This window comes from Pecten maximus, chromosome 1 (assembly GCF_902652985.1).
Source record: "Pecten maximus chromosome 1, xPecMax1.1, whole genome shotgun sequence".
Lineage (NCBI taxonomy): Eukaryota > Metazoa > Mollusca > Bivalvia > Pectinida > Pectinidae > Pecten > Pecten maximus.
Window position 1 is genome coordinate 3,589,680 of NC_047015.1, and position 119,123 is coordinate 3,708,802.

The following is a 119,123-nucleotide window of genomic DNA, read 5'->3' on the forward strand; positions in this document are numbered from 1 at the left end:
TCAACACATGACTTGTGAGATGTTAAAACATGTTACTACACTGAACACACATTATATATTAATGAGACTGTATTAATGACTTGGTTTCGTTGATGCCGTAATAGTCGAAAGGAAGATTGAAATCGCCTCTGTGTAACTGTTTATCACAAAAATGTATTCATCCAAAGGCGTGTGACTAATTATTAATTAGTATAAGTCGATGCTTGATTAATCAATGTAGTAATGAGTACAAATTGATCTGTAGACTTAACAAACGGATGTACGGACGATGAGGAGAAAGATCAGACATCTCTCCGCGACATTCACAACACGTGTGGCCTTATTCCCACTGGATTACGTCTAGACGATCTAAGGGATGCACGCGCATGCTTGCTGTGTTTCAACGTGATAAAGATACTAAAAAGCAGGCATTCCAATTAGTGGAATCTAGTTAATAAACAATAAAAATACCTTTAAAATTGTGTAAACACTATTCAGATTAAAAATTAAACAAAAATCAATAAAGACACTAACAAAAGAGCTGCCGCTCATTTCCACATCATATCGCTTTAACATGTCAACTCAACACCAAAGCTCTGTACTGCCTCGTCACCATACCGCTGTATGATTCCTCGTCATCATACCATTGTATGATTCCTCGTCACCATACCGCTGTATGATTCCTCGTCATCATACCGTTGTATGATATAACCTCGTCACCATACCTCTGTATGATATAACCTCGTCACCATACCTCTGTATGATATAACCTCGTCACCATACCTCTGTATGATATAACCTCGTCACCATACCGCTGTATGATTCCTCGTCACCATACCGCTGTATGACTACCTCCTCACCATACCTCTGTATGCTATAACCTCGTCACCATACCTCTGTATGATATAACCTCGTCACCATACCTCTGTATGATTCCTCGTCACCATACCGCTGTATAATCCTCGAAACCATAACACTGATGATAAAATATTGGTTTAAGTTATCAAATCATGATAATTGTATTTGAAATTTAGTTTACAGATTTTTGTCATTAGAAACTGAAAAAGCTAATCCGAAATCTCATTGGTCAGTGTTTGTAAAACAGAAACTTTTTGAACTTGGATTGTGTTTATTTGGGTGAGACATACTCCTTCCGACATCAGAGTATTACCCTTGATCAAACAGCGTCTAGAGGATCAGGCTATGTAAACCATATTGAATTCTTAAAACATTTCTAGTAAATGCGATTTATATATGTATCTAATAGACCATGCCACTTTACAATATTATTTAATTAACAAAGTCATTACATAAACAACATAGAATTGCAATGACTAAGCTACGTTTGTCTGCACATAATCTTGCTATAGAAGTTGGTAGAAGTAGAAACATTGTTGGGAATGATAGACTTTGTACCAACTGTACACAAAACAAGGTTTAGGATGAATTTTAATTTTTACTTATACATGTATGCCCTAAGTATTCAGATTTAAGGAAGAGATTTATTTAAAGATATTTTTGGTATAAACCGCCGGTCTTTAACGTTTTTAATTTACTGAATTCAAATAAAATAAAGGAACTGCATAGATTAGCCAAAGATCTATATACTAACTTAGTATAGAAGTCTCTGGATTAGGTAAATTCACTGTACATGAAAATAAATGTTCTCAAAGTGGTAAAATTACTCGATAAAAGATATACAAATGTAAGTACCACCATTTATAACGATGTAGATTGATCTTTATATTATGTACCTTATGTGATATTCGTATCGTGTATATTCATGTTGATCTCCATGTGTTATCCTGTGTATTATGTACAATATGAAGTATTATGTATTATGTTTGTACAAAACTGATGGCTGTCAATCCAAAGGTAATAAAATAACCTTGTCACCTTAACTCTGTATAAAACAACCTCGTCACCATAACTCTGTATAAAACAACCTCGTCACTATAACACTGTATAAAACAACCTCGTCACCTAACACTGTATAAAACAACCTCGTCACTATAACACTGTATAAAACAACCTCGTCACCTAACACTGTATAAAACAACCTCGTCACCATAACACTGTATAAAACAACCTCGTCACCATAACACTGTATAGAACAGCCTCGTCACCATAACACTGTATAAAACAACCTAGTCATCATAACACTGTATAGAACAACCTCGTCACCATAACACTGTATAAAACAACCGCGTCACCATAACACTGTATAAAACAACCATGTCACCATAACACTGTATAAAACAACCTCGTCACCATAACACTGTATAAAACAACCTCGTCACCATAACACTGTATAAAAACAACTTCGTCACCATAACACTGTATAAAACAACCTCGTCACTATAACACTGTATAGAACAACCTCGTCACCATAACTGTTTAAAACAACCTCGTCACCATAACACTGTATAAAACAACCTCGTCACCATAACACTGTATAGAACAACCTCGTCACCATAACACTGTATAAAACAACCTCGTCACCATAACAATGTATAGAACAACCTCGTCACCATAACACTGTATAAAACAGCATCGTCACCATAACACTGTATAGAACAACCTCGTCACCATAACTGTTTAAAACAACCTCGTCACCATAACACTGTATAAAAACAACCTCGTCACCATAACACTGTATAAAACAACCATGTCACCATAACACTGTATAGAACAACCTAGTCATCATAACACTGTATAGAACAACCTCGTCACCATAACACTGTATAAAACAACATCGTCACCATAACACTGTATAAAACAACCTCGTCACTATAACACTGTATGAAACAACCTCGTCACTATAACACTGTATAAAACAACCTCGTCACCATAACACTGTATAAAACAACCTCGTCACCATAACACTGTATAGAACAACCTCGTCACCATAACACTGTATAAAACAACCTCGTCTACCTCGTCACCATGGCACTTTATGATAGCCTCGTAACCATGCCACGGTAAATACAATCTCGTCAAAATACCTCTGTATGATACAACCTCGTCACCATGACGCTAACTGATAATACGTCGTTACCATACCTCTTTATGACACAGACTCATCACCATATCTCTGTATGATACAACCTCGTCACCATATCTCTGTATGATACAACCTCGTCAGCATACCTCTGTATGATACAATCTCGTCACCATATCTTTTTATGATACTTCGTCGTCACTATACCTCTGTAAGATACCATCTCGTCACCATACCTCTGTATGACACATTCTTGTCACCATACCTCTTTGTAATACTACATGTACGTCGTTACCATACCTCAGTAAAATGAAACCTCGCCACCATAACTTTGTATGATACTATCTCGTCACCATACCGCTGTATGATAACCTCGTCAGCATACCTCTGTATGATCACCTTGTCACCATACCGCTGTATGATACTACCTCGTCACTATACCGCTGTATGATACTACCTTGTCACCATACCGTTGTATGATAACCTCGTCACCCTACCGCTGTATGATACTACCTCGTCACCATACCTCTGTATGATACAACCTCGTCACCATACATGTACCTCTGTATGATACTACCTCGTCACCATACCTCTGTATGATACTACCTCGTCACAATACCGCTGTATGATACTACCTCGTCACCATACCTCTGTATGATACAACCTCGTCACCATACCGCTGTATGATACTACCTCGTCACCATACCGCTGTATTTTACATTTCGTCACCATACCTCTGTATGATACACCTCGTCACCATACCTCTGTATGATACTACCTCGTCACCATACGTCTGTTTGATACAACCTCGTTACCATACCGCTGTAAGATACTACATCGTCACCATACCACTGTATTTTACATCGCGTCACCATACCCCTGTATGTTGCAACCTCGTCAACATACCTCTGTATGATTCGACTTCGTCACAATACTTCTGTATGATACTACCTCGTCACCGTACCTCTGTATGATACTACTATGTCACCATACCTCTGTATGATCACCTCGTCACCATACCGCTGTATAATACACCTCGTCACCTCACCTTTATATTAAAATACCTCGCTACCATACCGCTGTATGTTACAACCTCGTCACCATACCTCTTTATGATACTACGTTGTCATCATACCTCTAAATTATTCTTCCTCGTAACTTGTAATTTAGAAGAGGGTGTTCGAACGGCCTTTTCCTAGGATTTTGAATACAAGAATTGAATGGTATAGTGGATCTTGTATCTAAACAGGAGTTGTTCCTAGATTCACACGCTTTCAGTCTCCCCCTCGTTCTCTAGCTCGTGTTGTGTGCATTGTGTAATGTTTTTAAGCTGATGGTAAAATTTGTTTATACTATTTCTAATGAATTAATTGTAGATATGACTAGAGTGGAATGACAGGCATCTGGTCGTGCCGCCAAGTTCACGGTATATCCGAGTCGGCGGTACAGAGTGGAGACTGGCATCTCGTGCACCGGTAACCGTATAACCTTGATTGCTGTTTACTGGACCAGTCATCTAAACAATATCATTTCATACTACAGGCACTTTTTGCCGAAATCGTCTCCCTGACTGTCTGTGTCCGCTTTGGGTCATATCCAGTAGCAGCCTATATATACAATATACAAGATAGTTACAATAATAACAGGCGATGTGCTTTCCGAATCCCCTGTCCTAAACAACGAGATATCGGAGAGGTTCGCACAGAAAAATATCACAGACTCTGTACATCTCCTGATGACGATGATAGATAATCTGTGTACTCTACGCCAAGTTCAAGGTCGGTATTAAAATGAGTCCTGTTCAAGTTTAAAATCATTGCCGGTTTACATAGTTCTACAAGAAAGCGAAGGGTTGCACTCACAAGAATGTGAGTACGAGAACTCAAACAGATCCGTGACGTCAAGGCGGAGTCCATCCCGCCCATTCCTCTTTTTGAACTGCGCAACCACATTGTGAGAGAATTGGTTCGTACAGCGCATGTTTTGCTCTCTGGCTTTGCGGCAGTGTGCCAGGCACGCTATCAACACACACACGGACCGGATTTTGTTATATATTTCACAAGTCAAATACACGTCGAAACTAAAGCAAGAAGAATATTTATTGAATGTTGACGTCAATAAGATCAGAACACACAAAGATTAATGGCGGTGACCAGTTTCCATGTTATTTCTTACGCAATTGATTTGTTTACAAACTGTCCTTACTACTCAGAACGCCAGTTTTCTTGTCCTCAATACCTAGAACATTAATTGTCATGTCCTCAATACCTAGAACATTAATTGTCATGTCCTCAATACCTAGAACATTAATTGTCATGTGCTCACTACTGCGGACATCAGTTGTTATGTTACCACTACTAAGGACATCAGTTGTCATGTTACCTCTTCTGAAGACATCAGTTGCCATGTTACCACTACTGAGGACATCAGTTGTTATGTTATTACTACTGTGGACATCAGTTGTTATGTTATTACTACTGTGGACATCAGTTGTTATGTTATTACTACTGTGGACATCAGTTGTTATGTTACCACTACTAAGGACATCAGTTGTGATGTACCACTACTAAGGACATCAGTTGTTATGTTACCACTACTAAGGACATCAGTTGTCATGTTATTACTACCGAGGACATCAGTAGTTATGTTACCACTACTGAGGACATCAGTTGTTATGTTACCACTACTGAGGACATCAGTTGTCATGTTACCACTACTAAGGACATCAGTTGGTATGTTATTACTACCGAGGACATCAGTTGTCATGTTACCACAACTGAGGACATCAGTTGTTATGTTACCACTACTGAGGACATCAGTTGTCATGTTACCACTACTAAGGACATCAGTTGTCATGTTACCACTACTAAGGACATCAGTTGTTATGTTATTACTACCGAGGACATCAGTTGTCATGTTACCACTACTGAGGACATCAGTTGTTATGTTACCACTACTGAGGACATCAGTTGTCATGTTACCACTACTAAGGACATCAGTTGGTATGTTATTACTACCGAGGACATCAGTTGTCATGTTACCACTACTGAGGACATCAGTTGTTATGTTACCACTACTGAGGACATCAGTTGTCATGTTACCACTACTAAGGACATCAGTTGTCATGTTACCACTACTAAGGACATCAGTTGTTATGTTATTACTACCGAGGACATCAGTTGTCATGTTACCACTACTGAGGACATCAGTTGTTATGTTACCACTACTGAGGACATCAGTTGTCATGTTACCACTACTAAGGACATCAGTTGTCATGTTACCACTACTGAGGACATCAGTTGTCATGTTAACATTTCTGAAGACATCAGTTGTCATGTTAACATTTCTGAAGACATCAGTTGTCATGTTAACATTTCTGAAGACATCAGTTGTCATGTAACCATCACTGAGGACTTAAGTTGTCATGTCGACAATAATCAGGTATCATTTGTTATGTCCGTACTACAGCTTATATTAGTTGTCATTTACCACTACTGATGACATCAGTTGTCATGTTACCACTATTAAGGACATCATACCCTCACTGCTCAGGTATCAGTTGTTACGTCCTCATTACAGCAGACATCAGTTGTCATGTTACTACTTCTGAAGACACCAGCTGACATGTTACCACTACTAAGGTAATCCGTTGTCATCTTACCATTACTTGGGATATTAGTAGTCATATTCACACTACTGCTGACTTCAGTTGTCATGTTACCACTACTAGTTGTCATGTTACTACTACCTATGACATCAGTTGTCTTGTAACAACTGCTAAGGTAATCCGTTGTCATCTTACCATTACTGGGGATATTAGTAGTCATATTCACACTACTGCTGACTTCAGTTGTCATGTTACCACTACTAGTTGTCATGTTACTACTACCTATGACATCAGTTGTCTTGTAACAACTACTAAGGTAATCAGTTGTCATGTTACCATTACTGAGGACGTTAGTTGTTATGATCTTCAGACATCAGAAAAAATACGTCGCTTATAAACACCAGATTTACAAGAGAAACACGTCACCTAAAACATCAGATTTACAGGAAAACTTAATACGCAAGGATGGTGAGGCTACAACAGTAAGGCCATATGGCGACTCACTGATGATGGGGCTACAACAGTAAGGCCATATGACGACTCACTGATGGTGAGGCTACAACAGTAAGGCCATATGACGACTCACTGATGGTGGGGCTACAACAGTAAGGCCATATGACGACTCACTGATGATGAGGCTACAACAGTAAGGCCATATGACGACTCCCTGATGGTGAGGCTACAACAGTAAGGCCATATGACGACTCACTGATGGTGGGGCTACAACAGTAAGGCCATATGACGACTCATTGATGATGAGGCTACAACAGTAAGGCCATATGACGACTCACTGATGATGGAGCTACAACAGTAAGGCCATATGACGACTCACTGATGGTGAGGCTACAACAGTAAGGCCATATGACGACTCATTGATGATGAGGCTACAACAGTAAGGCCATATGACGACTCATTGATGATGAGGCTACAACAGTAAGGCCATATGACGACTCACTGATGGTGAGGCTACAACAGTAAGGTCATATGACGACTCACTGATGGTGAGGCTACAACAGTAAGGTCATATGACGACTCACTGATGGTGAGGCTACAACAGTAAGGCCATATGACGACTTACTGATGGTGAGGCTACAACAGTAAGCCATATGACGACTCCCTGATGGTGGAGCTACAACAGTAAGGCCATATGACGACTCCCTGATGGTGAGGCTACAACAGTAAGGCCATATGACGACTCACTGATGGGGCTACAACAGTAAGGCCATATGACGACTCACTGATGGTGGGGCTACAACAGTAAGGCCATATGACGACTCACTGATAGTGAGGCTACAACAGTAAGGCCATATGACGACTCACTGATGGTGAGGCTACAACAGTAAGGCCATATGACGACTCACTGATGGTGAGGCTACAACAGTAAGGCCATATGACGACTCACTGATGATGGAGCTACAACAGTAAGGCCATATGACGACTCACTGATGGTGAGGCTACAACAGTAAGGCCATATGACGACTCACTGATGGTGGTGAGGCTACAACAGTAAGGCCATATGACGACTCACTGATGGTGGAGCTACAACAGTAAGGCAATATGACGACTCACTGATGGTGAGGCTACAACAGTAAGGCCATATGACGACTCACTGATGGTGGAGCTACAACAGTAAGGCCATATGACGACTCACTGATGGTGAGGCTACAACAGTAAGGCCATATGACGACTCACTGATGGTGAGGCTACAACAGTAAGGCAATATGACGACTCACTGATAGTGAGGCTACAACAGGTAAGGTCATATGACGACTCACTGATGGTGGGGCTACAACAGTAAGCCATATGACGACTCACTGATGGTGGGGCTACAACAGTAAGCCATATGACGACTCACTGATGGTGGAGCTACAACAGTAAGGCCATATGACGACTCACTGATGGTGGGGCTACAACAGTAAGCCATATGACGACTCCCTGATGGTGAGGCTACAACAGTAAGGCCATATGACGACTCACTGATGGTGAGGCTACAACAGTAAGCCATATGACGACTCACTGATGGTGAGGCTACAACAGTAAGGCCATATGACGACTCACTGATGATGGGGCTACAACAGTAAGGCCATATGACGACTCACTGATGGCGAGGCTACAACAGTAAGGCCATATGACGACTCACTGATGATGAGGCTACAACAGTAAGGCCATATGACGACTCACTGATGGTGAGGCTACAACAGTAAGGCAATATGACGACTCACTGATGGTGAGGCTACAACAGGTAAGGTCATATGACGACTCACTGATGAGGGGTGTATGACAGGTAAGGTCATATGACGACTAACTGATGAGGGGTGTACGACAGGTAAGGCCATATGACGACTCACTGATGGTGAGGCTACAACAGTAAGGCCATATGACGACTCACTGATAGTGAGGCTACAACAGTAAGGCCATATGACGACTCCCTGATGGTGAGGCTACAACAGTAAGCCATATGACGACTCACTGATGGTGAGGCTACAACAGTAAGGCCATATGACGACTCACTGATGGTGGAGCTACAACAGTAAGGCCATATGACGACTCACTGATGGTGGAGCTACAACAGTAAGGCCATATGACGACTCACTGATGATGAGGCTACAACAGTAAGGCCATATGACGACTCACTGATGATGAGGCTACAACAGTAAGGCCATATGACGACTCACTGATGGTGAGGCTACAACAGTAAGGCCATATGACGACTCCCTGATGATGAGACTACAACAGTAAGGCCATATGACGACTCCCTGATGGTGAGGCTACAACAGTAAGGCCATATGACGACTCCCTGATGGTGAGGCTACAACAGTAAGGCCATATGACGACTCCCTGATGGTGAGGCTACAACAGTAAGGCCATATGACGACTCACTGATGGTGGGGCTACGACAGTAAGGCCATATGACGACTCATTGATGATGAGGCTACAACAGTAAGGCCATATGACGACTCCCTGATGGTGAGGCTACAACAGTAAGGCCATATGACGACTCCCTGATAGTGAGGCTACAACAGTAAGGCCATATGACGACTCACTGATGGTGGAGCTACAACAGTAAGGCCATATGACGACTCACTGATGGTGAGGCTACAACAGTAAGGCTATATGACGACTCACTGATGGTGAGGCTACAACAGTAAGCCATATGACGACTCACTGATGGTGAGGCTACAACAGTAAGGCCATATGACGACTCACTGATGGTGAGGCTACAACAGTAAGCCATATGACGACTCACTGATGGTGAGGCTACAACAGTAAGGCCATATGACGACTCACTGATGGTAGGCTACAACAGTAAGCCATATGACGACTCACTGATGGTGAGGCTACAACAGTAAGGCCACATGACGACTCACTGATGATGGAGCTACAACAGTAAGGCCATATGACGACTCCCTGATGGTGAGGCTACAACAGTAAGCCATATGACGACTCCCTGATGGTGAGGCTACAACAGTAAGGCCACATGACGACTCACTGATGATGAGGCTACAACAGTAAGGCCATATGACGACTCACTGATGATGGAGCTACAACAGTAAGGCCATATGACGACTCACTGATGGTGAGGCTACAACAGGTAAGGTCATATGACGACTCACTGATGAGGGGTGTACAACAGGTAAGGTCATATGACGACTAACTGATGAGGGGTGTACGACAGGTAAGGTCACATGACGACTCACTGATGAGGGGTGTATGACAGGTAAGGTCACGTGACGACTTGCTGATAATGGGGCTACAACAGGTAAGGTTCAATGAAGACTGACTAATATGCCTGAGATACAGTCCATGTTAAGTTGAGAAATACGGGAGGGACTCCATACAGATTCTAGTGGAAATCTCCATATGAAGATGAGATTTAGGAGCTCTTATAGAAGGCATTAATAAGGCGGCTGTAGAGAGCAATGTTGTACTGGGGAGAGTGGGGGTACACCTGTCAGTAACGGTTACTTATGTTGGGAGGAATATGTTGGGTAACTATTAATACCACAAGTGAATCTGCATTAGAAGGAAATATACATAAGCATTTTACAATTGAAGCTCACCACACACAAATTGACATGGCAATATGGTATGATCACGTGACCTCACCCCCGGCGTATTGTGTTTTATTCCAACTCATTGATAATATTCTAACTTAATGCTATCATGGCGAACCTCTTTTAGGTATTTGATATTTATCCGGAAACGCAGTATTATACCAGCGTATAAATACTCGCCTGATGAAATTAAACGATTCCCTTAGTCGACCGCAGATTTCTCTGAAGGAAACGCTACTTGATAACGATTTATTTTTCCGAGATTATTCGATGAATATCAAAGCAGCTATTATATCAAACTGAAAGACATTATCAGAATGTAATATCTTTAGGCTTCACAGGAAACTATACATTCTCATCTCTATCAGAACAGCATCGTAATATGTCACTTATTCTGATTTATTACACAGATCTTGTTGCTTACCCAGAGTAATAACTAGAGCATACAAAAGCTTTTTTCAGATACGCTCCATAAATGTGGAATATTGGGGCTAAACCGTCGTAAGTGCATGAGTCGTTTTATTTCAATTCGATGCGATTTCAAAAGAAAAAAACATAAAAAAAACAATTGGGGAACTAACAGGGCGTCACGTGGACCGTAAGAAACACGACCAATTATGATTGGTGGTAGATTTGATTGAATCAAGAAACGACAATAACAGACCTCGTCCATATGCCATTGGGTGTCAGGCAGTTTACTGAAACACGACAATATCAAATATAGCTTATAATGAGATTATCGGCAAAACGTAGGGTATGTGTTCAACACGTGGAAGTAAGGGAAGGCAGACAGCGTACCAACACCACTCCGCAAGGCTACGTGCATACGAATCTCTGAACGAGGAAATTTGGCATTGATGAGAAGTTATGGGGATTATAAAAACATCTCCAGATGGCCATTTATTTCGAGATCAAGACGCCCAAAACCGGAGTCAGGGAGAAGTCAGCTTGACAATAGGGGTTTAACTTCAGAACTGACTATGACACACAAGGGTTTGTTTAAATAACAACGGAAACGCTGGCGTCATGTGGGCCTGTCGTCATTAAACATGAACAAATTCGAGTTCTTCAAGATATCTTTTCTATCAAAATTTAATGCGTTCAAAAACAGCGAATCAACACTTTAACGGTAAAGAAGGGTTCCATTTTGAAAATACTTTCAAAACCATACTACGTTAAGTAACGATCACTAGAAAGGTAATATAAGGTCACACAATGAAAGGTCATACAGGGTCACACAATGAAACGTCATATTGTATCAAATATACAGGCTCCCGTGATAGTCCAATCAGGTCATCATATAACTACGTCATAAAGACTCTCACAATAAAATAGTATACATATTATAGTTCATACGGCGTCAATATAGGTCATATAGGGTAACACAATGGTCCATAATATAAACAGGTCATACTGGTAACACACTTAGTGGTTAATATAGGTCGTATAGGGTAACACAATGTCCATCAATATAATCAGGTCATAGTGGGTCACACAATGGTCCATCAATATAACCAGGTCATAGTGGGTCACACAATGGTCCATCAATATAATCAGGTCATAGTGGGTCACACAATGGTCCATCAATATAATCACGTGATACAGTGTCACACAATGGTCCATCAATATAATCAGGTCATAGTGGGTCACACAATGGTCCATCAATATAATCAGGTCACAGTGGGTCACACAATGGCCCATCAATATACCGTGACACACAATAGTTCATCAATATAATTAGGTCATACCATGTCACACAATGGTCCATCAATATAACCAGGTCATAGTGGGTCACACAATGGTCCATCAATATAATCAGGTCATAGTGGGTCACACAATGGTCCATCAATATAACCAGGTCATAGTGGGTATAACAATGGTCCATCAATATAACCAGGTCATAGTGGGTGTCACACAATGGTCCATCAATATAATCACGTGATACAGTGTCACACAATAGTCCATCAATATAATTAGGTCATACCGTGTCACACAATGGTCTATCAATATAATCAGGTCATAGTGGGTCACACAATGGTCCATCAATATAATCAGGTCATAGTGGGTCACACAATGGTCCATCAATATAACCAGGTCATAGTGGGTGTCACACAATGGTCCATCAATATAATTAGGTCATAGTGGGTGTCACACAATGGTCCATCAATATAATTAGGTCATACCGTGTCACACAATGGTCCATCAATATAATCAGGTCATAGTGGGTCACAATGGTCCATCAATATAATCAGGTCAAAGTCGGTCACACAATGGCCCATCAATATACCGTGACACACAATAGTTCATCAATATAATTAGGTCATAGTGGGTCACAAAATGGTCCATCAATATAATCAGGTCATACTGAGTGACACAATGGTCCATCAATATAATCAGGTCATAGTGGGTCACACAATGGCCCCTCAATATAATTAGGTCATACAGTGTCACACAATGGTCCATTAATATAATCAGGTCATAGAGGGTGTCACACAATAGTCCATCAATATAATTAGGTCATACCGTGACACACAATGGTCCATCAATATAACCAGGTCATAGTGGGTGTCACACAATAGTCCATCAATATAATTAGGTCATACCGTGTCACACAATGGTCCATCAATATAATCAGGTCATAGTGAGTCACACAATGGTCCATCAATATAATCAGGTCATACAGGGTCACACAATGGTCCATCAATATAATCAGGTCATACCGTGTCACACAATGGTCCATCAATATAATCAGGTCATAGTGGGTCACACAATAGTCCATCAATATAATCAGGTCATACAGGGTCACACAATGGTCCATCAATATAATCAGGTCATAGTGGGTCACACAATGGTCCATCAATATAATCAGGTCATAGAGGGTGTCACAATGGTCCATCAATATAATCAGGTCAAAGTGGGTCACTCAATGGTCCATCAATATAATTAGGTCATAGAGGGTCACACAATGGTCCATCAATATAATCAGGTCATACCGTGTCACAATGGTCCATCAATGTAATCAGGTCATAGTGGGTCACACAATGGTCCATCAATATAATCAGGTCATACAGTCTCACACAATGGTCCATCAATATAATAAGATCATAGCGGGTCACACAATGGTCCATCAATATAATAAGATCATAGCGGGTCACACAATGGTCCATCAATATAATCAGGTCATAGTGGGTCACACAATGGTCCATCAATATAAACAGGTCATAGTGGGTCACATAATGGTCCATCAATATAATCAGGTTATAGTGGGTCACACAATGGTCCATCAATATAATTAAGTCATACCGTGTCACACAATGGTCCATCAATATAATCAGGTCATACCGTGTCACAATGGCCCCTCAATATAATCAGGTCATAGTGAGTCACACAATGGTCCATCAATATACCGTGACACACAATGGTCCATCAATATAATCAGGTCATACCGTGTCACAATGGCCCCTCAATATAATCAGGTCATAGTGAGTCACACAATGGTCCATCAATATAAACAGGTCATAGTGAGTCACACAATAGTCCATCAATATAATTAGGTCATAGTGGGTGTCACAATGGTCCATCAATATAATCAGGTCAAACCGTGTCACAATAGTCCATCAATATAACCAGGTCATAGTGGGTCACACAATGCTCAATCAATATATCAATGTAATAAATTGCCAAAGTGAATAAGGACAATAAAATAATGAAGTTTTTCATATTTTGTTTTTTTAGAACAAAAATTGCAAGTTAAACTTTTTGTTTACATCTACAAGTATTACTGGAGTGGTTGTATTGTATTTTACTGTGTTCAGTACATACGTGCCAATCTTTGTTTGACACGTGCATGAGTGACTCAGTTTTTCACCTGCGAGAGAATTAAGTTGGGATTCGATAGTAAAAAGTTTATTGTCATGTTAATGAGACATCTTGCAAGTTGTAGACTTATCTGATGATAACATTTAAGATTGTTTCTCATCATCAAAACATCCCGCACTTTTGTTCACCAGACTGACTGTCTGAACGACTCAAACAAAGAGCGCACAGGCTTTGTCATAAAGTTTAGCACGCAAAGTTTTTTTCTGGTCGTACTTTCCATGAGGACGGACTGCTGCTGAGTCACGGTTCCCTCTACGAAGTCGTGTATCTGCACGTGCTTTCCAGGAGGACGGACTTCTGAGTCACGGTCCCCATTACGAAGTCGTGTATCTGCACGTGCTTTTCAGGAGGACGGACTTCTGAGTCACGGTCCCCATTACGAAGTCGTGTATCTGCACGTGCTTTTCAGGAGAACGGACTGCTGAGTCACGGTCCCCACTACAAAGTCGTGTATCTGCACGTGCTTTTCAGGAGGACGGACTTCTGAGTCACGGTCCCCATTTCGAAGTCGTGTATCTGCACGTGCTTTTCAGGAGGACGGACTTCTGAGTCACGGTCCCCATTTCGAAGTCGTGTATCTGCACGTGCTTTTCAGGAGGACGGACTTCTGAGTCACGGTCCCCACTACGAAGTAGTTTTTCTGGTTGTGTTTATCAGGAGGACGGACTTCTGAGTCACGGTCCCCACTACAAAGTAGTTTTTCTGGTTGTGTTTATCAGGAGAACGGACTGCTGAGTCAGGGACCCCACTATAAAGTCGTGTATCTGCACGTGCCTTCCAGGAGAACAGACTGCAGAGTCACGGTCCCCACTATAAAGTCGTGTATCTGCACGTGCCTTTCAGGAGAACGGACTGCTGAGTCACGGTCCCCACTATAAAGTCGTGTATCTGCACGTGCTTTTCAGGAGAACGGACTGCTGAGTCACGGTCCCCACTACGAAGTTGTTTTTCTGGTCGTGTTTTCCAGGAGAACGGACTGCTTGGTCACGGTATGTACGGCTGAGTATCTTTTCATGTTAATACGTAATTTGAATTATTACTCAAATTTCACCAACCTAGAATTTGACATATGTTTGTTTGTTTGTTATTCAATGAATCAAACACAAAGATAATGTTACGAAGGTATTTTAATGTCAATTGATCTGTGACCAGAACTTTGCCATCACCGCCTGATTATACCATAATATACTTTAAGATGACGATAAGACTGTATTGAGATTATCAAAAACAAGCACATGCTCATAAACCATATATATAAAGTAAAAAAGCGATTAAGAGGCATTATCCAATTGCTACTTTACAATCGAAGACAGTAAGGAAAAACACGATATATGTATCGTTACTTTTTATCTATCGCTACAATACAATGGATGACACGTCAGTATAATCCGAGATATTTATCGGTACTTGACAAGAGAGACACGTCAGTATATTCCGAGAAATCTATCGGTACTTGACAAGAGAGACACGTCAGTATAATCCGTTATATTTATCGGTACTTGACAAGAGAGACACGTCAGTGTAATCCGAGATATTTATCGGTACTTGACAAGAGAGACACGTCAGTATAATCCGAGAAATCTATCGGTACTTGACCAGAGAGACACGTCCGTATAATCCGAGATATTTATCGGTACTTGACAAGAGAGACACGTCCGTATAATCCGAGATATTTATCGGTACTTGACCAGAGAGACACGTCCGTATAATCTGAGATATGTATCGGTACTTGACCAGAGAGACACGTCCGTATAATCCGACATATTTATCGGTACTTGACCAGAGAGACACGTCCGTATAATCCGAGATATTTATCGGTACTTGACAATGAGAGACACGCCAGTATGATCCGAGATATGAATCGGTACTTGACAAGAGAGACACGTCAGTATAATCCGAGATATTTATCGGTACTTGACCAGAGAGACACGTCAGTATAATCCGAGATATTTATCGGTACTTGACAAGAGAGACACGTCAGTATAAACCGAGATATTTATCGGTACTTGACCAGAGAGACACGTCCGTATAATCCGAGATATTTATCGGTACTTGACAAGAGAGACACGTCAGTATAATCCGAGAAATCTATCGGTACTTGACCAGAGAGACACGTCCGTATAATCCGAGATATTTATCGGTACTTTACTATCAGAGAAACCTCAGAATAACCCGACATTCTTCTTTTGGTCAATCTGTTTCCATCTTGGCATCTTTTTGTAGACTGATCTTTCAAACCCAAATATTTTCTGGAAGTCCTTGTCTGATAAATATTCCTGCGGAACAACAAAGGAGAACACATCAAGATTTCGTCCTTCAACATAGGTAAAAAAAAAAAACACGTATGTATTGTGTGTGTAAAAACAATCACGTAACTTGTAACAAAAGTGTTTACGATATGTGTGTAAAAAAGACAAACTACGACGAATTACATTGGTAAATATCATGGATAAGTTGATATACCTTATTTACGAGGAAATACAAAATACGTGTATGTATGTGTTGTGTCAACATCAATTGTAAACACTTCTGGTGGATTAACTGAGGAGAAGGCCGCACATTCTACCACAATATATTGATCACATTAACTTTTCGAAATGGCTCAATAAATGGATGACACTTAACGTTTGTCGTCCGGTAATAACAAGGCGCTGATTTTTATTTCATGTCAGAGTTTTTATGTCAAATGACATAGGTAACCTAGAATCTCTGTTTTCGTTAATGCTCAATCAGTTGCACAATTTCAAAACTTCGCGTTGGCAACCGTACAAACACGACCTTTAAACCACACTAATCACAGGCCCTGTTTGGATGATACATTATGGGACTGTGTGGAACTAATGACAGATGTACATATATATACTAAATCCCTCGGTTGTATACCTGTTACCGTGATTGCCTCGAAAATTCGACAATTTATTTGTCTGTACTGTCGTTATTACTACTTGACAATTATATACTAAATCCCTTACATAAAGAGAGATGTGCTGGCACTATGGTTTTTTTTTCTCTCCCAGAATGCCTCATTCAAGATGGCTGCCAATATTGGCAGCCATCGTGAATGATGCTTTCTGGAAGAAAAAAAAACCCATAGGAGTCATCAATTCTCTCCCCTGTATCTTGGTTTTCAAATACAGAAGTGACATACCTTTCTTTAACTGTATATTCTTGAGATTTTATCTTTTCAGGTTCTTTTTGGACATCTTCTTCTTTCAATATCTGATGTTGATGATTCATGGTGTATACCAAAAAACATTGGAACCAGATTCATCAGAGGCCTTGGTGATTAAAACAAGATCTCATGACAAATGATCCTGATGACAGGTAAAAAGTTTCTGTCTGTGTATCAGCCATGCAAGATTTGTTACACCCCATTTTAAAATATGGGTAACCCCCAAACTTTCCAGAATGAGGCTGTGAAGAATTCAACATGGCAGCCTTCATGTGTTTACACCAGCTCAGGATGTTTATGGGTTTTAACATTATAAAATATAGCAGGTAAGTTGTTTTTTTAATCTTTTTTATCTTATCATAGCATATTTATTGTAAATGTATGAGTATATTATAGAATGAAGCTGTTTTTATCATGATTTACGGAGATTGATTTGTTGATGCTCAAGTTATCATTGACTCAGTGTTACGGAGGTCATTTTTTGCAGATTACAGTAGATTATTCTAGTTTTTATTGTACAATGAAATCATCTCAGTTCAAAATAATCATTCTGAGTTGATGTCTTCATAACAGTAGTAAAATAAAGGTTTTGTTTTGTTGCTAGAACTAAAAATACTACCAATCCATGGTAAACTGGTTTCACTTTCTATTCCCGGAACTTTCTAGACTGTGACGTCACAGTCATAACTGTCTTGAGTTGTACGGAGGTCATTTTTTGGAGATTACAGTAGATTTAGATAGTTTGTATTGTAAAATAAAATCACCTCAGTTCAAAATAATCATTATGAATTGATGTCTTCATAACAGTAGTAAAATAAAGGTTTTGTTTTGTTGCTAGAACTAAAAATACTACCATGGTAAAATGCTTTCACTTTCTATTCTCGGAACTTTCTAGAGAGTGTGACGTCACAGCCATAACTGTCTGAAGTTGTACGGAGGTCATTTTTTTGGAGATTACAGTAGATTTAAAAAGTTTTTTATTGTAAAATGGAATCGTGTCAGTTCAAAATAAACATTCTAAAACTGTGTCTTTTTAACATGCTAATCTAACATGCTAACATGCTGTTTTAACATGCTATCATGTTGTTTTAACATGCTGATTTGCTGTTTTGACATGTTTATATGGTGTTTTTAACATGTTAACATGCTGTTTTAAATTCATGATTTTGTCATTTTTGTCATGATTTTGTCATTTTTGTCATGATTTTGTCATATTTTGTCATATATTGTCATGAATTTGTCATTTTTGTCATGTTTTGTCATGAATTTGTTATTTTTCTCATGATTTTGTCATGTTTGTCATGATTTGTCATGATTTTGCCATTTTTGTCATGATATTGTCATGATATTGTCATGTTTTGTCATTTTTGTCATCAATTTGTCATGTTTTGTCATGATTTTGTCATTTTGGTCATGATTGTCATTTTTGTCATCATTTAACATGTTTTGTCATGATTTTGTCATTTTTGTCATGTTTTGTCATGATTTTGTCATGTTTTGTCATGATTTTGTCATTTTTGTCACCATTTTGTCATGTTTTGTCATGATTTTGTCATTTTTGTCAGCATTTGGCATGTTTTGTCATTATTTTGTCATTTTTGTCATGTTTTGTGATGATTTTGTCATCTTTTTGTCATGATTTTGTCATGTTGTCATGAATTTGTCATGTTTTGTCATTTTTGTCATGATTTTGTAATGTTTTGTCATGTTTTTGTCATTTTTGTCATCATTTTATCATGTTTTGTCATGATTTTGTCATTTTTGTCATGTTTTGTCATGATTTTGTCATGATTTTGTCATGCTTTGTCATGATTTTGTCATGTTTTGTCATGATTTTGTCATTTTTGTCATGATTTTGTCATGATTTTGTCATTTTTGTCATGTTTTTGTCATGTTTTTGTCATTTTGTCATGAATTTGTCATGATTTTGTCAGGATTTTGTCATGCTAATTTAACATGCTAACATGCTGATTTGGTGTTTTAGCATGCTAACATGCTATTTTAACATGCTGATTTGATGTTTTAGCATACTAACATGCTATTTCAGCATGCTAACATGCTATTTCAGCATGCTAACATGCTATTTCAACATGCTAACATGCCAATTTAACATGCTAATATGTTATTTTAACATGCTGATTTTGTGTTTTAACATGCTTATTAAACATGTTGATTTGGTGTTTTAGCATGCTAACATGCTATTTTAACATGCTGATTTGATGTTTTAGCATGCTAACATGCTAGTTTAATATGCTGATTTGCTGTTTTAGCATGCTAACATGCTATTTTAACATGCTGATTTGGTGGTTTAGCATGCTTACATGCTGTTTTAACGTGTTGATTTGGTGTTTTAGCATGCTAACATGTTGTTTTAACGTGCTGATTTGGTGTTTTAGCATGCTTACATGCTGTTTTAACGTGCTGATTTGGTGTTTTAGCATGCTGATTTTGTTGTTTTAGCATGCTAACATGCTGTTTTAGCATGCTGATTTGGTGTTTTAGCATGCTAACATGCTTTTTTAGCATGTTAGTGTGACACTGTTTAGCTTTTTACGTGTTAAAAGCTTGAAAATAGGCAAACAAATGACTAAAATATGCAAAAAAATGAACAAAAGAAATAGTAAGAATATATAGTGAAACTTACAAATTTTGTGTTAAGAATTCTGCAAAAATGACTAAAACATGCAAAAAAAATGAACAAAAAAATAGTAAGAATATATAGTGAAACTTGCAAATTTTGTGTTGAAAAATGCAAAATTTGATTAAAAATTCTGCAAAAACTGGTTAAGAATTTTGGAAAAACTGGTTAAGAATTCTGCAAAAATATGCAAAAACAAAAAAGTATAAACAGAATTTATTTTTGATTTCATCATTTACCTCTTCACCATTAGTTTGTCTATATATAAATCTAAAACACCTGTATATCCTTTCTTACTATACCATAGGTATCAATTTATCCCCAATACATACATTCTATTTACAGGTTTTCTGGGATTTGGATTAACTTTACCTCTTCTGTCATAATCGCATGCCTAAATATCATTATTGACTTTTTTCTTCTTTTTGTAGATGGCATCTGAACATGAATCTGATGAATTATCACAATACTCTCCTAGAATGCCAATCTTATCACCAGCATCACCCACCATGCCAACTTCATCACCATCCAGACCATCAAACCAAGCATTGATGAACTCCCCTAGAATGCCAGTCTGATCACCAGTGTCACATATAATGCCAATATTATCACCAATATCACCTATAATGCCAATATTATCACCGATATCACCTATCATGCAATATTATCACCTGCCAGACCAGCAAACCCTTCAATGATGGACTCACCTAGAATGCCAGTCTTATCACCAGTATTACCTAACATGCCAATATTATCACCAATTAGGGTAACTTCAAACACTTCACAAATTGCTGGAACATCTAACACTTTTGGAGAAGATGGTGATGATGATAATGATGATGAGGATGTGAGTAAATTTTTGAACTCTCTATTGTCCTTTTTAGCTCATTTTCAGAAAAGTATATATGATGAACTTGTTAGTATTGTTCATTTTCAGAAAAATATATAATGAACTTGTCATATAATGTGAAAAAAATGTTAAAACATTTTTTTTAAAAAGGACATGCATTATTTTAAAGCATTTTTTTTTTGTATATTTCATGAAAATTTTTCTACATTTTGAATACTTACTGCTATGAGATCATCAAGATCCTAAAAACAAAAAAATGACATATTCATGAAATACCGAGATCAGTCTATCTAGATCCTAATGAAAAAAAATCATTGTTGATGTATCTATATAAAAACATAATTGATAATAAAAAAAAACAAATATATGATTGCTGTTCTAGATTCCAGAGGGAGGATTGTGGAAAAAGGGGAAAAAATGTTTTAACATTTTTTTCACATTATATGACAAGTTCATTATATATTTTTCTGAAAATGAACAATACTAACAAGTTCATCATATATACTTTTCTGAAAAAGTTTTTAATTTTTCTTGCTTAATCTTTTTTCAACACAAAATTTGCAAGTTTCACTACATATTCTTAATATTTTTTTGTTCATTTTTTTGCATATTTGAGTCATTTTTTGCCTATTTTCAAACTTTTTACGCATAAAAAGCTTAAAAGTGTCAAACTAACATGTTAAAACAGCATGTTAGCATGCTAAAACACCAAATCAGCATGTTAAATTAGCATGTTAGCATGCTAAAACAGCATGTTAGCAAGCTAAAACAGCATGTTAGCATACTAAAACACCAAATCAGCATGCTAAAACAGCATGTTAGCATGCTAAAACAACAAAATCAGCATGCTAAAACATGTTAGCATGCTAAAACACCAAATCAACACGTTAAAACAGCATGTTAGCATGCTAAAACACCAGATCAACACGTTAAAACAGCATGCTTAAACACCAAATCAGCATGTTAAAATAGCATGTTAGCATGCTAAAACACCAAATCAGCATGTTAAAATAGCATGTTAGCATGCTAAAACATCAAATCAGCATGTTAAAATAGCATGTTAGCATGCTTAAATACCAAATCAGCATGCTAAATTAGCATGTTAGCATGTTAAAACACCAAATCAGCATGTTAAAATAACATGTCAGCATGTTAAATTAGCATGTTAGCATGTTGAAATAGCATGTAAGCGTGCTAAAACATCAAATCAGCATGTTAAAATAACATGTCAGCATGATAAAACACCAAATCAACATATTAGCATGTTAAATTAGCATGACAAAATCATGACAAATTCATTACAAAAACATGACAAAATGACAAAAACATGACAAAACATAATAAAATCATGACAAAAATGACAAAATCATGACAAAATCATGACAAAATGACAAAATCATGACAAAACATGCCAAAATCATGACAAAACATGACAAAAATGACAAAATGATGACGAAACATGACAAAATGATTACAAAAATGACAAAATCATGACAAAACATGACAAAATGATGACAAAATCATGAACGGAGACGGATTAATATAAGTTTTTAAAAAACTTGTTTCTGAATCCATTTCATGCTGTATTTTTTTCTGATTGTGTCTACTTTTCATGTGTTACCAATGAATGAATACAATAAAGTTTACATTAAAATCATGACAAAACATGACAAAATCATGACAAAACATGACAAAATCGTGACAAAACATGACAAAAAATGACAAATTCATGACAAAACATGACAAATAATGGCAATATATGACAAAAATGACAAATAATGACAAAAAATGACAAAAAGGACATTCGTGACATTTATGACAAATTCATGACAAAACATGACAAAATCATGACAAAATCATGACAAATGACAAAATCATGAATTTAAAACAGCATGTTAACATGTCAAAACAGCAAATCAGCATGTTAAAACAACATGTTAGCATGTTATATTAGAATGTTAAAAAGACACAGTTTTAGAACGTTTATTTTGAACTGACATGATTCCATTTTACAATAAAAACTATTTAAATCTACTGTAATCTCCAAAAATTGACCTCCGTACAACTTCAGACAGTTATGGCTGTGACGTCACACGCTCTAGAAAGTTCCGAGAATAGAAAGTGAAAGCATTTTACCATGGTAGTATTTTTAGTTCTAGCAACAAAACAAAACCTTTATTTTACTACTGTTATGAAGACATCAATTCATAATGATTATTTTGAACTGAGATGATTTCATTTTACAATGCAAACTATCTAAATCTACTGTAATCTGCAAAAAATGACCTCCGTAACACTGAGTCAATGATAACTTGAGCATCAACAAATCAATCTCCGTAAATCATGATAAAAACAGCTTCATTCTATAATATACTCATACATTTACAATAAATATGCTATGATAAGATAAAAAAGATTAAAAAAAACAACTTACCTGCTATATTTTATAATGTTAAAACCCATAAACATCCTGAGCTGGTGTAAACACATGGAGGCTGCCATGTTGAATTCTTCACATCCTCATTCTGGGAATTTTGGGGGTTACCCATATTTAAAAATGGGGTGTAACAAATCTGCATGGCTGATACACAGACAGAAACTTTTTACCTGTCATCAGGATCATTTGTCATGAGATCTTATTTTAATCACCAAGGCCTCTGATGAATCTGGTTCCAATGTTTTTTGGTATACACCATGAATAATCAACAATAGATATTAAAAGAAGAAGATGTCCAAAAAGAACATGAAAAGATAAAATCTCAAGAATATACAGTTAAAGAAAGGTATGTCAATTCTGTATTTGAAAACCAAGATACAGGGGAGAGAATTGATGACTCCTATGGGTTTTTTTTCTTCCAGAATGCATCATTCAAGATGGCTGCCAACATTGGCAGCCATCTTGAATGAGGCATTCTGGGAGAGAAAAAACCCATGGTGCCAGCATATCTCTCCATAAACGTGGATGTTTCTGACCTCTTTACATGCTGGGTCCACTCCGACAGGTGGTGATCTTCCCACTAATTCCTCGAACCGGTAGGTGGAGCTGTATCTAGCTAATTCCTGTTGGATAAAGAGTTACATGGAGCAATACATGCAAATATGCGAACACTTTCTGTGAGATAACTACAGGTTTATGTCCGGACGTTACCCGTGAGATAACTACAGGTTTATGTCCGAACGTTACTCGAGAGATAACTACAGGTTTATGTCCGGACGTTACCCGTGTGATAACTACAGGGTTATGTCCGGACGTTACCCGTGAGATAACTACAGGTTTATATCCGGACGTTACCCGTGAGATAACTACAGGTTTATATCCGGACGTTACCCGTGAGATAACTACAGGTTTATGTCCGGACGTTACTCGTGAGATAACTACAGGTTTATGTCCGGACGTTACCCGTGAGATAACTACAGGTTTATGTCCGGACGTTACCCGTGAGATAACTACAGGTTTATGTCCGGACGTTACCCGTGAGATAACTACAGGTTTATGTCCGGACGTTACTTGTGAGATAACTACATGTTTATGTCCGGACGTTACCCGTAAGATAACTACAGGTTTATGTCCGGACGTTACTTGTGCGATAACCACAGGTTTATGTCCGGACGTTACTTGTGCGATAACTAGAGGTTTATGTCCGGACGTTACCCGTGAGATAACTACAGGTTTATGTCCGGACGTTACTTGTGCGATAACTAGAGGTTTATGTCCGGACGTTACCTGTGAGATAACTACAGGTTTATGTCCGGACGTTACTTGTGAGATAACTATAGGTTTATGTCTGGACGTTACCCGTGAGATAACTAGAGGTTTATGTCCGGACGTTACCCGTGAGATAACTACAGGTTTATGTCCGGACGTTACCCGTGAGATAACTTTAGGTTTATGTCCGGACGTTACTTGTGAGATAACTACAGGTTTATGTCCGGACGTTACCCGTGAGATAACTACAGGTTTATGCCCAGACGTTACCCGTGAGATAACTACAGGTTTATGTCCGGACGTGACCCGTGAGATAACTTTAGGTTTATGTCCGGACGTTACTTGTGAGATAACTACAGGTTTATGTCCGGACGTTACTTGTGAGATAACTACAGGTTTATGTCCGGACGTTACTTGTGAGATAAATACAGGTTTATGTCCGGACGTTACCCGTGAGATAACTACAGGTTTATGCCCAGACGTTACCCGTGAGATAACTACAGGTTTATGTCCGGACGTTACCCGTGAGATAACTTTAGGTTTATGTCCGGACGTTACCCGTGAGATAACTACAGGTTTATGCCCAGACGTTACCCGTGAGATAACTACAGGTTTATGTCCGGACGTTACCCGTGTGATAACTTTAGGTTTATGTCCGGACGTTACTTGTGAGATAACTACAGGTTTCTGTCCGGACGTTACCCGTGAGATAACTACAGGTTTATGTCCGGACGTTACCCGTGAGATATCTACAGGTTTATGTCCGGACGTTACTCGTGATATAACTTTAGGTTTATGTCCGGACGTTACTTGTGAGATAACTACAGGTTTCTGTCCGGACGTTACCCGTGAGATAACTTCAGGTTTATGTCCGGACGTTACTTGTAAGATAACTACAGGTTTATGTCCGGACGTTAGCCGTGAGATAACTACAGGTTTATGTCCGGACGTTACCCGTGAGATAACTACAGGTTTATGTCAGGACGTTACTTGTGAGATAACTACAGATTTATGTCCGGGGTTAGCCGTGAGATAACTACAGGTTTATGTCCGGACGTTAGCCGTGAGATAACTACAGGTTTATGTCCGGACGTTACCCGTGAGATAACTACAGGTTTATGTCTGGACGTTACCCGTGAGATAACTACAGGTTTATGTCAGGACGTTACTTGTGAGATAACTACAGGTTTATGTCCGGACGTTAGCCGTGAGATAACTACAGGTTTATGTCCGGACGTTACCCGTGAGATAACTACAGGTTTATGTCTGGACGTTACTTGTGAGATAACTACAGATTTATGTCCGGACGTTACTTGTGAGATAACTACAGATTTATGTCCGGACGTTACCCGTGAGATAACTACAGGTTTATGTCAGGACGTTACTTGTGAGATAACTACAGATTTATGTCCGGACGTTACTTGTGAGATAACTACAGGTTTATGTCCGGACGTTACTTGTGAGATAACTACAGGTTTATGTCCGGACGTTACCCGTGAGATAACTACAGGTTTATGTCCGGACGTTACCCCTGAGATAACTACATGTTTATGTCTGGACGTTACCCGTGAGATAACTACAGGTTTATGTCCGGACGTTACTTGTGAGATAACTACAGGTTTATGTCCGGACGTTACCCGTGAGATAACTACAGGTTTATGTCCGGACGTTACCCGTGATATCACTACAGATTTATGTCCGGACGTTACTCGTGAAATAGTGAGGTATAACTTCTAATTTGCTGATTAATGTGTTTTATAATTTGAAGAGATTTTTCTTTCTTTCTGAGGACCGTCATTCATTAACAATGTTAACAAGGTTCTGTCGGTGATGCAGACTTATATCATTATGTCATTATGGTGCGTCTGAACAGAATGGAAATACCTATAAATACCTCTTGAACACTGTGACATTGTGATTCATCTTCTCCAGCCACGGGGGTGAGGTGTTTGGTTTTTTTCTGTAGTAAACACGGAGGTTAGTCAATAATACAAACGTGTGCATGTGCATGCAGAACAACAATGTAGTTAACAGTACATCAACATTAATCAGCGACAATGTATTTATAGAGGTTACACAAATAGTGGTTGTTGGATATGGAATTTATTTCACACGAGTTAGTTATTTTTTAAAAGTTACAAAAGACACGAGCTTTAGCGAGTGTTTTTTGCAACTTTTAAAAAATAACTGACGAGTGTGAAATAAATCCCATATCCAACAATTTCGAGTGGTGTGACCTGTTTTCACCAAATAATATCGGCTTGAATCAAAGGGAAACGTGGCCAAGTATAATTTCGCGTATGCAAATAACGTGTACCGGTGACGTCCGGGACCCGGTGATGTGACGTCATTAGATTATTGATGACGTCAATAACAATTGCAGCTTGGGTCAAAGTTCACCGTGTTAGCCAATCAAAATGCGTACAGAGTTTATAGCACGTGTGGTATAAACAGATTGTTAATCAACAGCTGTAATGATTAAGTGATGGTCTGAGAGTTGAATAACACAGGGTATTGTGATAGAAAACGTATATAAACCCTAGTCAGCGACAATGTAGCTAGCGGTATACAAACCCTAGTCAGCGACAATGTAGTTAATGGTATATAAACCCTAGTCAGCGACAATGTAGTTAAAGGTATATAAACCCTAGTCATCAACAATGTAGTTAACGATATATAAACCCTTGTCAGCGACAATGTATTTAACAGTATATAAACCCTAGTCAACGACAATGTAGTTAATGGTATATAAATCCTAGTCAACGACAATGTAGTTAGCGGTTTATAAACCCTAGTCTGCGACAATGTAGTTAATGGTATATAAATCCTAGTCAGCGACAATGTAGTTAACGGTATATAAACCCTAGTCAGCGACAATGTAGTTAACTGTATATAATCCCTTGTCAACGACAATGTAGTTAATAGTATATAAACCCTAGTCAGCGACAATGTAGTTAACGGTATATAAACCCTAGTCAGCGACAGTGTTGTAAACGGTATTCAAACCCTAGTCAGCGACAATGTAGTTAACGGTATATAAACCCTAGTCAGCGACAAAGTGGTTAACGGTATATAAACCCTAGTCAGCGACAATGTAGTTAACGGTATATAAACCCTAGTCAGCGACAATTATTTAACTGTATATAAACCCTAGTCAGTAACAATGTATTTAACGTATATAAACCCTAGTCAGCGACAAGGTAGTTAATGGTATATAAACCCTTGTCAACGACAATGTAGTTAATGGTATATAAATCCTAGTCAGCGACAATGTAGTTAATGGTATATAAACCCTAGTCAGCGACAACGTAGTTAACGGTATATCAACCTTAGTCAACGACAATGTAGTTAGCGGTATATAAACCCTAGTCAGCGACAATGTAGTTAATGGTATATAAATCCTAGTCAGCGACAATGTAGTTAACGGTATATAAACCCTAGTCAGCGACAATGTAGTTAACGGTATATAAACCCTAGTCAGCGACAATGTAGTTAATGGTATATAAACCCTAGTCAACGACAATGTAGTTAATGGTATATAAACCCTTGTCAACGACAATGTAGTTAATGGTATACAAACCCTAGTCAACGACAATGTAGTTAGCGGTATATAAACCCTAGTCAGCGACAATGTAGTTAATGGTATATCAATCCTAGTCAGCGACAATGTAGTTAACGGTATATAAACCCTAGTCAGCGACAATGTAGTTAACGGTATACAAACCCAACTCAGCGACAATGTAGTTAACGGTATATAAACCCTAGTCAGCGACAACGTAGTTAACTGTATATAAACCCTAGTCAGCGACAATGTAGTTAACGGTATATAAACCCTAGTCAGCGACAATGTAGTTAACGGTATACAAACCCAACTCAGCGACAATGTAGTTTACGGTATATCAACCCTAGTCAGCGACAATGTAGTTAATGGTATATAAATCCTAGTCAGCGACAATGTAGTTAACGGAATACAAATCCTAGTCAGTGACAATGTAGTTAACGTTATATAAACCCTAGTCAGTGACAATGTAGTTAACGTTATATAAACCCTAGTCAGTGACAATGTAGTTAACGGTATATAAACTCTAGTCAGTGACAATGTAGTTAACGGTATATAAACCCCAATCAGCGACAATGTAGTTAACGGTATATAAACTCTAACCAGTGACAATGTAGCTAACGGTATATAAACCCTAGTCATAAACAATGTAGTTAATAGTATATAAACCCTTGTCAGCGACAATGTAGTTAATGGTATATAAACCCTTGTCAACGACAATGTAGTTAATGGTATATAAACCCTAGTCAGCGACAATGTAGTTAACTGTATATAAACCCTAGTCAGCGACAATGTAGTTAACTGTATATAAACTCTAGTCAGCGACAATGTAGTTAACGGTATATAAACCCCAATCAGCGACAATGTAGTTAACGGTATATAAACTCTAACCAGTGACAATGTAGCTAACGGTATATAAACCCTAGTCATAAACAATGTAGTTAATAGTATATAAACCCTTGTCAGCGACAATGTAGTTAATGGTATATAAACCCTTGTCAACGACAATGTAGTTAATGGTATATAAACCCTAGTCAGCGACAATGTAGTTAACTGTATATAAACCCTAGTCAGCGACAATGTAGTTAACTGTATATAAACTCTAGTCAGCGACAATGTAGTTAACTGTATATAAACCCTTGTCAACGACAATGTAGTTAATGGTATATAAACCCTATTCAGCGACAATGTAGTTAATAGTATATCAACCCTTGTCAGCGACAATGTAGTTAATGGTATATAAACCCTTGTCAACGACAATGTAGTTAATGGTATATAAACCCTAGTCAGTGACAATGTAGTTAACTGTATATAAACCCTAGTCAGCGACAATGTAGTTAACTGTATATAAACCCTAGTCAGCGACAATGTAGTTAACTGTATATAAACCCTAGTCATCAACAATGTAGTTAACGGTATATAAATCCTAGTCAACGACAATGTAGTTAATGGTATATAAATCCTAGTCAGCGACAATGTAGTTAACGGAATACAAACCCTAGTCAGCGACAACGTAGTTAACGGTATATAAACCCTAGTCAGCGACAATGTAGTTAACGGTATATAAACCATAGTCAATCATTACTACAATACTTTTAGGAATATCCAGAATAAAAAGAGCGAGCCTCAACCCTCTATTAATAAAGAAATAACTGGTAATCAAATTCCACCTTTATATGGAGTAATGAAAGGTTTCCTGAATTATTTATGAAAAAAAGAAACAAACCCAACTACTTGCGCAAACAACATGCCCAGACGTGTTTTACGTTTACAAATAAAATCAACCAAGTGGAATTCATATTAATGGCGGACATGGTACTTAATCTATTTTATAGCCAGAAATACTGATATTATATAATACTATAAATACATTGTACTGATATACTGATGTAATATAATGATAATAATACTGAAATAATATGATAATATAAATAGTGATTTACTGATATAACATAATGATTTGATAACAAAAATATTGATACTGATATACTGATGTAATATGATATTTATATACTAATATAATATAATGATGCATTATTGATATACTGATATAATAATGTAATACTGATATACATGTGTAACATGACGATACAAATACTAATATACTGATATATTATAATGATATAAATACTGATATAATGATATAATACTGATATAACATAACGATATAAATACTAATATACTGATATATTATAATGATATAGATACTGATATAATGATATAATACTGATATAACATGACGATATAAATACTAATATACTGATATATTATAATGATATAAATACTGATATAATGATATAATACTGATATAACATAACGATATGAATACTAATATACTGATATATTATAATGATATAGATACTGATATTATAATGATATAGATACTGATATTATAATGATATAGATACTGATATTATAATGATATAGATACTGATATTATAATGATATAGATACTGATATTATAATGATATAGATACTGATATTATATTGTGATGGGATTGATGTGTGTCCCATTTAGAAGTATATATCAGTAGACATACGGAGAGTTTCTGTGTGTCCCAGCCTTGGAAGTGTGAGGTGAATATCGCTGGTTCTTGACCTTGTTTGACCTGTAGTAGCTGGGTGTTACTTTCATCTCGTCCAGTCTCGTCCGCCGCCAGATAGTCCTTAACAAACATATCATATAAGCACCAGGTCAATGAACAATTTATTAAGAATGATACTACAGAATTAACTTGAATTACACATTGTCCACGAAACATTGTTTGTATAAACCATTTACTTTACACAAGTCATTGTACAAATGTATCTGTCAAGAATGTTTGTAGAAGTACAGTACTTACCATTGCTGACTTTAAGCCCGCCTTCCTTTCCCGAAGATTCGCCCCTCTTCCTATCCACACAAATATCTAAATAAGATTTAACAGTACACGAGTCAATTTTTCAAACTTTGTATGAAAAGGAAAAAACAAAACAAAACAAAAACAACAACAAAACATCCGCTTCGACACATCAATGAATCGCAATAGAATTTAGTAATACGATCGTGAGGCTGGGAACAAAGTGTGGCAATCCTGATGGTATGTAAGGAAAATCAAAACCTAAATATCACAATACATATATTTTTGTATAACACTCAAAATGTAGTAACACAAATGAGGTAGGAAGACATCTTTATGACTCGTGCCTTGACCGATTCTCCGGCACCTAATCGCATAGCCAGATATACCAGTAGCTTATATCAAGGTCAAAGCTTTGATTTTTATGTCGTATTTTCTGTGATGAACATGTGTAACGTGTGCTATTCTCATCCATGTATGCATATATATTGCGATCGAGGTATTCAGATAATCTAATAAACGAATTTTCACTATGATCATGTCAGTGTAAACCGCCCATCATTGCGTTCTATCTGCGGGGATTGTTCTTGCTAGGCGATAAGGTAGATCTAAGGTTCGAGGCCTGGCACGAGTAATGCAATTGTCTTCCTTCGTCATTTCTGTTATTATGTTCCATATAAGTATTGACACAATGCATATATGGACTATTTGTTGCTAAACGGAAGGTTATATATATTCATAACAGTACAACAACGACAGAAATTTCAAATCTTAATCTTCGTATTACCAACAAATGGTGCATATGTTACATTGTGCTAATTATTTTATATAAATAATATAGTAACACAATTGACGAGGTAAATAATTAGCACAATGTATCATATGCATTATATGTTGGTGATCCAAAGATAAAGATTTTAATTTCCTGTTGTAGGTGTACTGTGATTAATATTTATAATATGTGTACAATTCGCATCCAGGTATTCATATCATCTAATAGACGACTTCCACAATGATCATGTCAGGGTATCGGGCCGACCATCACTGCGCCATTGAAACCATTTTTTAAGAACGCCGATGTGGCACAGCGGTATAAGCTGCGGGTATTTCTGGCTAGGCGATTGGGTGCCGTAGATCGTGAGTTCGAGGCCCGGTCAGGGCACGAGTCATAAAGTTGACTTCCTTTCGTCAGTTGTGTTACTATGTTATATATATATATATTGTTTTACTACGTTATATATATATATAGTGTTACTATGTTAGAAATGTAGAAAACGTGTCCGACCCACAACGTACCTCTTGGTGAGTATCCAGTAGCATCACGTCATCTTCACAGAGATCCTTAACCACAAACAAAAAACCTCATTTACAAAGACAACACGTTACTAAAAAGTTACATGTTTTCATGAAAAAGTACGAACAGAATAAGGCCAGGTGCTCCGACAGAGTAAGCGTCTCCAGATCCTTTAACAACACCCACAATAAAAATCAAGGTAAAATCCGGGATTAAATCTCAAACGAGAATAAGGGTGGTGACAATGGGGCAACTGGGTATATCAAAAGGTCTCGTACACGTTTGATTTCATATCACACAAAACAATAGAATATTCCCATATGAGATCATAAAACTTTCTTCATCTCCGCCAGTAGTCTACATCTGTCACGGAAATCATGATAATAAGAAAGGTCTGTGTTACCTGTTCTGATAAGGTCTGTGTTACCTGTTCTGACTAGGTCTGTGTTACCTGTTCTGACAAGGTCTCTGTTACCTGTTCTGACAAGGTCTGTGTTACCTGTTCTGACAAGGTCTGTGTTACCTGTTCTGACAAGGTCTGTGTTACCTGTTCTGACAAGGTCTCTGTTACCTGTACTGACAAGGTCTGTGTTACCTGTTCTGACAAGGTCTGTGTTACCTGTCCTGACAAGGTCTGTGTTACCTGTTGACACGGTCTCTATTACTTGTTCTAACAAGGTCTGTGTTACCTGACAAGGTCTGTGTTACCTGTTCTGACAAGGTCTGTGTTACCTGACAAGGTCTGTGTTACCTGTTCTGACAAGGTCTCTGTTACCTGTTCTGACGAGGTCTGTGTTACCTATTCTGACAAGGTCTGTGTTACCTGTTCTGACAAGGTCTGTGTTACCTGTTTTTCAGTAAAAGTAAGCCAACAGAGGGGCACAGATTGTTCCCATGGCAATTTTCTGTAGGAAGATTTAGTCGTCAAGCTCAACAAAATGGTGTCGATCAGAAACTTGATGTATACCACATAAGTCTTTGCAGTATTGTTTTACGAAATATGCCCCGCATAGTTCACAACTGTGTACTAATACCGCCTCGCACCTTACTTGGAAAAAACGCTCTCATTGCAATAGAACGAAGGTGTTCCTTCAGTGTGAAATGCGGAATAGTAACGTAAAGAGTAGAAATATTAGTCGTTTTTATCGTAGATTCGGTAAGAGAGTATATCAAAGATTAATCAAAACATCTTTGTAGTTTAAAAACAACAACAGTTCATTAGGTCTGGAGTAAAGAGTGTCCAGAGAGGACTTCAGCCCTAACTTAATTGTGCAAGTAATGATAGTAGGAAGTTTAGGTTTAGACGAACAGGTACTCGAACCAGAAATACGTTGTTTATAAGGATTCTTATGCAGCTAAACAATCTAAAATAAACTACACAGATCCCCATCCTTCTCTCTACTAGGAATTGTGAAATACATAATAGGCTTACATGAATCTGGAATTTGGTTGGTGTGTTCTGGCTTGAAGATGAAGAAGTGTAGACGAACTTTTAGACTTCCTGGAATACCATGTTTGGATATAGAAGTGATATTGAAACATCTCAGCAGCATGAATTGACCTACCTCCTGGGTAAAGTTGAGTATTTCCTCTACCCTAAATTTGCCTGTCGTGTTTGAGCAATGCATCAGTCGTGGGGGTAGCAATTCTGTTCCCTAAATTCAAAATCTATAATGTATCATCAGCTATTACAATCATACTGTATCAATATTCAGAAACTGTGATATTTCATGAGCTATTATAATTATACTGTATCAATATTTAGAAATCTATAATATATCATGAGCTATCATAATTATACTGTATCAATATTTCGAAATCTATAATATATCATGAGCTATTAAAATTATACTGTATCAATATTTAGAAATCTATAATATATCACGAGATAAACTTCATAATTATACTGTATCAATATTTAGAAATCTATAATATATCACAAGATTTAATATACTGTATTATATTTAAATATCTATAACACATCTCCAGACACACTGTATGATATACTTTATCATGTTAAAACACGTCCAAACACGATATTAATCTCGATGACTTACTGGTCCAGGGTAACATCTGGCGTATTCACGTTTCCCTCCGAGGGCCTCCCAAAAGTCATCAGTTTCCTCTCCCTCAGTTACAGACTGGATCGTACTACAAGATAACCGACAAGCAAGTTAAACTTGTGTGATGACGGGACCAGAATTAAGTTTCGCAAGTCCCCTCGTTGTATAATGACATAGTGGGTAGTTTATTGAATTCAGCTAGTATTGGCCTATGTTGAAGTGATTTTGAAAGTTTTGAAAGAGCGAATAACTTCCAAAATGTTTTCCCCCGCCCAAACGTTAGAAGAATATTACTTGCGAATGTTCATTACAATAAATTATGACATTACGTATGTTGTATGTACTGTATTATAATACATTACATACAGTGTATGTTAAATATATTAATTTATCGTTATATCAACGGTGCTATGTATCATAATCTTATCAGTATCGATCATTGCGGAAAACACCTAATGCTTTTAATACTGACCGAAATATGCAGTTTATGTATTGATGTCTTTCAAAGTCATTTCATAAATATACCTCGGCTTGACATGTACTATGCAAGTTATTTGATAATATACCTCGGCTTGACATGTACTATGTAAGTTATTTGATACACATACCCCGGTTTTACATGACTTTGTAAGTTATTTGATAAATGTTATTCTCGTTTGCTTCCTGATCTGTAGAATGGTGTGCTCCTACGTTACTTGGTGTAGCGATCGTGGTAAAGACATTTGATTGTTAAAATTTATTTCTTTCTGGATTCAACAGATTGTAATCCCATCACGATATATTTGATAGGGACTGCATTATAATTGGTGGCTATGACGTCATGCGCGTCTCGCTTCTGAGAACCAATGTTCCTTAGCTTCCAGGTAACTCGTCAGTTTCTGGGACGCTTTCAAAGAAATGATAGAATTATTTGGGCCTTTACGGGACATTCCCAGTTGCTATCGTGGGACAAAGCTGTTAACGGAAACTGAACTTTGGATAGGACTTTGTGTGTTTTATACCGGAAACAATTAAAGTATGGGAACGGACATGTGCCCTTAATTCACAAGGGAAGTAAAAGGATTGCTACATTCCCTGAATAAATTGATTATCCATGTCGATTCTAATTTACATTGGTAGTAATGAATTGTATTACTAATGTTGATCGTAAACTTAATCTTCCTATTCTAAATCGTTTATAGTTGTGTAATTATCCACAACCGCTTCAGACTCTATATATATAACTTAGCAACACAAATGACGAAGGAAGACAACTTTTTGACTCGTGCCCTGACCGGGCCTCGAACTCACGATCTACGGCACCCAATCGCCTAGCCAGAAATACCCGCAGCTTATACCGCTGCGCCACATCGGCGTTCTTAAAAAGAACGTTTCAATGGCGCACTGATGGTCGGCCCTATACCCTGACATGATCATTGTGGAAGTCGTCTATAAGATGATATGAATACCTGGATCGCAATGTATTTACATACATGGATACGAACTGTACATATATTATATATATTTCTCTCGGTACAACTACGACAGGAAATTCAAATCTATATCTTCGGATCACCAACACATAGTGTATATGATACATTGTGCTAATAAATAGATATATAACTTAGCAACACAAATGACATATATATATATACATTTGTATATAGACACTTACATAATAATAATATACTTACTTTCAAGACACAGTATGTTTACTTACATACTAATCCTCAAATCTTTCGGACGATATATAGATGTTTATTCATGTACATGTCCTAATCGATTCATTTTTCAGACACAATGTACATGCTTACATGTAATATCGTCGGATATCAATGCGGTGATTAGATTGGTTAAATATATATATATTTATCCCCGCCTAGGACCAAATGTTTTGTTATGTACTAAATGTTGGTTCAGGCTTGGAAATCCATATTTCCAGGTCTGTCGTTTATATATAATAAACGGCCAATTTCATTCTAAACTTGGTTGTCTGTCTTATTTGTTATGGTTACATGCATTTGGTCCAACAAGCTTGCCCTCACGACAGTCATGTATAAATATATATATCATCACCGCAGTACTAGTACTAATTGATAGCTTTCGATTTTAACTGGTAAAACTGTAATAGATAATCATCTCCATTACACGGGTGGTGTTTATGTGAGGATATATCATAGATTGTATACCTATAAACATCTCTGTCCTTACTTCTCAGGATCTTTGTTTACCTATGCGACATATACAATATCAATGTAGTCACCTTTCAGGAGCTATCAGTGTCGCCATCTCGTCAGACATATTCTGTTCACTGTTGTTTGAGAACTGCAACACCATGACAAATAGTTACATAAGATTACGGAAACATGTATCTTTTTTATCCTGCAACTGCATGGTCGGAATACACCCACCGTATATATTTTTGCTGTATACGGCAGTGACAGAAAACAGCTGTATTTTGGAATCTTAGCACGTGCGTCAATTCGACTGACCTACTTCCAAGCGAAACAACGTTTGAAAGGCGAACATATTTCTGTCATTTTTGACACCGTTTCACTTCAAAATGATTATTTTTGATGATTATTTTTTATTGTTTGCAGGAGTCTTTACCCTCGCCAAAATGCAGCTTATATTTTAAGACACTGACCATGTATTCTTTATATCTTGTTTTTATACAACTGATTTGTTATACATTCAGCATGTCCTAGGAGGTCGATTAAAATTCTTAGTCAGTAATAAACATCATCTGTATTCATGTTTGTGTAATACGAATGTATGTGTAATACGCATGTATGTGTAATACGTGTGTTTGTAGTGTAATACGTGTGTTTGTGTAATACGTGTGTTTGTGTAATACGTGTGTTTGTGTAATACGTGTTTTTGTGTTATTCGTGTATTTGTGTAATACGCATGTATGTGTAATACGCGTGTTTGTAGAGTAATACGTGTGTTTGTGTAATGTGCGTGTTTGTATAATACGCGTGTTGGTGTTATTGTGTTTGTGTAATATGTGTGTTTGTGTAATATGTGTGTTTGTGTTAGTGTGTGTGTAATACGTGTGTTTGTGTTAGTGTGTATATAAGTTATTACGTGTGTCCTGTAAGACTTACTTTGCCTTTCCAAATAACCGTCATCTTATCGTTGATCAACAGGAATATATCTCGAGAATTTAAAGATGATGACAGCGGCTCAACCTTAAAAACAAACAGGAAAAACATTGTATCAGGCATGGACTATTTTATAAATTCGCATTTCGGGTGTATGGGTTAATGAGGTCAATAGTGATGTATACAGTACTCAGTACATTTCGGGTGTATGAATTAATTAGGTCAATAGTGATTTATACAGTATTCCGTACATTTCGGGTGTATGAATTAATGAGGTCAATAGTGATTTATACACTATTCCGTACATTTCGGGTGTATGGGTTAATGAGGTCAATAGTGATTGATACACTATTCCGTACATTTCGGGTGTATGGATTAATGAGGTCAATAGTGATTTATACAGTATTCCGTACATTTCGGGTGTATGAATTAATGAGGTCAATAGTGATTTATACAGTATTCCGTACATTTCGGGTGTATGAATTAATGAGGTCAATAGTGATTTATACAGTATTCCGTACATTTCGGGTGTATGAATTAATGAGGTCAATAGTGATTTATACAGTACTCCGTACATTTCGGGTGTATGAGTTAATGAGGTCAATAGTTCTATATTGACTCCATTTTAGAATGGATAAGCATTGTAAATACAATGGTTTGAAATGGCAAATATATACGTAGATTGTGTGTATTAGAAGTAAGGATCAGGGCAAGGCATTAGTTTTACATGGAAGAATGCATTTACTGTGGTTGAATGTCTTTTGTTTCAGCTATATTGCAGGAACATCGAACAGGCCATTGGCATAAGAACAAGTTGTGCCTTTCTCTTGACCAACTGTTTGATTTGATTTCATACCCAGCTCAATTCAATCCATATCTTATCAGTGCACGTGACCTTTTTAAGGTCGTATTTAGATAACAAAATGTTTGTTGATCATGTCGATCGGAGAAGCCTTCAGGAATTGGACATATACGATAAACTATTCACACCAACCCTCACAACATCATCGTCAAGCTTACAACGGAACTACATCGTCAAGCCTACATGTCAACGGAACGTCATCACCAAGCCTACATGTCAACGGAACGTCATCACCAAGCCTACATGTCAACGGAACGTCATCACCAAGCTTACATGTCAACGTAACTACATCACCAAGCTTACAACGTAACTACACCACCAAGCTTACATGTCAACAGAACGTCATCACCAAGCTTACAACGTAACTAAATCACCAAGCCTACATATCAACGTAACTACATCACCAAGCTTACATGTCAACAGAACGTCATCACCAAGCATACATGTCAACGTAACGTCATCACCAAGCCTACATGTCAACGGAACGTCATCACAAAGGTTACATGACAACGTAACTACATCACCAAGCTTACATGTCAACGTAACTACATCACCAAGCCTCCATGTCAACGTAACTACATCACCAAGCTTACAACGTAACTACATCACCAAGCTTACATATCAACGTAACTACATCACCAAGCCTACATGTCAACAGAACGTCATCACCAAGCTTACATGTGAACGGAACTACATCGTCAAGCTTACAACGGAACTACATCACCATGCCTACATGTCAACGTAACTACATCGTCAAGCTTACATGTCAACGTAACTACATCACCAAGCCTACATGTCAACAGAACGTCATCACCAAGCTTACATGACAACGGAACTACATCGTCAAGCTTACAACGGAACGTCATCACCAAGCTTACATGTCAACGTAACTACATCACCAAGCCTACATATCAACGTAACTACATCACCAAGCTTACATGTCAACAGAAAGTCATCACCAAGTTTACATGTCAACGTAACTAAATCACCAAGCCTACATATCAACGTAACTACATCACCAAGCTTACATGTCAACAGAACGTCATCACCAAGCTTACATGTCAACGTAACTACATCACCAAGCTTACATGATAACGTAACTACATCACCAAGCTTACATGACAGCGGAACTACATCGTCAAGCTTACAACGGAACTACATCTATAAGCGTGTAACAATGTTACTTTCAAGATTTTCCGTTTATAGTTAGCAAAACCACAGCCTTTCAAACCAACATTTGAGGATTTTTCGAGAGCATGACATTACTTTGAAATGGCTTAACACAATTAGTGGCGTCGATGATATTAAAAGATTTTATTTTCTGCTACTAATTTCCTTATACGTCATGAAGGATTTCTGTTTTAAAACTATCTTATTCCTATTTTGGCTCTCGTTAACCTATTTGGAGTTATGATTACGGATTAGCATGTTGTTATCTTACATTTCTTACCTCCACTGTTCTTGTATTAACTCTGCAACTACCGCGTAGGTGGAAGAGGCGAATCCCTTGAGGTTTTAATTCATACTGACAAAAGTGTACGATAAATAAATGTTATAAGAGACAGCAAATTTTACGTATATCAGCATTATCACACTACAATTACTAATTATGTAAACATTCAAACACAAAAATACTAATTATATCATATAACACTACAAGCCATACCAATATCAACATTAAACACTGCACATACATGAAAATGCAAGATATACTGGCAGAATATCGAAATATATATAACATTGCAGTTGTCCATTATCACATAAACAAACAAATTGTAAGTTTTTAGACAGGGAAATATCAAATTTACCTATTTATTTGGTAGGATAATGTTTCTTAACTAAGTAGTAAGACTGTATATCAGACTTTAATAAGAGAGACATTACCATGAATACAACCGTCCGTCCAGTTAACAAGTAGAGGAACATATCGGGCTCCTTACCCTCCAGTACTCGTGTCTGTAGTGACAACACATGACTATCATAAACAAAAAATAAAACGTTTGTAAGGATGTCTTAGGACAATTCTACTGAAATCTCCTACCCATGTATAAGAAAAGAAAGAAGTGGAGAAATTTTCAAAAGACTATTATTTACGAGTATCATTATATCACGTGACCTGTAGAGCGCTGCCGGCCGCCTCCTTTTCGTCTATTCTCTTGGCCATGATGGCAGAGGCTGTCCTCACATCCGGGCAACTCCTGAGGCCCTACATAATAAAGGACACTATAGAAACATTACAGCATTTTAAGAATGATATAATCTACTTCAAACATGTTATTTCGTTAGGGACGACTAGATATCAGAAGTGACTTATCACTTGTTACTAAGTCTTTATTAACTGTCCGTGTACCGTTTTGACAAAATGAGCAGGCTCATGGATTCGACAAGTGTAAAATTGCCAATCATATTTTATCAGTACGAAGGCTATTTCGATAGATAGGAGGCCGATCGCCGTGGTTGGTATGTAACGCCGCAGTATAAGATGATATAACCATATGTGGAGCGTCGTCTCTATATCTTCAAGGGGAAAACCATTACAACAGTTAGACGATAAAAACAACACGGCTATAATTCACGGAGTTTCTAGATTGCGGCTTAATGTCCACGTCTTCAGTGTAGAATATGAAATTTATTTCAGTTTGTTGTTTTCATACTTTTATTTGACGTCGTAAAAAATTAACCTATGCAGATCCTTTATTACAGGACCAGATGCTTCCTTGGTTGAGCAAAGACCAAGAGAGGGAAAGCCCACTGGAGGAAAGCCCATGGGAGGGAAACCCACGGGAGGGACAGTCCATGCAAGGAAAAGCCGACGAGAGGAAAACATTCCCTTTTCGGTGATCGAACAAAATTCTAAGTGAGTGATCCCAAGTACACGTATGGATGTACAGAGATATACCAGTACCAATATGATGTGTACGTCGGCTGTACCAGTACCAATATGATGTGTACGTCGGCTGTACCAGTACCAATATGATGTGTACGTCGGCTGTACCAGTACCAATATGATGTGTACGTCGGCTGTACCAGTACCAATATGATGTGTACGTCTGCCACTACTGTTAGTGTAGACTGCTTTTTATAAGCACTTAGTTATGTAGTAGAATACCTTTCATTAGCACTTTAACTGAACATTACCCTTAGAGAGATGTTTTCTCAGTGTACAGTTACTTCGGGACATCTGGGAATCGAAAAGCTTAATTAATCTATCATTCAGGGGGATCATAAGTTAGATTCTAAACATCAGTGAGAAGTGGTGTTTGTAGATACTTGCCATTGTGATATAAATTACGATGACAGAACAAATGTTCATACTTAACATAACTAAGGTGCCTCATCTAATCATGATATAAAGATATACATGTCTTACGGAAGTACCTGCCAGAAGTAGACCACGTGGTGTTGGCGCATGTTGTCACGGTACGAGTGGAGGATAACGTAACAGCAGGATGAAGAGAACATGCCTAAATCTTCTGTTTTGATCGGGATAGTCGTCGAGGTTTCAACCCTCCATTTCTAATCACACAATGAAATATATCTGTTAATAAGCTAAGCAAACTGTGACTTTATGTGAAACTGTAAACAAAAGTTATTTGTTAATTGAGTTGTCGATTAAACCCGTCATCTTAAATAGGGTTTGTAAGTGTCACATAGTGACAGTCTATATTATATACGGGTTTGTCGCCTTACACACTAATGCTGAAATAATCTATTAATAGGTTATTCTGATAACCGACTTTATTCTGATTAAGAAAGCTCTGATCCATGGTTTAGATATCGTGCACGCCACACCCTTCGTGACCATCATAGAGTACTGTAGTTAATCAAACGCCTCTATACCTTTACTAACTCGTTGGTATACACAGGCCTCCCTGGCTGAGTTTCCCAATCTGTTCTTGATAGCCGTCTTTGCAAAGCCTTGAAATCTATTTTGTCTGAACTTGTGCTTATTTCTGTAGAAAACAAAGGCAATAAATAATGCATGGATACTATATCATATCGTCTTTTGATTAATCCCCGATGTCAACTATTATATATATCTTGATTTTGTTAGGAGAATGCTACTCTGGTTGACTTGATATTCACTATAATATTGATGCTGCTTTGCCAATATTTCACAAGATTGAGTGGATTCCATTGGCAGAGAGCGAGCGATGTACTCTGATCGTACCTAAAATCCAAGGTTATCCAAGGTCGCCACAACTGTATCACCGCACGTGTAACGATATAGATTCTCAAGGTCTTCTAAAATCATGGCAATAAAAATCGAACAGATGAACATAACCATGGTATTTATTTCAATCTTGAGTTCATTAGAACATTCATCGCATGACTTTGATCCTTCCAACTGAGTCAGGATTTGTCCCGAAGTATCTAAAGAACATTTATCCTATATGTTAATACATCAGCACCTGGGAAGTGTTCTTCGTGTCTTCGTTCTTATCTCTGTCGGCCGCGCACCACCCGGTGGTGTAGACGGCGTACTGTAAAACTGGGACTGGCTAGGCACGGCCTTGTCAGGTAGGCCTCACTGGTCTAGTCCCAAAACATGCCTTACATCCCGACTTAAAAACCAAAATGTTTCGTTAATTTTGTATCGGTATTTTGATTTGAAATCGATCAATAGTTTGAAGTTGGAGGATTGATATTGTCATTCATTTATGAATTGTTGTAGGAATATATCGCATCAGCTCTAGACAGGAAACGGCAATTATATTACACCTGTCAAGATAAGTACAAAATACATTCTGAGAGGGAATATATAGCACTGTTACTTACCACTCACCGTACACATAAAATGAGAGGTAGCACCTATCCTGCAATTGAATAAAATGTGTATGTCCCGACCCCTCCATCAATACATCTTTACCCCACTTTACAGTGTAGAATGTGTTAGTCCCGACCCCTCCATCAATACATCTTTACCTCACTTTACAGTGTAGAATGTGTATGTCCCGACCCCTCCATCTATACATCTTTACCTCACTTTACAGTGTAGAATGTGTTAGTCCCGACCCCTCCATCTATACATCTTTACCTCACTTTACAGTGTAGAATGTGTATGTCCCGACCCCTCCATCAATACATCTTTACCTCACTTTACACTGGAGAATGTGTTAGTCCCGACCCCTCCATCAATACATCTTTACCCCACTTTACAGTGTAGAATGTGTATGTCCCGACCCCTCCATCAATACATCTTTACCTCACTTTACAGTGTAGAATGTGTATGTCCCGATCCCTCCATCAATACATCTTTACCTCACTTTACAGTATAGAATGTGTATGTCCCGACCCTCCATCAATACATCTTTACCCCACTTTACAGTGTAGAATGTGTATGTCCCGACCCTCCATCAATACATCTTTACCCCACTTTACAGTGTAGAATGTGTATGTCCCGACCCCTCCATCAATACATCTTTACCCCACTTTACAGTGTAGAATGTGTATGTCCCGACCCTCCATCAATACATCTTTACCTCACTTTACAGTGTAGAATGTGTATGTCCCGACCCCTCCATCAATACATCTTTACCCCACTTTACAGTGTAGAATGTGTATGTCCCGACCCTCCATCAATACATCTTTAGCTCACTTTACAGTATAGAATGTGTTGGTCCCGACCTCTCCATCAATACATCTTTACCTCACTTTACAGTGTAGAATGTGTATGTCCCGACCCTCCATCAATACATCTTTACCTCACTTTACAGTATAGAATGTGTATGTCCCGACCCTCCATCAATACATCTTTACCCCACTTTACAGTGTAGAATGTGTATGTCCCGACCCTCCATCAATACATCTTTACCCCACTTTACAGTGTAGAATGTGTATGTCCCGACCCCTCCATCAATACATCTTTACCCCACTTTACAGTGTAGAATGTGTATGTCCCGACCCTCCATCAATACATCTTTACCTCACTTTACAGTGTAGAATGTGTATGTCCCGACCCCTCCATCAATACATCTTTACCCCACTTTACAGTGTAGAATGTGTATGTCCCGACCCTCCATCAATACATCTTTACCCCACTTTACAGTGTAGAATGTGTTAGTCCCGACCCCTCCATCAATACATCTTTACCTCACTTTACAGTGTAGAATGTGTTAGTCCCGACCCCTCCATCAATACATCTTTACCCCACTTTACAGTGTAGAATGTGTATGTCCCGACCCCTCCATCAATACATCTTTACCTCACTTTACAGTGTAGAATGTGTATGTCCCGACCCCTCCATCAATACATCTTTACCCTCACTTTACAGTGTAGAATGTGTTAGTCCCGACCCCTCCATCAATACATCTTTACCTCACTTTACAGTGTAGAATGTGTTAGTCCCGACCCCTCCATCAATACATCTTTACCTCACTTTACAGTGTAGAATGTGTATGTCCCGACCCCTCCATCAATACATCTTTACCCCACTTTACAGTGTAGAATGTGTATGTCCCGACCCCTCCATCAATACATCTTTACCCCACTTTACAGTGTAGAATGTGTATGTCCCGACCCCTCCATCAATACATCTTTACCCCACTTTACAGTGTAGAATGTGTATGTCCCGACCCCTCCATCAATACATCTTTACCCCACTTTACAGTGTAGAATGTGTATGTCCCGACCCCTCACTCAATACATCTTTACCTCACTTTACAGTATAGAATGTGATAGTCCCGACCCCTCCATCAATACATCTTTACCCCACTTTACAGTGTAGAATGTGTATGTCCCGACCCCTCCATCAATACATCTTTACCTCACTACTTTACAGTGTAGAATGTGTATGTCTCGACCCCTCCATCAATACATCTTTAGCTCACTTTACAGTATAGAATGTGTTGGTCCCGACCTCTCCATCAATACATCTTTACCTCACTTTACAGTGTAGAATGTGTATGTCCCGACCCTCCATCAATACATCTTTACCTCACTTTACAGTGTAGAATGTGTATGTCCCGACCCTCCATCAATACATCTTTACCTCACTTTACAGTGTAGAATGTGTTAGTCCCGACCCCTCCATCAATACATCTTTACCCCACTTTACAGTGTAGAATGTGTATGTCCCGACCCTCCATCAATACATCTTTACCCCACTTTACAGTGTAGAATGTGTTAGTCCCGTCCCCTCCATCAATACATCTTTACCCCACTTTACAGTGTATAATGTGTTAGTCCCGACCCCTCCATCAATATATCTTTACTTCACTTTACAGTATAGAATGTGTATGTCCCGACCCCTCCATCAATACATCTTTACCTCACTTTACAGTGTAGAATGTGTTAGTCCCGACCCCTCTATCAATACATCTTTACCTCACTTTACAGTGTAGAATGTGTATGTCCCGACCCCTCCATCAATACATCTTTATCCCACTTTACAGTGTAGAATGTGTTAGTCCCGACACCTCCATCAATACATCTTTACCTCACTTTACAGTGTAGAATGTGTATGTCCCGACCCCTCCATCAATACATCTTTACCTCACTTTACAGTATAGAATGTGTATGTCCCGACCCCTCCATCAATACGTCTTTACCTCACTTTACAGTGTAGAATGTGTATGTCCCGACCCCTCCATCAATACATCTTTACCTCACTTTACAGAGTAGAATGTGTTAGTCCCGACCCCTCCATCAATACATCTTTACCTCACTTTACAGTGTAGAATGTGTATGTCCCGACCCCTCCATCAATACATCTTTACCTCACTTTACAGTGTAGAATGTGTTAGTCCCGACCCCTCCATCAATACATCTTTACCTCACTTTACAGTATAGAATGTGTTAGTCCCGACACCTCCATCAATACATCTTTACCTCACTTTACAGTATAGAATGTGTTAGTCCCGACACCTCCATCAATACATCTTTACCCCACTTTACAGTGTAGAATGTGTTAGTCCCGACCCCTCCATCAATACATCTTTACCTCACTTTACAGTGTAGAATGTGTATGTCCCGATCCCTCCATCAATACATCTTTACCTCACTTTACAGTATAGAATGTGTATGTCCCGACCCTCCATCAATACATCTTTACCTCACTTTACAGTGTAGAATGTGTTAGTCCCGACCCTCCATCAATACATCTTTACCTCACTTTACAGTGTAGAATGTGTTAGTCCCGACCCCTCCATCAATACATCTTTACCTCACTTTACAGTGTAGAATGTGTATGTCCCGACCCCTCCATCAATACATCTTTACCTCACTTTACAGTGTAGAATGTGTTAGTCCCGACCCCTCCATCAATACATCTTTACCTCACTTTACAGTGTAGAATGTGTATGTCCCGACCCCTCCATCAATACATCTTTACCTCACTTTACAGTGTAGAATGTGTATGTCCCGACCCCTCCATCAATACATCTTTACCTCACTTTACAGTGTAGAATGTGTATGTCCCGACCCCTCCATCAATACATCTTTACCTCACTTTACAGTGTAGAATGTGTATGTCCCGACCCCTCCATCAATACATCTTTACCTCACTTTACAGTGTAGAATGTGTATGTCCCGACCCCTCCATCAATACATCTTTACCTCACTTTACAGTGTAGAATGTGTTAGTCCCGACCCCTCCATCAATACATCTTTACCCCACTTTACAGTGTAGAATGTGTATGTCCCGACCCCTCCATCAATACATCTTTACCTCACTTTACAGTGTAGAATGTGTATGTCCCGACCCCTCCATCAATACATCTTTACCTCACTTTACAGTGTAGAATGTGTATGTCCCGACCCCTCCATCAATACATCTTTACCTCACTTTACAGTGTAGAATGTGTATGTCCCGACCCCTCCATCAATACATCTTTACCTCACTTTACAGTGTAGAATGTGTATGTCCCGACCCCTCCATCAATACATCTTTACCTCACTTTACAGTGTAGAATGTGTATGTCCCGACCCCTCCATCAATACATCTTTACCTCACTTTACAGTGTAGAATGTGTATGTCCCGACCCTCCATCAATACATCTTTACCCCACTTTACAGTGTAGAATGTGTTAGTCCCGACCCCTCCATCAATACATCTTTACCTCACTTTACAGTGTAGAATGTGTATGTCCCGACCCCTCACTCAATACATCTTTACCTCACTTTACAGTATAGAATGTGATAGTCCCGACCCCTCCATCAATACATCTTTACCTCACTTTACAGTGTAGAATGTTTTAGTCCCGACCCCTCCATCAATACATCTTTACCTCACTTTACAGTATAGAATGTGTATGTCCCGACCCCTCCATCAATACATCTTTACCTCACTTTACAGTGTAGAATGTTTTAGTCCCGACCCCTCCATCAATACATCTTTACCTCACTTTACAGTATAGAATGTGTGTGTCCCGACCCCTCCATCAATACGTCTTTACCTCACTTTACAGTGTAGAATGTGTTAGTCCCGACCCCTCCATCAATACATCTTTACCTCACTTTACAGAGTAGAATGTGCTAGTCCCGACCCCTCCATCAATACATCTTTACCTCACTTTACAGTGTAGAATGTGTATGTCCCGACCCCTCCATCAATACATCTTTACCTCACTTTACAGTGTAGAATGTGTATGTCCCGACCCCTCCATCAATACATCTTTACCTCACTTTACAGTGTAGAATGTGTTAGTCCCGACCCCTCCATCAATACATCTTTACCCAACTTTACAGTGTAGAATGTGTATGTCTCGAGCCCTCCATCAATACATCTTTACCTCACTTTACAGTGTAGAATGTGTTAGTCCCGACCCCTCCATCACGGCGGGGAATCACGTGGTTAGAAGATAGGAATTCAAAATGGCGGCCGCTAGTGCAGAAAACATAAAATGAGGTAAGACATTGAAGATACTCATTACATAGACTTTTCATAATTGTGAGAATTCACTGTACTATAATCTAGACATATCCATACCTCGTATGTGCTGGGTCAGTCTGTAGTTATCCGTAACATTCTTACCAATGTTTCGAATCGAAACGATTCCACTGACGAATTCGATTCGAAATTTTGGTCAGAATGTTACCGGAAACCACGGACTTTTCCAGTACACGTGAGGTATGTTTATGTCTAGATTTTAGTATACCATATGCTCGCTACAATGAAAAGCCTATGTAATGAGTAGTTTCAATATCTTACCTTATTTTATGTTTTATACTCTGGTGGCCACCATTTTGAATTTGTTTCTTTAGACCACGTGATTCTCCACCGTGCTCCATCAATACATCTTTACCTCACTTTACAGGTAAATCGTCACCTTGATTGACAGGTCGACAAGGATAGACCTTCCCTCTTGCAGTTGTTAATGTGCATGTACAGTCTATCTTGTTTTTAGTTAGTGTAATGTTCTGACCATACGTACTGGCAATGTGTTCCTTTGTGTAGACGTTCCCCAGTCCTCTTTGGTCGTCTCGGTCGCGCCAGGAGCAAAAGTATTCCTTAAACATGGGCGTTTCCCCTCCGTCCGCCAATCTCGTGACTTTAGTCCACTCTGGGTAACCTTTCAGCGTGAGGAAATCCTACAGAAAAGGTTCAGAAATATTATATAAATAAATGTAGGGGGTCAATCCTGCAAAATATTTACAATGTACGATGTTTTAGGTCAAGAACTCGGTTTTTATTAGCCAAAATATCCGTCCGCTGTCAGTCCTTTGTCCGTCGGCCGTCCGTCCGTCCGTCCGTCCGTCCGTCTGTCTGTCTGTCTGTCTGCTACATTTGCGCAATTAAAATCACAGCAAAATCTGAAGCATGTTCTGCACATCATACACGTGTGGCCGATGTCAGACGTACAACCAGACAGACCGACTGACGGACGAAGGACATACTACCGAGTAATATCTTCTACGGGGATCAACGTGTATTTATCATAGGAGATTGTTGTTGTGACTAGACTCGTTACTGTGTTAAAAGTTGACTGAAATATCACTGTCTTTAAGTAATCGGGTTGTTCAGTGTTCTGCTGTGCCTCACCGTAGCGTGTTTCCAAGCAGACCGTTTTTCATTCTTGGTACACTGTCTCCCGATCCACACGTATAAACCACTGGGTCCTCCATCCAGTATAAAACAGTCCTAGGGAGACAGTGATACAGTAAAGGTGTTATAGGATACAGGTGTGACATAATACGCTATAATGATAAAGGATGAAGGTGTGACATAATACACGTATAATAGGATACAGGTGTGACATAATACACGTACAATAGGATACAGGTGTGACATCATACACGTATAATATGATACAGGTGTGACATAATACACGTATAATATGATACAGGTGTGACATAATACGCTATAATGATAAAGGATGAAGGTGTGACATCATACACATATAATAGGATACAAGTGTGACATAATACACGTATAATATGATGACGGTGTGACATAATACACGTATAATATGATACAGGTGTGACATAATACACGTATGATATGATACAGGTGTGACATAATACACGTATGATATGATACAGGTGTGACATAATACACATATAATATGATACAGGTGTGACATAATACACGTATACTATAATGACGGTGTGACATAATACACGTATAATATGATACAGGTATGACATCATACACGTATAACATGATACAGATGTGAAATAATAATACACATATAGGATGAATGTGTGACATAATACACATGTAATACGATACAGGTATGACATCATATAAGATTTGATATTAAATAGTAGGGACATAATGGCCAGGTGTGATATTATACCGGTGCAATATGTGATACAGTTTGGACGAATTCATTACGTACCGACGAGTCAAGATCACTCTGTGAAAAAGGTTTGTTGGCGACTTCCTTGACCTCTAATTCTCCAGAGGAATCTGAAACTCTGAACAAAAATATCTATTAGACTGATTGCGTCGAACAGTAAAAGTGTAAATCACTGAGGTATAGAAAGCGAGACAACTGCTATAGATCTGGTGACAAAGCTACCTGTACAAAGTTGTCTTTTCCTGTGTCGAGCGTTCGTAAGCAGTGTCATCTCCACCTACTGCTTCCTCCGCTATCTCACCATGGGAACCTAACTCAGCGAAAAACTTGGTATCCAAGTCCCACATTCTGTCTGTAAAACAGGATAGACAAGTTATACAGAAAAATGCGTCATTGTGGTTATAATATGAAGACTGACCCATATATATAGACGTTACCGATTACGAATCCACGCAAAACACAAAGGACACTTTATTAGAACATAGTGCTCTCCCTTACGCCTATAAAGAAGCATATTAGCTGATATATACCAATGATTCGGATTTGCGCCTTTCCAGATCTTTCTTCGTCACGAATCCTCTTAGCAACTTCTGACCCCTAGAACATAGGTAAATTCAACATATCTGAAACTGGGAACGAGGGTAAGATTATGACATTATATATCGGCTAAAATAGTGTCAGATGGTTCCTGATAACATCCAATTATAGCATTCTGATAAGGTGGATACATGCTTATATCAACCTAAGAAAAAATATCAACCGAGGAATAAGTCCGAGGTGGATATTTTTTTATTTGGTCGATATGACAATGCATCGACCGAAATCAAAATGCTACAATTGCATTATTATTTTTCTTGCTTTTTTCTTTTGTCACTTTTTTTTTTTTTTTTTTATCATTTTCTTGATTGAAAATTAAGAAAGAAAAAAATGAAAAAAATAAGAACACAACAATATTTACTTTCCTGTCTTTGTATTGTAAACATGGTAAATCGAGACATTATTTTAAAGAATAATTTAAAAACGAAACTATCAGATCAGAATTGTAAACATTGAATGATTGAACTGTTCACACATGGAGTGTCATTAGATTCAATAAGAAAAATTTTCGACATCAGATACTCCCTTATTTTTTTCGCGATACTCTTTGTTGACGTCTGTTTCGTCCATTTTGCCAAAAGAACGTCGCGTCGTAACGAGGTCTTCAGAGCGCTTGACTCTGATGATTTCGGTGCACCATTCAAGCTTCAAAGTGAAACATGTATATGACGTGGATTCCTCTTTGGTCTATTTATAACCGTGCAAACATTTTTTTTTTACAACTGCTTTGCTTCTATCAAGTTAATATGCTTTTTACAGACGTCCACGTGACACAGTTCTAACCGATCAGTGAGCTAAAAAAAAAAAAAAAAACCTCGAAGGCTTGTTTGATTGATTGATGGGGTTTACCGTCCTTGTTCCGGTTATAACCAAGCCTAGGACACTCCCTCGTACGCCTTTCTTAGCTGACTATTTATGTGTCAGGCTATTCGGCGAGCTAGCAGTATCATACATTTGAATATTACACATTTTGCTCTATAACCGAGTATCATCATTATATACAGACACATTCACGTGGTATATTATTTTTCTTATCAATTAATTATAATTAGGAATCAATATATACAAACCAACAATTTATTAGTAATCATCTGTTAATCAATGAGATAAAACAACACTTAACAAAAAACAATGTTCAGCACATCTACCTTCCTTAAGGTCATGTGTCCCGGATGATATAGTCTACGATTACTATGTAACTCTAACATTTGACTCCAACACTCTCTATACCAGAAACATACCTACACATCAAATCGTTTTTCCCACAACTTGCTTCTGTTCCAATGGCTTGGACTGTACAGAGAGTCCCTAGTTGTTTGTCGGTAATGACTCTTTGTATCGTGAGATTTTCAATTAGAATAAACAATTGTTTCTCTGGCAGCACATATGCAGTTGTTCATCCAGCGAGGTGTCATCGGTGGCGCCGACGATGGACAGTCTGAGACGCGTTGTCTGAATTGATACTTCTTCTATCATCTATACCAGTCTCTTCAAACCCAGCTATCATGTCAGTTTGTGACAGGGCGCGCCCGATATGGTTCCTCTTTACCATCCGCCAATTCAACAGTCTGATGTCGACCATTTCTCTGCTCCCCTCTCAAATACTGATCGTATTTCATTCGAATGCGGTCTACATGAACCACCCACGGCTTTCGCCTTGATTAACAATTGACTTTGTAGTTTATATCCGAGAACTTGCCTAACACACTAAAAGGCCCCCGCCAGAAACTTGTAAGTTTGGGTGATATTACCTGCTTGAAGAAAACATATACCATCTCGCCAACTCCAAATGTCTGCTTGCTAAGTTTCTGGTCATGGTACTGCTTTTGTCCGAGCATAGCACCAGCTGATTTCTCTCTAACAAAAGAATGTGTCTCCTCCAATCATTCTTGCAGCTCCGAAACCATTCGATGATGAGGGAAAGCTTTTGCAAATCTCGGCATTTCATATTTCAGGCCTCCCGTTGACGTAAGCGCTGAGCATTGTCACCAATGTTTTGTTGAAGAGCTCGACCATTCCACCTGATAGAGGATGTAGGCCGTCGTCCTGGTCTTGTATACCATACCACGGTCTGAAGATGCTTACAGGTGATAACTAGAATTTATGTAGCTGTAACGTGCACCGGGCTACAACGTAGAACCCATCAACCTCATAGCCACTAAAACTAGCTTTTGTAATATGCAACTGAAATTTCCATTACCCACTTTGCCGGAAAGCTTCGTTCCGTCTGCATTCCTGGTACACCCAATTGGTCTCTTGTTAAAGCGGCACTGGGGTACATATACATCTGAGCGGTCACCCATATTTCTTCATAAGTGCTGACACCTCTCGACGTTGCTTAACTTCGGTACATAAAAACACGACACTCAACCGAACAGTCACAGATGTTAGCTGTCGGACTATACATCTGAAATGTCCAATGAACCGTCACATCGCCAGCTTCGCCGATGAACTGGTTCAACCTGCTATCCTCAGCACACACACAACTGTCCCTCTTGTTGTTTCAGAGGCGTCGCCTTATGAGTAGATGCCTAGTAACAAACAAGTCTCCAGGAACATTGTGCTTCCCATGCTGTCCGAGGGCATCCTACAGAATACCGGGCTCGTTCACTGCTATCAGATATATTTTACACCGGGGTAGTAACGGAGCAGTTTTCCATCCCTGTGCTTTACTTCGGACCATATATACGATACCTAACCTCCTTTTCTCATCCGTTAATCCACGCTTTATACCTTCTCCGCATTTTCTTATCTTTCCCCTTCCAATGAAAGGTCGAAAGACTGTAATAGCGGATACGAAACCCGAAAATAACAATAATACTCAACCGCACAACCATAAAAGGTAACTATTGGAACAATGCATATACATGAACTGTAACATAGTTTTAATCGTTGTTGACTACCTTTAAACGCTCGAAATGGCTGCTTGCAGGTCCATTCCATAAGTGGAGTGTCATTCCACAGTCCAATAGGAAAACGTCTCCTCGGTTTAGAGAGCTGACGTCACATCGTACCTACAGTATACACAATGTAAATATTTAATTACAGTACAAAAATGTTCCTATTAAATACATCTGTGACATAGGGTATTATTTTAACAAAACACTAGTGTAACCCTGGTAAATACTAGCCGCAATATACCGCTCGGCTAGAGATATCTCTTTACCTCGATCGGTTGAGCGTAAGACTAGTAAGCCAGAGGTCCCGGGTTCGATCCCTAGCGGAGGCAGTGATTTACATTAAATTAATCATGCGCTCTGTTACATTGGCGCCCATGTAGGGACCCGGGGAAAATACTCAGCCTTGCTATACAAGCATCGCTGTTACCCCTAGAAACTCGAGGACGAGTTCTTTCCTGGAGGGGGAGTATGTAACTCTGGTACATACTAGCCGCAATAGACCGCTCGGCTAGAGAGATCTTCTCTTTAGCTCGATCGGTTGACTAGTAAGCAAGAGGTCCCGGGTTCAATCCCTAGCGGAGGCAGTGATTTAAATTAATCGTGCGCTCTGTTACACTAGCATCTCTCTATTGCTTCCTCAAGGAACCTTTACTGACTTTAATACAAAGATGTCACGATGACAACCATACTTATGATCCCTTTTCGTGTGTCGGATGTACCTGTTTGACTCTAACGTTCCTCTTTCCTTTGATATGAAATAACCTCTTCTCATATACTCCTCTCACCACCTTCTTAAACCCGGATTCCACACCTCCCGATAAATACCTAAAGACAGAGAAGGAACACACTTTGTACCACGTAAATCATTACTTAACAAGACAGAGAAGGAACACACTTTGTACCACGTAAATCATTACTTAACAAGACAGAGAAGGAACACACTTTGTACCACATAAATCATTACTTAACAAGACAGAGAAGGATCGCACTTTGTACCACGTAAATTATTACTAAACAACATAGTCACAATTTATCTTCAACACGGGTTTGGGGATTTTTGATATTTAACTTACAAACTTTAAATTGTGTCCTAAGAGTTTGTATAATAATAACTATTTGACAGATTTCCTGATTTCGGTTGATGGTAGCTTCCCTTTGTTGTTGTGTCCCCTCAAACCATTTCTACTGTGAGTTTGATATTATAAATTAAATAGTGGTGAATCTTACTTGATTCCATGTTTGAAGTAGGATAAAAACAATTTTGATTCGTGATCCTGTACCTAGAAAGAGAAAAAGTAACGTATACCTGTATCAGTAATGTATGATTGCATCAGTTACCTCATCAGTAACATATGTCTACATCAATAATGTATGATTACATCAGTTACCTCATCAGTAACATATGTCTAAATCAATAATGTATGATTACATCAGTTACCTCATCAGTAACATATGTCTACATCAATAATGTATGATAACATCAGTTACCTCATCAGTAACATATGTCTACATCAATAATGTATGATTACATCAGTAACCTCATCAGTAACATATGTCTACATCAATAATGTATGATTACATCAGTTACCTCATCAGTAACATATGTCTACATCAATAATGTATGCCTGCATTGGTTACTACATTAGTAACGTGTGTCAGTTTCAATAAAGATGATTCCTACGGTAAAGTATGACTATATCAGTAACACAATATAGCAATATACATGTACCAATAACGTATGACAGGTAATTATTTATGTTTGCTAGTCAATCAGCAATCTGCTTGTTAACTAGTAATTAATGCTAGTCATTTGGTAGTGCATGCTAGTCAATAAGTAATGAATGCAAGTCAATAAGTAATTGATGCTAGTCAATTAGTAATGTTTGGTAATCGATAGGTAATGTATGCTAGTCAATAAGTAATGTATGCTATTCAATAAGTAATGTATACTAGTCAATAAGTAATGTATGCTAGTCAATAAGTTATGTATGCTAGTCAATAAGTAATGTATGCTAGTCAATAAGTAATGTATGCTACCCAATAAGTAATGTATGCTAGTCAATAAGTAATGAATGCAAGTCAATAAGTAATTGATGCTAGTCAATTAGTAATGTTTGGTAATCGATAGGTAATGTATGCTAGTCAATAAGTAATGTATGCTAGTTAATAAGTAATGTATGCTAGTCAATAAGTAATGTATGCTAGTCAATAAGTAATGTATGCTAGTCAATAAGTAATGTATGGTAGTCAATAAGCAATGTATGCTAGTCAATAAGTAATGTATGCTAGTCAATAAGTAATGTATGCTAGTCAATAAGTAATGTATACTAGTCAATAAGTAATGTATACTAGTCAATAAGTAATGTATGCTAGTCAATAAGTAATGTATGCTAGTCAATAAGTAATGTATGCTAGTCAATAAGTAATGTAACTACCATAAGATATGAAATAAGCAGTGATGCTAGTCCAAAAGAAGTAATCTACCCATCAGTTTATCAGATACGTTGTATTTCGTCTGAGAAATAGTCAATTTAAAAAGAGCTATCAACTAGAATGTTCACATAGAAGAGCTACAAAACAATTGAACAATTTATTAGTGTAGCATTATATTGTTTTGCTAGTAGACAAATAATGAAAGCTGTAATAACATGTTTTTATCAAAATATGAGTAGTCAATATAATGATGCATTAATAAGTATGTACATTATATAATTATTCTTATGAATGATACAGTCAATAATAAAGTTTGCTTCACAAACAAAATAGTAATAGTAATGATTAGTAAGAATGTATAATCTTGGGAGCGAAGAATGGTACTAGTTTAAAAAATGTGCAAAATATTTGACAATAGGAATTATTAGTCAAGTTTAATCCATTTTATGGAATAAGTGTGTACCATATTGGTTACTAGTCAATAAGTAATGTATACTAGTCAATAAGTAATGTATGCTAGTCAATAAGTAATGTATGCTAGTCAATTAGTAATGTATGCTAGTCAATAAGTAATGTATACTAGTCAATAAGTAATGTATGCTAGTCAATAAGTTATGTATGCTAGTCAATAAGTAATATATGCTACCCAATAAGTAATGTATGCTAGTCAATAAGTAATGTATGCTAGTCAATTAGTAATGTATGCTAGTCAATTAGTAATGTATGCTAGTCAATTAGTAATGTATGCTAGTCAATTAGTAATGTATGCTAGTCAATAAGTAATGTATGCTAGTCAATTAGTAATGTATGCTAGTCAATTAGTAATGTATGCTAGTCAATAAGTAATGTATGCTAGTCAATAAGTAATGTATGCTAGTCAATAAGTAATGTATGCTAGTCAATAAGTAATGTATGCTAGTCAATAAGTAATGTATGCTAGTCAATAAGTAATGTATGCTAGTCAATAAGTAATGTATACTAGTCAATAAGTAATGTATACTAGTCAATAAGTAATGTATGCTAGTCAATAAGTAATGTATGCTAGTCAATTAGTAATGTATGCTAGTCAATAAGTAATGTATACTAGTCAATAAGTAATGTATGCTAGTCAATAAGTTATGTATGCTAGTCAATAAGTAATATATGCTACCCAATAAGTAATGTAAGCTAGTCAATAAGTAATGTATGCTAGTCAATTAGTAATGTATGCTAGTCAATTAGTAATGTATGCTAGTCAATTAGTAATGTATGCTAGTCAATTAGTAATGTATGCTAGTCAATTAGTAATGTATGCTAGTCAATTAGTAATGTATGCTAGTCAATTAGTAATGTATGCTAGTCAATTAGTAATGCATGCTAGTCAATTAGTAATGTATGCTATCCAATATGTATTGTATGTTAATCAATTAGTATTGTATGTTAATCAATAAGTATGCCTACATCAGTGATTTATGATTATATAAATGAGTTTCATCCTATTTTGATGGTACCCACCTCTCGGTGCTGTACAGGTGCTCCCCCAAGGTAGTCATCCAGCTCCACCGTCTTATAGGCGGCCACACCCTGCTCATCCTAAAACGTACATATAAACAAAATGGCGTCCGCGGATTACTGTTGTAGTTTTGGTGTTACATCTATTCCGGAAATTGCTCAATATTGATTTACTAATTTAACTGTGTTTAGCTTTACCAAATGTTATGAATCTTGTCCTGTGACGTAGTGTAATACAATACCAATCGTACAATAGCGCACCGCAAACCTCTGGTTCTGTACACTGATTATACAAACTGTGTTAACAATCATACCGTAACACTTACCACTAAATAATGAAATACTCACCTGTGATGTTTCTGTCCCCAACCAGAAGTGAACATCCCATTCCAGTTTATCAGATTTAGCGTTCTTATTCGTCTGAGAAAATGTCAAATAAAAGAGGCTTCAACCGAATGTTCACATAAAGAGAAAAAACAATTGAACAATTTCTTAGTGTAGCATTATATTTGTTTTGCTAGTTAGAACAAACATAATAACATCTCTTATATAACAGTTTTTATCAAAATCTAGAGGTAGACGTCATACTATGACTTGAATATGCTACATCTTAAATTATTCTTATGAATATACAGTTTAAAGTTTGACATTCACAAACAAAATAGTAATAGTGATAGTAAAACGATAATCTTGGGAGCGAAGAATGGTACTTTCTAGAAATGGAAAATATTGAACAGGGGAATTGAATTGTCAAGTTACCCATTTTATGGTAATCTGTCCCATATTGGTTACGTTGCAAGAATACTTCGAAATGGGCGACAGATGAAAAAGAATCTACATTGTCATAGAATTTAATTTTTGATTGTCGTATTCAATAGTTACATATCAACAATCAACCAGAAACAGAAGGTCACTCCCTCCTTTTCGTTAACAGTGCGCTTGTTAAATTGTAACATACAGGAGGTGTAGCTAGCAAAGACCAATGGTATATTAATCGTTTCCATATTTTCCTGTCCTAACAACGATATCATGCAACAAATGTTAATACCTTGAGAAGTATATATGAATCGCCGCAGTAGAACTCCCCATGTGTGGCTTTCTCCCGTGGTACTACCTTTAGTTTCTGTAGACAGAAGGAGAAAAGCTGTATGGCGGATGTGACTTTTCTGTATGTAAGTGACACACTTTTATTCCCAATACACTGTTCTTAGGCCACACTTTAGTTTAGAAGACTATGGGAGTTTCCTTGAGGTCAGGCAATACACAAAAATTTAGTTTAATTGAATATGAGAGTTTCCTTGTGGTCAGGCCAGACACACAGATTTAGTATAAATGACTATGACAGTTTCTTGAGGTCAGGCTATACACAGATTTAGTATAAATGACTATGACAGTTCCTTGAGGTCAGGCTATAAACAGATTTAGTTTAAATGACTATGAGAGTTCCTTAAGGTCATGTTATACACAAATTTAGTTTAAATGACTATGATAGTTCCTTGAGGTCAAGCTATACACAGATTTAGTTTAAATGACTATGATAGTTCCTCGAGGTCAGGTTATAATCAAATTTAGTTTAAATGACTATGAGAGTTTCCTTGTGGTCAGACTATACACACTGTTTAGTGTAAATGACTATGATGATTCCTTGAGGTCATGCTATACACACTGATTTAGTTTCACGAACTTTCAGGTTTGTATCTCTACGTCCACAATCCAAAGCAATCAGATGATGACGTGAACACGAAATAACTGCAGACAGCCTATGAATAAAATAGAAGGAATTTGAGACCAGGTGTTCCAGAACAATAACCGCCTTATGTTTAATCACCGACACCAGGCATATATCAAGCAACATATGACTTCATACCTCACAAGAAAATAGTCACTATGTATCTTGTTAAAAATAAGTGCTGACCATGAAGTTTCCTCTTAGTGTTTAACCTGCATGTTTCGAAACCTTTTTATGGAAGTGTTTTTTGTAAGCAGTCGACATCTACACAGTACTTTTGATCCTCGTCTTTAAACACTATTACAATTCCTGTTTGCAAAACGAATATGGCATTCCTGATTACCAAGGTAATCCTGCCTACAAAATGTCCGGAGAGCCAATTGCGAGAAAAAAATGCATTTTCATTCTAATTTTTTAAGATGTGGCAAAGGTATAGGATATTAAAATAATTTTTATACATAAGGAGTTATCAATACCTAAGGAATTCAAGTAATTATCATGTGTATTCTACTTTCTCCGAGAAATGCTCATCCCCTCATGTGATATGGAACGTTTAACTACTTACGCTGCCTCAATAAAACATGCTTTATTTTTATTTTGTTTTAAACGTATCAATTAAGTTGATCCTTTCCACTGTATTGACTTAACCTTTATGACTTATTTATGATCTCCCCTTTCCAACAGCATTTGTTACCACATATCACTACACACACACACACACACACCATTTCATGGTTACGCAATCATCATTGGTTATGAAAAAGGTTATGGTTGACTATGGTAGCAACTGATATATTACCCACACAAATCTTCTTACTATATATGTACATTTATATAGTAATATTGCTCTTTAAATGGTCATTTCTAGATCAGCGTTCGCTAATAATGTATTTGCGAATATGTTCAAACAAATAATTCGGCGAAATAAAGTATCCCCATTTGTAGTAAGTTTTTTTTTATCCAAACTACTATTATTACCATAGTCGTGTACTTTAAACTGTTTACTCAAGAAGTGGAGTTAATGTGGTTTTTATTTCATTAATCTAGAACATCCGCTCCTAAAAACGTTTCTTCTATCAAAATGGTTTTATTTATAGATTATCACACTGTTTTTTCAGTGGTTGTCGTGAGAATAATTTTCACATCGTGGGCTCGTGGATGAGATCGAGGGGCCACAGGATCTCATCCACGAGCGAGCGATAAGAAAATTGTTCGAACTACAACCACTGAAACAAATGGTGTGATTGTTATTTGATCATCTATTAGTACTCATCATTTATCTTTATAAACGCATATCAAATTTGAATTGTAAACATTGTCGACTTACACAAGTTTCAACAGCAACGAAGCACATGTTGATGTATCTACATTCTTTCAATATCAAGGCTACATTCCAATGTCGGCGGAGTAATATTTAGTGTTCAATGAATTTAATTAAACAAAACAAACAGAATAAGCTTAATGCCAATCTAAATATGCATATTTATGACTGAAATTATATTTTTGTTTCCAAATGATACACTTTGAAATATTTAAGAAATCTAAACAGACTATTTTTTGGGCGCAGTACTACAACTCGGCGTATGTATTACGACTCACTACATATAAGATAGACATGATGCCGATCAACAAACCCGAGTCAGCTAGTAATTTACAAAAAGAAAATGGCATATTCACACTACAGTTTTATATATATATATACGTCTGATAATTTTTTCAAACTCTAATCTAGTCACTGTCAGTGTCAATCACACAAATTTGTCTTTTCTTCGGCAGAAACGACCCACCAAGTGCAGTTTCCCAACTGATTGTTTTGTCTAGTTGTTCTCATGTTGTTCTCATGTTGTTCTCAAGTTGTTCTCAAGTTCTTCTCTTTTAAACAGAAGAAGTAATTTATTTCTCATGTATTCAGTAGCTGGTATATTGTAGTATACATATTATAATATATTTCACGCTACCATTCCCCATTTCAAACTTTAGGAACACATTCATTCTCTGGTAATTAGGGCTTTTTTTTCTTTCTTTTTTCTAAGAAATGGGAACAACGCTATGAGAACATTGTTGGAAACACATTTCCTGAAATTACAAAACCTAAGGCCCATAGAAAATACATAAGAGATAAAATCTCGAGAATGGTTGACAACATTCTCTCACAATTATTAGACACTATTTGACTTTTGCCTAAGGAAGGTTACAGTGCCATTAAAACGTCACGAATAATATACAATGTGGGTTGTGATGTACGACAGTTTCCCCCCTATGACCGATGAAGTCTGCATCCTTGTCATTAAAAGACAAACTGAAAGATTGCAATTATGGAACGTAAACTTTTTTTTATTACATAATTAAGCTAATAAGATAATTTGCTTTTCACAACGATTCCATACTAGTACAATGTAATATAACTTTTTATCTACATGTAGAGCTACGTACTGTAGCTCATTAGTATGATAGTGACAATATCTGCTTAATCGTTGGTTACGATTACTACAAGGGATCTCCTAACTCGGGAGACAGGTGTTGGTAGCCAGGACAATCTATATCTTAATCGTTGGTTACGATTACTACATGTACAAGGGATCTCCTAACTCGGGAGACAGGTGTTGGTAGCCAGGCCAATCTATAGCCTTGTTTGTTCTCGTTTTATCGATTTTGAGGTAGAATTATGGTTTCGCTATCATATCGTCGTTCTCTATAGATTTTTGAGTTGCTGAGTTCCGCCTTAATGTAATGTTAAAGTTTGAAGGATTGTCCTGGCAGGCTTCCTTACATTCATTATACGTCTAATGTTATGGTTTTAGGGATTGTCCAGGCAGGCTTCCTTACATTCATTATACGTGTAATGTTATTGTTTGGAGAATTGTCGGGGCAGTCTTCCTTACATTCATTATACGTGTAATGTTATTGTTTTAAGGATTGTCGGGGCAGTCTTCCTTACATTCATTATACGTGTAATGTTATGGTTTGAAGGATTGTCCAGGCAGGCTTCCTTACATTCATTATGTGTTTGATGTTATGGTTTGGAGGATTGTCCGGGCAGGCTTCCTTACATTCATTATACGTGTAATGTTATGGTTTGGAGGATTGTAGGGGCAGGCTTCCTTACATTCATTATACGTGTAATGTTATGGTTTGGAGGATTGTAGGGGCTGGCTTCCTTACATTCATTATGCGTGTAATGTTATGGTTTGGAGGATTGTCCGGGCAGGCTTCCTTACATTCAATGGTTTGGAGAATTGTCGGGGCAGTCTTCCTTACATTCATTATGCATGTAATGTTATGGTTTGACGGATTTTCCAGGCAGGCATCCTTACATTCATTATACGTGTAATGTTATGGTTTGAAGGATTGTCCAGGCAGGCTTCCTTACATTCATTATACGTGTAATGTTATGGTTTGGAGGATTGTCGGGGCAAGCTTCCTTACATTCAATGGTTTGGAGAATTGTCCTGGCAGGCTTCCTTACATTCATTATACGTGTAATGTTATGGTTTGGAGGATTGTCCGGGCTGGCTTCCTTACATTCATTATACGTGTAATGTTATGGTTTGGAGGATTGTCGGGGCAGGCTTCCTTACATTCATTATGCGTGTAATGTTATGGTTTGGAGGATTGTTCGGGAAGGCTTCCTTACATTCATTATACGTGTAATGTTATGGTTTGAAGGAGTGTCCTGGTAGGCTTCCTTACATTCATTATACGTCTAATGTTATGGTTTGAAGGATTGTCCAGGCTGGCTTCCTTACATTCATTATACGTGTAATGTTATGGTTTGAAGGACTGTCCTGGCAGGCTTCCTTACATTCATTTTGCGTGTAATGTTATGGTTTGGAGGATTGTTCAGGAAGGCTTCCTTACATTCATTATGCGTGTAATGTTATGGTTTGAAGGACTGTCCTGGCAGTCTTCCTTACATTCATTATACGTGTAATGTTATGGTTTGGAGGATTGTCCGGGCTGGCTTCCTTACATTCATTATACGTGTAATGTTATGGTTTGGAGGATTGTCGGGGCAGTCTTCCTTACATTCATTATACGTGTAATGTTATGGTTTGGAGGATTGTCCGGGCTGGCTTCCTTACATTCATTATACGTGTAATGTTATGGTTTGGAGGATTGTCGGGGCAGTCTTCCTTACATTCATTATACGTGTAATGTTATGGTTTGGAGGATTGTCGGGGGCAGTCTTCCTTACATTCATTATACGTGTAATGTTATGGTTTGGAGGATTGTCCGGGCTGGCTTCCTTACATTCATTATGCGTGTAATGTTATGGTATGAAGGATTGTCCGGGCTGGCTTCCTTACATTCATTATGCGTGTAATGTTATGGTATGAAGGATTGTCCTGGCAGGCTTCCTTACATTCATTTTGTGTGTAATGTTATGGTTTGGAGGATTGTCCAGGAAGGCTTCCTTACATTCATTATACGTGTAATGTTATGGTTTGAAGGATTGTAGGGGCAGGCTTCCTTACATTCATTATACGTGTAATGTTATGGTTTGAAGGATTGTCGGGGCAGTCTTCCTTACATTCATTTTGCGTGTAATGTTATGGTTTGGAGGATTGTCCTGGCAGGCTTCCTTACATTCATTATACGTGTAATGTTATGGTTTGAAGGATTGTAGGGGCAGGCTTTCTTACATTCATTATACGTGTAATGTTATGGTTTGAAGGATTGTCGGGGCAGGCTTCCTTACATTCATTATACGTGTAATGTTATGGTTTGGAAGATTGTCCGGGCTGGCTTCCTTACATTCATTATACGTGTAATGTTATGGTTTGGAGGATTGTCCTGGCAGGCTTCCTTACATTCATTATGCGTGTAATGTTATGGTTTGAAGGATTGTCAGGATTGTCGGGGCAGTCTTCCTTACATTCATTTTGCGTGTAATGTTATGGTTTGGAGGATTGTAGGGGCAGGCTTCCTAACATTCATTATACGTGTAATGTTATGGTTTGGAGGATTGTCGGGGCTGGCTTCCTTACATTCATTATGTATTTGATGTTATGGTTTGGAGGATTGTCCGGGCAGGCTTCCTTACATTCATTATACGTGTAATGTTATGGTTTGAAGGATTGTCGCGGCTGGCTTCCTTACATTCATTATGCGTGTAATGTTATGGTTTGGAGGATTGTCGGGGAAGGCTTCCTTACATTCATTATGCGTGTAATGTTATGGTTTGGAGGATTGTCGGGGCAGTCTTCCTTACATTCATTATACGTGTAATGTTATGGTTTGAAGGATTGTCCAGGCAGGCTTCCTTACATTCATTATACGTGTAATGTTATGGTTTGGAGGATTGTCCAGGCAGGCTTCCTTACATTCATTATACGTGTAATGTTATGGTTTGGAGGATTGTCGGGGCAGGCTTCCTTACATTCATTATACGTGTAATGTTATGGTTTGAAGGATTGTCGGGGCAAGCTTCCTTACATTCATTATGCGTGTAATGTTATGGTTTGAAGGATTGTCCACGCAGGCTTCCTTACATTCATTATACGTGTAATGTTATGGTTTGAAGGATTGTCGGGGCTGGCTTCCTTACGTTCATTATACGTGTAATGTTATGGTTTGGAGGATTGTCCAGGGCAAGGCTTCCTTACATTCATTATACGTGTAATGTTATGGTTTGGAGGATTGTCGGGGCAGGCTTCCTTACATTCATTATACGTGTAATGTTATGGTTTGGAGGATTGTCCAGGCAGGCTTCCTTACATTCATTATACGTGTAATGTTATGGTTTGAAGGATTGTCGGGGCTGGCTTCCTTACATTCATTATACGTGTAATGTGTCGGATTGAAGGACTGTCAGATTTACTTCCGTACCTGGAATTCGTTATAAAATATCTTGGTTCGAATTAATAAAAGTATGAGTCGTTATTTCATCTCTATATGTTGTCTTTATTTGAAGAACAGTTACGTTTGGGCTGTTTGGTTGTCTCTGTAATCATTTGGTTTGACGGACTGTCAGCTTTGTGATAGTAGGTCCGCTCTCTGTACAATATCTTGGTTTGAAAGACGGTCAGGTTGGGGACATTCGTCCGCTCTCTGTGCAATATTTATGTTTAAAGGACTATCGATTTAATGACATTGGGTTCCTTCCGTGTAAAATATTTTGAATTGAAGGACTGTCAGGATGGTGAAACTGGGTCCGTTCTCTGTACAATATTTTGTTTTGAAGGACTGTTAGCTGAGTGATCCTGACTCCGGTCCGTGTACAATATTTTGTTTTGAAGGACTGTTAGCTGAGTGATCCTGACTCCGGTCCGTGTACAATATTTTGTTTGGAAGAACTGTTAGGTGAGTGATCCTGACTCCGGTCCGTGTACAATAGTTTGTTTTGAAGGACTGTCAGGTTGGAGACACTGGGTCCGTTCTCTGTATACTATCTTGGCTTGAAGAACTGTCGAGTTGGTGATATTAGGTTCGTTCCGTGTACAATATTATGGTTTGAAGGATTGTCTGGTTGGAGAATCTAGGCCCGTTCTTTGTGCAATAATTTCGTTTAATGGACTGTCAGGTTTTTGACACTGGATCCGTTCTCTCTATAACATTTAAAAATGAAGGTCTGCCCTTTTTTTTTTGTTTTTTTTTGTTTTTTTTCGTTTTTTGTTTTTTTTTTGTTTGAAGGTCTGTCTGGGTTGTGACACTAAGTCTGCTCTTTGTATATTTTGGTTTGATGGACTGTCATGTGACAAAGGGCCGTTCTTTGTACAATGTTTCGGTATGAAGGCTGTCAGATTTGTGACATTCGTAATGTGTACAATATTTTTGTTTAAAAAATATCAAGTTGGGGACTCTGAGACCGTTCTTTGTATAATATTTTGGTTTGAAGGGTTGTCAGGTTTGTGACTCTTTTGGTATTTTGGTTTGAAGAAACTTTCAGGTTGGAGACACTGGGTCCGTGCTATTTATACTATTTTGGTTTGAAGGACTGTCAAATTGATGACACAGGATCCGTTCTCTGTATACAATTTTGGTTTGAAGGACTGGGAGGTTTGCGATTCTGGGTCCGTTCTCTGTGCAATGTTTCAGTATGAAGGACTGTCAGATTTGTGACATTCGTTATGTGTACAATATATTTGTTTAAAGAATTATCAAGTAGGGGACTCTGGGATCGTTCTCTGTATAATATTTTGGTTTGAAGGATTGTCCATTTGTGACTCTGGGTTCGTTCCAAGTACACTATTTTGGTTTGAAGAAACTTTCAGGTTGGAGACACTGGGTCCGTGCTATATATATTATTTTTAGTTTGAAGGACTGTCAAATTGATGACACATGATTCGTTCTCTGTATACAATGTTGGATTGAAGGATTGTCAGGTTGGTGACCATTGGTTAATTTTCGGTGTAATACATGTACTTAATTATAATGGACAAAGCATGTCTTCTGGCCGTCGTTTCGTCCTCCGTTCTTTATTGCGAAAGCCTATGATAGAGGAAGATCAACAAAAAATATTGAGTATATGGTCCCATCCTAGGGTCCCGATCATTTTGGGAAAATGGCGAAATCGAAATCTCAAATATATTCAAGTCCTTAAGACCAAGACATGGTAGAATCGAATACTCATAGACGAAAGGATCCTCGGATTTCCCACTGGAAAGGGAGTTAGCTTCACTGTATTTTATATCTATGATTCTCACTTTTGACCATCAATTAAAAAAAACAGTATTTGCTCGCAGTTCGATTATATGCAAACATTGGTCCTGACCGACTCCAAGGGTAATCGTGGGCGGGGTCAAGATAGGTAAAAATTACTTATTCTCAAGATACTCAGATATAGATGAAATATGTTTCATTGATCGAAGGGTCTAAAAGTGTTCTATCAATATTGTGGCTTCGCGTTCGCCTAAGGGGAAGTGTGAAATTTACGTTAGTTTGTATCGGAAAATTATTTTTTTGTACAGTTTGTTTATTTTCAATTAGAATTAATTCTAAATTGACAATTTTACACTTTTTTAGTTTGAGTTTGAGACGGCCCTTTTCAGTGCTTATACGTGACACTTCGATGACTAGTACGGTATGTACACTGTCACCTTCATCAGACCAATGACAAGTACAGTATGTACACTGTCATCTTCATCAGACTAATGACTAGTACGGTATGTACACTGTCACCTTCATCAGACCAATGACCAGTACGGTATGTACACTGTCACCTTCATCAGACCAATGACTAGTACGGTATGTACACTGTCACCTTCATCAGACCAATGACTAGTACGGTATGCACACTGTCACCTTCATCAGACTAATGACTAGTACGGTATGAACACCGTCACCTTCTTCAGACAAATGACTAGTACGGTATGTACACTGTCACCTTCTTCAGACAAATGACTAGTACGGTATGTACCCTGTCACCTTCATCAGACCAATTACTAGTACGGTATGTACACTGTCACCTTCATCAGACCAATGACTAGTACGGTATGTACACTGTCACCTTCATCAGACCAATGACTAGTACGGTATGTACACTGTCACCTTCATCAGACCAATGACTAGTACGGTATGTACACTGTCACCTTCATCAGACCAATGACCAGTACGGTATGTACACTGTCACCTTCATCAGACCAATGACTAGTACGGTATGTACATTGTCACCTTCATCAGACCAATGACTAGTACGGTATGTACACTGTCACCTTCATCAGACCAATGACTAGTACGGTATGTACACTGTCACCTTCATCAGACCAATGACTAGTACGGTATGTACACTGTCACCTTCATCAGACCAATGACTAGTACGGTATGTACACTGTCACCTTCATCAGACCAATGACTAGTACGGTATGTACACTGTCACCTTCATCAGACCAATGACTAGTACGGTATGTACACTGTCACCTTCATCAGACAAATGACTAGTACGGTATGTACACTGTCACCTTCATCAGACCAATTACTAGTACGGTATGTACACTGTCACCTTCATCAGACCAATGACTAGTACGGTATGTACACTGTCACCTTCATCAGACCAATGACTAGTACGGTATGTACACTGTCACCTTCATCAGACCAATGACTAGTACGGTATGTACACTGTCACCTTCATCAGACAAATGACTAGTACGGTATGTACACTGTCACCTTCATCAGACCAATGACTAGTACGGTATGTACACTTGTCACCTTCATCAGACCAATGACTAGTACGGTATGTACACTGTCACCTTCATCAGACCAATGACTAGTACGGTATGTACACTGTCACCTTCATCAGACCAATGACTAGTACGGTATGTACACTGTCACCTTCATCAGACCAATGACTAGTACGGTATGTACACTGTCACCTTCATCAGACCAATGACTAGTACGGTATGTACACTGTCACCTTCATCAGACCAATGACTAGTACGGTATGTACACTGTCACCTTCATCAGACCAATGACTAGTACGGTATGTACACTGTCACCTTCATCAGACCAATGACTAGTACGGTATGTACACTGTCACCTTCATCAGACCAATGACTAGTACGGTATGTACACTGTCACCTTCATCAGACCAATGACTAGTACGGTATGTACACTGTCACCTTCATCAGACCAATGACTAGTACGGTATGTACACTGTCACCTTCATCAGACCAATGACTAGTACGGTATGTACACTGTCACCTTCATCAGACCAATGACTAGTACGGTATGTACACTGTCACCTTCATCAGACCAATGACTAGTACGGTATGTACACTGTCACCTTCATCAGACCAATGACTAGTACGGTATGTACACTGTCACCTTCATCAGACCAATGACTAGTACGGTATGTACACTGTCACCTTCATCAGACCAATGACTAGTACGGTATGTACACTGTCACCTTCATCAGACCAATGACTAGTACGGTATGTACACTGTCACCTTCATCAGACCAATGACAAATACGGTATGTACACTTTCACCTTCATCAGACCAATGACAAGTACGGTATGTACACTGTCACCTTCATCAGACAAATGACTAGTACTTCAATCCATTTAGTTTTATTATCTTTGCCTTCAGTACCTTTTGTTTTCCTAGCTTTGCCTTCAATACCATTTGTTCAATTATATTTTGTCTAGATATTTTCACCTCAATACCTTTTATTTTATTAGCTTTGCCTTCGATATCTTTTGCGTTATTATGTTAGCCTTCAATCCCGTTTTTTATTAGCTCACCTGGACCGAAGGTTCGGTGAGCTTATGTCATGGTGTGGCGTCCGTCGTCCGTCCGTCTGTCGTCCGTCGTCCGTCAACATTTGCTTAAAATCGCTACTAGTCAAAAAGTTCTTATTGGATTTTGACCAAATTTGGTCAGAAACATCCTTGTCGGAAGGGGATCAGATTTTGCATAAATGGTGACTCTGACACCCAAGGGGCCTGAGGGGCGGGGTCCAATAGGGGAAATTCAGGCAATTCCTTTAAATCGCTACTAGTCATAAAGTTATCAATGGATTTGAACCCAATTTAGTCAGAAACATCCTTTCGGAAAGGGTAACAGATTTTGCATAAATGGTGACTCTGACCCCCAAGGGGCCAAAGGGGCGGGGCCTAATGGGGAAATAGAGGTAATTCCTTCAAATCGCTACTAGTCATAAAGTTATCAATGGATTTGAACCCAATTTGGTGAGAAACATTCTTGTGGGAAGGGGAACAGGTTTTGCATAAATGGTGACTCTGACCCCTATGGGGCCAAATGGGCGGGGCCCAATAGGAGAAATAGAGGTAATTCCTTCAAATCGCTACTAGTCATAAAGTTATCAATGGATTTGAACCCAATTTGGTGAGAAACATTCTTGTGGGAAAGGGAACAGATTTTGCATAAATGGTGACTCTGACCCCTATAGGGCCAAATGGGCGGGGCCCAATAGGAGAAATAGAGGTAATTCCTTCAAATTACTACTAGTCATAAAGTTATGAATGGATTTGAACCCAATTTGGTCAGAAACATAATGGGGGAAGGGGAACAGATTTTGCATAAATGTTGACACTGACACGCGAGGGGCCAAAAGGACGGGGCCCCATAGGGGAAATAGAGGTAATTCCTTTAAATCGCTACTTGTCATAAAGTTATGAAAGGATTTGAACCCAATTTGGTCAGAAACATCATTGGGGGAAGAGGAACAGATTTTGCATAAATGGTGACTCTGACCTCCGAGGGGCCAAAGGGGCGGGGCCCCCTAGGGGAAATAGAGGTAATTCCTTCAAATTGCTACTAGTCATAAAGTTATGAATGGATTTGAACCAAATTTGGTCAGAAACATCATAGGGGGAAGAGGAACTGATTCAAATGCAGTCTTATTATCACCAAAATGATTCAAACTGATATAATTTTGTTATCCGTGCTGAAACTTAGCTTGTTTTACATTATAACCACCAGCATTAAAGCCATGCCGTTTATATTTTTAAAAGATATTTCTTGTTTTAGTTTAAAACATTGTTGTAGGTTCAAATGAGGTAATCGCAATTGATATCGACCAATCTGATTAACAGTAATCTGTTCATGGCTTGCGCTGCGTCTGACAACAAATGTACGAAGCCATACAGATATGACTTTAATCAGAATGGAATTCGACGGTCAGTTCATCACTTACCTGGCTTAGTATGATGGCATTAATTGTATTTTCCTAAATAGAGTATATCATTCTACCTTTAGGACCCACGTAATATATGTGTATATTCCTACAGTGTCTGATACCACTGTCGGGAACTTAATGACAGTGTTTGTTCCTACCTCTATCCTCCAGACATCCAGACCTGGTTTTTGTCCTGCGGACCTGAAGGCGTCATCTACCACCGTGTCCTCCATCACTTCCGTCCCTCCCTCCAATCGGCCACCGTGCAATGCTACACTGGTATCTACAAAGCGTTATAATGCGATCGATGTGGCCAGCTGTCACCACCAACGGATACGTTTCAGGTGACACAGTCCGATTCCTTGTAGCTATTTAGTATACAATATTCAGCTGTATCTGCAGTTCATGGCGAATCATTTTGCACAGTCTGTTGTTATTGTTGTTTCGGATTGTAAAAATCATGTTATGAATGGCTCCTTGACACTTCCGATTTACATTCATTAAGGAATCTATGAGATAACCGCCGTCATTAGATCAGAATATGTATCGCCGAACCTAAGAGTGAAGTTGACATGAGAACAGTTTTACGGCTAATTATTTGACATGGACCTCCTTTCAAACTGAGTCATATGACTCGCATTAGAATTGTTAACAAAAACGTAACTTGACGTGAAAATCGATGAAATATCGAGGAAGTTATGTGAACAAAGTGTAGTAGGTTTAAAATGATACTCATTTAATACAACGTCAAGGGTAATACATTTAATACAACGTCAAGGGTAATACATTTAATACAACGTCAGTTTATAATCAACGTCAAGGGTAATACATTTGATGCAACGTCAAGGGTAATACATTTAATACAACGTCAAGGGTAATACATTTAATACAACGTCAAGGGTAATACATTTAATACAACGTCAAGGGTAATACATTAAATACAACGTCAAGGGTAATACATTTGATATAATGTCAAGGGTAATACATTTAATACAATGTAAAATGGTTATACATTTGATATAATGTCATGGCTTATACATTTAATACAACGTCAAGGGTTATACATTTAATGTAATGTCAAGGGTAATACATTTAATACAACGTCAAGGGTTATACATTTAATACAACGTCAATGGTAATACATTTAATGTAATGTCAAGGGTAATACATTTAATACAATGTCAAAGGTAATAAACTTAATACATTGTCAAGGGTTATACATTTGATATATTGTGTCAAGGGTAATACATTTACTACAGTGTCAAGGGTAATATATATAATACAATGTCAAGAGTAATACATTTAATACATTGTAAAATGGTAATACATTTAATACATTGTCAAGGGTAACACATTTGATACAACATCAAGGGAAGATCTCGACGTTTTGAAAAATTATATAAGACCGTGATGTCAACAAATGAATATTGTGTCTATATCCTCCATCAACTTGCATATTTAAAACCCTTGCGTTTTCCTGTTAAGGAATGAATGTTGATTTGGTCAATTTCATAGCGTTACGAATTGGGTCGCTCTTGATGACATATATACACCGAACATCGCAATGATAGTGATTGTGCCATAATGACGTTTCTATCACAATAAATGAGTATATACATCTGTGGAATAGCATTAAGTTTATATCACATGTGAAATAAACTCTAAATGCGTTTTTGATTGGTTGAAACAGTGATATTTGAGCAAGGACTATTTTTGATCACGTGAAATGCGTTTTGATTTGCTAAAACTTGAAGGCCGCTTCACGGAATCCCGGAAATAATAACACACACAAAGTAGCTCGCAATCATTTAGGTTAATTTTTATATAGATTTCTATCAATTGATTGCTTGGTAAACAATACAACTTGCTAGTTATTTTATACGATTTGAAACATATTGTAATATTGTAGAGGAAATAGGCGTTAGGTATCACCAGCCTTCTCTAGAAGACTGATGAATGCTCCCGTATCCGAAAACCAAACAGTGTAGTGATAATTACTCACGTTTGTTGGCTTCACGTTAACATTGCGGGGTTCAGGATCAAAGAGACCGGTCTCTGACACCTCGAGAGATTAAATACTAGCTCACGTGCGAATGAGTTCCAACCAAGGGAGATAACTCCCGATTTTCATTACATTATTTCCACACATTTCCGAAATAGTCAGTTTTGCATATCCATCAGCGGTATTTCATTTTCGGTCATATCCTTACACCTCAACTGATATTGTTTAAAGAACAAACGTTGACAAAAAATATGTTAATTTATCATCAGAATAGTTTTTTCTAGGAATCAGGTCACATAAATTCGTGGTTGTTATTTACTATAGGTTATGACGCGTTTAAATGTGCCGCTTACCATATCACTGACGTCATCAAGTTCAAATACCGGAACAGCTGAAATTTCCAGAATGCATAATATAGTCCCTCGTGTTGCTATTAATAGCAAACACATTAAAACAGTTTTTGCACAAATTTGACTTTATTTGATTTTATTTGATCTCAATTGCATAATTTCTGATCGTTTAAAATCAAAGCTGTTTTTTTACGCATTGATATACGGTTAACATTTAGAAGTGATGCGGCGTTGAACGGGTACTGCACAGGACAGACTCGATTCCTCGGAAACACTTATGTTTCTATTGACTGGATTTACGTTATTTTTAGAAGAATAATAGATCTTAAATTCTAAATGAAAGTCGTCTTGACAGAGGTCAATACGATTCCAAGGATATTTCGTTCGAAACAGAATCCAGTCTAACCGGTCACATCAGTGTCGCTAACTTAGCAGACGATGTTCAACTTCACAGGGGCTCAATTTTGAAAGGTAAGCCTATGCCATCAGTAAATAACCACAAAAATAAAATCCAGTTTACATACACAACCGGAAACCATGTTGATACTCCCAATTTTTTACAAGATTTTTTTTTTTTTTTTTTATAAATACTGGATTTTTTTTTATTGTTGTCGTGTCTTGCATTTCTGAAAACTCGGAAACGAGCCCCTATGAGTGTGACGACATTGACAATTTGATAATTTAGTATAGATCAAGAATGGCGCTTATAGTAATTTTGTGTTGACTACATTTTTTTAATAATAAAATATTACTGTCATAACTTGTGAAGTTGTTTTATTTTTGTGGTGGCTTATGTAAATAAATCCCAGCATTTGAAAGCTCTCTAGGCCGAAAGTAACTGACCATTGTTTTAACCGACAACACCTCGAGCTGTACGACGTTCTTTATAGAAAGTAGTAACAATGTACAGTTATTGCGTGGTTATGACATATATACGTATAGTGTCATAACGAGATTGTGACGATGTCGAAAGTGGCGTAAAACGCCGTCATGATGTCGTAGATTGACAGTGTCTCAATGACTTAGTGATATGTCCTAACCATGTAGAGCGGTAGTGTCTAATGACATACAGTGATATGTCCTAATCATGTAGAGCGGTAGTGTCTAATGACATACAGTGAAATGTCCTAATCATGTAGAGCGGTAGTGTCTAATGACATACAGTGGTATGTCTTAATCATGTAGAGCGGTAGTGTCTAATGACATACAGTGTCCTAATCAGGTAGAGCGGTAGTGTCTAATGACATACAGTGATATGTCCTAATCATGTAGAGCGGTAGTGTCTAATGACATACAGTGTCCTAACCATGTAGAGCGGTAGTGTCTAATGACATACAGTGATATGTCCTAATCATGTAGAGCGGTAGTGTCTAATGACATACAGTGATATGTCCTAACCATGTAGAGCGGTAGTGTCTAATGACATACAGTGTCCTAATCATGTAGAGCGGTAGTGTCTAATGACATACAGTGATATGCCCTAATCATGTAGAGCGGTAGTGTCTAATGACATACAGTGATATGTCCTAATCATTTAGAGCGGTAGTGTCTAATGACATACAGTGATATGTCCTAATCATGTAGAGCGGTAGTGTCCAATGACATACAGTGATATGTCCTAATCATGTAGAGCGGTAGTGTCTAATGACATACAGTGATATGTCCTAATCATGTAGAGCGGTAGTGTCTAATGACATACAGTGATATGTCCTAATCATGTAGAGCGGTAGTGTCTAATGACATACAGTGATATGTCCTAATCATGTAGAGCGGTAGTGTCTAATACATACAGTGATATGTCCTAATCCATGTAGAGCGGTAGTGTCTAATGACATACAGTGATATGTCCTAATCATGTAGAGCGGTAGTGTCTAATGACATACAGTGATATGTCCTAATCATGTAGAGCGGTAGTGTCTAATGACATACAGTGATATGTCCTAATCATGTAGAGCGGTAGTGTCTAATGACATACAGTGATATGTCCTAATCCTTTAGAGCGGTAGTGTCTAATGACATACAGTGATATGTCCTAATCATGTAGAGCGGTAGTGTCTAATGACATACAGTGATATGTCCTAATCATGTAGAGCGGTAGTGTCTAATGACATACAGTGATATGTCCTAATCATGTAGAGCGGTAGTGTCTAATGACATACAGTGATATGTCCTAACCATGTAGAGCGGTAGTGTCTAATGACATACAGTGATATGTCCTAATCATGTAGAGCGGTAGTGTCTAATGACATACAGTGATATGTCCTAATCATGTAGAGCGGTAGTGTCTAATGACATACAGTGATATGTCCTAATCATGTAGAGCGGTAGTGTCTAATGACATACAGTGATATGTCCTAATCATGTAGAGCGGTAGTGTCTAATGACATACAGTGATATGTCCTAATCATGTAGAGCGGTAGTGTCTAATGACATACAGTGATATGTCCTAATCATGTAGAGCGGTAGTGTCTAATGACATACAGTGATATGTCCTAATCATGTAGAGCGGTAGTGTCTAATGACATACAGTGATATGTCCTAATCATGTAGAGCGGTAGTGTCTAATGACATACAGTGATATGTCCTAATCATGTAGAGCGGTAGTGTCTAATGACATACAGTGATATGTCCTAATCATGTAGAGCGGTAGTGTCTAATGACATACAGTGATATGTCCTAATCATGTAGAGCGGTAGTGTCTAATGACATACAGTGATATGTCCTAATCATGTAGAGCGGTAGTGTCTAATGACATACAGTGATATGTCCTAATCATGTAGAGCGGTAGTGTCTAATGACATACAGTGATATGTCCTAATCATGTAGAGCGGTAGTGTCTAATGACATACAGTGATATGTCCTAATCATGTAGAGCGGTAGTGTCTAATGACATACAGTGATATGTCCTAATCATGTAGAGCGGTAGTGTCTAATGACATACAGTGATATGTCCTAATCATGTAGAGCGGTAGTGTCTAATGACATACAGTGATATGTCCTAATCATGTAGAGCGGTAGTGTCTAATGACATACAGTGATATGTCCTAACCATGTAGAGCGGTAGTGTCTAATGACATACAGTGATATGTCCTAATCATGTAGAGCGGTAGTGTCTAATGACATACAGTGATATGTCCTAATCATGTAGAGCGGTAGTGTCTAATGACATACAGTGATATGTCCTAATCATGTAGAGCGGTAGTGTCTAATGACATACAGTGATATGTCCTAATCATGTAGAGCGGTAGTGTCTAATGACATACAGTGATATGTCCTAATCATGTAGAGCGGTAGTGTCTAATGACATACAGTGATATGTCCTAATCATGTAGAGCGGTAGTGTCTAATGACATACAGTGATATGTCCTAATCATGTAGAGCGGTAGTGTCTAATGACATACAGTGATATGTCCTAATCATGTAGAGCGGTAGTGTCTAATGACATACAGTGATATGTCCTAATCATGTAGAGCGGTAGTGTCTAATGACATACAGTGATATGTCCTAATCATGTAGAGCGGTAGTGTCTAATGACATACAGTGATATGTCCTAATCATGTAGAGCGGTAGTGTCTAATGACATACAGTGATATGTCCTAATCATGTAGAGCGGTAGTGTCTAATGACATACAGTGATATGTCCTAATCATGTAGAGCGGTAGTGTCTAATGACATACAGTGATATGTCCTAATCATGTAGAGCGGTAGTGTCTAATGACATACAGTGATATGTCCTAACCATGTAGAGCGGTAGTGTCTAATGACATACAGTGATATGTCCTAATCATGTAGAGCGGTAGTGTCTAATGACATACAGTGATATGTCCTAACCATGTAGAGCGGTAGTGTCTAATGACATACAGTGATATGTCCTAATCATGTAGAGCGGTAGTGTCTAATGACATACAGTGATATGTCCTAATCATGTAGAGCGGTAGTGTCTAATGACATACAGTGATATGTCCTAATCATGTAGAGCGGTAGTGTCTAATGACATACAGTGATATGTCCTAATCATGTAGAGCGGTAGTGTCTAATGACATACAGTGATATGCCCTAACCATGTAGAGCGGTAGTGTCTAATGACATACAGTGATATGTCCTAATCATGTAGAGCGGTAGTGTCTAATGACATACAGTGATATGTCCTAATCATGTAGAGCGGTAGTGTCTAATGACATACAGTGATATGTCCTAATCATGTAGAGCGGTAGTGTCTAATGACATACAGTGATATGTCCTAATCATGTAGAGCGGTAGTGTCTAATGACATACAGTGATATGTCCTAATCATGTAGAGCGGTAGTGTCTAATGACATACAGTGATATGTCCTAATCATGTAGAGCGGTAGTGTCTAATGACATACAGTGATATGTCCTAATCATGTAGAGCGGTAGTGTCTAATGACATACAGTGATATGCCCTAATCATGTAGAGCGGTAGTGTCTAATGACATACAGTGATATGTCCTAATCATGTAGAGCGGTAGTGTCTAATGACATACAGTGATATGTCCTAATCATGTAGAGCGGTAGTGTCTAATGACATACAGTGATATGTCCTAATCATGTAGAGCGGTAGTGTCTAATGACATACAGTGATATGTCCTAATCATGTAGAGCGGTAGTGTCTAATGACATACAGTGATATGTCCTAATCATGTAGAGCGGTAGTGTCTAATGACATACAGTGATATGTCCTAATCATGTAGAGCGGTAGTGTCTAATGACATACAGTGATATGTCCTAATCATGTAGAGCGGTAGTGTCTAATGACATACAGTGATATGTCCTAATCATGTAGAGCGGTAGTGTCTAATGACATACAGTGATATGTCCTAATCATGTAGAGCGGTAGTGTCTAATGACATACAGTGATATGTCCTAACCATGTAGAGCGGTAGTGTCTAATGACATACAGTGATATGTCCTAATCATGTAGAGCGGTAGTGTCTAATGACATACAGTGATATGTCCTAATCATGTAGAGCGGTAGTGTCTAATGACATACAGTGATATGTCCTAATCATGTAGAGCGGTAGTGTCTAATGACATACAGTGATATGTCCTAATCATGTAGAGCGGTAGTGTCTAATGACATACAGTGATATGTCCTAATCATGTAGAGCGGTAGTGTCTAATGACATACAGTGATGTCCTAATCATGTAGAGCGGTAGTGTCTAATGACATACAGTGATATGTCCTAATCATGTAGAGCGGTAGTGTCTAATGACATACAGTGATATGTCCTAATCATGTAGAGCGGTAGTGTCTAATGACATACAGTGATATGTCCTAATCATGTAGAGCGGTAGTGTCTAATGACATACAGTGATATGTCCTAATCATGTAGAGCGGTAGTGTCTAATGACATACAGTGATATGTCCTAATCATGTAGAGCGGTAGTGTCTAATGACATACAGTGATATGTCCTAATCATGTAGAGCGGTAGTGTCTAATGACATACAGTGATATGTCCTAATCATGTAGAGCGGTAGTGTCTAATGACATACAGTGATATGTCCTAATCATGTAGAGCGGTAGTGTCTAATGACATACAGTGACATGTCCTAATCATGTAGAGCGGTAGTGTCTAATGACATACAGTGATATGTCCTAATCATGTAGAGCGGTAGTGTCTAATGACATACAGTGATATGTCCTAATCATGTAGAGCGGTAGTGTCTAATGACATACAGTGATATGTCCTAATCATGTAGAGCGGTAGTGTCTAATGACATACAGTGATATGTCCTAATCCTTTAGAGCGGTAGTGTCTAATGACATACAGTGATATGTCCTAATCATGTAGAGCGGTAGTGTCTAATGACATACAGTGATATGTCCTAATCATGTAGAGCGGTAGTGTCTAATGACATACAGTGATATGTCCTAATCATGTAGAGCGGTAGTGTCTAATGACATACAGTGATATGTCCTAATCATGTAGAGCGGTAGTGTCTAATGACATACAGTGATATGTCCTAATCATGTAGAGCGGTAGTGTCTAATGACATACAGTGATATGTCCTAATCATGTAGAGCGGTAGTGTCTAATGACATACAGTGATATGTCCTAATCATGTAGAGCGGTAGTGTCTAATGACATACAGTGATATGTCCTAATCATGTAGAGCGGTAGTGTCTAATGACATACAGTGATATGTCCTAATCATGTAGAGCGGTAGTGTCTAATGACATACAGTGATATGTCCTAATCATGTAGAGCGGTAGTGTCTAATGACATACAGTGATATGTCCTAATCCATGTAGAGCGGTAGTGTCTAATGACATACAGTGATATGTCCTAATCATGTAGAGCGGTAGTGTCTAATGACATACAGTGATATGTCCTAATCATGTAGAGCGGTAGTGTCTAATGACATACAGTGGATATGTCCTAATCATGTAGAGCGGTAGTGTCTAATGACATACAGTGATATGTCCTAATCATGTAGAGCGGTAGTGTCTAATGACATACAGTGTCCTAATCATGTAGAGCGGTAGTGTCTAATGACATACAGTGTCCTAATCATGTAGAGCGGTAGTGTCTAATGACATACAGTGTCCTAATCATGTAGAGCGGTAGTGTCTAATGACATACAGTGTCCTAATCATGTAGAGCGGTAGTGTCTAATGACATACAGTGATATGTCCTAATCATGTAGAGCGGTAGTGTCTAATGACATACAGTGATATGTCCTAATCATGTAGAGCGGTAGTGTCTAATGACATACAGTGATATGTCCTAATCATGTAGAGCGGTAGTGTCTAATGACATACAGTGATATGTCCTAATCATGTAGAGCGGTAGTGTCTAATGACATACAGTGATATGTCCTAATCATGTAGAGCGGTAGTGTCTAATGACATACAGTGTCCTAATCATGTAGAGCGGTAGTGTCTAATGACATACAGTGATATGTCCTAATCATGTAGAGCGGTAGTGTCTAATGACATACAGTGTCCTAATCATGTAGAGCGGTAGTGTCTAATGACATACAGTGATATGTCCTAATCATGTAGAGCGGTAGTGTCTAATGACATACAGTGATATGTCCTAATCATGTAGAGCGGTAGTGTCTAATGACATACAGTAATATGTCCTAATCATGTAGAGCGGTAGTGTCTAATGACATACAGTGATATGTCCTAATCATGTAGAGCGGTAGTGTCTAATGACATACAGTGATATGTCCTAATCATGTAGAGCGGTAGTGTCTAATGACATACAGTGATATGTCCTAATCATGTAGAGCGGTAGTGTCTAATGACATACAGTGACATGTCCTAACCATGTAGAGCGGTAGTGTCTAATGACATACAGTGATATGTCCTAATCATGTAGAGCGGTAGTGTCTAATGACATACAGTGATATGTCCTAATCATGTAGAGCGGTAGGTGTCTAATGACATACAGTGATATGTCCTAATCATGTAGAGCGGTAGTGTCTAATGACATACAGTGATATGTCCTAATCATGTAGAGCGGTAGTGTCTAATGACATACAGTGATATGTCCTAATCATGTAAGAGCGGTAGTGTCTAATGACATACAGTGATATGTCCTAATCATGTAGAGCGGTAGTGTCTAATGACATACAGTGATATGTCCTAATCATGTAGAGCGGTAGTGTCTAATGACATACAGTGATATGTCCTAATCCATGTAGAGCGGTAGTGTCTAATGACATACAGTGATATGTCCTAATCATGTAGAGCGGTAGTGTCTAATGACATACAGTGATATGTCCTAATCATGTAGAGCGGTAGTGTCTAATGACATACAGTGATATGTCCTAATCATGTAGAGCGGTAGTGTCTAATGACATACAGTGTCCTAATCATGTAGAGCGGTAGTGTCTAATGACATACAGTGATATGTCAATCATGTAGAGCGGTAGTGTCTAATGACATACAGTGTCCTAATCATGTAGAGCGGTAGTGTCTAATGACATACAGTGATATGTCCTAATCATGTAGAGCGGTAGTGTCTAATGACATACAGTTATATGTCCTAATCATGTAGAGCGGTAGTGTCTAATGACATACAGTGATATGTCCTAATCCTTTAGAGTGGTAGTGTCTAATGACATACAGTGATATGTCCTAATCATGTAGAGCGGTAGTGTCTAATGACATACAGTGATATGTCCTAATCCTTTAGAGCGGTAGTGTCTAATGACATACAGTGATATGTCCTAACCATGTAGAGCGGTAGTGTCTAATGACATACAGTGATATGTCCTAATCATGTAGAGCGGTAGTGTCTAATGACATACAGTGATATGTCCTAATCATGTAGAGCGGTAGTGTCTAATGACATACAGTGATATGTCCTAACCATGTAGAGCGGTAGTGTCTAATGACATACAGTGACATGTCCTAATCATGTAGAGCGGTAGTGTCTAATGACATACAGTGATATGTCCTAATCATGTAGAGCGGTAGTGTCTAATGACATACAGTGATATGTCCTAATCATGTAGAGCGGTAGTGTCTAATGACATACAGTGATATGTCCTAATCATGTAGAGCGGTAGTGTCTAATGACATACGCAGTGTCGCAACAACAAAAAAGGCTTCATAGGGATGACGTGTGATTACCCAGCCTTGTTAAAAAGTACATCGCGAAGCGCCATCCCGATCGGAATGAGGTGTGGCAGTGACCCAAGTAACCTTATTTATCCGAAGGTATGTGTTGGTATTGTGATGTACCAGTAGAAAAAAACATGCAGGCCAACTTTAGGTAAATTGTCACAAATGTACAAAAATAACTCTGCCCGAGCTTCCTCAATAACAATTCTCGATGGTGTGGTACATTTTGTATAAGCGGTCATCATATAAAAATATCTGCCTACACAAGTCCTACTCACGTCATATAAGCGACTCGATGGAAAGGGAAACATCAGACACGTTTTCCAGAATGTTAAAAAGTCTAAAGACTCTAACGTTAATGAGACTCATGTAGAGAACAATGAAATGGCCACGTCAACCTCAAGACTAATAAAGAATTGAATTGAACCTTGTCGCGCGCCCTAGACATCAGAGAAATGACCAAGGAGGAATACACTGATCTGGCCTCCCGTTTTCGGAGATGAAATCGGACTTGAATTTCCTGAACAAATGTAAAAAGAGATGCAGTCCCAGTGTGAACTCCAAATATAGCTGTTACCTGACTCTGTATGTGACTGGCGAGGAACATCCTCACGCGCATAAACCACATTAATGCATGAATTCTGCGAGACCAAGGGAACGTCAACTTTGGAGTTCGAAAATTCACCAAACTCAGAATTAACAGTTTACTGAAGAGTTTTTACGCGTTCCTCAGCCTGATAAAACAACCTACATATATGTATATGTGAAATCTTGTGGATTATTTAGGTAACAAAACAGCTGTTTCATGCCGAATCAGACAACTGTCAAAACACTCCCCTCGGTGTTCGGACCAAACCGACGAACTGTTTCCCTCGGCTTTCGGGTTGATCCCGACACCCCGGGGAAGAGTTTTGACTGTTGACTGATAAGGCATGAGACAACTGTATACTGTGACTGTCCCAGCAGCCAATAGTGATGGTTTAATTTCATGCAATCCCCGTTTTTCTGACAATTGTAGTGTCAAGATCAACATCAACCATACAGTCACCAAATGAAAATAAAAACCTTAAGTTTATGAACTTTTGAAAATTGCGATTAAATTGAAAAGTATATTTAACGTGTTAATTGAACTTGACTTATACTTGTATGGCTCTCTTGGTAGGGTCAGTGCAGTAAAGGCATACATTGTCGTTATGGCGTTATGTCGTAAAGTGTAGTTATGGCGTTTGTAGTCGTTATGACGTACAGTATCGTTATAACACACAATATCAGTAAGGCTTACAGTATCATTATGACGTACAGTATCGTTATAACACACAATATCAGTAAGGCGTACAGTGTCATTGTTACATACAGTATCGGTAAGGCTCACAGTATCATTATGACGTACAGTATCGGTAAGGCTTACAGTATCATTATGACGTACAGTATCGGTAAGGCTCACAGTATCATTATGACGTACAGTATCGGTAAGGCGTACAGTGTCATTATGACGTACAGTATCGGTAAGGCGTACAGTATCATTGTGACGTACAGTATCGGTAAGGCGTACAGTGTCATTATGACGTACAGTATCGGTAAGGCGTACAGTATCATTATGACGTACAGTATCGGTCAGTAAGGCGTACAGTGTCATTGTTACATACAGTATCGGTAAGGCTCACAGTGTCATTATGACGTACAGTATCGGTAAGGCTTACAGTATCATTGTGACGTACTATTTCGGTAAGACTTACAGTATCATTATGACGTACAGTATCGGTAAGGCTTACAGTGTCATTATGACGTACAGTATCGGTAATGCGTACAGTATAATTTTTACGTACAGTATCGGTAAGGCACGCAGTATCATTATGACGTACAGTATCATTATGACGTACAGTATCATTGTGACGTACAGTATCATTATGACGTACAGTATCGGTAAGGCTTACAGTATCATTGTTACGTACAGTATCGGAAAGACTTACAGTATCATTGTTACGTACAGTATCGGTAAGGCGTACAGTATCATTGTTACGTACAGTATCGGTAAGGCTTATAGTATCATTGTGACGTACAGTATCGGTAAGCCTTACAGTATCATTATGACGTACAGTATCAGTAAGGCTTACAGTATCATTGTTACGTACAGTATCGGTAAGGCGTACGGTATCATTGTGACGTACAGTATCGGTAAGGCTTACAGTATCATTGTTATGTACAGTATCGGTAAGGCTTACAGTATCATTGTGACGTACAGTATCGGTAAGGCGTACAGTGTCATTGTTATGTACAGTATCGGTAAGGCTTACAGTATCATTGTTATGTACAGTATCGGTAAGGCTTACAGTATCATTGTGACGTACAGTATCGGTAAGGCTTACGGTATCATTATGACGTACAGTATCGGTAAGGCTTACAGTGTCATTATGACGTACAGTATCGGTAAGGCTTACAGTGTCATTGTTACGTACAGTATCGGTAAGACTTACAGTATCATTATGACGTACAGTATCATTGTGAAGTACAGTATCATTATGACGTACAGTATCGGTAAGGCGTACAGTATCATTGTGACGTACAGTATCGGTAAGGCTTACAGTATCATTGTTACGTACAGTATCGGTAAGGCGTACAGTGTCATTGTATGACGTACAGTATCGGTAAGGCTCACAGTATCATTATGACGTACAGTATCGGTAAGGCTTACAGTATCATTGTGACGTACAGTATCGGTAAGGCTTACAGTATCATTATGACGTACAGTATCGGTAAGGCTACAGTATAATTGTGACGTACAGTATCGGTAAGACTTACAGTATCATTGTTACGTTACAGTATCGGTAAGACTTACAGTATCATTATGACGTACAGTATCATTGTGAAGGCTTTACAGATCATAAGAGTACAGTATCGGTAAGGCTTACCGTATCATTGTTACATACAGTATCGGTAAGGCTTACAGGTATCATTGTGTACTGTACAGTATCGGTAAGGCTTACAGTATCATGTATGACGTTACAGTAATCGGTAAGGTCGTAGCTAGTATCATTTTACGTCCAGTATCGTAAGTACGCAGTATCGTTATGACGTACAGTATCATTGTTAAGTGAAATCGTATACGTCATTGTACGTTAATATCGTAGCTAATTCAGTTTGACATACAGTATCGGTAAGGCGTAGAGTGTCATTTAGTTCACAGTATGGTAACATCCAGTAGTGTAATGCACCGTATGTACATGAGACACAGTACATCTCTGACGTCGTACTAGACGTACAGTTGGATCGGTAAGTACATATAATTAGAGTACAGATCGGTAGCTCAGTATATTATACGTACAGTACATTATGACTCAGTATCAGTGAAATTACAGTTTCATTTACTACAGTATTGCGTACATATCAATTTGATAACAATCGAAGGCGCTTAGTATCATTGTGACGTACTATCGTAGGCTTACAGTATACATTGTGCGTAGATATCTTGTGAATACAACTTTGAACATATCGTAAGGACAACATTGTGACGTACAGTATGGAAGGCGTGGTATCATTGAACAGACGTAACTCATACATGATAATATCTTGTGAAGTCGTTCAGTAATCATTGTGAAGTACAGTATCATTATGACGTACAGTATCGGTAAGGCGTACAGTATCATTATGACGTACAGTATCGGTAAGGCGTACGGTATCATTGTGACGTACAGTATCGGTAAGGCTTACAGTATCATTGTGACGTACAGTATCATTGTGAAGTACAGTATCATTATGACGTACAGTATCGGTAAGGCGTACGGTATCATTGTGACGTACAGTATCGGTAAGGCTTACGATATTGTTATAGCATACTTGTACAGTGTCGTTGTGTTGTATAGTGTCTTCATAACGTAGTGTCGTTATGGTGTAGTGTCGTTATAAGGCGCAGTGTCGTTATTACGTACAATATCGTTATGACACATAGTATCGATAAGGCGAAGAGTGTCATTATGACGAGCAGTGGTGAAATCCTAGTGAAGCACCGATGTACAGTACACACGTACTCCTGTCGTCGTGGCTTACTCGGTCGTTGTGACGCTTAGTGTTATATTGTAGTGTCCCTGGGCCCAGTTATTCAAAAGGTGATTAGCTTAATTAATCACTTGATTAGTGAAAATCTCATTTCCCCTTTACTTTAAAACTTATTTGCATGTATATTTATTTAAAAAAAAAATGAAGGTAGAAGGAGACTAACGAGTGTTTTAGTTTCATAAAATTGTCTCTAGTTAGTTTTTGTAATTCACCGTTGGAACAACTGAGCCCTGAGGACAAACACTGATGTGACCACGTACAGATTGGAATGCTGGTAATAAACAAAACCATAAAAATAAAAAAATCCTTTGTGTTTTCTTTTAATATACAACATACAGAAACCATTATTGCCTCATTTGTCATCGGCAACAAAATGGTAACAGTTTCAATCACTCATGTATTCTTTCAAAATTGATAACACGCCAGTCTTTTTTTTGTCTTCCTCTCCCACGCGACTAAAGATGCGAGAGATCCGTGTTAGATATTAGGACCTGGTCTTGTGGGTTGGGGCTGACTACGGAACGAAACTAATCGACGTGAATAATATCATTAGTAAAAGTTCTTAGTGCTCATGAACTTAACAAAAATATCATGCACATCCGTCAGTGTTGGGAGGTTAGAACAACACTAAATATATATATACTTAAATCTATGCAGCTTCTGTTTTATAATTATTGTAAATACAATATCCGAATCCATTTTGTCTGGAGCATCATGGGAAAGCACAGACTCGGCAAGTCATATACAATAAATGTAAAATGATAAAATTATATCTGGATAAAATGACTATGTATACATATATAAATATTTCGTGCTTTTCCAATGGTACTCTGTAAATGGAACAGACACAAACAGAGACTAGTGGTATAAGTAGGCATTCGCTACCGATGCTTTGTGCAAGCTCCAGCAACAATAGTGAGTAAATGTAAGGCTGGAATGCTCTCGGTTCGAGGATGACGTCACAGTGTAACGTCAGGTTAACTCCGGGTGGGATATACAAAATCAGTACATGAATTTGTGTATCTGACCAGCGGTTCTGTTATTCAAGTGCATTGAGTGACAGCAGGCAAGAACAAGTGATACACAAGAAGTCGTGTAGATGTTAATGATTATTGATGAGAATTCCTGAATGAGTTAAGATCGTGTTATGATAAACGGCCCGTGGGTGAGAATAGCCGTACCCAGCGGTGTCACGTCCAAGGGTCTGCTACTAAATCTGATTGGACACGGTTTCTTGATGTTCTCTAATCAAGCACCAATCATCAAAGCTTTGAACTCTGTAATTGATAGAAGAAACATTATCAGGGATGCAGAAACAGTCAAGCTGCATGGCGCCTTTTAATAAAACAAAAGAAAGTGATTATTTCACACCGCAAGCAAAAGAAAACGACTAGTAGCGGATAATTGGGCAAGCAGGTTAGTGCGCATGTGTTATATTTAGAACGGAATTATGGGAAGACACGATATATAATGATGGCATGATTCAGTGTATGGGAGAAACCCTACTTTTTTTTTGGAAAAAAAAAATGGAATTGATGCACGCTGCGAGTCTGTACCGCGTTCGCTGGCCGAACACTTTGCTTGGTAAGGTATTGCTCTAAATAGATGTATATCTTCTGTTGGTTGACATTTCATTTAAAAGTCAACATGTTGGAATTTCACGCATGCGTGCGAGTACAAACAGAACCGGCTCAGTACCCAGCTTGTCAACACGTGTCACTGGACATCATCAGACATTTGAATTCTGTAATAAAAATAAAAACATTCATAGAGACATGTCATGTGACTAGGTAATTAAAATTAACAGACTCACATTAATTCATATGCAAACATATTCCCTACCGATGCCACAACTGACACAGCAAACGCAGCAGAACTGACTTTTCGCCCCAATTGTAGTTTTAGAATATCACAACAAAAACAGACCAACGCAATCACCATCAATAACATGTCTGAAAAGGCGAGCTGTCTTAAAACTCCAACCTGCAGATTTAGGAGTTACGTCCGAAAAATATAAAACATTTCACCAAAATTGAAACTATTTATCAGTTTCACCACATAGCATTGATTCACATGTACCTCTACCCAAACGTTAATCCTGTATAACGGACAGATGGACAGACACACGCACACCAAACTAACGGCATCCCCGTTCACACCAGAAAGGGGCTGATCAATAGACAAATCATATATGTACTAAAGCGACCCTTGAACATTTGCCATATTTTTGGTTTTGCGCATTTTAAGATCTCAACGTGCATACGCCTTGAGCTTGTACATCTGGGTTGTGATGGTGCTTGACTACAGTGGAGTGCCGCTTAGTTACATATTTCGGATAGTAAATATGTGTTCTACTAGTTAACAGAGCGGTATGTGTGCAGCTGTACTATCTTTTATACAACAAATAATTAAAACCAGCTATCTAATTTACATATTGCGCAAACATCTGTGGACTGTAAATAGACAAGGATATGTAGGGCTTTATCAATAGCAAGACGGTCTTGTTCACGCGACCTTCTGGGTACTACTACGTGTATGTGCGCGCTTCCATATTGTAGATGAACGTTATAGGCATGTGTCGTAGCATAAACGATAGGGACAAGCGAAGGGAACTTGGTGAACAAGCCTAACTAGAGCACACAAAAACACAACTTTAGATTATAAAACGTCTGAAAAAAATGATAGCGAAAATGACAGGTAGAACTGAAGAAAGCCCAAACAGAAGTAAGCCTTGGGATGTAGGCGTAACAAATTATTAAATGGAAGTCCAGGTTTATCAAAGGAAGAAAACAAAAGAATATGTCTGCACACTCAGCAATATATTCGTGATACAAATAAATTCTGATTCCTGTATCTCCCTCCGCACTCTTCCTTTCCATCTTCCACGCCCTCACTTCCAGCTCTCTTCCTTTAATCGAATATGCCCCTTCAGTAATATATTGATATATGAATATATCTAATTATATATATGTAGCTAGCAACAGCGTCTTTGATCTTCCTCGGCTCATACAGCATTTTCGAAACGGATATATCAGAAGGAAAGGGAAGACAACGGTGAAAGCAAAACATGGTCAGCTGAGTCGAGAAAGATCACTCACTATGTGTAAAAAACAATACTTCAAAACTTTTAAAAGATTTTAAAATTGTAAAAATAAATTGTAAACGAAGGAGACTTCCACATTTTCTCCCGCCATTCAAACTAATAAACATCCCATCTCTACGCTTCCTAAAATTCCATTTACAAAAATGAAATCACTATATTTAGATTCTGATGTCTTTTGTAAATATTTATGTGTTATATACTATTGTTAGGAAAGGGTTTCATAAAAGTTTGTGTCCGATCCCCTTCGCCAGAGAAACTTCGAAACAGATTCTATACATTTATGTACGATAACAGAAAGAGTGTGAACCAGTTTATATAATTATATTAATGCTAGAAAGAGTGCGAAACAATGTCTACAATTTTATTACAGGTAAATTGTCAGAAAGAGTATGAAATTGTGTTCATAATTTTGTATACCGTTATACATGTAATGTCAGAAAGAGTGCGATAAAGTTTCTATAATTGTATATATCGGTATGATACAAGAAAGAGCAGGATTTATCGGGATGATAGAGTACGATACTATAGGGACTCTCTTGATATCAAATAATCTTCCTCAAACGACCACACATTCAATATAGAGCTATACAGCATATAAATCAAAGATCAACGCTACGCATGCGTACAAACCATTGGCGGATAGCTTCATCAATATTGGTATATCTTATCTTTACCTACCTCTCCCAACTGTGCCCATGTAAAACATCTCACTCACTTGTATATCGGGAGAGAACACGTAAAATGACGTCAGTGATTATCTTATTATTACTGTAGGAACTGTTACAGATCTAGTACATACATTTGACTTCCGCCAACGGTTTGCAGTGTGTAATGTGCAATGAAGATCCAAGACTTCACATACGATACCATCCCTACATACACATCACACCAACTTAAACTCTGGAGATAGACAGAATTATGTTGTCAGTGTCTTAACAAACCCTCTGTAAACAGATGGGGGCCACTATAACATGTGCTGGAAAAGTTTGTAAAACAAATACATTTTTTTTACAAAACTTATCGCAATAGGTATCATTTTAATCAGTGATTATCTGTAATACATAGACCACGTGTCATCGCGGAATGTCTGTGTAGGAACGAAAAGTAAACACGGAGTTCTCGTGTACTGTGGACATTCTAGCCAATAATCTCCAGTACTCTGTTGATACCATTTATATAACCCGACAACTATTCGTAGATTATTTATAATGAATCTACAACCTACGTTATACCAGGGTATCGAGTACTTGTATGCTGGACACAATCTACAACATACGTTATACCAGGGTATCGAGTACTTGTATGCTGGACACAATCTACAACATCCGTTATACCAGGGTATCGAGTACTTGTATGCTGGACACAATCTACAACATACGTTATACCAGGGTATCGAGTACTTGTATGCTGGACACAATCTACAACATACGTTATACCAGGGTATCGAGTACTTGTATGCTGGACACAATCTACAACCTACGTTATACCAGGGTATCGAGTACTTGTATGCTGGACACAATCTACAACATACGTTATACCAGGGTATCGAGTACTTGTATGCTGGACACAATCTACAACCTACGTTATACCAGGGTATCGAGTACTTGTATGCTGGACACAATCTACAACATACGTTATACCAGGGTATCGAGTACTTGTATGCTGGACACAATCTACAACATACGTTATACCAGGGTATCGAGTACTTGTATGCTGGACACAATCTACAACATACGTTATACCAGGGTGTCGAGTACTTGTATGCTGGACACAATCTAACTAACGAGACTACCTATCTGTATAGATATCGTTACTTGTATGCTGGACACAATCTAACTAACGAGACTACCTATCTGTATAGATATCGTTACTTGTATGCTGGACACAATCTAACTAACGAGACTACCTATCTGTATAGATATCGTTACTTGTATGCTGGACACAATCTAACTAACGAGACTACCTATCTGTATAGATATCGTTAAAGTATCTGACTAAGAACCCAAACATATCTCTTACAAGCGTCTAGGTGATATTTATACATGTATCGCTTTAAAAAGAAAATATCACAGCAATTTCACAAAATACACCACAAACAATGCAGAAAATAACTAGCCTATCCATATATTTACAGCCGTAGATTCGTAAAGAAATATTTTCATTAGCATATACGGTTTAAGGTATACATGTAGTTCAAAGTAGATGTTGGTTGCTGACATTTATAATTAGACAAAGAAATTAAGAATACAAGATGTTAGCATGGTAGAATGCACCAAGAAATATGAAAACAAAATATATGAAGAATCTTAACAAGCAGAACAAATTATTTTCAACAAACTTAAAATAGTATCGCATGCGCACATACCTTCATAATCTACAGTTCCACTTCCGTCGGTGTCGGTTTCAGCAATCATATTTTCTATTTCTTCATCCGTAAGTTCGTCCCCTAAACTTTTAAGGATCCATCTTAATACGTCCACCTTAATTACGCCCTTCTTGTCCTTATCAAGCACTCGGAAAGCTTCCTTCAGTTCCCTTTCGTCCATATCCTCCTTGAGTTTCCTCACGAAAAGTTCCAACCATTGATCACAGTTCAATCTGCCAGTTGCTGGAATGATAAACCGTCGTTAAATCACCGACTATCGCTTCATCTAGCATAAATCATTGGTCGAGTTCACTTGGATTAAACTCTCGAGACGTACATGTATGATAACCCTAACCTCTATAGGTAAAACAAACATGGCCGTCCAAATGTTTGATTTATTTGCCTGCTGTTGTTTGCTTTCATCAGTGATAACAGTGATGATCGGCAGTATGCATTGGTAATACTCACTACTGAAACATTTTACATGTACGTGCGTCAATATCGAGATCATCTCCCAGGCGTCTATAGTTATACGGGAAAGGTATTATAAAGTCTATAGCCGAAGACAATTGAACCAATCAGCGCTGAAGTAAGGGCGTAATAATTGTACCTGCCGTCCCCACTGTATGATCCTAAGAGGCGACTAAATTTGGCAACCTATCGTTTTTCATTTCTTTCCAAATACTTTCTTCTCCCTTATGCATCCCTTGACACTGTCCTACATTTGGACTTACGTTGAGTTTGTGCCCCTCTGAGGAACACTTTGGGTTCTGTCCCCTCACTGGAACCGACACGAGCCTATAAGAAAGGTAATTTCTACTCCTGCTTTGCTCAGTATTTTTGGAAGGGGGGGGGGGGGGGGGGGGGGCGAATAGTTCGCCGCAGTCAGTGTATAATGTGAACTATGAATCTAAACTCTCCGGGTCCTACTGACCACCATAGTTACAGTGACTCGCCCCTCCCCTTTTGTCCTCTACACAATACAATATTACCGTAAGACTGACCGCCATAGTTACAGTGACTCGCCCCTCCCCTTTTGTCCTCTACACAATACAATATTACCGTAGGACTGACCACCATAGTTACAGTGACTCGTCCCTCCCCTTTTGTCCTCTACACAATACAATATTACCGTAAGACTGACCGCCATAGTTACAGTGACTCGCCCCTCCCCTTTTGTCCTCTACACAATACAATATTACCGTAGGACTGACCACCATAGTTACAGTGACTCGTCCCTCCCCTTTTGTCCTCTACACAATACAATATTACCGTAAGACTGACCGCCATAGTTACAGTGACTCGCCCCTCCCCTTTTGTCCTCTACACAATACAATATTACCGTCAGACTGACCACCATAGTTACAGTGACTTGCCCCTCCCCTTTTGTCCTCTACACAATACAATATTACCGTAAGACTGACCGCCATAGTTACAGTGACTCGTCCCTCCCCTTTTGTCCTCTACACAATACAATATTACCGTAGGACTGACCGCCATAGTTACAGTGACTCGCCCCTGTCCTTTTGTCCTCTACACAATACAATATTACCGTAAGACTGACCGCCATAGTTACAGTGACTCGCCCCTCCCCTTTTGTCCTCTACACAATACAATATTACCGTAGGACTGACCGCCATAGTTACAGTGACTCGCCCTCCCCTTTTGTCCTCTACACAATACAATGTTACCGTAGGACTGACCACCATAGTTACAGTGACTAGCCCCTCCCCTTTTGTCCTCTACACAATACAATGTTACCGTAAGACTGACCACCATAGTTACAGTGACTCGCCCCTCCCCTTTTGTCCTCTACACAATACAATATTACCGTAAGACTGACCGCCATAGTTACAGTGACTCGCCCCTCCCCTTTTGTCCTCTACACAATACAATGTTACCGTAGGACTGACCGCCATAGTTACAGTGACTAGCCCCTCCCCCTTTTGTCCTCTACACAATACAATGTTACCATGAGACTAATCGACATAATTATCGTGTCTAGCCCCTCCCCTTTTGTCCAATAAACACACCTTCCTCATCCACCTCGTCGGACCAATCCTTGATCTTGTCATCCTTCATCAGCAGACCGAGAGACTTGAAGATGGAGCCGAGGTCCTTGCATGACACTGTTCCCTCTTTCTTTTTATCAAAATTGCAGAATGCCTGTTTGGCATCTGAAAATAAAAACAAAAACATGTGACAGGGAGAACTGTGTAATAACCACTAGCTTATACTATCATTATTTATCTACCGAAGATTGAAATGATCATGTAAGTTTATATCATAAACTTTTGTCAATTATTATATAGTACATACTAGGACTGGTCAGTTATTATATAGTACTTACTAGGGCTGGTCAATTATTATATAGTACATACTAGGACTGGTCAATTATTATATAGTACATACTAGGACTGGTCAGTTATCATATAGTACATACTAGGACTGGTCAATCATTATATAGTACATATATAGTACATACTAGGACTGGTCAGTTATTATATAGTACACACTAGGACTGGTCAATCATTATATAATACATACTAGGACTGGTCAATTATTACAAGTACATACTAGGACTGGTCAGTTATTATATAGTACATACTAGGACTGGTCAATCATTATATAATACATACTAGGACTGGTCAATCATTATATAGTACATACTAGGACTGGTCAATTATTATATAGTACATACTAGGACTGGTCAATTATTATATAGTACATACTAGGACTGGTCAGTTATTATATAATACATTCTAGGACTGGTCAGTTATTATATAGTACATACTAGGACTGGTCAATTATTATATAATACATACTAGGACTGGTCAATCATTATATAGTACATACTAGGACTGGTCAATTATTATATAGTACATACTAGGACTGGTCAATTATTATATAGTACATACTAGGACTGGTCAGTTATTACATAATACATACTAGGACTGGTCAATTATTATATAGTACATACTAGGACTGGTCAATTATTATATAGTACATACTAGGACTGGTCAGTTATTACATAATACATACTAGGACTGGTCAATTGTTGTACAGTAATAAGTCAGACTGGTCAATTATTATATAATACATTCTAGGACTGGTCAGTTATTATATAATACATTCTAGGACTGGTCAATTATTATATAATACATTCTAGGATTGGTCAATTATTATATAATACATTCTAGGACTGGTCAATTGTTGTACGGTAATAAGTCGGACTACTTAAGTTTCATACAGTAATTAGTCGGACAGGTTAATTATAATACAGTAATAAATCGGATTGGTTGTAATGATCATACAGCTATAAGTCGAACTGGTACATTCTCATACAGTAATGAATCGGTCTACTTAAGTATCATACAGTAATAAATCGGTCTACTTAAGTATCATACAGTAATAAGTCGGACTAGTTAAGTATCATACAGTAATAAATCGGACTAGTTAAGTATCATACAGTAATAAATCGGACTAGTTAAGTATCATACAGTAATAAATCGGACTAGTTAAGCATCATACAGTAATAAATCGGACTACTTAAGCATCATACAGCTATAAGTCGGACTAGTTAAGTATCATACAGTAATAAATCGGACTAGTTAAGTATCATACAGTAATAAATCGGACTAGTTAATTATCATACAGTAAAAACTCGGACTAGTTAAGTATCGTACAGTAAAAACTCGGACTAGTTAAGTATCATACAGTAATAAGTCGGACTAGTTAAGTATCATACAGTAATAAATCGGACTAGTTAAGCATCATACAGTAATATTTCGGACTAGTTAAGCATGTGAGAGTAATAAATCGGACTAGTTAAGTATCATACAGTAATAAATCGGACTAGTTAAGCATCATACAGTAATAAATCGGACTAGTTAAGCATCATACAGTAATAAGTCGGACTAGTTAAGTATCATACAGTAATAAGTCGGACTAGTTAAGTATCGTACAGTAATACGTATGACTAGTTAAACATCAAAGAGTAATTAGTCACATTGGTTAACTAGCTTATAGTAATATTCGGTATCAGTATCATAGAGAAATAAGTCGGACTAGTTAAGTATCATAGAGAAATAAGTCGGACTGGTTAATTATACAGTAATAAGTCAGAGTGCTTAATTATCATAGAGTTTTAGGTCGGAAAGGTTAATTATAATAGAGTAATACATCGGATTGGTTGTAATGATCATACAGCTATATTATATATAAGTCGAACTGGTACATTCTCATACAGTAATAGGTCGGATCATACAATTATTGTTCGGACATGTTAAGTATCATACAGTAATAAGTCTGACTGGTTAATTATCATACATTAATAAGTCTCATTGATTAATTATCATACAGTTATAAGTCTGACTGGTTATGTATCATAAGTTAGAAGTCTGACTGGTTAAGTATAATACAGCTATAAGTCTGACTGGTTAAGTATAATACAGCTATAAGTCTGACTGGTTAAGTATAATACTTAGCTATAAGTCTGACTGGTTAAGTATAAGACTTAGTAGATGAGCATGGTAACATTATGTCTCTAGATAGTCTTATTCAGAAATACCGAGTAGATATGAACTTTATGACCTACAATAGCCTTATTAGTGCAATACCGAGAGGCTGGAAGAGAATGATCACCAATTATGGAAAAAATATTGAAAATGTTTTGCATGATAATTTGAGGCAACTGAAAAATATTGAAAAGCCAAATAAGTTTTTCTATCAGAAATTACTGTCTACTGTATTAATATTTCCACAACAATCCCATGAAAGGTGGCACACTATTCTGAATATCTCTCTTAGCCAAGATAACTGGGAAAATATCCATGCACTTCCATTTCGCGAGACAAAGGATTCAAAATTACAAAATTTACAATACAGAATCACCCATAGAATTTTTTTTACAAACGCTATGCTATTAAAACGAAAGTTATTAGAACATCAGGAATGTAGTTTTTGTAGTGGTGCACCAGAAACAATATACCACCTTTTTTGGGATTGTACACATAGTCAATCACTCTGGACATGTTTTATAAATGCAGTTTTTATTAAATATAATGTTGTTTTAGAAAGAAAACCTGCTACTTTCCTATTTGGCATAAATGATGATGTTCAATTGATAGGTTTAAATATATGCATATTGCTCATTAAGAAATATATATCGTTGATGCGACAATATAAAAAAATTCCAAACTGGGAAACATGTAAGACATTTATTCGAAATTACAGAAATCTTGATCTCTATTCGACCTATATGTTGACCCAAAACGCAGCGAACAAGATCCGGCAAAAATGGGAAAGTATCAAACTTATTTTAGAATGAACTTTGATATTTTGTCTATAATGTGTGTTTTCATCAACAACCTTTGTCAAAATTGTACCTTAACTATGTGATTGATGCAATTAAAATATCAATTAAAAAAAAAAAAAGTATAATACAGTTATAAGTCTGACTGGTTAATTATCATACAGTTATAAGTCTGACTGGTTAATTATCATACAGTTATAAGTCTGACTGGTTAATTAGCATACAGTTATAAGTCGGACTGGTTAATTATCATAGAGTTTTAGGTCGGACGGGTTAATTATAATACAGTTATAAGTCTGACTGGTTAATTATAATACAGTTATAAGTCTGACTGGTTAAGTATAATACAGTTATAAGTCTGACTGGTTAAGTATAATACAGTTATAAGTCTGACTGGTTAAGTATAATACAGTTATAAGTCTGACTGGTTAATTATCATACAGTTATAAGTCTGACTGGTTAATTATCATACAGTTATAAGTCGGACTGGTTAATTATAATACAGTTATAAGTCTGACTGGTTAATTATAATACAGTTATAAGTCTGACTGGTTAAATATACTACAGTTATAAGTCTGACTGGTTAATTATACAGTTATAAGTCTGACTGGTTAAGTATAATACAGTAATAAGTCTGACTGGTTAAGTATAATACAGTAATAAGTCTGACTGGTTAAGTATTATACAGTTATAAGTAGGACTGGTTAAGTATTATACAGTTATAAGTCGGACTGGTTAAGTATCATACAGCTAAGCAATATACACAATTAGACAATGTGTCTGACATTAACGTGATACAGTATGTAGTATGTTTGTCGATTACAACAGTCTCGCGCCGTATCGAAAGGTTGGCACTCCTGTCGGTGAGCCAGATTCTCGTGCATACACAGGTCATTATTGTGTTTACAGCAATAGACATATCCCACACGTGCTGTGTTAAACACACGTTCTTAAACAAGGCTTTTTTGTCTGGCACACGAAACACCAACCGACAATACGAAAATAGAACTGGTTTATGTGCATACCTTCTATGCACGTGCTTACCTGTTATACGATGGTGACTACGAAATCAGAATGTTATGGGGTATTCACCAGATAACAGTATTTACCATTGTACGACAAGTTGATGTATACACATTGTATCAGGTGAATGCCACCAAACACACGTATATATATTCCGATTATATTGTTAGATTACATCATTATTGTAAATTGACTGGCATTTATTGTTTAAACCAACTACTTAGTTAAAAAGAAAGTTATGTTTAACGGGCTTTAAATATTTGAAGAAGAAGATGCAAGTTTAATAATGAATTACTTTCAACTGATAAGCACAGATAATTAATGTCAACTGGACTTTGTTGAGCGTATGCACTGTATGTTTCGATACAATATATCAACACGTGTTTATATATAATATGTACCACGTGTTTATATATAATATGTACCACGTGTTTCGATATGATATATAACACAAGTTTCGATATAATGTGTAACACAAATTTCGATATGATATGTAAGACATGTTTCGATACAATATCTAACACGCGTTTTTGATATCATCTATAACACAAGTTTCGATATGATATATAACACGCGTTTCGATATAATAATTATGTAACACGCGTTTCGATATATTATATAACACAAGTTTCGATATGATATATAACACAAGTTTCGATATAATAATTATGCAACACAAGTTTCGATATAATAAGTAACATGTTTCGATATAATAAGTAACACGCGTTTCGACATAATATGTGACATATTTACGATAACAATGTGAAGAATATTTCGAGGCTATACATAAGTTAGTAGAACACAGACAATTTTTGTTATGCATATAATCCCGCTTGATATGAAATAGAGATCGGGAAATGTGTTTAGCACTAGATTCATTTACGTTGAAAATAAGCTATGTACAAGTAGCACGAGGGTTGTTTACATGGAAACTAGATCAACAAAACATGTTATATCGAGATATCCTGCTTACTAACATGTGCGCGCGGGATCGTTGCCATGGTAATGACGTGTACCCTCCGTATTTGGGGATGGCTGGCACGTATTAGAGAGTATCTGGTTTCAGTGCAGCATCTCGAGAAGGCCGTGTCAGTAACGTACGCCCGTAACCTCCCGGTGTGGCTTAAGGCCTAGTTACTGTAGCATAAACATTGATATCAGTACTCGGTTATCACGAAACAATCTTCTCTCAGCTTCCTAACAATCGCCCGACTCCTTCCATCTTGTTAACGGATGTATACATAGAAACTGTTACCCTATTGTTCTGATCTCCCTATCACGTGTAATATCTCTCTAGACAGGTAACACCAGTGTTATTATAGAGGTAGGATAATAAAGGTGATGTATACATTAGACATGGTAATTTATGGTTTACCGTCATAGGTATAGTTCATGTAACAATACATATTGTATGTAAATATAACACAAACAATAGGTAAGCGTATAAACCGCAGAGGTGAAGTACGTGTAATAAATACTACTTACCGAGAACTTGTTTTTCTGTGGCCCTGAATTCCTCAGTCTGTAATTAAATAAATCCCATGGTTAATTTTGATGATCACCGGGGCCTCGGAAAAGAGGGTCATGGTTAATTTTGATAATCACCGGGGCCTCGGAGAAGAGGGTCATGGTTAATTTTGAGAATCACCGGGGTCTCACGTACAATAAAGACCCATAGCACTCTTCAGTGGTACCTCCAGTGACTCCGGCGTCACAATCATATAGCGAAATTAATATCCATACAAAAAATACAAGTTAGGGAGGGACATAACAAGCAATCCAAAAAGTCTGGACTATTTCACAAGGAAGTGTCACACTTACCATGTTGATTGGCCGGTTCGGACGTCGTTGCACCAAAAAGAAGATGGATAGCAAGAGACAAGCCTCGTTTCTTTTAGCCTCAGCAACTTCCGCAAAGTCTGAGATAACGCATGCGCTGTGATGCTGGAATCTGATCTAATACTATGAGATGCTGCTGGCACCATTTAAGGTTGCTATGGAGCAGTGTGAGGACTATTAGTTAGTAGCCAGGTACACCATGGAGATATAGACGGTATAAAGCCAGTACACGACAGTTGTCCTGAGTTATTTAGACCCCCGGAGTGTAAACATCGTATGGCCGTATTCCTATACTATCTCACGCTGGCAGGCTGCACGTGAGGCTGGTAGGGGGCAGCTTGTTTGACTTAGGTTAATTACAGCGATTGATGCCGATACTGATATACTAATCAGCAGATATCGACGGCCGCCCCCACTAATAACACATGTCGGGCCAGTGGTATATTTTTCTAACACTTTCAGCGTGTCCTTCTTACTTACCAATGTTTACAGAGTTACATATAATGTACTCTTATTTAATGTCGTAACATCCTTTATTGAAACATGATAAAACAGGAATTGTCAACAAATTAGAAATGATAGGCATTTCATTCGACTTACTACTAGTATCAAAAGAAATGCATCGATTTAATATCCAACAGTCCACGTGAGTAGAAAGCAAAAAGAAACTTGCCGACAACTGTTTTCCGGATCCATCGGATTCGTTGTAAGCCCTGACCTTGATGCCAATACTTGTCATTGATGTCAACATTCTCTAGTCATTGATGCCAATACTTGTCATTGATGTCAACATTCTCTAGTCATTGATGCCAATACTTGTCATTGATGTCAACATTCTCTAGTCATTGATGTCAACATTCTCTTGTCATTGATGTCAACACTCACTAGTCATTGATGTCAACATTCTCTTGTCATTGATGCCGACAAGGTAGTGATGAAGATCAACACTCTATGTCAATGATTACACTTGACCAAGACAATAAACATGTTGTAAATGTCTTCTATATATGCATGTTCTACTTATTTTTTTCTCAGTGTATTGTTTGAATCAAAACTAGTTATAAGCCAAATTGTAATGCATTTGCCTCGTATACACTCTAGTTGATGCGACATTGGAAAGTCACCTTGAGCTCTTGGGTTGATAAATAATGGCCCTCACTCGTCGAATATTGTGTTTTATTTTCGGATTTTCCAATTTGAAATCGATTTGAAATCCGATTGTCTTTTTTACATTTGATACTTAAACTGAAAGTAGCATACTTCTGATTGATTCGTCCTTTCCAAGTTGAGGTGTTTTGAGGCGAACCTAACGTTAACTTGTTTCCACAGCAGAGATTCCGGTAGTAATAAAGAGGCTGCAATGTTTTAAATCAGTCATAGTAAAATGCTTGTATAAATTATATAACCTGAATGTGCGATTCAGCAAGTCACTGGAACAGAAGGTAGGCCAATTCATCGGGAATAAATTAAATTTCCGAGACAATTTTCTTCACGAAAATGGTCAAATATCATGATACAGATCAGTTAATACACGGAGAAAAAAACAACAACAACAAAACAACAACAAAAAAACCCAAAAAAACAAAAAAACCTAAAATGTCAATTGAGTACAATTCAAACAATTCAAAAACTTAGTAGCCAAAATATTCTGGAAGAGTAATTCACAGGAATCTTATACATAGGGAATCGCAATGTGGTTTATCAAGAAACATGACGGATATCACGGATCAATCGATCTAAGAATTAATAGTATTCCAATTCAGTTAAGCATTGAGGTTGATTGTTTTTTTATTTTCATCGGGGTATGAAAAGATTTTTTTTTGCAATGCTTCAATGCTTATAATTAATTTCAGTTAATTGTCTTTTTCTAATTCAAAACATGTTTTACGTACAATGTTACGGGTTTTATTTGGGATTCTTTTTCTCAAATCAATACGCAACGTCAATTGTCGTATGGTGACGTCACATTTTTCGCGCCATTCTCGGAATTTCTTTCATAGAAGAATGAAAGAATTTTTCGACCAATCACATTTGAGTATTTACCATGAAAACAAAGAAAAATTAATTATTGAGTTTTTGAATATGTAATTCTTCACCTTTCATCATAACTTTAACGCAAACAAAGCCTTTTTAAGATAAATAAAATTCCTTAAAATGACAAAGGATAATCATCAGTACAACATTCGGGAATACGGTTTAAAAAAGCTTCTTATTCCCTGCCATTTTATATTTATATAATATTAGCTTTTCTCCTGTATTTCATTCCCTCATGCACAACACCTATGAGTAGCCTCGACACTTTATTTACATTAACCAGTATTATTGAAAACTAACGCATATTAACTATGGTAAATACAACAAAAGACATTTAATAAATTCAATAATGCTGTAATTTAGTTGGGAATAATTAATTTTTCTTTGTTTTCATGGTAAATACTCAAATGTGATTGGTCGAAAATTCTTTTCATTCTTCTATGAAAGAAAAATAAATAATGGCGCGAAAAACGTGACGTCACAATACGACAATTGACGTTGCGTATTGATTTGAGAAAAAGAATCCCATATAAAATCAGTAAAATTGTACATAAAACATGTTTTGAATTAGAAAACCATTTTCAAAAATTAATTATAAGCGTTGATGTCAATTATTTTTTAGTTTCATGGGGGCATACGCGGATTCATACAGTTTGCAAACAAAATTTGTTTCATACCCCGATGAAAAAAATGACATCAATGCTTAAATTCATATAAAACTTTTTCACTGCACAGGTGTGAAGAAAAAACTCCTTGAAGCAAGATAATTCAGCTTGTACTGTTACATACGAACTAATTCTGTCCAAGTCTTATAAAGTAAACAAACTGCTGAAATTTACTCAACTATACAGAATAAATAATCTTATGGTACAAAATTTTAGACAAATAATAGGGATTTGAACAAGTTACAATTTCTGAGTAAAACTGAACATTTTTTTTTCTTAATTTCTAGACCTACAGCCGAAATGTCTCTAGAGACCATATACGTCATCCAATTGCAAAACAAAACAAAAACAAAAACAAAAACTAAAAAAAAAAAAATCACATGTTCTATCTCCATTTGACAAATGTTTACACTTAACTCGGATTCCATTTTCGTCGGTTGAAAGCGAGGCTACTGAAATCACGTGACGCACTCGGCTCTCTCCAATACATGTATAAACAGCAAATGGCAACAGATACAACTTTCAGTGTTGTTCAGCGATATTTTGAAGTTGATAAACATCGCCAAAATTTCACAAGAAGTGCCATAATTTTGTAAACAGTCTAATTTCAAGTATCACGACGCTTTCCAGAAATCAAACGCATATAGCAAAATTAATGAAACCTAACCATTTAGTACCTATACAATTAAAAAATATATTTGATTTGTTGATTGAACTCGGGCTACTTCAGGTAGACAAACATCATATCACCCTACCAAGAGAGCTATGTAATATATCACCCCTGTCCTGTATACGTCATGTATACGTCATACATACGTCATGAAAAATAGTGGGACCATTACGTGTTCAAGGAAATCTGGGGGGGGGGGGGGGGGGGGGGGGGGGGGGGGGGGCAGCATGTAGATGATCCTTACATAGGCTAGCGAACTAAAAAATCCACTGCTCTCGAATAGGCTCCCGTAATTGAAACCACCGTATCTAATGTCGTGCATCGAGCTGTATAAAGCGCAAAAAGTACCACATTCAAAATAATCATGCTTGTTTGATATTGTTTCATGTGGTGAATGCTGGTTAGACCAAACCAAGAAACAGTCTGTAATACGAGTTACCTCCCTTCGTTATGTAAACCACAATTCTGACTCAAAGCAGGACAAACAATGAGAAAAATTAACAAGGAAACGTTTAACACTTACAGATATATCGATCGAATTCAAGTGTAAATATACAAGAAATCTAGGCCGAATTCAAATACCAGAAATCTAGGTCGAATCAAATATACAAATGTACAAGAAATCTAGGTTGCATTAAAACAACTGTACAGGAAATCAAGGCCGAATTCAATTACAGGTCTGATGTGCAAGAAATCTAGGTCGAATTCAAATACAAAATTACAAGAAATCTAGGTCGAATTCATATACAAAATAACAAGAAAGCTAGGTCTAATTCGTAGATAAAATTACAAGAACTCTAGGTCCAATTCATAGATAAAATTACACGAAATCTTGGTCAAATTCATATAATTAATTTTTCTTTGTTTTCATGGTAAATTCTTTTCATTCTTCTGTAATTATTTTTTCTTTGTTTTTATGGTAAATTCTTTTCATTCTTCAATGAAAGAAATTTCGAGAATGGCGCGAAAAATGTGACGTCACAATATGACAATTGACGTTGCGTATTGATTTGAGAAAAAGAATCCCATTTAAAACCAGTAAAATTTTACATAAAACATGTTTTAAATTAGAAAATCATTTTCAAAAATTAATTATAAGCGTTGATGTCATTTATTTTTTAGTCTTATCGGGGTATGAAACAAATTTTGTTTTACGCGGATTCATACAGTTTGCAAACAAAATTTGTTTCATACCCCGATGAAACTAAAACAAAAATGACATCAATGCTTAAATACAAAATAACAAGAACTCTAGGTCCCTCCTCCAATCTAAGTAAGTTATTGTTACATAAGATCCGGGGCTAGTGCTGGTAAATCATGACTGATACCATTTGGAAATGGTGACGTTGTACATACTGTAATATTTAAGATACAATATTCGTTTATTTCTCATCCAACTTAATGGTACAGAGATAATACATTAACATAATATAACATACATATATTTGTGTGTTCAGAACAGCATGTATTGTAGTTTTTGATTTACAAAGGAGAACAGACTTTGTCATTAATACATTTGATAAACTTACACAAATTTCTGAGCTTTCTTATACTTGACAGTTTATAACAGAAGAATATTTCAAAATATTAACTCTTTCATAGTAGTATTGACCAAGTAAATTTCTTCTTAGTATATTAAATTCTGGACGTTCTAAAGTATAATGAAATCCATCACCAGTTTTATTACTTCTACCCAATCAACATATCCGTTCAGCTCTATCTATATTTTCCCACCTGCCAGTTCCAATTGGTACTTTTATGATTACATATTCTAAATTTCACAACATTTTTGCATTTTCACATCTAAAACATGAAGGCATTTTTTCAATATACAGTTCTCCTGTAAAAAATCGGTAACATGTAGCTTTTGAGGAGTTTTAACATCAGACAACCATTTTTACATACCCATACACGATCAATATTATTTTGAGGAGTTTTAACATCAGACAACCATTTTTACATACCCATACACGATCAATAGTATTTTGCTGTAACCAGGTTTTACCAAATCCACAATCTTCTTATATGTGTTTTATACATTTTAACCAAGGACAAATCATGTTTTCATTCATGAATTTAAAAACTATAACTATAAGACGAGACTGATGTAAACATGAAAGGGTATTCCCGACCGGAATGATCAGTAAATAGCTTCTGTTTTAAAGATTCAAAAGCCATCTATGAAGCTAAAAGTGCAGTTGTATGAAAACATCAGTCTCTAAACAGAATGACACTTACTCTCCCTCTGGGTACCCAACGATCTGTTGGACGACAATCTTGTGAAAAAACCCACCGAAGACATTGTCAAACGGGAATCAGATTTAAATTTGTTTAGTGAATGCAGCTTCACAATATTTCATATTTGCCTTTGAATTTATCGCTTAAAAGGAAAACTTTCAACACAACAGAACAAATGCGTTTCTTTAATTAGAAAGATTGCTAATGTTTAGATTGTAAAATGCAGTGTTTGATAGAAGGAACTTTTTCAGGAACGAATGATTCGGAATAGACAGCTTCTGTGTTATCGACAAAACTGGCAAGTAGACATTGGTAACCAAAGAACTGGCATGTACACCTTGGTAACCAAAGAACTGGCATGTAGACCTTGGTAACCAAATAACTGGCATGTAGACCTTGGTCACCAAAGAACTAGCATGTAGACCTTGGTAACCAAAGAACTGACATGTAGACCTTGGTAACCAAATAACTGGCATGTAGACCTTGGTAACCAAAGAACTGGCATGTACACCTTGGTAACCAAATAACTGGCATGTACACCTTAGTCACCAAAGAATTGGCATGCAGACCTTGGTAACCAAAGAAATGGCATGTAGACCTTGGTAACCAAAGAAATGTCATGTAGACCTTGGTAACCAAAGAAATGGCATGTAGACCTTGGTAACCAAACAACTGGCATGTAGACCTTGGTAACCAAAGAAATGGCATGTAGACCTTGGTAACCAAAGAAATGGCATGTAGACCTTGGTAACCAAAGAAATGGTATGTAGACATTGGTAACCAAAGAAATGGCATGTACACCTTGGTAACCAAACAATTGGCATGCAGACCTTGGTAACCAAAGAACTGGCATGTAGACCTTGGTAACCAAAGAAATGTCATGTAGACCTTGGTAACCAAACAACTGGCATGTAGACCTTGGTAACCAAACAATTGGCATGTAGACCTTGGTAACCAAAGAAATGGCATGTAGACCTTGGTAACCAAAGAAATGGTATGTAGACCTTGGTAACCAAAGAAATGGCATGTAGACCTTGGTAACCAAAGAAATGGCATGTAGACCTTGGTAACCAAACAACTGGCATGTAGACCTTGGTAACCAAACAACTGGCATGTAGACCTTGGTAACCAAAGAAATGGCATGTAGACCTTGGTAACCAAACAACTGGCATGTAGACCTTGGTAACCAAAGAAATGTCATGTAGACCTTGGTAACCAAAGAAATGGCATGTAGACCTTGGTAACCAAAGAAATGGTATGTAGACATTGGTAACCAAAGAAATGGCATGTACACCTTGGTAACCAAATAATTTGCATGCAGACCTTGGTAACCAAAGAACTGGCATGTAGACCTTGGTAACCAAAGAAATGTCATGTAGACCTTGGTAACCAAACAACTGGCATGTAGACCTTGGTAACCAAACAATTGGCATGTAGACCTTGGTAACCAAAGAAATGGCATGTAGACCTTGGTAACCAAAGAAATGGTATGTAGACCTTGGTAACCAAAGAAATGGCATGTAGACCTTGGTAACCAAAGAAATGGCATGTAGACCTTGGTAACCAAACAACTGGCATGTAGACCTTGGTAACCAAACAACTGGCATGTAGACCTTGGTAACCAAAGAAATGGCATGTAGACCTTGGTAACCAAAGAAATGGCATGTAGACCTTGGTAACCAAAGAAATGGCATGTAGACATTGGTAACCAAAGAAACGGCATGTACACCTTGGTAACCAAACAATTGGCATGCAGACCTTGGTAACCAAAGAACTGGCATGTAGACCTTGGTAACCAAAGAAATGTCATGTAGACCTTGGTAACCAAATAACTGGCATGTAGACCTTGGTCACCAAAGAACTGGCATGTAGACCTTGGTAACCAAAGAACTGGCATGTAGACCTTGGTAACCAAAGAACTGGCATGTAGACCTTGGTAACCAAAGAACTGGCATGTAGACCTTGGTAACCAAAGAAATGTCATGTAGACCTTGGTAACCAAATAACTGGCATGTAGACCTTGGTCACCAAAGAACTGGCATGTAGACCTTGGTAACCAAAAAATTGGCATGCAGACCTTGGTAACCAAAGAAATGGCATGTAGACCTTGGTCACAAAAGAACTGGCATGTAGACCTTGGTAACCAAAAAATTGGCATGCAGACCTTGGTAACCAAAGAAATGGCATGAAGACCTTGGTAACCAAAGAACTGGCATGTAGACCTTGGTAACCAAAGAACTGGCATGTACACCTTGGTAACCAAATAACTGGCATGTACACCTTGGTCACCAAAGAATTGGCATGCAGACCTTGGTAACCAAAGAAATGGCATGTAGACCTTGGTAACCAAAGAAATGTCATGTAGACCTTGGTAACCAAAGAAATGGCATGTAGACCTTGGTAACCAAAGAACTGGCATGTAGACCTTGGTAACCAAAGAAATGGCATGTAGACCTTGGTAACCAAAGAAATGGCATGTAGACCTTGGTAACCAAAGAAATGGTATGTAGACATTGGTAACCAAAGAAATGGCATGTACACCTTGGTAACCAAACAATTGGCATGCAGACCTTGGTAACCAAAGAACTGGCATGTAGACCTTGGTAACCAAAGAAATGTCATGTAGACCTTGGTAACCAAACAACTGGCATGTAGACCTTGGTAACCAAAGAAATGGCATGTAGACCTTGGTAACCAAACAACTGGCATGTAGACCTTGGTAACCAAACAACTGGCATCTAGACCTTGGTAACCAAAGAAATGGCATGTAGACCTTGGTAACCAAACAACTGGCATGTAGACCTTGGTAACCAAAGAAATGTCATGTAGACCTTGGTAACCAAAGAAATGGCATGTAGACCTTGGTAACCAAAGAAATGGTATGTAGACATTGGTAACCAAAGAAATGGCATGTACACCTTGGTAACCAAACAATTGGCATGCAGACCTTGGTAACCAAAGAACTGGCATGTAGACCTTGGTAACCAAAGAAATGTCATGTAGACCTTGGTAACCAAACAACTGGCATGTAGACCTTGGTAACCAAACAATTGGCATGTAGACCTTGGTAACCAAAGAAATGGCATGTAGACCTTGGTAACCAAAGAAATGGTATGTAGACCTTGGTAACCAAAAAAATGGCATGTAGACCTTGGTAACCAAAGAAATGGCATGTAGACCTTGGTAACCAAACAACTGGCATGTAGACCTTGGTAACCAAACAACTGGCATGTAGACCTTGGTAACCAAAGAAATGGCATGTAGACCTTGGTAACCAAAGAAATGGCATGTAGACCTTGGTAACCAAAGAAATGGCATGTAGACCTTGGTAACCAAAGAAATGGTATGTAGACATTGGTAACCAAAGAAATGGCATGTACACCTTGGTAACCAAACAATTGGCATGCAGACCTTGGTAACCAAAGAACTGGCATGTAGACCTTGGTAACCAAAGAAATGTCATGTAGACCTTGGTAACCAAACAACTGGCATGTAGACCTTGGTAACCAAACAATTGGCATGTAGACCTTGGTAACCAAAGAAATGGCATGTAGACCTTGGTAACCAAAGAAATGGTATGTAGACCTTGGTAACCAAAGAAATGGCATGTAGACCTTGGTAACCAAAGAAATGGCATGTAGACCTTGGTAACCAAACAACTGGCATGTAGACCTTGGTAACCAAACAACTGGCATCTAGACCTTGGTAACCAAAGAAATGGCATGTAGACCTTGGTAACCAAACAACTGGCATGTAGACCTTGGTAACCAAAGAAATGTCATGTAGACCTTGGTAACCAAAGAAATGGCATGTAGACCTTGGTAACCAAAGAAATGGTATGTAGACATTGGTAACCAAAGAAATGGCATGTACACCTTGGTAACCAAACAATTGGCATGCAGACCTTGGTAACCAAAGAACTGGCATGTAGACCTTGGTAACCAAAGAAATGTCATGTAGACCTTGGTAACCAAACAACTGGCATGTAGACCTTGGTAACCAAACAATTGGTATGTAGACCTTGGTAACCAAAGAAATGGCATGTAGACCTTGGTAACCAAAGAAATGGTATGTAGACCTTGGTAACCAAAGAAATGGCATGTAGACCTTGGTAACCAAAGAAATGGCATGTAGACCTTGGTAACCAAACAACTGGCATGTAGACCTTGGTAACCAAACAACTGGCATGTAGACCTTGGTAACCAAAGAAATGGCATGTAGACCTTGGTAACCAAACAACTGGCATGTAGACCTTGGTAACCAAACAACTGGCATGTAGACCTTGGTAACCAAAGAAATGGCATGCAGACATTGGTAACCAAAGAAATGGCATGTACACCTTGGTAACCAAACAATTGGCATGCAGACCTTGGTAACCAAAGAACTGGCATGTAGACCTTGGTAACCAAAGAAATGTCATGTAGACCTTGGTAACCAAATAACTGGCATGTAGACCTTGGTCACCAAAGAACTGGCATGTAGACCTTGGTAACCAAAGAAATGTCATGTAGACCTTGGTAACCAAAAAACTGGCATGTAGACCTTGGTAACCAAAGAACTGGCATGTAGACCTTGGTAACCAAAGAAATGTCATGTAGACCTTGGTAACCAAATAACTGGCATGTAGACCTTGGTCACCAAAGAACTGGCATGTAGACCTTGGTAACCAAAAAATTGGCATGCAGACCTTGGTAACCAAAGAAATGGCATGTAGACCTTGGTCACAAAAGAACTGGCATGTAGACCTTGGTAACCAAAAAATTGGCATGCAGACCTTGGTAACCAAAGAAATGGCATGAAGACCTTGGTAACCAAAGAACTGGCATGCAGACCTTGGTAACCAAAGAACTGGCAAGTAGACCTTGGTAACCAAATAACTGGCATGTAGACCTTGGTAACCAAACAACTGGCATGTAGACCTTGATAACCAAAGAAATGGCATGTACACCTTGGTAACCAAACAATTGGCATGCAGACCTTGGTAACCAAAGAACTGGCATGTAGACCTTGGTAACCAAAGAAATGTCATGTAGACCTTGGTAACCAAATAACTGGCATGTAGACCTTGGTCACCAAAGAACTGGCATGTAGACCTTGGTAACCAAAGAAATGTCATGTAGACCTTGGTAACCAAAAAACTGGCATGTAGACCTTGGTAACCAAAGAACTGGCATGTAGACCTTGGTCACCAAAAAATTGGCATGCAGACCTTGGTAACCAAAGAAATGGCATGAAGACCTTGGTAACCAAAGAAATGGCATGTAGACCTTGGTCACAAAAGAACTGGTATGTAGACCTTGGTAACCAAAAAATTGGCATGCAGACCTTGGTAACCAAAGAAATGGCATGAAGACCTTGGTAACCAAAGAACTGGCATGTAGACCTTGGTAACCAAAGAACTGGCAAGTAGACCTTGGTAACCAAACAACTGGCATGTAGACCTTGGTAACCAAAGAACTGGCATGTACACCTTGGTAACCAAAGAACTGGCATGTAGACATTGGTAACCAAAGAACTGGCATGATGATCTTGGTAACCGAAGAACTGGCATGTAGACCATGGTAACCAAAGAACCGGCATGTAGACCTTGGTAACCAAAGAAATGTCATGTAACCCTTGATAACCAAACAACTGGCGTGTAGACCTTGGTAACCAAACAACTGGCATGTAGCCCTTGGTAACCAAACAACTGGCATGTAGACCTTGGTAACCAAACAACTGGCATGTAGACCTTGATAACCAAACAACTGGCATGTAGACCTTGGTAACCAAACAACTGGCATGTAGACCTTTGTAACCATACAACTAGCATGAAGCCTTTGGTAACCAAACAACTGGCATGTAGACTTTGGTAACCAAACAATTGGCATGTAGACCTTGGTAACCAAAAACCTGGCATGTAGCCCTTGATAACCAAACAACTGACATGTAGCCCTTGGTAACCAAACAACTGGCATGTAGACCTTGGTAACCAAACAACTGGCATGTAGCCCTTGGTAACCAAACAACTGGCATGTAGACCTTGATAACCAAACAACTGGCATGTAGCCCTTGGTAACCAAACAACTGGCATGTAGCCCTTGGTAACCAAACAACTGGCATGTAGACCTTGGTAACCAAACAACTGGCATGTAGACCTTGGTAACCAAACAACTGGCATGTAGCCCTTGGTAACCAAACAACTGGAATGTAGACCTTGAGGACAAAAAAAGTGACAGCGATATCATCAGGTTCCAAACCGAACTTTGTTTTTGATTCACTGGGATATATATAGTCGACACAGGAACTTTGTTTTCATTTCGAGTGTTTTTTATTCACATTGATATATTATTGATTAATTTATTGTTTTCATGGTAAATACTCAAATGTGATTGGTCGAAAAATTATTTTCATTCTTCTATTATTAATTTATCTTTGTTTTCATGGTAAATACTGAAATGTGATTGGTCGAAAAATTCTTTTCATTCTTCTATGAAAGAAATTCCGAGAATGGCGCGGAAAATGTGACGTCACAATACGACAATTGACGTTGCGTATTGATTTGAGAAAAATAATACCATTTAAAACCAGTAAAATTGTACATAAAATATATTTTAAATTAGAAAATAATTTTCAAAAATTAACTATAAGCGTTGCTGTCAATTATTTTTTAGTTTCATCGGGGTATGAAACAAATTTTGTTTGCAAACTTCTGTACGAATCTGCTACGCGGATTCATACAGTTTGCAAACAAAATTTCTTTCATACCCCGATGAAAAAAAAAATGACATCAATGCTTAAATATAGTCGAAATCTCATGTGTTTAACGTCAATATTTTTGATGATATAGTTGAAGGACCTAAAGGGAGTGTTGGAAGGGAGCAGCAGACTTATTTTGTTTCTTTTTGATATCCCCTAAACATTGAGAGACTCACTCTTACGTTCGTACATACGATGTTATACAGTACAAGACTTCCTGTGATCGGGATTGTAGCTAATTCGTCTGGACAACTTACTTACTTGGTTTCATTAACTCCAAAGGTGAAGGAAACCAGAAAAAATATGGAAAGGGGTACAAGAATGCTACAGTTGGATTTCCCTTACAGAGGATGGTATCGATAATTTTGTACATGGTGTCGGTATATTTAGTGAGAATTGATGCGTTCTCGGCTCGGGTTAGCGCCTCGCACTAGCCATTAGTCCGTCCAATCGATCGTCATAATGCCGGAAATTTTACCACGTAAATGGATATCAGAGATAATTTTCTCATTGGTTCACAGCCAAAACAGCTACCGAAGTAGGTAATTTATAGACTCGTCCCACAAATAAATAGACACAGGATCTAAAAGGTTTTTAGCTAGGTAAGAGAGGAAGACTGGCGGTCAAGTATAATAATGTACGTCAATATGACTACTTAGTGATCTGCTCTCCTAACTCAACAGGGAGAATTACGACTGAGAGGTCTGAGACTTTATTCTCGTTACATTGTATCACAACATCAGGTATAGCTCTCGGGTGTTATCTAACACTCAAATCTTGCTCGAATCTTAACGTAAATGCAACACAAGCTACAACGGAACGCAAACACAACCTAAATGATCTTTGCGGTAAAACAATAACGTGTCGGTACTGTGTAGATAGATATAATTCATTACTAAAATAGAAATAGGTGACGAAGTACTTACATAACATACGGAGATATATAAACTATGTAAAGAGCGATACAGGGCGGTGAAGTCTGAGTGTTCTATTTCCTAGTAAGATTTCGGCAAGGCTGGCGTTAGATACAAGGTTTTCATGTCTGACGTACTAACTTCTACACCAAAATCTGTGACATCAGACTTCAAAAACCTTGCATCTAACGCCAGCCATTTCGGCAAACTCAACAATATGCCTTGTATATGTTTTGACCCAGCTCTGCAGAATTCCATGGCATCGTGTAAAAATATTGGTTTTGTGCACTGCTGTTAATCCGGAAGTTGTTATCAACGAGAACTTTTCAAAAGATTATCAGTATTATATATATACCCTTTGATGTTGTCGACAAAAAAATAAAATAAACGGTTCCAAGGGAAATTTTCTTTCTTGCTTACTGGGTTTATCGCTCCGTGAACAGCTAGGGTGATTTTATGGTGGGGTCCACTCGTAGTAGTTAGTGACTACCTCACTGAACACCGACCGACACGGATAGAGAGTCCCCCCCCCCCCCCCCCCCCCCCAGTATCCGTATACAACAAGTTTTTGTAGGAATTAGTAAAACTTCCGTCAGAACTACTAATGCTGGCGTTCCGCAAGGGTCAGTATTGGGTCCTCCACTTTTTATCCTATATCTAAATGACATATCAGATAACCTTGAAAGTCTTTCCAAATTATTTGCTGATGATACCTCCTTATTATGTTCTGGTCGATCGCCTTTGGAAATTGAAACTAATGATTAACTAATGAATAACAACTTCGATGAAATTTAAAATTGGGCAGAAACATGGCTAGTGAAATTAAACCCCCCTGAAAACGGAAGTCTTACTTATTTCAAATAATGAACATGAACATGTTGTAGATATAAACACCTACGATATACTTTAGATGCAAAGTGCAGATGGTCCTCTGATATTGTCACCATTTGTAAATTTACAGGTCTTATATTCTGTCATAATTTGAATACTGTTGTTACAATTTTTCTATAAAATCACAAATCAATAGACTTCTAGGTAATTTCCAACTTCATTTCACCAACATTTCGTTTTTTCCTTCTACTTTTCGACTTTGGAACCAACTAGATTAAGAGACTAGGCAAAGTAACTCAGTATTCACCCATCCATCATTTCAGATATGCAAATTTTATTTTATTCAAGTCATCAAATTAGAGAAATATATTGCAGCAAAACAAAACAGAAATCAGGCATTTCAGGAAAAGTGGGGATCATTTGTTGAAATATTAAATAATTAAATTGTAAATCATGTAAGAGTACTCTCCCTTTACGATTTTAAACACTTTGTACCTGTTTATTCTCAAATAAAAAAAAAAATCATATTTGCCATTAGTTTAGTGGCATTAATACTTCTGTGTGGGCATACTTTCAAGTAAATCATATTTTATACATATCCACTTAATGAATATACTAACAGGTTACAAAAGTGACTTTTAAGTTTTTGCCTCATACTCAAGCGACTGAGGGCCGATGCCAGGGGGGAACCAATCCGAACCAGTTGTACTTTGCCACAGATTTTCATTTATTTATATTATATTTTTAATATGTTTGTTTATGTAATAGATATAACTGAGTGGATAAATGAAGGAGGTATAGAATGAATGAGTGATGAATGCAGTATAGGATGAGTATGATATATATAATGAATGAATGACTGAATGAATTACGTGAATTACAGAATGAATAAATAATTTCAAAATAAATGAATGAATGGATGAAAAATGAATGGATGAATAATGAATGAATGGATGAATGAATGATTGGTACATTGTACTATATTGTATGTTGAATGAGAGCCCTCTTACATGAGGACCTATTTGTTCGGACACTGATCCCAGGGTCCCAATCTTGGCAGTGGTCTTCATGCATAAATGTCTGGGAAATAAAAGTATTTTGTACCAAAAAAAAAAAAAAAAAAAAGTAACTCAGTATTTAAAAAAGTCTATCTCTAATATAACGACCTTATTATTACTCTCTTTAAAATAGAAAGTCGTATATATTGCAGGCAAGTTTAAGAAATAGTTGTAGTACTTTAAATAATGACCTTTTCCGATATCACCTGATTGATTATTGTCACTGTCAATGTGGGCATGCTACTGAGGATACATATCATTTCTTCTTCGTCCGTAATAAGATTTGAACAGGGAATCGAAGTGTACCGTAATCTAAACAATTACATACCGTTTGATCTACAGCTATTACTATACGGAAGCAGTGATTTATCTATAGAAGGAGATGTTACGATATGTCAAAACACTGCAGAAATACATTCTTGATTCAAATAGATTTTAATTCCATTTTCTCCTCTTTTATCAGTATGTTGTGAAATAAGATACAATAAGATATGTTTAAACCAAACTAAATTCATTAATTTTAAAAACCAATCACTGAGCCGAGGACACGGACGTATAGCCAAACAGCTGTTGGTATTATAGGGACAGTAATGCCAATTCCATTGCCGCCAACGAAAAAGCTCAAGTAATTGCATGCAACCTTCATACAAAATCTAATTTAAAGCTATTTCATTAACTGTTAATAATCATGTTCGGTAATGAATTTAAAGGCTGTCTATTTCAATGTGCCATTGTCCATAGCATTACCACGACGCTGGCTGAAAATCACATTTCCCTCTAGCTGGCTAAATATAGACAACAGAGTATCTCGCGGTAACTACGGAGTAATTATAATCTTTCTAGTTAGTCAAATATCGACAACGGAGTATCTCCCGGTAACTGCGGAGTATTTACAATACATATACAATGTATATCCCGTTAGCTGGCTAAATGTCGACAACACCTGTATCATGTGAGGGAGAAAGGATAATACATATCCCGGTGGGCTGGGTATCTACATTTGTAATACACACTTGTTTCCCCCGGAATAAGTTTACGTCTGATATCTGATCTCACCTGCCTGGTCACCCTCAGTAATCGGTAACAGTCATAATATTTACGATTCTTTTAAAATAAAAAATAAGATGGCAACCAGTCAGTCATTTATTTCTTTAAATAGTCACATACCATGCATACTTTAATTTTAACTTTAAGTAAAAAATGGTTATTTGTCGGTCAAATTTGTCTCCTTGGGATGAAGAAACGAAGATAAACCGCGGGGTTACATTTCCGGCGGCGAAGCGCAACGGTAACATTTCACTTCAAAGTTTTGCGCTTAGATCCGCCGCTCGAAATGATCCAGTCCACCTTCATGCAAACTTTGAATAGAGTTTTAAAGTTTTATATTCAACTCAGTTTTCCAAAACGTAGACTGGCCCCTTTCTCTAGAATAGTAAGTTTATGAATACAATTGGGCGATTCATAATTTCGATCTCAAGGAGGTCTGTATCCAAAATACGCTTGTTCACATACATAGATTGTACGTCAATATATAAAGTCATTTTCCCGCGATACATCGACATGTGGCTGGGTTCTTACATCGTCACGCATCCTACAGTTACTACAATTCATCTATCAAATCACAACGCCCACAAAACAGGAAATGACGTCACGAACGTATCAGAAGAACAGAAGAAAAGTGTACTCTCGATGATTCATGATATTAATAAATTAATAAGAGTTTGTATATGTGTCAGGTTCGTTCAATGTAAACTGACATGTAACGGTATACACTCATGTACGATGATCTGCCTCAGACTCCCTATCTCTGACAACTATCTGACGAAACACGCGTGCCTCGGGAAACCTTCTCTCTGACAACAGTCGTTACTTACGGTATATATCTGTTCCCATCATCTATTGCTTAGAGTTGTAGCTCACTCTAGGTTAAACAGAAACTGTCCAGTGTATTTACAATGTATGTCCAGTGTATGTACACAGTGAATGCACAGTGTATATACAGTGTATGTAAAATGTATGTACAGTGTATTACAGTGTATGTCCAGTGTATGTATAGTGTATGTATACTGTATGTACAGTGTATGCAGTGTATGTCCAGTGTATGTCCAGCGTATGTATAGTGTATGTACAGTGTATGCAGAGTGTATGTTCAGTGTATGTATAGTGTATGTAAAACTTATGTACAGTGTATATAGAGTGTATCTACAGTGTATAAACTTAACCCACTTAAGTAGGAAAACATGATTCAGAAAATGGACGTAATCTAAAAGAAATATCTTCTATTGTGACTTACGTCGCTTAGCATAATCTCTTTGAAATAATCTAATTCACAAAACCATTACGTATCTCAAAATGAACTTATTTCATTGCTTACATATATTAGTGATGTAAATGAGATAATTAATTCACAATACTGATGTCCATCCTGTTTTATCATGTATTATTGTTATCCATTTGTTAATAATGTTATGGTAATAGACATCGTACGTTATGGTAATATACATCGTACGTTATGGTAATATACATCGTACGTTATGGTTATAGACATCGTACGTTATAGTAATAGACATCGTACGTTTTGGTAATAGACATCGTACGCTATGGTAATAGACATCGTACGTTATGGTAATAGACATCGTACGTTATGGTAATAGACATCGTACGTTATGGTAATAGACATCGTACGTTATAGACATCGTACGTTATGGTAATAGACATCGTACGTTATGGTAATAGACATCGTACGTTACGGTAATAGACATCGTACGTTATGGTAATAGACATCATACGTTATGGTAATAGACATCGTACGTTATGGTAATAGACATCGTACGTTATGGTAATAGACATCGTACTTTATGGTAATAGACATCGTACGTATGGTAATAGACATCGTACGTTATGGGAATAAACATCGTACGTTATGGTTATAGACATCGTACGTTATGGTAATAGACATCGTACGTTATGGTAATAGACATCGTACGTTATGGTAATAGACATCGTACGTTATAGTAATAAACATCGTACGTTATGGTTATAGACATCGTACGTTATAGTAATAAACATCGTACGTTATGGTAATAGACATCGTACGTTATGGTAGTAGACATCGTACGTTATGGTAGTAGACATCGTACGTTATAGACATCGTACCTTATGGTAATAGACATCGTACGTTATGGTAATAGACATCGTACGTTATGGTAATAGACATCGTACGTTATGGTAATAGACATCGTACGTTATGGTAATAGACATCGTACGTTATGGTAATAGACATCGTACGTTGTGGTAATAGACATCGTACGTTATGGTAATAGACATCGTACATTATTGTAATAGACATCGTACGTTATGGTAATAGACATCGTACGTTATGGTAATAGACATCGTACGTTATGGTAATAGACATCGTACGTTATGGTTATAGACATCGTACGTTGTGGTAATAGACATCGTACGTTATGGTAATAGACATCGTACGTTATGGTAATAGACATCGTACGTTATGGTAATATACATCGTACGTTATGGTAATAGACATCGTACGTTATGGTAATAGACATCGTACGTTATGGTAATAGACATCGTACGTTATGGTAATAGACATCGTACGTTATGGTAATAGACATCGTACGTTATGGTAATAGACATCGTACGTATGGTAATAGACATCGTACGTTATGGTAATAGACATCGTACGTTATGGTAATAGACATCGTACGTATGGTAATAGACATCATACGTTATGGTAATAGACATCGTACGTTATGGTAATAGACATCGTACGTTATGGTAATAGACATCGTACGTTACGGTAATAGACATCGTACGTTATGGTAATAGACATCCCACGTTATGGTAATAGACATCGTACGTTATGGTAATAGACATCGTACGTTATGGTAATAGACATCGTACGTTATGGTAATAGACATCGTACGTTATGGTAATAAACATCGTACGTTATGGTAATAGACATCGTACGTTATGGTTAGAAACATCGTACGTTATGGTAATAGACATCGTACGTTATGGTAATAGACATCGTACGTTACGGTAATAGACATCGTACGTTATGGTAATAGACATCGTACGTTATAGTAATAGACATCGTACGTATGGTTATAGACATCGTACGTATGGTTATAGACATCGTACGTTATAGACATCGTACGTTATAGACATTGTACGTTATGGTAATAGACATCGTACGTTATGCGTCACGTACCCCTTGCCAACAATACGTCACTATAATCTAAT

The 119,123-nt window shown here is 37.8% G+C and overlaps 2 protein-coding genes and 1 long non-coding RNA gene across 4 annotated transcripts; 1 reads left to right on the plus strand and 2 right to left on the minus strand.

The window, feature by feature from the left end:
• Window positions 1-15,630: 15,630 nt before the first annotated feature.
• On the minus strand, window positions 15,631-71,475 carry LOC117322630 (gelsolin-like protein 1). The gene is made up of 27 exons (XM_033877572.1): window positions 71,219-71,475; window positions 58,802-58,876; window positions 58,102-58,173; window positions 57,757-57,834; window positions 55,057-55,109; window positions 54,549-54,654; window positions 53,833-53,943; window positions 50,863-50,929; window positions 50,555-50,684; window positions 50,372-50,450; window positions 49,573-49,671; window positions 48,965-49,121; window positions 42,432-42,544; window positions 41,970-42,107; window positions 40,708-40,797; window positions 40,476-40,547; window positions 40,042-40,116; window positions 37,733-37,816; window positions 36,886-36,947; window positions 34,638-34,731; window positions 34,146-34,235; window positions 32,583-32,627; window positions 31,290-31,355; window positions 30,987-31,112; window positions 26,782-26,847; window positions 24,155-24,241; window positions 15,631-16,797 (listed from the first exon to the last, which is right to left on the minus strand). Exons 1-27 carry the CDS (start codon window positions 71,291-71,293, stop codon window positions 16,684-16,686), a joined length of 2,424 nt encoding a protein of 807 aa, XP_033733463.1. The 5' UTR covers window positions 71,294-71,475; the 3' UTR covers window positions 15,631-16,683.
• LOC117322640 lies at window positions 17,940-42,583 on the plus strand. Its single transcript, XR_004531588.1, has 3 exons — window positions 17,940-18,019; window positions 20,763-21,178; window positions 41,295-42,583. It is a non-coding gene; the product is annotated as an uncharacterized LOC117322640 (long non-coding RNA).
• A 14,894-nt stretch (window positions 71,476-86,369) lies between the features above and the next one.
• LOC117322648 (troponin C) lies at window positions 86,370-99,865 on the minus strand. Of its 2 annotated transcripts, none has more exons than XM_033877595.1 (5): window positions 99,692-99,865; window positions 99,356-99,392; window positions 93,567-93,710; window positions 91,534-91,776; window positions 86,370-87,342 (listed from the first exon to the last, which is right to left on the minus strand). In XM_033877595.1, the coding sequence occupies exons 1-5, from the start codon at window positions 99,692-99,694 to the stop codon at window positions 87,314-87,316; spliced, it is 456 nt and encodes a 151-aa protein (XP_033733486.1). In that variant the 5' UTR covers window positions 99,695-99,865; the 3' UTR covers window positions 86,370-87,313. The 2 variants fall into 2 exon arrangements, with proteins under 2 accessions (XP_033733486.1, XP_033733478.1); XM_033877587.1 differs by having other exon boundaries at window positions 86,370-87,809; window positions 99,692-99,864.
• Window positions 99,866-119,123: the final 19,258 nt, after the last annotated feature.

What these genes read in the sequence shown, in the direction of transcription:
- LOC117322630 (XM_033877572.1), bottom strand. Translation starts at nt 71,293, where the DNA reads ATGGAGGACACGGTGGTAGATGACGCCTTCAGGTCCGCAGGACAAAAA. An exon ending in CTGCTTGGAAACACGCTACG is followed by an intron (nt 49,122 to 49,572) that starts GTGAGGCACAGC and finishes CCTTTTCTGTAG; the next exon opens with GATTTCCTCACGCTGAAAGG. An exon ending in ACGTGGTCTACTTCTGGCAG is followed by an intron (nt 40,798 to 41,969) that starts GTACTTCCGTAA and finishes TTTATTATGTAG; the next exon opens with GGCCTCAGGAGTTGCCCGGA.
- LOC117322648 (XM_033877587.1), bottom strand. An exon ending in CACAGAAAAACAAGTTCTCG is followed by an intron (nt 93,711 to 99,355) that starts GTAAGTAGTATT and finishes TTTTATTTTCAG; the next exon opens with ATGCCAAACAGGCATTCTGC. An exon ending in TGGAACTGTAGATTATGAAG is followed by an intron (nt 87,810 to 91,533) that starts GTATGTGCGCAT and finishes TTTTTATTACAG; the next exon opens with AATTCAAATGTCTGATGATG.